The sequence below is a fragment of the Scatophagus argus genome, chromosome 24 (assembly GCF_020382885.2).
Source record: "Scatophagus argus isolate fScaArg1 chromosome 24, fScaArg1.pri, whole genome shotgun sequence".
In the NCBI taxonomy this organism is placed as follows: domain Eukaryota; kingdom Metazoa; phylum Chordata; class Actinopteri; family Scatophagidae; genus Scatophagus; species Scatophagus argus.
This window is the reverse complement of record NC_058516.1, coordinates 4,388,495-4,502,877: the sequence shown is the minus strand read 5'-3', so window position 1 is coordinate 4,502,877 and position 114,383 is coordinate 4,388,495. Positions and strand designations below refer to the sequence as shown.

General features: G+C 46.3%; 8 protein-coding genes, 1 long non-coding RNA gene and 2 other non-coding genes across 14 annotated transcripts; 7 read left to right on the top strand and 4 right to left on the bottom strand.

The window, feature by feature from the left end:
* Positions 1–22,424: 22,424 nt before the first annotated feature.
* LOC124055781 lies at positions 22,425–24,088 on the top strand. Its single transcript, XR_006842793.1, has 3 exons — positions 22,425–22,984; positions 23,122–23,196; positions 23,296–24,088. It is a non-coding gene; the product is annotated as an uncharacterized LOC124055781 (long non-coding RNA).
* A 284-nt stretch (positions 24,089–24,372) lies between these two features.
* On the top strand, positions 24,373–24,443 carry trnag-gcc. Its single transcript has one exon. It is a non-coding gene; the product is annotated as a tRNA-Gly (tRNA).
* A 2,163-nt stretch (positions 24,444–26,606) lies between these two features.
* On the top strand, positions 26,607–47,112 carry zgc:65895 (uncharacterized protein LOC393546 homolog). 2 transcript variants are annotated; one of them, XM_046382160.1, is made up of 3 exons: positions 26,607–29,406; positions 43,224–43,275; positions 45,172–47,112. In XM_046382160.1, the coding sequence occupies exons 1-3, from the start codon at positions 27,398–27,400 to the stop codon at positions 45,433–45,435; spliced, it is 2,325 nt and encodes a 774-aa protein (XP_046238116.1). In that variant the 5' UTR covers positions 26,607–27,397; the 3' UTR covers positions 45,436–47,112. The 2 variants fall into 2 exon arrangements, with proteins under 2 accessions (XP_046238116.1, XP_046238117.1); XM_046382161.1 differs by lacking the exon at positions 26,607–29,406 and adding an exon at positions 42,516–42,847.
* A 13,464-nt stretch (positions 47,113–60,576) lies between these two features.
* Positions 60,577–64,969, bottom strand: LOC124055631 (coiled-coil domain-containing protein 122-like). The gene is made up of 7 exons (XM_046382596.1): positions 64,677–64,969; positions 64,161–64,279; positions 63,401–63,799; positions 63,202–63,318; positions 62,979–63,052; positions 62,560–62,645; positions 60,577–62,116 (listed from the first exon to the last, which is right to left on the bottom strand). Exons 1-7 carry the CDS (start codon positions 64,702–64,704, stop codon positions 62,028–62,030), a joined length of 912 nt encoding a protein of 303 aa, XP_046238552.1. The 5' UTR covers positions 64,705–64,969; the 3' UTR covers positions 60,577–62,027.
* Positions 64,970–64,997: 28 nt separating this feature from the next.
* Positions 64,998–70,418, top strand: mtrf1 (mitochondrial translational release factor 1). The gene is made up of 11 exons (XM_046382594.1): positions 64,998–65,548; positions 65,873–65,970; positions 66,054–66,135; positions 66,255–66,362; positions 66,453–66,625; positions 66,710–66,827; positions 66,916–67,052; positions 67,209–67,307; positions 67,440–67,591; positions 69,582–69,639; positions 69,750–70,418. Exons 1-9 carry the CDS (start codon positions 65,134–65,136, stop codon positions 67,569–67,571), a joined length of 1,362 nt encoding a protein of 453 aa, XP_046238550.1. The 5' UTR covers positions 64,998–65,133; the 3' UTR covers positions 67,572–67,591; positions 69,582–69,639; positions 69,750–70,418.
* On the bottom strand, positions 68,274–71,579 carry wbp4 (WW domain binding protein 4). The gene is made up of 10 exons (XM_046382595.1): positions 71,424–71,579; positions 71,188–71,260; positions 71,031–71,093; positions 70,420–70,546; positions 70,133–70,324; positions 69,927–69,997; positions 69,730–69,805; positions 69,418–69,632; positions 69,092–69,324; positions 68,274–68,962 (listed from the first exon to the last, which is right to left on the bottom strand). Coding segments are annotated over exons 1-10 (1,254 nt in total). The 5' UTR covers positions 71,426–71,579; the 3' UTR covers positions 68,274–68,760.
* A 278-nt stretch (positions 71,580–71,857) lies between these two features.
* trnae-uuc lies at positions 71,858–71,929 on the top strand. Its single transcript has one exon. It is a non-coding gene; the product is annotated as a tRNA-Glu (tRNA).
* A 297-nt stretch (positions 71,930–72,226) lies between these two features.
* Positions 72,227–83,257, top strand: gk (glycerol kinase). 2 transcript variants are annotated; one of them, XR_006842584.1, is made up of 20 exons: positions 72,227–72,468; positions 73,861–73,934; positions 74,016–74,122; positions 74,230–74,307; positions 74,395–74,474; positions 74,632–74,769; positions 74,862–74,971; positions 75,187–75,253; positions 77,216–77,251; positions 77,349–77,416; positions 77,503–77,545; positions 77,631–77,711; positions 77,892–77,970; positions 78,169–78,265; positions 78,360–78,444; positions 78,661–78,781; positions 79,190–79,338; positions 79,428–79,514; positions 80,327–80,413; positions 81,561–83,257. XR_006842584.1 is itself a non-coding variant. In XM_046381732.1 (20 exons), exons 1-20 carry the CDS (start codon positions 72,376–72,378, stop codon positions 81,569–81,571), a joined length of 1,686 nt encoding a protein of 561 aa, XP_046237688.1. In that variant the 5' UTR covers positions 72,227–72,375; the 3' UTR covers positions 81,572–83,257. The 2 variants fall into 2 exon arrangements, 1 of the variants encoding a protein (XP_046237688.1); XM_046381732.1 differs by having other exon boundaries at positions 79,190–79,333.
* An 853-nt stretch (positions 83,258–84,110) lies between these two features.
* nfkbiz (nuclear factor of kappa light polypeptide gene enhancer in B-cells inhibitor, zeta) lies at positions 84,111–90,282 on the top strand. Its single transcript, XM_046381734.1, has 10 exons — positions 84,111–85,009; positions 85,666–85,757; positions 86,105–86,367; positions 87,291–87,396; positions 87,533–87,679; positions 88,655–88,718; positions 88,815–88,984; positions 89,179–89,289; positions 89,381–89,548; positions 89,655–90,282. Exons 1-10 carry the CDS (start codon positions 84,934–84,936, stop codon positions 89,691–89,693), a joined length of 1,236 nt encoding a protein of 411 aa, XP_046237690.1. The 5' UTR covers positions 84,111–84,933; the 3' UTR covers positions 89,694–90,282.
* On the bottom strand, positions 90,172–92,500 carry LOC124055191 (protein jagunal homolog 1-B). The gene is made up of 4 exons (XM_046381735.1): positions 91,968–92,500; positions 91,540–91,637; positions 91,046–91,118; positions 90,172–90,941 (listed from the first exon to the last, which is right to left on the bottom strand). The coding sequence occupies exons 2-4, from the start codon at positions 91,626–91,628 to the stop codon at positions 90,552–90,554; spliced, it is 552 nt and encodes a 183-aa protein (XP_046237691.1). The 5' UTR covers positions 91,629–91,637; positions 91,968–92,500; the 3' UTR covers positions 90,172–90,551.
* Positions 92,501–93,001: 501 nt separating this feature from the next.
* Positions 93,002–109,568, bottom strand: LOC124055188 (collagen alpha-1(VIII) chain-like). Of its 2 annotated transcripts, XM_046381730.1 has the most exons (4): positions 109,413–109,568; positions 98,641–98,795; positions 96,398–96,686; positions 93,002–96,161 (listed from the first exon to the last, which is right to left on the bottom strand). In XM_046381730.1, exons 3-4 carry the CDS (start codon positions 96,681–96,683, stop codon positions 94,207–94,209), a joined length of 2,241 nt encoding a protein of 746 aa, XP_046237686.1. In that variant the 5' UTR covers positions 96,684–96,686; positions 98,641–98,795; positions 109,413–109,568; the 3' UTR covers positions 93,002–94,206. The 2 variants fall into 2 exon arrangements, with proteins under 2 accessions (XP_046237686.1, XP_046237687.1); XM_046381731.1 differs by lacking the exon at positions 109,413–109,568 and having other exon boundaries at positions 98,615–98,734.
* Positions 109,569–114,383: the final 4,815 nt, after the last annotated feature.

Here is a 114,383-nt window from a genome sequence, read left to right as displayed (position 1 = left end):
ACTCTGCTCTTCCCCATCAGGCTTGAACAACTGCAGGTGGACACAGAGGCCCACCATGGGACAGAAGACCCAGAGAGGTGTGGAAGCGGATGACTGGCGTGACAGGCAGCGGGTGACTGGTGTTGGAGACTCTCCATCCGCTGCACAGGGAGGACTTCATTTTGCAGCTGAGCTCAGCCTTTTCTTCAGCAGCTTTCACGCCACCCGGTCTGCGCCTCTGCTCCGTGTCTCTTCAGGACTCTGCTCTCTTCCCCATCAGGCTTGAACAACTGCAGGTGGACACAGAGGCCACCATGGGACACAGAAGACCCAGAGAGGTGTGGAAGCGGATGACAGGCAGCAGGGTGACTGGTGTTGGAGACTCTCCATCCGCTGCACAGGGAGGACTTCATTTTGCAGCTGAGCTCAGCCTTTTCTTCAGCAGCTTTCACGCCACCCGGTCTGCGCCTCTGCTCCGTGTCTCTTCAGGACTCTGCTCTCTTCCCCATCAGGCTTGAACAACTGCAGGTGGACACAGAGGCCACCATGGGACACAGAAGACCCAGAGAGGTGTGGAAGCGGATGACAGGCAGCAGGGTGACTGGTGTTGGAGACTCTCCATCCGCTGCACAGGGAGGACTTCATTTTGCAGCTGAGCTCAGCCTTTTCTTCAGCAGCTTTCACGCCACCCGGTCTGCGCCTCTGCTCCGTGTCTCTTCAGGACTCTGCTCTCTTCCCCATCAGGCTTGAACAACTGCAGGTGGACACAGAGGCCACGATGGGACACAGCAGACCCAGAGAGGTGTGGAAGCGGATGACAGGCAGCAGGGTGACTGGTGTTGGAGACTCTCCATCCGCTGCACAGGGAGGACTTCATTTTGCAGCTGAGCTCAGCCTTTTCTTCAGCAGCTTTCACGCCACCCGGTCTGCGCCTCTGCTCCGTGTCTCTTCAGGACTCTGCTCTCTTCCCCATCAGGCTTGAACAACTGCAGGTGGACACAGAGGCCACCATGGGACACAGAAGACCCAGAGAGGTGTGGAAGCGGATGACAGGCAGCAGGGTGACTGGCGTTGGAGACTCTCCATCCGCTGCACAGGGAGGACTTCATTTTGCAGCTGAGCTCAGCCTTTTCTTCAGCAGCTTTCACGCCACCCGGTCTGCGCCTCTGCTCCGTGTCTCTTCAGGACTCTGCTCTCTTCCCCATCAGGCTTGAACAACTGCAGGTGGACACAGAGGCCACCATGGGACACAGAAGACCCAGAGAGGTGTGGAAGCGGATGACTGGCGTGACAGGCAGCAGGGTGACTGGTGTTGGAGACTCTCCATCCGCTGCACAGGGAGGACTTCATTTTGCAGCTGAGCTCAGCCTTTTCTTCAGCAGCTTTCACACCACCCGGTCTGCGCCTCTGCTCCGTGTCTCTTCAGGACTCTGCTCTCTTCCCCATCAGGCTTGAACAACTGCAGGTGGACACAGAGGCCACCATGGGACACAGAAGACCCAGAGAGGTGTGGAAGCGGATGACTGGCGTGACAGGCAGCAGGGTGACTGGTGTTGGAGACTCTCCATCCGCTGCACAGGGAGGACTTCATTTTGCAGCTGAGCTCAGCCTTTTCTTCAGCAGCTTTCACGCCACCCGGTCTGCGCCTCTGCTCCGTGTCTCTTCAGGACTCTGCTCTCTTCCCCATCAGGCTTGAACAACTGCAGGTGGACACAGAGGCCACCATGGGACACAGAAGACCCAGAGAGGTGTGGAAGCGGATGACAGGCAGCAGGGTGACTGGTGTTGGAGACTCTCCATCCGCTGCACAGGGAGGACTTCATTTTGCAGCTGAGCTCAGCCTTTTCTTCAGCAGCTTTCACGCCACCCTCTCTGCCCTGTGCTCAGACAGTGTGGGTCTGATCGGTCTGCGCCTCTGCTCCGTGTCTCTTCAGGACTCTGCTCTCTTCCCCATCAGGCTTGAACAACTGCAGGTGGACACAGAGGCCACCATGGGACACAGAAGACCCAGAGAGGTGTGGAAGCGGATGACAGGCAGCAGGGTGACTGGTGTTGGAGACTCTCCATCCGCTGCACAGGGAGGACTTCATTTTGCAGCTGAGCTCAGCCTTTTCTTCAGCAGCTTTCACGCCACCCGGTCTGCGCCTCTGCTCCGTGTCTCTTCAGGACTTTGCTCTCTTCCCCATCAGGCTTGAACAACTGCAGGTGGACACAGAGGCCACGATGGGACACAGAAGACCCAGAGAGGTGTGGAAGCGGATGACTGGCGTGACAGGCAGCAGGGTGACTGGTGTTGGAGACTCTCCATCCGCTGCACAGGGAGGACTTCATTTTGCAGCTGAGCTCAGCCTTTTCTTCAGCAGCTTTCACGCCACCGGGTCTGCGCCTCTGCTCCGTGTCTCTTCAGGACTTTGCTCTCTTCCCCATCAGGCTTGAACAACTGCAGGTGGACACAGAGGCCACCATGGGACACAGAAGACCCAGAGAGGTGTGGAAGCGGATGACTGGCGTGTCAGGCAGCAGGGTGACTGGTGTTGGAGACTCTCCATCCGCTGCACAGGGAGGACTTCATTTTGCAGCTGAGCTCAGCCTTTTCTTCAGCAGCTTTCACGCCACCGGGTCTGCGCCTCTGCTCCGTGTCTCTTCAGGACTTTGCTCTCTTCCCCATCAGGCTTGAACAACTGCAGGTGGACACAGAGGCCACCATGGGACACAGAAGACCCAGAGAGGTGTGGAAGCGGATGACTGGCGTGACAGGCAGCAGGGTGACTGGTGTTGGAGACTCTCCATCCGCTGCACAGGGAGGACTTCATTTTGCAGCTGAGCTCAGCCTTTTCTTCAGCAGCTTTCACGCCACCCGGTCTGCGCCTCTGCTCCGTGTCTCTTCAGGACTCTGCTCTCTTCCCCATCAGGCTTGAACAACTGCAGGTGGACACAGAGGCCACCATGGGACACAGAAGACCCAGAGAGGTGTGGAAGCGGATGACAGGCAGCAGGGTGACTGGTGTTGGAGACTCTCCATCCGCTGCACAGGGAGGACTTCATTTTGCAGCTGAGCTCAGCCTTTTCTTCAGCAGCTTTCACGCCACCCTCTCTGCCCTGTGCTCAGACAGTGTGGGTCTGATCGGTCTGCGCCTCTGCTCCGTGTCTCTTCAGGACTCTGCTCTCTTCCCCATCAGGCTTGAACAACTGCAGGTGGACACAGAGGCCACCATGGGACACAGAAGACCCAGAGAGGTGTGGAAGCGGATGACTGGCGTGACAGGCAACAGGGTGACTGGCGTTGGAGACTCTCCATCCGCTGCACAGGGAGGACTTCATTTTGCAGCTGAGCTCAGCCTTTTCTTCAGCAGCTTTCACGCCACCGGGTCTGCGCCTCTGCTCCGTGTCTCTTCAGGACTCTGCTCTCTTCCCCATCAGGCTTGAACAACTGCAGGTGGACACAGAGGCCACCATGGGACACAGAAGACCCAGAGAGGTGTGGAAGCGGATGACAGGCAGCAGGGTGACTGGTGTTGGAGACTCTCCATCCGCTGCACAGGGAGGACTTCATTTTGCAGCTGAGCTCAGCCTTTTCTTCAGCAGCTTTCACGCCACCGGGTCTGCGCCTCTGCTCCGTGTCTCTTCAGGACTTTGCTCTCTTCCCCATCAGGCTTGAACAACTGCAGGTGGACACAGAGGCCACCATGGGACACAGAAGACCCAGAGAGGTGTGGAAGCGGATGACAGGCAGCAGGGTGACTGGTGTTGGAGACTCTCCATCCGCTGCACAGGGAGGACTTCATTTTGCAGCTGAGCTCAGCCTTTTCTTCAGCAGCTTTCACGCCACCCGGTCTGCGCCTCTGCTCCGTGTCTCTTCAGGACTCTGCTCTCTTCCCCATCAGGCTTGAACAACTGCAGGTGGACACAGAGGCCGCGATGGGACACAGCAGACCCAGAGAGGTGTGGAAGCGGATGACAGGCAGCAGGGTGACTGGTGTTGGAGACTCTCCATCCGCTGCACAGGGAGGACTTCATTTTGCAGCTGAGCTCAGCCTTTTCTTCAGCAGCTTTCACGCCACCGGGTCTGCGCCTCTGCTCCGTGTCTCTTCAGGACTCTGCTCTCTTCCCCATCAGGCTTGAACAACTGCAGGTGGACACAGAGGCCACCATGGGACACAGAAGACCCAGAGAGGTGTGGAAGCGGATGACTGGCAGCAGGGTGACTGGTGTTGGAGACTCTCCATCCGCTGCACAGGGAGGACTTCATTTTGCAGCTGAGCTCAGCCTTTTCTTCAGCAGCTTTCACGCCACCCGGTCTGCGCCTCTGCTCCGTGTCTCTTCAGGACTCTGCTCTCTTCCCCATCAGGCTTGAACAACTGCAGGTGGACACAGAGGCCACCATGGGACACAGAAGACCCAGAGAGGTGTGGAAGCGGATGACTGGCGTGTCAGGCAACAGGGTGACTGGCGTTGGAGACTCTCCATCCGCTGCACAGGGAGGACTTCATTTTGCAGCTGAGCTCAGCCTTTTCTTCAGCAGCTTTCACGCCACCCTCTCTGCCCTGTGCTCAGACAGTGTGGGTCTGATCGGTCTGCGCCTCTGCTCCGTGTCTCTTCAGGACTCTGCTCTCTTCCCCATCAGGCTTGAACAACTGCAGGTGGACACAGAGGCCACCATGGGACACAGAAGACCCAGAGAGGTGTGGAAGCGGATGACAGGCAGCAGGGTGACTGGTGTTGGAGACTCTCCATCCGCTGCACAGGGAGGACTTCATTTTGCAGCTGAGCTCAGCCTTTTCTTCAGCAGCTTTCACGCCACCCTCTCTGCCCTGTGCTCAGACAGTGTGGGTCTGATCGGTCTGCGCCTCTGCTCCGTGTCTCTTCAGGACTCTGCTCTCTTCCCCATCAGGCTTGAACAACTGCAGGTGGACACAGAGGCCACCATGGGACACAGAAGACCCAGAGAGGTGTGGAAGCGGATGACAGGCAGCAGGGTGACTGGTGTTGGAGACTCTCCATCCGCTGCACAGGGAGGACTTCATTTTGCAGCTGAGCTCAGCCTTTTCTTCAGCAGCTTTCACGCCACCCTCTCTGCCCTGTGCTCAGACAGTGTGGGTCTGATCGGTCTGCGCCTCTGCTCCGTGTCTCTTCAGGACTCTGCTCTCTTCCCCATCAGGCTTGAACAACTGCAGGTGGACACAGAGGCCGCGAAGGGACACAGAAGACCCAGAGAGGTGTGGAAGCGGATGACAGGCAGCAGGGTGACTGGTGTTGGAGACTCTCCATCCGCTGCACAGGGAGGACTTCATTTTGCAGCTGAGCTCAGCCTTTTCTTCAGCAGCTTTCACGCCACCGGGTCTGCGCCTCTGCTCCGTGTCTCTTCAGGACTCTGCTCTCTTCCCCATCAGGCTTGAACAACTGCAGGTGGACACAGAGGCCACCATGGGACACAGAAGACCCAGAGAGGTGTGGAAGCGGATGACTGGCGTGACAGGCAGCAGGGTGACTGGTGTTGGAGACTCTCCATCCGCTGCACAGGGAGGACTTCATTTTGCAGCTGAGCTCAGCCTTTTCTTCAGCAGCTTTCACGCCACCGGGTCTGCGCCTCTGCTCCGTGTCTCTTCAGGACTTTGCTCTCTTCCCCATCAGGCTTGAACAACTGCAGGTGGACACAGAGGCCACCATGGGACACAGAAGACCCAGAGAGGTGTGGAAGCGGATGACTGGCGTGACAGGCAGCAGGGTGACTGGTGTTGGAGACTCTCCATCCGCTGCACAGGGAGGACTTCATTTTGCAGCTGAGCTCAGCCTTTTCTTCAGCAGCTTTCACGCCACCCGGTCTGCGCCTCTGCTCCGTGTCTCTTCAGGACTCTGCTCTCTTCCCCATCAGGCTTGAACAACTGCAGGTGGACACAGAGGCCACCATGGGACACAGAAGACCCAGAGAGGTGTGGAAGCGGATGACAGGCAGCAGGGTGACTGGTGTTGGAGACTCTCCATCCGCTGCACAGGGAGGACTTCATTTTGCAGCTGAGCTCAGCCTTTTCTTCAGCAGCTTTCACGCCACCGGGTCTGCGCCTCTGCTCCGTGTCTCTTCAGGACTTTGCTCTCTTCCCCATCAGGCTTGAACAACTGCAGGTGGACACAGAGGCCACGATGGGACACAGAAGACCCAGAGAGGTGTGGAAGCGGATGACTGGCGTGACAGGCAGCAGGGTGACTGGTGTTGGAGACTCTCCATCCGCTGCACAGGGAGGACTTCATTTTGCAGCTGAGCTCAGCCTTTTCTTCAGCAGCTTTCACGCCACCGGGTCTGCGCCTCTGCTCCGTGTCTCTTCAGGACTTTGCTCTCTTCCCCATCAGGCTTGAACAACTGCAGGTGGACACAGAGGCCACCATGGGACACAGAAGACCCAGAGAGGTGTGGAAGCGGATGACTGGCGTGACAGGCAGCAGGGTGACTGGTGTTGGAGACTCTCCATCCGCTGCACAGGGAGGACTTCATTTTGCAGCTGAGCTCAGCCTTTTCTTCAGCAGCTTTCACGCCACCCGGTCTGCGCCTCTGCTCCGTGTCTCTTCAGGACTCTGCTCTCTTCCCCATCAGGCTTGAACAACTGCAGGTGGACACAGAGGCCGCGATGGGACACAGCAGACCCAGAGAGGTGTGGAAGCGGATGACAGGCAGCAGGGTGACTGGTGTTGGAGACTCTCCATCCGCTGCACAGGGAGGACTTCATTTTGCAGCTGAGCTCAGCCTTTTCTTCAGCAGCTTTCACGCCACCCGGTCTGCGCCTCTGCTCCGTGTCTCTTCAGGACTCTGCTCTCTTCCCCATCAGGCTTGAACAACTGCAGGTGGACACAGAGGCCACCATGGGACACAGAAGACCCAGAGAGGTGTGGAAGCGGATGACTGGCGTGTCAGGCAGCAGGGTGACTGGTGTTGGAGACTCTCCATCCGCTGCACAGGGAGGACTTCATTTTGCAGCTGAGCTCAGCCTTTTCTTCAGCAGCTTTCACGCCACCCTCTCTGCCCTGTGCTCAGACAGTGTGGGTCTGATCGGTCTGCGCCTCTGCTCCGTGTCTCTTCAGGACTCTGCTCTCTTCCCCATCAGGCTTGAACAACTGCAGGTGGACACAGAGGCCGCCATGGGACACAGAAGACCCAGAGAGGTGTGGAAGCGGATGACAGGCAGCAGGGTGACTGGTGTTGGAGACTCTCCATCCGCTGCACAGGGAGGACTTCATTTTGCAGCTGAGCTCAGCCTTTTCTTCAGCAGCTTTCACGCCACCCTCTCTGCCCTGTGCTCAGACAGTGTGGGTCTGATCGGTCTGCGCCTCTGCTCCGTGTCTCTTCAGGACTCTGCTCTCTTCCCCATCAGGCTTGAACAACTGCAGGTGGACACAGAGGCCGCGATGGGACACAGCAGACCCAGAGAGGTGTGGAAGCGGATGACAGGCAGCAGGGTGACTGGTGTTGGAGACTCTCCATCCGCTGCACAGGGAGGACTTCATTTTGCAGCTGAGCTCAGCCTTTTCTTCAGCAGCTTTCACGCCACCCGGTCTGCGCCTCTGCTCCGTGTCTCTTCAGGACTCTGCTCTCTTCCCCATCAGGCTTGAACAACTGCAGGTGGACACAGAGGCCACCATGGGACACAGAAGACCCAGAGAGGTGTGGAAGCGGATGACTGACAGGCAGCAGGGTGACTGGTGTTGGAGACTCTCCATCCGCTGCACAGGGAGGACTTCATTTTGCAGCTGAGCTCAGCCTTTTCTTCAGCAGCTTTCACGCCACCCGGTCTGCGCCTCTGCTCCGTGTCTCTTCAGGACTCTGCTCTCTTCCCCATCAGGCTTGAACAACTGCAGGTGGACACAGAGGCCACCATGGGACACAGAAGACCCAGAGAGGTGTGGAAGCGGATGACTGGCGTGACAGGCAGCAGGGTGACTGGTGTTGGAGACTCTCCATCCGCTGCACAGGGAGGACTTCATTTTGCAGCTGAGCTCAGCCTTTTCTTCAGCAGCTTTCACGCCACCCGGTCTGCGCCTCTGCTCCGTGTCTCTTCAGGACTCTGCTCTCTTCCCCATCAGGCTTGAACAACTGCAGGTGGACACAGAGGCCACCATGGGACACAGAAGACCCAGAGAGGTGTGGAAGCGGATGACAGGCAGCAGGGTGACTGGTGTTGGAGACTCTCCATCCGCTGCACAGGGAGGACTTCATTTTGCAGCTGAGCTCAGCCTTTTCTTCAGCAGCTTTCACGCCACCCGGTCTGCGCCTCTGCTCCGTGTCTCTTCAGGACTCTGCTCTCTTCCCCATCAGGCTTGAACAACTGCAGGTGGACACAGAGGCCACCATGGGACACAGAAGACCCAGAGAGGTGTGGAAGCGGATGACTGGCGTGACAGGCAACAGGGTGACTGGCGTTGGAGACTCTCCATCCGCTGCACAGGGAGGACTTCATTTTGCAGCTGAGCTCAGCCTTTTCTTCAGCAGCTTTCACGCCACCCTCTCTGCCCTGTGCTCAGACAGTGTGGGTCTGATCGGTCTGCGCCTCTGCTCCGTGTCTCTTCAGGACTCTGCTCTCTTCCCCATCAGGCTTGAACAACTGCAGGTGGACACAGAGGCCGCGAAGGGACACAGAAGACCCAGAGAGGTGTGGAAGCGGATGACTGGCGTGACAGGCAGCAGGGTGACTGGTGTTGGAGACTCTCCATCCGCTGCACAGGGAGGACTTCATTTTGCAGCTGAGCTCAGCCTTTTCTTCAGCAGCTTTCACGCCACCCGGTCTGCGCCTCTGCTCCGTGTCTCTTCAGGACTCTGCTCTCTTCCCCATCAGGCTTGAACAACTGCAGGTGGACACAGAGGCCGCGATGGGACACAGAAGACCCAGAGAGGTGTGGAAGCGGATGACAGGCAGCAGGGTGACTGGTGTTGGAGACTCTCCATCCGCTGCACAGGGAGGACTTCATTTTGCAGCTGAGCTCAGCCTTTTCTTCAGCAGCTTTCACGCCACCCTCTCTGCCCTGTGCTCAGACAGTGTGGGTCTGATCGGTCTGCGCCTCTGCTCCGTGTCTCTTCAGGACTCTGCTCTCTTCCCCATCAGGCTTGAACAACTGCAGGTGGACACAGAGGCCACCATGGGACACAGAAGACCCAGAGAGGTGTGGAAGCGGATGACTGGCGTGACAGGCAGCAGGGTGACTGGTGTTGGAGACTCTCCATCCGCTGCACAGGGAGGACTTCATTTTGCAGCTGAGCTCAGCCTTTTCTTCAGCAGCTTTCACGCCACCCGGTCTGCGCCTCTGCTCCGTGTCTCTTCAGGACTCTGCTCTCTTCCCCATCAGGCTTGAACAACTGCAGGTGGACACAGAGGCCACCATGGGACACAGAAGACCCAGAGAGGTGTGGAAGCGGATGACTGGCAGCAGGGTGACTGGTGTTGGAGACTCTCCATCCGCTGCACAGGGAGGACTTCATTTTGCAGCTGAGCTCAGCCTTTTCTTCAGCAGCTTTCACGCCACCCGGTCTGCGCCTCTGCTCCGTGTCTCTTCAGGACTCTGCTCTCTTCCCCATCAGGCTTGAACAACTGCAGGTGGACACAGAGGCCGCGATGGGACACAGCAGACCCAGAGAGGTGTGGAAGCGGATGACAGGCAGCAGGGTGACTGGTGTTGGAGACTCTCCATCCGCTGCACAGGGAGGACTTCATTTTGCAGCTGAGCTCAGCCTTTTCTTCAGCAGCTTTCACGCCACCCGGTCTGCGCCTCTGCTCCGTGTCTCTTCAGGACTCTGCTCTCTTCCCCATCAGGCTTGAACAACTGCAGGTGGACACAGAGGCCGCCATGGGACACAGAAGACCCAGAGAGGTGTGGAAGCGGATGACAGGCAGCAGGGTGACTGGTGTTGGAGACTCTCCATCCGCTGCACAGGGAGGACTTCATTTTGCAGCTGAGCTCAGCCTTTTCTTCAGCAGCTTTCACGCCACCCGGTCTGCGCCTCTGCTCCGTGTCTCTTCAGGACTCTGCTCTCTTCCCCATCAGGCTTGAACAACTGCAGGTGGACACAGAGGCCACCATGGGACACAGAAGACCCAGAGAGGTGTGGAAGCGGATGACAGGCAGCAGGGTGACTGGTGTTGGAGACTCTCCATCCGCTGCACAGGGAGGACTTCATTTTGCAGCTGAGCTCAGCCTTTTCTTCAGCAGCTTTCACGCCACCCTCTCTGCCCTGTGCTCAGACAGTGTGGGTCTGATCGGTCTGCGCCTCTGCTCCGTGTCTCTTCAGGACTCTGCTCTCTTCCCCATCAGGCTTGAACAACTGCAGGTGGACACAGAGGCCACCATGGGACACAGAAGACCCAGAGAGGTGTGGAAGCGGATGACTGGCGTGACAGGCAGCAGGGTGACTGGTGTTGGAGACTCTCCATCCGCTGCACAGGGAGGACTTCATTTTGCAGCTGAGCTCAGCCTTTTCTTCAGCAGCTTTCACGCCACCCGGTCTGCGCCTCTGCTCCGTGTCTCTTCAGGACTCTGCTCTCTTCCCCATCAGGCTTGAACAACTGCAGGTGGACACAGAGGCCACCATGGGACACAGAAGACCCAGAGAGGTGTGGAAGCGGATGACAGGCAGCAGGGTGACTGGTGTTGGAGACTCTCCATCCGCTGCACAGGGAGGACTTCATTTTGCAGCTGAGCTCAGCCTTTTCTTCAGCAGCTTTCACGCCACCCTCTCTGCCCTGTGCTCAGACAGTGTGGGTCTGATCGGTCTGCGCCTCTGCTCCGTGTCTCTTCAGGACTCTGCTCTCTTCCCCATCAGGCTTGAACAACTGCAGGTGGACACAGAGGCCACCATGGGACACAGAAGACCCAGAGAGGTGTGGAAGCGGATGACAGGCAGCAGGGTGACTGGTGTTGGAGACTCTCCATCCGCTGCACAGGGAGGACTTCATTTTGCAGCTGAGCTCAGCCTTTTCTTCAGCAGCTTTCACGCCACCCGGTCTGCGCCTCTGCTCCGTGTCTCTTCAGGACTCTGCTCTCTTCCCCATCAGGCTTGAACAACTGCAGGTGGACACAGAGGCCACCATGGGACACAGAAGACCCAGAGAGGTGTGGAAGCGGATGACTGGCGTGTCAGGCAGCAGGGTGACTGGTGTTGGAGACTCTCCATCCGCTGCACAGGGAGGACTTCATTTTGCAGCTGAGCTCAGCCTTTTCTTCAGCAGCTTTCACGCCACCCGGTCTGCGCCTCTGCTCCGTGTCTCTTCAGGACTCTGCTCTCTTCCCCATCAGGCTTGAACAACTGCAGGTGGACACAGAGGCCACCATGGGACACAGAAGACCCAGAGAGGTGTGGAAGCGGATGACTGGCGTGTCAGGCAGCAGGGTGACTGGTGTTGGAGACTCTCCATCCGCTGCACAGGGAGGACTTCATTTTGCAGCTGAGCTCAGCCTTTTCTTCAGCAGCTTTCACGCCACCCGGTCTGCGCCTCTGCTCCGTGTCTCTTCAGGACTCTGCTCTCTTCCCCATCAGGCTTGAACAACTGCAGGTGGACACAGAGGCCACCATGGGACACAGAAGACCCAGAGAGGTGTGGAAGCGGATGACAGGCAGCAGGGTGACTGGTGTTGGAGACTCTCCATCCGCTGCACAGGGAGGACTTCATTTTGCAGCTGAGCTCAGCCTTTTCTTCAGCAGCTTTCACGCCACCCTCTCTGCCCTGTGCTCAGACAGTGTGGGTCTGATCGGTCTGCGCCTCTGCTCCGGGTCTCTTCAGGACTCTGCTCTCTTCCCCATCAGGCTTGAACAACTGCAGGTGGACACAGAGGCCACCATGGGACACAGAAGACCCAGAGAGGTGTGGAAGCGGATGACTGGCGTGACAGGCAACAGGGTGACTGGCGTTGGAGACTCTCCATCCGCTGCACAGGGAGGACTTCATTTTGCAGCTGAGCTCAGCCTTTTCTTCAGCAGCTTTCACGCCACCCGGTCTGCGCCTCTGCTCCGTGTCTCTTCAGGACTCTGCTCTCTTCCCCATCAGGCTTGAACAACTGCAGGTGGACACAGAGGCCACCATGGGACACAGAAGACCCAGAGAGGTGTGGAAGCGGATGACAGGCAGCAGGGTGACTGGTGTTGGAGACTCTCCATCCGCTGCACAGGGAGGACTTCATTTTGCAGCTGAGCTCAGCCTTTTCTTCAGCAGCTTTCACGCCACCCTCTCTGCCCTGTGCTCAGACAGTGTGGGTCTGATCGGTCTGCGCCTCTGCTCCGTGTCTCTTCAGGACTCTGCTCTCTTCCCCATCAGGCTTGAACAACTGCAGGTGGACACAGAGGCCGCGAAGGGACACAGAAGACCCAGAGAGGTGTGGAAGCGGATGACAGGCAGCAGGGTGACTGGTGTTGGAGACTCTCCATCCGCTGCACAGGGAGGACTTCATTTTGCAGCTGAGCTCAGCCTTTTCTTCAGCAGCTTTCACGCCACCGGGTCTGCGCCTCTGCTCCGTGTCTCTTCAGGACTTTGCTCTCTTCCCCATCAGGCTTGAACAACTGCAGGTGGACACAGAGGCCACCATGGGACACAGAAGACCCAGAGAGGTGTGGAAGCGGATGACTGGCGTGACAGGCAGCAGGGTGACTGGTGTTGGAGACTCTCCATCCGCTGCACAGGGAGGACTTCATTTTGCAGCTGAGCTCAGCCTTTTCTTCAGCAGCTTTCACGCCACCCTCTCTGCCCTGTGCTCAGACAGTGTGGGTCTGATCGGTCTGCGCCTCTGCTCCGTGTCTCTTCAGGACTCTGCTCTCTTCCCCATCAGGCTTGAACAACTGCAGGTGGACACAGAGGCCACGATGGGACACAGAAGACCCAGAGAGGTGTGGAAGCGGATGACAGGCAGCAGGGTGACTGGTGTTGGAGACTCTCCATCCGCTGCACAGGGAGGACTTCATTTTGCAGCTGAGCTCAGCCTTTTCTTCAGCAGCTTTCACGCCACCCTCTCTGCCCTGTGCTCAGACAGTGTGGGTCTGATCGGTCTGCGCCTCTGCTCCGTGTCTCTTCAGGACTCTGCTCTCTTCCCCATCAGGCTTGAACAACTGCAGGTGGACACAGAGGCCGCGATGGGACACAGAAGACCCAGAGAGGTGTGGAAGCGGATGACTGGCGTGACAGGCAACAGGGTGACTGGCGTTGGAGACTCTCCATCCGCTGCACAGGGAGGACTTCATTTTGCAGCTGAGCTCAGCCTTTTCTTCAGCAGCTTTCACGCCACCGGGTCTGCGCCTCTGCTCCGTGTCTCTTCAGGACTTTGCTCTCTTCCCCATCAGGCTTGAACAACTGCAGGTGGACACAGAGGCCACCATGGGACACAGAAGACCCAGAGAGGTGTGGAAGCGGATGACTGGCGTGACAGGCAACAGGGTGACTGGCGTTGGAGACTCTCCATCCGCTGCACAGGGAGGACTTCATTTTGCAGCTGAGCTCAGCCTTTTCTTCAGCAGCTTTCACGCCACCGGGTCTGCGCCTCTGCTCCGTGTCTCTTCAGGACTTTGCTCTCTTCCCCATCAGGCTTGAACAACTGCAGGTGGACACAGAGGCCACCATGGGACACAGAAGACCCAGAGAGGTGTGGAAGCGGATGACAGGCAGCAGGGTGACTGGTGTTGGAGACTCTCCATCCGCTGCACAGGGAGGACTTCATTTTGCAGCTGAGCTCAGCCTTTTCTTCAGCAGCTTTCACGCCACCCTCTCTGCCCTGTGCTCAGACAGTGTGGGTCTGATCGGTCTGCGCCTCTGCTCCGTGTCTCTTCAGGACTCTGCTCTCTTCCCCATCAGGCTTGAACAACTGCAGGTGGACACAGAGGCCGCCATGGGACACAGAAGACCCAGAGAGGTGTGGAAGCGGATGACTGGCGTGACAGGCAGCAGGGTGACTGGTGTTGGAGACTCTCCATCCGCTGCACAGGGAGGACTTCATTTTGCAGCTGAGCTCAGCCTTTTCTTCAGCAGCTTTCACGCCACCGGGTCTGCGCCTCTGCTCCGTGTCTCTTCAGGACTCTGCTCTCTTCCCCATCAGGCTTGAACAACTGCAGGTGGACACAGAGGCCGCGATGGGACACAGCAGACCCAGAGAGGTGTGGAAGCGGATGACAGGCAGCAGGGTGACTGGTGTTGGAGACTCTCCATCCGCTGCACAGGGAGGACTTCATTTTGCAGCTGAGCTCAGCCTTTTCTTCAGCAGCTTTCACGCCACCCTCTCTGCCCTGTGCTCAGACAGTGTGGGTCTGATCGGTCTGCGCCTCTGCTCCGTGTCTCTTCAGGACTCTGCTCTCTTCCCCATCAGGCTTGAACAACTGCAGGTGGACACAGAGGCCACCATGGGACACAGAAGACCCAGAGAGGTGTGGAAGCGGATGACTGGCGTGTCAGGCAGCAGGGTGACTGGTGTTGGAGACTCTCCATCCGCTGCACAGGGAGGACTTCATTTTGCAGCTGAGCTCAGCCTTTTCTTCAGCAGCTTTCACGCCACCGGGTCTGCGCCTCTGCTCCGTGTCTCTTCAGGACTTTGCTCTCTTCCCCATCAGGCTTGAACAACTGCAGGTGGACACAGAGGCCACCATGGGACACAGAAGACCCAGAGAGGTGTGGAAGCGGATGACAGGCAGCAGGGTGACTGGTGTTGGAGACTCTCCATCCGCTGCACAGGGAGGACTTCATTTTGCAGCTGAGCTCAGCCTTTTCTTCAGCAGCTTTCACGCCACCGGGTCTGCGCCTCTGCTCCGTGTCTCTTCAGGACTTTGCTCTTTTCCCCATCAGGCTTGAACAACTGCAGGTGGACACAGAGGCCACCATGGGACACAGAAGACCCAGAGAGGTGTGGAAGCGGATGACAGGCAGCAGGGTGACTGGTGTTGGAGACTCTCCATCCGCTGCACAGGGAGGACTTCATTTTGCAGCTGAGCTCAGCCTTTTCTTCAGCAGCTTTCACGCCACCGGGTCTGCGCCTCTGCTCCGTGTCTCTTCAGGACTTTGCTCTCTTCCCCATCAGGCTTGAACAACTGCAGGTGGACACAGAGGCCACCATGGGACACAGAAGACCCAGAGAAGTGTGGAAGCGGATGACTGGCGTGTCAGGCAGCAGGGTGACTGGTGTTGGAGACTCTCCATCCGCTGCACAGGGAGGACTTCATTTTGCAGCTGAGCTCAGCCTTTTCTTCAGCAGCTTTCACGCCACCCGGTCTGCGCCTCTGCTCCGTGTCTCTTCAGGACTCTGCTCTCTTCCCCATCAGGCTTGAACAACTGCAGGTGGACACAGAGGCCGCCATGGGACACAGAAGACCCAGAGAGGTGTGGAAGCGGATGACAGGCAGCAGGGTGACTGGTGTTGGAGACTCTCCATCCGCTGCACAGGGAGGACTTCATTTTGCAGCTGAGCTCAGCCTTTTCTTCAGCAGCTTTCACGCCACCGGGTCTGCGCCTCTGCTCCGTGTCTCTTCAGGACTTTGCTCTCTTCCCCATCAGGCTTGAACAACTGCAGGTGGACACAGAGGCCACCATGGGACACAGAAGACCCAGAGAGGTGTGGAAGCGGATGACTGGCGTGACAGGCAGCAGGGTGACTGGTGTTGGAGACTCTCCATCCGCTGCACAGGGAGGACTTCATTTTGCAGCTGAGCTCAGCCTTTTCTTCAGCAGCTTTCACGCCACCGGGTCTGCGCCTCTGCTCCGTGTCTCTTCAGGACTTTGCTCTCTTCCCCATCAGGCTTGAACAACTGCAGGTGGACACAGAGGCCACCATGGGACACAGAAGACCCAGAGAGGTGTGGAAGCGGATGACAGGCAGCAGGGTGACTGGTGTTGGAGACTCTCCATCCGCTGCACAGGGAGGACTTCATTTTGCAGCTGAGCTCAGCCTTTTCTTCAGCAGCTTTCACGCCACCCTCTCTGCCCTGTGCTCAGACAGTGTGGGTCTGATCGGTCTGCGCCTCTGCTCCGTGTCTCTTCAGGACTCTGCTCTCTTCCCCATCAGGCTTGAACAACTGCAGGTGGACACAGAGGCCACCATGGGACACAGAAGACCCAGAGAGGTGTGGAAGCGGATGACAGGCAGCAGGGTGACTGGTGTTGGAGACTCTCCATCCGCTGCACAGGGAGGACTTCATTTTGCAGCTGAGCTCAGCCTTTTCTTCAGCAGCTTTCACGCCACCGGGTCTGCGCCTCTGCTCCGTGTCTCTTCAGGACTTTGCTCTCTTCCCCATCAGGCTTGAACAACTGCAGGTGGACACAGAGGCCACCATGGGACACAGAAGACCCAGAGAGGTGTGGAAGCGGATGACTGGCGTGACAGGCAGCAGGGTGACTGGTGTTGGAGACTCTCCATCCGCTGCACAGGGAGGACTTCATTTTGCAGCTGAGCTCAGCCTTTTCTTCAGCAGCTTTCACGCCACCCTCTCTGCCCTGTGCTCAGACAGTGTGGGTCTGATCGGTCTGCGCCTCTGCTCCGTGTCTCTTCAGGACTCTGCTCTCTTCCCCATCAGGCTTGAACAACTGCAGGTGGACACAGAGGCCGCGATGGGACACAGAAGACCCAGAGAGGTGTGGAAGCGGATGACAGGCAGCAGGGTGACTGGTGTTGGAGACTCTCCATCCGCTGCACAGGGAGGACTTCATTTTGCAGCTGAGCTCAGCCTTTTCTTCAGCAGCTTTCACGCCACCCTCTCTGCCCTGTGCTCAGACAGTGTGGGTCTGATCGGTCTGCGCCTCTGCTCCGTGTCTCTTCAGGACTCTGCTCTCTTCCCCATCAGGCTTGAACAACTGCAGGTGGACACAGAGGCCGCGATGGGACACAGCAGACCCAGAGAGGTGTGGAAGCGGATGACTGGCGTGACAGGCAACAGGGTGACTGGTGTTGGAGACTCTCCATCCGCTGCACAGGGAGGACTTCATTTTGCAGCTGAGCTCAGCCTTTTCTTCAGCAGCTTTCACGCCACCCGGTCTGCGCCTCTGCTCCGTGTCTCTTCAGGACTCTGCTCTCTTCCCCATCAGGCTTGAACAACTGCAGGTGGACACAGAGGCCACCATGGGACACAGAAGACCCAGAGAGGTGTGGAAGCGGATGACAGGCAGCAGGGTGACTGGTGTTGGAGACTCTCCATCCGCTGCACAGGGAGGACTTCATTTTGCAGCTGAGCTCAGCCTTTTCTTCAGCAGCTTTCACGCCACCCGGTCTGCGCCTCTGCTCCGTGTCTCTTCAGGACTCTGCTCTCTTCCCCATCAGGCTTGAACAACTGCAGGTGGACACAGAGGCCACCATGGGACACAGAAGACCCAGAGAGGTGTGGAAGCGGATGACTGGCAGCAGGGTGACTGGTGTTGGAGACTCTCCATCCGCTGCACAGGGAGGACTTCATTTTGCAGCTGAGCTCAGCCTTTTCTTCAGCAGCTTTCACGCCACCCGGTCTGCGCCTCTGCTCCGTGTCTCTTCAGGACTCTGCTCTCTTCCCCATCAGGCTTGAACAACTGCAGGTGGACACAGAGGCCACCATGGGACACAGAAGACCCAGAGAGGTGTGGAAGCGGATGACTGGCGTGACAGGCAGCAGGGTGACTGGTGTTGGAGACTCTCCATCCGCTGCACAGGGAGGACTTCATTTTGCAGCTGAGCTCAGCCTTTTCTTCAGCAGCTTTCACGCCACCCTCTCTGCCCTGTGCTCAGACAGTGTGGGTCTGATCGGTCTGCGCCTCTGCTCCGTGTCTCTTCAGGACTCTGCTCTCTTCCCCATCAGGCTTGAACAACTGCAGGTGGACACAGAGGCCACCATGGGACACAGAAGACCCAGAGAGGTGTGGTAGCGGATGACTGGCGTGACAGGCAGCAGGGTGACTGGTGTTGGAGACTCTCCATCCGCTGCACAGGGAGGACTTCATTTTGCAGCTGAGCTCAGCCTTTTCTTCAGCAGCTTTCACGCCACCGGGTCTGCGCCTCTGCTCCGTGTCTCTTCAGGACTCTGCTCTCTTCCCCATCAGGCTTGAACAACTGCAGGTGGACACAGAGGCCACCATGGGACACAGAAGACCCAGAGAGGTGTGGAAGCGGATGACAGGCAGCAGGGTGACTGGTGTTGGAGACTCTCCATCCGCTGCACAGGGAGGACTTCATTTTGCAGCTGAGCTCAGCCTTTTCTTCAGCAGCTTTCACGCCACCCTCTCTGCCCTGTGCTCAGACAGTGTGGGTCTGATCGGTCTGCGCCTCTGCTCCGTGTCTCTTCAGGACTCTGCTCTCTTCCCCATCAGGCTTGAACAACTGCAGGTGGACACAGAGGCCACCATGGGACACAGAAGACCCAGAGAGGTGTGGAAGCGGATGACTGGCGTGTCAGGCAGCAGGGTGACTGGTGTTGGAGACTCTCCATCCGCTGCACAGGGAGGACTTCATTTTGCAGCTGAGCTCAGCCTTTTCTTCAGCAGCTTTCACGCCAACGGGTCTGCGCCTCTGCTCCGTGTCTCGTCAGGACTTTGCTCTCTTCCCCATCAGGCTTGAACAACTGCAGGTGGACACAGAGGCCACCATGGGACACAGAAGACCCAGAGAGGTGTGGAAGCGGATGACAGGCAGCAGGGTGACTGGTGTTGGAGACTCTCCATCCGCTGCACAGGGAGGACTTCATTTTGCAGCTGAGCTCAGCCTTTTCTTCAGCAGCTTTCACGCCACCCGGTCTGCGCCTCTGCTCCGTGTCTCTTCAGGACTTTGCTCTTTTCCCCATCAGGCTTGAACAACTGCAGGTGGACACAGAGGCCACCATGGGACACAGAAGACCCAGAGAGGTGTGGAAGCGGATGACTGGCGTGACAGGCAGCAGGGTGACTGGTGTTGGAGACTCTCCATCCGCTGCACAGGGAGGACTTCATTTTGCAGCTGAGCTCAGCCTTTTCTTCAGCAGCTTTCACGCCACCCTCTCTGCCCTGTGCTCAGACAGTGTGGGTCTGATCGGTCTGCGCCTCTGCTCCGTGTCTCTTCAGGACTTTGCTCTTTTCCCCATCAGGCTTGAACAACTGCAGGTGGACACAGAGGCCACCATGGGACACAGAAGACCCAGAGAGGTGTGGAAGCGGATGACTGGCGTGACAGGCAGCAGGGTGACTGGTGTTGGAGACTCTCCATCCGCTGCACAGGGAGGACTTCATTTTGCAGCTGAGCTCAGCCTTTTCTTCAGCAGCTTTCACGCCACCGGGTCTGCGCCTCTGCTCCGTGTCTCTTCAGGACTTTGCTCTTTTCCCCATCAGGCTTGAACAACTGCAGGTGGACACAGAGGCCACCATGGGACACAGAAGACCCAGAGAGGTGTGGAAGCGGATGACAGGCAGCAGGGTGACTGGCGTTGGAGACTCTCCATCCGCTGCACAGGGAGGACTTCATTTTGCAGCTGAGCTCAGCCTTTTCTTCAGCAGCTTTCACGCCACCCTCTCTGCCCTGTGCTCAGACAGTGTGGGTCTGATCGGTCTGCGCCTCTGCTCCGTGTCTCTTCAGGACTCTGCTCTCTTCCCCATCAGGCTTGAACAACTGCAGGTGGACACAGAGGCCACCATGGGACACAGAAGACCCAGAGAGGTGTGGAAGCGGATGACTGGCGTGTCAGGCAGCAGGGTGACTGGTGTTGGAGACTCTCCATCCGCTGCACAGGGAGGACTTCATTTTGCAGCTGAGCTCAGCCTTTTCTTCAGCAGCTTTCACGCCACCCGGTCTGCGCCTCTGCTCCGTGTCTCTTCAGGACTCTGCTCTCTTCCCCATCAGGCTTGAACAACTGCAGGTGGACACAGAGGCCACCATGGGACACAGAAGACCCAGAGAGGTGTGGAAGCGGATGACAGGCAGCAGGGTGACTGGTGTTGGAGACTCTCCATCCGCTGCACAGGGAGGACTTCATTTTGCAGCTGAGCTCAGCCTTTTCTTCAGCAGCTTTCACGCCACCCGGTCTGCGCCTCTGCTCCGTGTCTCTTCAGGACTCTGCTCTCTTCCCCATCAGGCTTGAACAACTGCAGGTGGACACAGAGGCCACCATGGGACACAGAAGACCCAGAGAGGTGTGGAAGCGGATGACTGGCGTGACAGGCAACAGGGTGACTGGTGTTGGAGACTCTCCATCCGCTGCACAGGGAGGACTTCATTTTGCAGCTGAGCTCAGCCTTTTCTTCAGCAGCTTTCACGCCACCCTCTCTGCCCTGTGCTCAGACAGTGTGGGTCTGATCGGTCTGCGCCTCTGCTCCGTGTCTCTTCAGGACTCTGCTCTCTTCCCCATCAGGCTTGAACAACTGCAGGTGGACACAGAGGCCGCGATGGGACACTTCAGACCCAGAGAGGTGTGGAAGCGGATGACAGGCAGCAGGGTGACTGGTGTTGGAGACTCTCCATCCGCTGCACAGGGAGGACTTCATTTTGCAGCTGAGCTCAGCCTTTTCTTCAGCAGCTTTCACGCCACCCGGTCTGCGCCTCTGCTCCGTGTCTCTTCAGGACTCTGCTCTCTTCCCCATCAGGCTTGAACAACTGCAGGTGGACACAGAGGCCACCATGGGACACAGAAGACCCAGAGAGGTGTGGAAGCGGATGACAGGCAGCAGGGTGACTGGTGTTGGAGACTCTCCATCCGCTGCACAGGGAGGACTTCATTTTGCAGCTGAGCTCAGCCTTTTCTTCAACAGCTTTCACGCCACCCTCTCTGCCCTGTGCTCAGACAGTGTGGGTCTGATCGGTCTGCGCTTCTGCTCCGTGTCTCTTCAGGACTCTGCTCTCTTCCCCATCAGGCTTGAACAACTGCAGGTGGACACAGAGGCCACCATGGGACACAGAAGACCCAGAGAGGTGTGGAAGCGGTTGACTGGCGTGACAGGCAACAGGGTGACTGGTGTTGGAGACTCTCCATCCGCTGCACAGGGAGGACTTCATTTTGCAGCTGAGCTCAGCCTTTTCTTCAGCAGCTTTCACGCCACCCTCTCTGCCCTGTGCTCAGACAGTGTGGGTCTGATCGGTCTGCGCCTCTGCTCCGGGTCTCTTCAGGACTCTGCTCTCTTCCCCATCAGGCTTGAACAACTGCAGGTGGACACAGAGGCCACCATGGGACACAGAAGACCCAGAGAGGTGTGGAAGCGGATGACTGGCGTGTCAGGCAGCAGGGTGACTGGTGTTGGAGACTCTCCATCCGCTGCACAGGGAGGACTTCATTTTGCAGCTGAGCTCAGCCTTTTCTTCAGCAGCTTTCACGCCACCCGGTCTGCGCCTCTGCTCCGTGTCTCTTCAGGACTCTGCTCTCTTCCCCATCAGGCTTGAACAACTGCAGGTGGACACAGAGGCCACCATGGGACACAGAAGACCCAGAGAGGTGTGGAAGCGGATGACTGGCGTGACAGGAAGCAGGGTGACTGGTGTTGGAGACTCTCCATCCGCTGCACAGGGAGGACTTCATTTTGCAGCTGAGCTCAGCCTTTTCTTCAGCAGCTTTCACGCCACCCTCTCTGCCCTGTGCTCAGACAGTGTGGGTCTGATCGGTCTGCGCCTCTGCTCCGTGTCTCTTCAGGACTCTGCTCTCTTCCCCATCAGGCTTGAACAACTGCAGGTGGACACAGAGGCCACCATGGGACACAGAAGACCCAGAGAGGTGTGGAAGCGGATGACTGGCGTGACAGGCAGCAGGGTGACTGGTGTTGGAGACTCTCCATCCGCTGCACAGGGAGGACTTCATTTTGCAGCTGAGCTCAGCCTTTTCTTCAGCAGCTTTCACGCCACCCGGTCTGCGCCTCTGCTCCGTGTCTCTTCAGGACTCTGCTCTCTTCCCCATCAGGCTTGAACAACTGCAGGTGGACACAGAGGCCGCGATGGGACACAGCAGACCCAGAGAGGTGTGGAAGCGGATGACAGGCAGCAGGGTGACTGGTGTTGGAGACTCTCCATCCGCTGCACAGGGAGGACTTCATTTTGCAGCTGAGCTCAGCCTTTTCTTCAGCAGCTTTCACGCCACCCTCTCTGCCCTGTGCTCAGACAGTGTGGGTCTGATCGGTCTGCGCCTCTGCTCCGTGTCTCTTCAGGACTCTGCTCTCTTCCCCATCAGGCTTGAACAACTGCAGGTGGACACAGAGGCCACCATGGGACACAGAAGACCCAGAGAGGTGTGGAAGCGGATGACAGGCAGCAGGGTGACTGGTGTTGGAGACTCTCCATCCGCTGCACAGGGAGGACTTCATTTTGCAGCTGAGCTCAGCCTTTTCTTCAGCAGCTTTCACGCCACCCTCTCTGCCCTGTGCTCAGACAGTGTGGGTCTGATCGGTCTGCGCCTCTGCTCCGTGTCTCTTCTGGACTCTGCTCTCTTCCCCATCAGGCTTGAACAACTGCAGGTGGACACAGAGGCCACCATGGGACACAGAAGACCCAGAGAGGTGTGGAAGCGGATGACAGGCAGCAGGGTGACTGGTGTTGGAGACTCTCCATCCGCTGCACAGGGAGGACTTCATTTTGCAGCTGAGCTCAGCCTTTTCTTCAGCAGCTTTCACGCCACCCTCTCTGCCCTGTGCTCAGACAGTGTGGGTCTGATCGGTCTGCGCCTCTGCTCACATTCTGTTTGAGTCTGACCCCCTTCCCCATCAGCATCCTTTCTGTCCCCCTTTCCCTCTGTCTTCTCCTTGCCCTAAAGCCATCCCTACTTTTTTTCCTCTCCTCTACTGTTCATCACACTCAGGACCCAGAGACACCCCATCAATCTTCCCCCACTCTCCCCCCATCACCTTTCCCCACCCTCACCAGAACTCTTTTTTGGTCAGAATTGCATTGCACTTTTGCATACACAGTGGTCATGTTCTTTTGCCTTCTCTTGCAGTGAATCTATTCCGTCTTTACCATAATTATGCAGTTGTACTCTTCACGTAGTGCTCACGTGTTCTCCAGCACACCAGCTTTTCCCCTCAGTGAAGATTGATTGTGGTGAGGTTCTCTCTGCGGTGATGAACTGGGATTCTGACTGGTGTACTGCAATCCCTGATCCCAGGTATGTTTGTTAGAGGGACTGATCAAAACTTCAGTAATTACTTTTCAGTTATGTTGTGATCAGAGACAGTTTCAAATCCATCCATTTGTGTTGTCATTGGCTCCAAACGATTGTGCTTTGTCCTACTTTCTCATAAGGTGGCTCAGAGTCTTCTCTCCATGATAGCCAGCGTCAGCATTCCAGATGTTCTTTATGTTGCAACGGTGTGTCAGGTGAGTTTTTTCATATAAAAAAGTCACATTAATGTCCATGAGCTTCATCAGTGCGCCTCAGCTGTTGAATCACAGACTGTTCATTCATTTTCCACACAGTTTATCAAGGATTGTGAACATAAGACAAATCATTGAGTCCATCCTGACCAGCTGCATCACCCTACGGTATGGCAGCTCTATCGTCATGGACTGCAAACGCCTGCAGAGTGGTGAAGACTGCGTCGAAGATCACCGGGTCTCCTGTGTACTCTCTGCAGAGCATCTACCAGCGCAAAGTCCACAGGAGAGCTGCCTTCATCACGACGGACCCCCCCCCACCGAACAAGGTCTGTTCTCTCCTTCTCTCAGGCCGACGGTACAGGAGTGTGAAATGCAGGACCACCAGAGTCAGGAACTCTTTCTTTCTCTCCGCCATCAGAGTCCTCAACAGCTGACAGGCGTTTGCAACAATGGACTGTTACAATGTCTGAGTCTGTACCCTTGCACATACTGACTGTTTACATCCAGTAACACAATAACTGCAATACTGCATGTTGCACAACAGTGGTTGTCACTCATGCACATTTATGTATATAGCTTTACTTTTACCTTACTTATTCAGAGTTTATATTTTATGCTTACTTTTCTTCTCAAATTGATTATTTTGTTAAATTATTCTGTTTTTTTTAGTATACCTTAAGCTTTTAGTGGCATGCAGTGTGGACAGCAAAGTAGGAATTTCATTTTATAGGGAAGCCTGTTTCCTTACTGTGCATATGACAATAAACGTTTTGAATCTTGACTCTTGAAGTCAAACAGCAACAGTGCATTCTAGTGGCCAAAAATATATTACATTTGTAGTGGTTTTGCACTGTCATAGGAAATGAATGGAATTCGGTTTGGGGATGCTATAATGCTAGAAATGTGTTTGTAATTTTTTTTCATTGGGCTTATTCCAACTTTAATAACAAGTGTCCTGTTGGCAATCCAACAGGACACAGGAAGTCTTTTTGACTGAATGGTGAAAACTGCACATGCCTGCTCCTCATTACATCTGTGAAAGGGCCCCACTCTATAATATCTCACAGAAGGAACTTTTTAGAGAAGGGATACAGGGAAAACAGTCAAACCAATGTTATAGTGTCTGAAAGTTATATTATCTTTGTGAGTTGAATGATCCAGCTTAAGCCCATATGAGCATTGGTGGTTCAGTGGTAGAATTCTCGCCTGCCACGCGGGAGGCCCGGGTTCGATTCCCGGCCAATGCAGTGCAGTTTTCTGAAACTGTACATTACTTTTAGCAGGTACTGGGACTATGAGCATCACCCTCTTTGTTGCAGCTGCAGAAGCTGTATGTAACTGCTATAAATATTACTTATTTTGTCTTTTTTTTTAACACTGTTTATTCTTATGCATATTTTATTTCTTCATTTAACACCTCAGCCAAGAGGAAATACTTGTTGTTTTTTGCTGAGTAACGGACTTATTTTTGATGTGGCACTCAAAGAAAAGGAAGTTGATGAAGTGTTTTTGTCAAGATGGACTCATTTCTTCAGGGGTGCAGCTGGTGAGATGCTTTGGTTTTCCTGTGCTGTGCTGTGCATGTGTCTGCATGTGTGAAACAGGTTTAATTGTGAGTTGTATATGTATATTCACACTTTAATGGTGGTGGTAGTGGTGGCAATAAGATCATCGGTAACTAAGAACTGCAGTCCTGTGGTCCGTGCCTACCTGACAAGGCTGATGCTGTAAAAGTTATGAAAACAATAAGTTGTAAATAATATTAGTTCTACTCAACTACACAATGAATGTCAACTAAACATTTAGCTGATGTAAAGTAAGCTAGATGGATTTATTGTTGCCTTAATTTTTGCAGCATGACATTGGCATATCGCATGTATTGTAAGTAGAAATTCTGCATTACTTATTAGGGCTAATTTTGAATATCAAAACTGAATTTGAATTCAGCAATAACGCACATGTAAACTATGTTCGTGACAATATTCCAAATTTGAAATGGCATTTGGAAATTTAATAAATTTTGTCTATTTGGGTAATATCGCCTGAAATAAAAGATAAAAACAATTGTACTGACCAACCCTTCTCCACAGAGTTGCACCACCACCGTGTGGCCCTCCAGGTGGAGCATCACTTTAAGAGACGAGAGGCTGGCCAGTGTTTTGCTTCTTTGACAGTTCACATCATTGACGTCAGTCTTAAATGTCAGTGACCGCTGAGCTCATTAGTGATCACTGCACCTTGTAGTGTTTTGCTACTTTGCTTTTTGTTTCTTTCCCTGTGGGTTTAGGCTCATATTCCTGTAAAACACCTGACTGTGCAATGTTATATTCACCTATCAGAAACTTTGGCCTCACAAATAAAATTGAACCTATGACACAGTTTAGGTTGTAAAAATTGGACATTTTATTAATAAAATATTTATTTGTTGCATCAAATTCCATTTATTATCACATGTCTCACTTAACTGCAGAAAATCTACAAAATCTTTGAGAGCTTGGATGGATTTCTTCATCACTTGCTTATTATGAGATTGTTTTGTTGTGATTGCTTTGTATTTGCTGTAGCCTGAAGTTATATAGGTTCATTTTCCCCTGTAGAATTAAATCAATTTCTTCAAGAGAAAAATGTCCTGTGATGATTTGCTTGTTCTGCGTTTGAGTTTATTTTCAATCGAACTACAGGTTTTTGTAAGGTGAACACTGTCTAAACGCTGTCCAAATTTAAAAGTAAAAGCTGTTGATGCTCTTGATGTTCAGGTTGAACGTTTACAGAACGCATGGCTCACGTTTCTCTGTTTGCTTTCTTCACTTTCAATACTACACAACCTTTGGAATCAGCCTTCAGAGTGGAACTTTCCCATAGCCCTTGCTGCTCATATATGAGGAGAAGGTTCAACATTATCTTTGTGTCAGGACTTGTTTTGCAGCATTGATTGGCTTGTTAACTCCAAAGGGTATTTGAGTACAGAGAACAGAACCCCTGCTAAAATGCAATGTACTGTATTTGCTCTAAGGAAAATGAATCTTGGGCTTATAATTCACCTGACATGAGTCGATACTGTTTAAATCATAGTGGCGCCAGTGGGGTCCAAGAAAAAACATAAACACAACCCAGAGTCCAGTGCTACCTTCACTTGCTCAGTAGAAGTTGTAAAATTGATAGTCTCACGATGGAAATGTGGTTCAGGTGATCAATATTTTGTTGAAAGCTGGATATATTAATATTAGAATCGTCGTTGTATATGTTTTCAGTGGAAACAAAAGATTAATATATGATTAAATCGATCTCTATAAAACGATAGTTAAAAACTTAACCTGACATTCGTATACCCTGGTGTTGTACATTCCGACTTAATAGTTGGTCTTGAACTTCGCACTGGTCTGAAGACATGGGCAGCGACGCGCATGCGCCATCGTACTGTTTGCATTCCTCCTCCCTTCTGTGAGACTGACAGCCCGTTAGCTGCTGCTGCTCGCCGGCAATGATACAGCAAACACGGACTCGGCAAGACGTACCGAGATGGACTTAACGAGCACTTTCCACCGCTTGAAAGACGGATATTATCTAGACACCATTTTCTGTTGACGACAGACGGGATTTAATCCTCATCGGCCTCAATATTTGTTTCGGGGAAAAGGACACTTGCCGTCCGGGAATGGAATGGATGCGACGACTGATTTCCTGCGACATATGCCGGCCAGCTAAGAAGCTTCCACGTTCACTTTGAAGACTGCCGGAGTGCACCTTATCTGTTCAGGGCCAGACTGTTTGCTTAATCGTAAAACTAATGTCAGCAAAATTGTCGCAGTTTGTGAAAATGTGCACCAAATTCTATAAGACTGTGGCTAATCGCTAGTGGCGACCCAACACAGCTTTAAGCTAACCATCGGCTAGCTTATTTTCGCATTCTTTGTTTATTTTGTTTGTCTCACTGATTTAATTGTTTTTATATTTTTGAAGGTGGGTTAATACTTATGTTAATGAGGGGGATAGCGCTTATAAGCTAGCGTTTCAGCGTAACTACAGCCCGGAACGTTGAACTTGGTTTTTAAAGGACATAAATCATCTGACTTCTCACTTATGGCTCGTTAGTATCGCGGTACTGCAGCTGACCCAGCTAGCTAGCATCTCTGTTAGCTAGTAGGTAGCGCAAACAGCCCTCGGCCACTTTTTGGCTTTTGTTAACTCATTGAAGGTTAAGATGCACCACCAGGACTTTTCTGGAGACCCGCCTGGTTCCGGGAGCAGGAAAGCTGCGTACCACTACAGGAGAGGAAGCAGCGGTGCGTCTGCATCCTCCGCAGCCAGTGGTAGTGGAGTCAACACGGTTGACGACAATCCAACCCAGACAGGATCCTCGTCTCCCGGACTCCACCACCAGGCCCAGTCCCAAGTGGCCGGTGCTCAGGTGAAGAAGAAAAGTGGCTTCCAGATAACAAGTGTCACTTCAGCTCAGATCAATGTGAGCGGCAACAACAGCTTAGCAGATGACACTGAGAGCTATGATGATATGGATGAGTCACACACGGAAGACCTTTCTTCCTCTGACATGCTGGATGTGTCTGTGTCCAGAGCTACAGACACAGGTGTGCCAGAGAGAAGCTCTTCTGATGAGACACTGAACAGCCTCCATGGGGTAGACACACCTGGACTTGTGTCTCCGAATGAGCCTATTCACCCTCATCCCATCCCTCAGGGGTCTCAGCAGCACACCTCTATGGTAAATGGGACCATGCATCATCATTATTATCCCCAGCAACACAGCCAGACCCACCACCATCACTCTGATAGCTTGGGAGGAGGTGAACCCTCACTGCCGGCTCTTCCCAGTAATCTGCTGGCTAATTCCAGTCCAGCTGTGGTTTCCAAACCTGGACCTGGCCAAACCCAGAGGCCACAGATGTTGGATAAACCTGCAGGTGGGACAAACCAACCGCTGTCGGTCACTGAACTCCCACAAGGCAGTGTGAACATTTCTAATATGCCTGCTGTTCCTCCTTCTGGGGCTACAGGTTTTGACAACACTAGCGTGAGTGGACAAGCAGTATCTGTTGGAGGAGGAACAGGTCCGGCTACTGCTGCTCCAAGCGCTCAAACCCAGCACACCCAAACTCAGCCAGCGACTGGCTCTCGTTTTAGAGTGGTCAAATTAGACACTAACTCTGAGCCGATCCGCAAAGGAAGATGGACATGTACGGAGTATTATGAAAAGGAGATTCCTCATCCAGCTACTGTTGAGGCTGCTAAAGGTGCAGAGGTGGCTGCAGAGACTGAGGCAGGTAATGCTGGGATGAGTCAAGGGATACCTGCTTTACAGCCACCTCACACGCTACAGTCCTATCAGCAGCCCAGCCAGGACTTCACCAGTCCTCAAGCCATGCAGAGTCCACCACAGGGATCGGCCCAAACCACCACGCCTTTGCCCTATGTTTCACCGCAGGAAGCCATTGGTGGGGCTCACTTGCAGAAACCAGGGGCTCCTCTCACTCTCCCTGCAGCAATACCACAGGCCAGTGCAAGTCAGCCTCCTGTAATACCCCAGCAGTTGCCATATGTTGTAGATCCCCACCATGCTCAAGCCCAGGGAGGTTATCCTGCACCTCAGCTACATTCTGGGGTCATGCCCGCAGGAAGTGTCAGACAGCCAGACTTTATCCAGCCCACAGCTCCTTTCCAGACCCAAGTCCAACCTCCGCTGCCACATGTTACAACAGGAATCTCTATAACTCCAGTTCCAGGGGTGACAGCGCAGCAGCCGGTCAGCATGACTCAGCAGCTTCCTCATCAAGGCCAGGCTGCCCCACCTGTCCAGGCATCATTTACAAGACAGCCACAGACCCTCCCAGCTCAACCCCAGCCTCACCCACAGCCACAAGTCCAGCCCTCGTCCACTGCCACAGGGAGTCCCTACATGCCTCTGACGGCTGTCCTTCAACCCCTCCTCACACCGGGCGCTAACTTCACCTCAGTTCCCGGAGGAGGGAGCTCCAATAAAACTTCCCAGCTTGAAGATGCCCAGAAACTTCTGCTCCAGCACCAAGGTCTGCTGCGTCTGCCCAGGCTGGGGACTTCAGCAGGTGGAGAAGGAGCCGCAGAAGGTGGCGGTGCTGCTGGAACACTGGCCCACATGGGCATGTCAGCCGAGGCCAGTGCCTTCATGGCCGCGGCTGCAGGCCTGAGGACTCATCATGCTGAAGGAGAGGAAGACAGGTGAGGACAGAGATGTGTTTAAATAAACAAAAGGGGAAGTTATTATTGGTACACTGGAGCTCAGTCTTTAGTCCTGTTTTGCATTGAAAGCACAAATTATTTGTTCTGCACTATTATTGAAACAGGTTTTGATTTTAAAAGCAAAAGGTGCAGTGAAATGTGTTTCTCTCGTTCTATCACTGAAACAAAGTGTATCGCTGAATCAGCTTATCTGTCTGGTTTTGTTATAACTAACTGGATGAGGAGTTTCATTCAGACCTGCAAGTCCAATGTCATGTTCTCTGTGATCCCCTGAGGTCAGGCTGTCAGCCTTCAGAAGGCAGCTGGTGAAAAGCTGCACACTGGACATTGCTTTCGTACAACTGTTGTTGGTTGGAATAGAAGCAGAGGAGCTGCTGAGTCACTGAGGTTGCTGGTGACTCAGCAGATGTGCTGCTCTTTTTGACCCCCTACCATCACACACCCACCCCATTAACCCATGACTGTTTGCATCAGTAAGGCTACATTATCCCAGTTGTATTGCCTTGATGCTTTTTTTGTTTTCTGGTAGTGTCTTCCTTGTTGAAACTCTGCAGTGGCTTATTTATGTGTACAGTTAGTCCTATGGTCCTGGTAGTTTCGCTGCTCAAAAATATCTTTTAAAGCTGCAGGTAGTTTTTAAAAGATTCAAGGAGGCTCTAAATAGAGTTCAGAGCCTGTGCTGTACAGAACCAGATCAGCAGTTGTGTTGCATAAACCCAGGCTGCAGAGAAATGGAGCAGCAGGGCAGCAGTTTATTGTTCCCACTCTGCTGTCCTGTGTTCTGGTTTAGCAGGAGATTCATGTTGTGACTACAACAGTAATGCTGCAGGGTATGGAGGAAGTTTTTCTGAGCACTGTCAGTCTCACCCAAGTGCCCAAAAGTCAAATGTGAAACATATTTTTGAATATTGTGACTATTATTTAGCTCTTGGCAACAAATGCAAACAGTGAAAGTTTTTCTGGCCAGACGTCTGACCTTTTCCATGATTAGAACAACAGTTGCTGAGTGAACTGGTAAACATGCTTCTTATTCAGTTGTCAGCGCAGCAGGTCGTTGGCGAGCTGAGGCCAGTGGTTTCTGTATTTTCAGCTGCTCCGACTGGCTGAATTGGAGTGCAGAGGCAGAAGGTGCTGTAACTGCTGTCTCACTGTTGACATCGTCACACTCAGCTGCAGACACAGCTGGGCTGTTGACTGTGTGGAGGCTTTTGTCAGCAGTTCATGGCACCCTGTCATGATGTGTGTGTCTCTTGCATGGTCTCGGCATGCCTCCTCTCTGTGTGTTAGCTTGTTGTCTTGTCATGAATCGGCCACTGTCCTGCAGACAGTCTCAGTTTGTGTGTGTGTGTGTGTGTGTGTGTGTGCTTGCTTTGTTTAGAGTCACGGTCATGTTGGGCTCTCTTTTACTGCCTCTGCTTTCTTTCTGTCTCCTGTTCACTGTTTAGCTCCCTTTGTCACACTCCCTTTCTTCCTGCCTCTCTCTGTCTCACAGTCCTCAGTGCATCCTGCCAGCCGTCCACACTGTTCTCCTTTACCCTTTTCTTCAACACAGGACTCTGTTCTCCATCCATTTTTAAAATATCCCACTCTTTTCTCTGCATACTCTCAGTCCTTTCCTCCAAGTTCCTGTGCCATCATGAAGTCTACAGGTTTTTCCCTCTAAGGCAATTGCACCCGTATTTACTATAGAGAACAAGAGCAGGGCGAGATGAGCACATTGTGTATGATGAGATGAACAGTAACTGTAGTGAATATCTCACAGGCACTCGGTTTATAATGATATAAAATAGAGAGAAACAGAAAATTGGAGGCAATTGAGAGGATTTTTAAATCAGATAATTTTGTTCTCAGTTTCTGTAGTGACTACCTGTTGTCAGGCTCCAGTTCTGCCCGTTTAAATGCCTCGCGGTGTAGCTGTCATGGCTTTGAACACACCTGACTGCATGCATGACTGCTGTCATGTGGTAAAACAGGGATGTGAGGGTGTGTCTGCTTCGTGCGGTATTCTGCTCGTTTCTGTTCACCTGCTTGCTGTCTGTTTGTGTTGATGTCAGTGCGAGCCCTGTGCAGCACCGTGATATTTATCAAGCTTTTTATCAAGTCTTGCCCGGTTGGAATTTCAGCCTGCAGGTCAGTTGCTGGTATAATTTGACTTTGGGATAGCCGCCAGCGCCAGTTCACAGTAGAAAGCAAACGCACACGCTTCCAGTGTCCTTTACACCTGTCGTCTGTGTACCCCCACATCTCTTTCCTCCCACCACCAACAACCTGCAGAGAAAAATGACTTTGCAAGAAGAGACTGCACAGCTATGCACAACAGTGCTTGTCTTTGTTCCAGTACTGCATGCTCTGGTAATGAGCCTAAACCAAAATTATACCTTATGAATACGCACACGTGCAGGAGAACGTCGAGCACCCGGATTCAAGTCTTTACTGTGTAATAATTCTTCATGTCAGAACCATTTTTTAACAGATTTTGTGCTGATTGTGTGAATACATGTGAGTCATGTGCTCGTTTGTTGAAAAAGTGCGAACGTTCATTTCACAGCCAACTAAATGTCAAAGATATATGACTTGTCAGAGTAAATTTACTGCATTTTATGGGGTGAGTCATCTGTATGAGCTCATCCTTTGGAGTCAGAAAAGTTGGAGGTGCAGTCGTCACTTAGCTTTTGCCCATAAAGCTTGCAAACACCATTTCATGGCAGTTTTGAATCAGCTCTTTTTACTGCTATTTTTAATTTAATAAACATGTGGTAAGCAGCAGCTGTAGTGCAGTCAGTTTAAACATGAGCAAGCAGTCACGAGTTTTCAGCCTGAATACAAAGTCAGGTGTTAATCACTAATAAATCAACGCTGCTTGTGTAACCAACAGGTGCGGCAAGAGTGGATGCAAGAGTGTCCAAAAAGCTCATCAAGTTATTAAGAGAGACCGATTATGTTGATATGTAGTTATGATAAGCTGTGTGGTTTTGTGGCGGTGCAGGCTTATTTCGTTCCCGTCAGCTGCCAGCATCAGCCTTTATCATCAGGCAAAGATTGCAGCTCTAATTTGCGTTCACATATGGGGGCTCAGAGACGAACATTTGGCTCCTTTAAACTAGAGCCTGGCTGGAATCGGCTCATATTGGCCTATCAGCTGATACTGGAGTAGATGTTGTCTAAGTGTGTTTCATAAGCACATGTGTCTGAATATTTTTATTCCCCAGTATCAACCCAAAAATCAAGCATCAGTCGGGATCTGCTTTAAACCCTTTCTGGCTGCGTTTGATGTCAGTATGTGAGTAAAAGCTGCTCTGTTTTATTATGAGGCATTTCAGTCTGTTCATCTTTCATGTGTTTTCATTATAATAAGCTGCCTGTCAAGCTCTGTAGTTCCACCAGCTCTGGCTCATGGTATATCTTTTGTTAATATTGACACACCTGTTTTATAACTGTCTCGCCATCCAAAACTTGACTTTTACGAGGCAGAAGGAATCCTTGACGGCTGAGCACTTTTTGCTTTGTGTTAGTTTTAAGGGTTTAAATGTTGAGTCAACCCAGAAACCGTTGCTGCTGTGAATACAACCCGAGGTAAAACTGTTGGGTGTACCACTGCGTTGTTTATACATGCTGAAATAAGTAATAAACACGAACTAAGTCTCGTCATCTTGGAGTGTAAAACCTAATCCTCAATTATGGACTACATTACACTTTCATGTGTGAGAAATTAAGGTGCACACGGTTCACTTGAGCTTTTAAAGATCATTTCAATTTGAGAAATTTGTAAACCCTGTAATCAGGGTATATCAGTCAAGGCGTGTTGAATATAATAATGCAGTCGTCCCCAATCATACCATAGATGACTGGAACCGTGCCCTTATTTTGAAAAGTTCCCACAACAAATTTTAAACTGTGTGACATCCTGGCTGAAAGATTTCTCTGCATCTGCAGGTGTTTTTTATTTGACAGCAGCATGATTCATCACTGTCAACCCCAGGCCAGAAACAGATGTTCTTATATGGGAACTCTGGCTTTAATGTACAGTCTTTAAGTGTCACATGTGCTGTCAAGGTTTTGCCTTGCTTCCCTGAAGCACTGAGTAGTGTTGGTGCGTTGTTACTCCTGTTTGGTGCATCTTTAAATTGTCAGCCCTGTCCCAGCTTTGTGAAAGTCTGTCAGTTTCTTGGTGCTTCTCATTTCTTTGGCAGGTTCCCCATGATGTCAGGGGCAATAAATCATACCTGAAGGTAGTTAAGTCAGTTGTCTCTTAATTAGATGTGACACCACATCATGCTTCAGCAGATGCGTGAGGTTTATTGTCATTCTCCTCTTTACTGTCGTCATGCTGCTGTTACTCCACAAGGGGGCAGTCTCGCCTCATAAATCCCGCCAGCCTGACCAGCAGCTGTTTATATAAGCTTAACGTGCTTTGAGAAGCACTGACCTTAAACATGCCTTGAAGCTAAGTGGAAATGTCCTTCGTGCACGCAATGTATGAATCACAAATGAGTGGGTTTAGATCTTCTCTGCTGAGTAACACTTTGACCGTGTGTGCTTGCTGTCTAAAATGGGTGTGTGAGGTATGATAAGTGTGGTTCCAGGCTACGGAAGCAGCACACTAATACATATAAGATATCCTTTGGGTTTGTCATGCAGGAGCTTATTTTTAGGGATGGTCTGATTCATTCAGCCCATGGACAAGTTTATATCAGCCTGTCTGAGTGGCTGCTAAATGAATCACACTATCAGGCAGGCAGTTCATTCTGGCGGGCTTTAAACTTTGTGCCGTCAGAAGTCAAGAGGTAAAAATAAATTCTATGCATTCATGACATTGATCAGACCATATGATGTTTCTTTTGTTGTTGTTGTTGTTTTTTAAACAAGGGAGCGTGTCAGTGTCTCGTCCTAATCACACATACACACACTTGTATTTGCATTGTGAGGCTTATTGCACGTAACCTTTTAAGGTTAATCATACTAGTACTTTTTTCTTCCTTGCAAAACCACAGAACATTTCTGTGTCCCAGTTCCTCAATTGTGAAGATTTGCTTTGTCATATGTGATTTTAAAATTTGAAAATGTCATCTTGGACCTCGGGGAATTGTTTTAAGTAATTTTATACAGTGTATAGGACCAACAATCAATTTATTATCAGTAATTTGAAGAACTTGCCACGAGATCAGTTGGTCAATAGAATACTTGTTAGTCGTAGCACTAAAGTTGTTTTAAAGTCTTTGTCTTGAATGTCAGCGGTCTGACTTCATTATTGATGCACACATCACATGTTCAGACACCAGAATGTCTGAGTCCTGGTTCAGATAAATTCAGAAGGCTCATGTTTTCAGGCTTTGCTGTCATTTCTGAACGTGCATCTTGATGCGTGTGCAGATCTTAACGCAGCCAGATCAGAACATCATCCAGCTCTGACGGATTCACTTTTAGGCAGCATGGGGTGGGGGTGGGGGTTTGGTGGTGTTGGGGGTGGGGGCACAGAGCCAAGTAGACGGGTGTCACGTTTGCTCGCCTTGTGCCTTTCATGCGGCGTCTTTAAGAAAGTCACATCCCACAGAGGATGTAATATGTGTCCATGCATGTCTGTCTGCTTTTCCCAGCTGGAGTGAGTTTAAGAGCCCAGCCGTCAGGGTAGTGTGTGCATGTGTGTGTGGTAGGTGTTTACAGGAGAGCTTTTAACGCTAAAGAACCGATTCCTCCCTTCAGGCTTTCACACCGGCGGAGGAACAGTTCACATCAACATTTCTGGTTTTCACTGGTTGTGCCACCGTCGGTCGTCTGCCACCTGTGCTGTTATTCACTTTCACTGTGTCATTTCCTTTTTCGATTACTTTACCCCCCAGCTGTCCTCGCAGAATCTGAAAAATCTGTAGAGTTCCCCTTAGCAGGGGAGAAAAGTTATGTTTCATATCCTGTCACTGAACCGAAACACCAAACAGCATCCAGATCCAAATGAAAATCGACGTGTGTGTCTTGCTTCAGGAGGACCGGTCCTTGTCGAACCGGGAAGGTTCAAAGTTTCCATAATCATAATTATGCACTTGCTGTCCAAAATATATAATCTTTTCTTTCCAGTTTCTTTTGAGGAAGCATTTCTGACTCATACACAGTAACATGACCGCTCTACTACCTGCCAGCGAAAAACATCTACTCCTCCTCATAGTGACACTTCCTGGTAAAGAGCGGACTTCACGTTACAGAGATAAAAACAATAATTCTGCGTAGCGCCAGTTGTGTTTGTTTTGGCTCGGAGCCCTGACCCTTCCTGCTGTTCACATCACCGCATGGAGGCTGCACACTGCAGAGAGCCTCGAGCAAAGTTTCTCAACCGCCGCTGAGAAGATCCTCACTGTTTAATACACTGACATTCCCCAACTCTGTTTTCACGTACAGTGAAGCGCTCAGACCTTAAAACCGAAGCGCCACGCGGGTCCGTGGGACCCGACGTCGCTAACTTTCTGAGACGTTTTTAAAGTTGTCAGTGTGCCATAAGCTTGTGTACAATTTGATTTTTGTAATGTTTATTTTAACTCATGGATTAGAGTGGGAGTAGGAGGCTCCTGAAATTTGTCAGGCAGAGACAGAAATTGTTTTTCTGTGCCTGGTATCAAGACATAAAGTGACGCAGGAAGAGATAGCTGTGTTGTTTTTACCAGGATTTTGTGTAATCCTTAAATCTCTGGTACTTGTGCCAAAGCAGGCTGCCTCCTCAATTTCCTTCTTTTTTGGCGTCTGTTCCCACAGTTGATTTGTTGTTTTAGACACTTCACGTGCATAGCAGCAACTTTTCTTTCCGTCTCTTTGGCGTCGTTCGCTCCTTGCTAAATGTAGGAAAACTCCCTCTGTTATTTTGGTCTGAGTCCACCCTTCACGGTGCATGTGGAATGTGTGAGTGGTGTTGAAAGCTAATAGCCCCTTCATCACATGAACAAGGCACGTCTGCAGTGTCGGTAAGCTAGTGGAGATGTCAGAGCTCAGTCTCTCCTTCCTTCCCTGTCGGTCTCCTTTGTGGTCCATAAGGCCCAGTGGCTGGTTATGTAAGGCGTTGCGTGCATGGCAGAGGCTCATTCACTTACGCTCCAGAGAGCTGCTGCCCTGTAGCTCTGCGATGCCATGAGAGCTGTTTGAGGTTTGGGGCGTCCCTGCTCTTTGTTTTGTCTGTGTTTGGGCACAGATAAAGGGAGATTATCCACGCTTTGCGAAGAAGTAGAAGGTTGTTTTTGGTTGCTACCTTCAGACTCTTCACCTTCCTTGAGGAGAGGAGAAATGATTGCAGGGTTCAGGTGCAAATTTGATTCCACTTTGTTCTTTTCCTGTTTTTTGTGTTTGTTTTGGTTTGGCTTTTTTTGTTTTTCCTAAATAGGAAGATAAAAACAAAACACTTCCTTTGCTTTGGTGTAGTGTGTGTTTGATGTGTGGGGTTGATCTTGCTGTCGGCCATGGTTCTCCTCTGCGTGAATGCCAGTGCTCAAAGCCTCTGAAACCGGATTCCGCCAGTTTGCAGGCATAGCGTCACACACACACACACACACACACACACAAGCTGATACAAGGACACACAAGCGCGACGCATGGACCTGCACAGACACACGCAGGCTTGTGTCTCCCAACTGCTTCAGGACAAGCGATGCGGAAGGCGGGCGAATGGCAGAGCGGCACACAAACGGCTTTTAAAAAAGAAAATAAAGAAGAACGATTTAAAGAGAGATGAAAACAAATAAAAGCAGGTTAATGTTGTCTGAAGGGGTTTGAAAAGTCAGCTGCTTGGTTGTGTTGTGGTCTTTGTGGTGGTTACTTTTTATAAGATGGACATTACTTATACCCGTCTGGGTGCTTTAGCGAGAGACTAAAGGTGGATAAAGGGAGGGTTGTCGGGATAAAAGGGCAGTTAGCCTCCTAGCGCATGTACAACAAATGCACAGGAAGGCGTGGGTTGCCGTTGGCGCTGGCGATTGATTTACACCTTTCAAGAACATGTAGCCGCTGGAGCTTGAAGATACGTTCTCCTCTGTTTGTTGTGATGTGACTCCTCCTTAAACTCCTTCCTCTCACCTTTATGGTGATGGCATCTCAAAAATGTTCATGTTCCAAAGATGTAGTTTCATACACTCGTTTCTTCAGCTCGTTTCTCAAGCTTACCAGGATTTGGATTTAGAGATGGGTGTCACTTTTCTCAAAAGTATTCCACGCTTTGTTTTGAAACTTTTTAAGTGTGTAGCCACTGCAAGCACCATCTGTTCTTTTTAGTCCTGCGCACCGTGTTTGAACATCCGCCCTGATGAGCTTCACAGAGGTGTGGCGAAGACGTACACCACCAGCTTCTTCTGTCCAGATCTTCTCAGCATCATGTAGTCAGTCAGCATTTTCAAGAGGGTGTGCTGCTTGTCCTGAGTGGGAAGCGTTTTGTAATGGGTGTGCGTCATGTGTGTTGTTTAAGTTAAAATGAGCTCTGCCTGTTAATTGTTTTATGCACGGTTTGGCAAAGGTTGAGAGCTCATTATCTGACTAATTTATAAAGTCTGACAGCTTGGTGGAACGTCAACGTGGTAGTCTGGCCACTAAGGAAGATTTTAATTTGGCGGTAAAGTCATTTTAGCATTATTTTGTAGTATGTTAATGGTTCTCCAGCTTCTTAAGTGTAGTATACATTAAGCTTTAACATACAGGTTAGGTAATATGTGTGTCAGACCTTTGCACACGCACACACACAAGCTTTAGATACATAATGAATGGAGAGTATCCACATCTGTGATGTCATGGCATCATGGTCTCTTGTCATTGGCTGGGCTGAGTGTGTGGCACCACCTGTGATTGGCTGAAAGTAGACGGTGAGAGCTTCCCTCAGACGAGTTTTCAAGCCTTTTGTTTCGAGTGGGCATGCGTACACTGACCCCCCAAACCTGTAGTACACAGTGTACAAAGTATGCAATGTGCAGTAGTATGGAGTATTTTTTATCAAATGACCTACTTAAGAAGAAAATTATTTAAACTACCTCTCATCAAGAATGATGAATAAGTTCAGAGATGATTTTGTTAGTTTTTTTGTAACTTCTGCGGCCTCAGTCGTCTCCGTCCCCCAACTGTTTCCTGGATTAATGACACTTACAGTGAAGGGCAGAAAAGGAGTCGCGACCTTCACCTCATGAGGTTAATAATTCCACTGCATGCATTGAGCTGAATCCCACCAACAAACTCCCTCCACATGCCCCTCGCCGCCATTTTGCGGTCCTCACAACTGCACGCTCTCTTCAACAAAGGTTGCCTCCTCCCTTTGTTCTCCACGGTCACTCTACTCAACAACTGATGCTGCCTTTTTCTTTTCTTTCTTTGTTTGTACTCGTGAGATACAGTGTTGATGCTCTGAGTTTCTGTGTCAGCTGCTTGCCCGATCTGCCGTCTTGCTAGCCATCTTGTTTTGACCGTCTTTGTTCAGACTGTAATGTGAACAGTGAGCGCATCGCCGTGGGAGCCTTTTATTGCTAGCATGGAGGTACACGTGAGCCGTGCTCTTGTGGAGACCCATACTGTGAGAATGTGTGCGTCCAGTGTGCATCCACTGATGAGGAGTGATGAGACGGCTGAAGGCACGCCTGGTACAATGTACACATTCTCCCCGAGATCACTGCAGGAGGGGGACGGTCTGAGGATATGTGAGGGATGTGGGATGTTTTATTCAGGGAATTTACAGAGCAAATGCAGCCGTTCCTCTCTATAAACTGACAGGAGGAGGTTTAGAGTAGGGCACCACACCTGTGCCCGTCACCATCACAGAGAGGATGGTGCAGGAAACAAAAGGCTCGTAGGTGGCCGTGAGCGTGCTAATGGGGTGTGTGGTCGAAAGTAGCTCATCCTATTGGACGGATCACCATAATCTCTGCTGACAGTTTATATAACAACAGAAGGAGGAGGTGACATGACGCCTTAGGCAGTGACATCATAGCCCACCCTCCTATCGCCCCTCACTGCACACCCAATCATCTGAGAGTCTATACGTGATTCAATAAGGGGGCAGTCTGGAGGACTTGACACACTAACGCGCGCTCCCGTTCTACGCTCACACACTCCCACTCCCATCCTTGTCCTGCACAGCTCCATCCTGGTCTCCATTGTTGATCAGGCTCCCCTATGTGAAGCTCCCCACAGCTGAAGGGAGCAGGGGGTCGGGGCCAAAGGGCACAAGTCAGCAGGGCGGAGTAGGGTGTGGTGGTGGTGTTTGTTTTGGGCTTGCTTTTGGTGGGACAGGGGTGTGTGTGTGTGTGTGTCGGGGGGGGTAGTGTGGCTTGGTCGGAGTGTGTGTTTTAGCCTGAGAGCATCAATGAGAGAGAAGGGGCTCACCGAGGCAGGAGGAGAGCAGGGCAGGAACGCCATGGCTCTAAAGCTGCTCTTCTGGGAGCTGGAGAAGCATCTGAAGAGGTAATGATGGCTGTAGTGTTGTCACATTGTGTGGGGGGCGGCGGTGGCGTGGCGGGGGTCAAGTCCACCGTAGCTGTCTGGGGGTGGGGGTTAAACAGAGGCGGATGCCACTGGGCTTTTTGTGTTGATGAGTCTGTCTGGTCGTCGTCGTGGCGTTCAGTCGATTGAATGTTGTCAAAACACACACAAGCAGGGCCTCCGGCTTTGTGCAGGAAACTTAAAACCCGCAGTTTTCAAATCTAACCTCACATATGCACTTGAATGTCATGTCTGCCTCCACCTCCATCAATAGCGTGTTCAAACTCCCGCTCAGCCGCCCGGGAGTTAGAAATGTGTACGAGGACAGTGTGTTCTCGCAGCTGCCCGTGCATGTTATTAAGCCTGAGTGTGTGTGTCGATCAGAGCCTGTTTGGCTCGTGTTCATTCACTGAAACGTTGGCCTCCTGGGCACATCCACGCCAGGACTGGTTACTGTATACTTGAATGCATGCAGGTTAATTTTTCCCTCCAATCCCAACTGCGGGAGATGAGCATCATGTTCCTCATTTAGCCCGTATTTGCTTCCTTTTGCTCAGTGATGAGACCTGAGTAGACTTCAGTCCCACCAAATGAACCTGTGTGTGTACACACTGTCCAACATGAAATCTACAAAAATCTTTTTTTTTGTGCATAAGCATATCTGCATCTCCAACAGCATGTACATGTGAAACAAAAGAAGAAGTCCGTGCTGACGTTATGTTCCAGTTCCCTAAAAAAAATCCTTCAACCCCAATGATGTCCCCACTGACTGTAAAACACGAGCAGGCTGAGGGCTTTTTGTGTTCTCCACAGGCACGTTTCTGCTCTCCAAACTCCCCCTGACTGAACGTGGTCACTGGTCAGCGAGTGTCCCAGCCGGAGACAGATATAACTGCTAAGGTGCTTAAAGCAGGACGGCTCAGGGACGTTGCCGCTGCAGCTTAAGGCTGTGTTGCGTCGTTGATGCTCTTACATGTGTCCCCTTGTCCAGTCAAAGTTAATGAGTGGACAGTTTTTGTTTCGCTCTTTATTTTGAGCGCACGAGGTGTCCTCCCTTTCATCTGGGCGCTCTGTCTGAGCTGTATCAGTACACGCCTGCCGTCCAATCAGAGTAGCGCACCTGAATTGACGAGTATTTTCTGTGAAGTATTGATCTAATTAGCTGTGAGTAGATCAGAAACCATTGAGGATCTGTCTTTGTGTGATTTAAGTGTCCTTCATGGGGGTTTGAGTTGCATGTGCTTCATTAATCAGCAATACATCAGGCGGTATGACTAATCAAAGCTCTTCAGATTGGAGCTGCAGCTGTTAATTTAATTAATCCAGAGTCTTTAGTTCGCTCATGTTAAACAGTCCAAAATACAAACACATCCAGTTCACAGCCATATTAAATATTCACCAAGTATTCACATTTGGCAGGCAGAACTAATGAGTTTGGACTTTTAGAAAGAGGCAAAATATTAATCAATTAATTGACTTTTTTTCAGGTCGACTTGACATATTTACGCTTTTTGGATGATGTTTCCCGTTGATTGTGTTATTTGTCGTGCTGAAGAGAAAATCAGTGGTCAGGCTTCGATAATCGATCACGATGTGCGGTCATTAGATACACTCTGGTTCCAGCTTCTTTGCTGCTGTTACGTCATTTTCAGTTGATTGTACAGATCGGGGAGTTCGGATTAATTGATTGATCAGTCAGGTTATATTGTCTCAAAATAATACTGAAAAACAGCCCTTTTGAAATGTTTTGTTTGCCCCAAATCTCCAAGATGCTTTATGTACAACCGAAGAGAAAAGGCACATCCTTCCCTCTGATTGACTGAAACAAGCAAATGTGTCAATTGTTTTTACTTTATCAAGTAATTCGTTGTGCAAGCTGAGGAGTCACACATCACAGATAATTCAGAAAACCTCCCTGATGATGAGTGCAAGAGTCTTGTGTCCAATAGAGAGCAGTCCTGGTTTACTGTAAAGCACAGTGTGCTCCCATTTCACTCAGTTAATATCTAAAGAGGACAAAGGAGCTTATCTTCCTCTCTTTCTGCCATCTGACCCTCGTCTTCTCATCCTGGCAGTCCCCAGACTTTCAGAGTAGATGTTTGTTTACTGTCAGATGACATCTGGACAGTGCTGAGGTCAGCTCTTACCGCAGGGTCAGCCTGTGGCCACTTGATAATATCTGTTCCCATTACCTGAGGCCTGTGTACGTGACAGCTTTGTTTTCTGTTCGTGTGTGTGTGTGTGTGTGTGTGATCCTTTTAATACAGCAGTTTTAACCGATAGGTGGAGACGTTGTTCCGCATTAACAGCCAGCTAAAGTTTTCCCATCGCTTGCTCCACATTTGAGCATGAAAACCTGCCAAAAAAAGAAGTATATAAGCTTATCCATAATATAGAAACATATAAAACAACATGTCCGCTCTTAAATTCGTGTCCTCTTGGTTTTAGTTTCGAGCTGTAGCCCGTCTGTTTCTTTTCTTGCTCTGTTTCGCTTTCGGATGTTTGTGGGCAGCAGCTACAGAGCTGTTGTATGAATTATCACCATTGAGCGACCTCTCCTCCAATCAGCGCGGCCGCCGCTATGTTTTCTCGCATGTATTATGCTAATGAGACCACTCCTCGTCCAATCACGAGGCTGCTGGCCCTGTTTGCCTGCATGTATTATCCAGAGAGGGAGCCGCGGTGTGCGGAGCTGCTGCCCGCCTGCTCCAGTCTTTGTGTGCGCTGTTCGGGCTGCGAGCGCTGCGGTCGCTCGGAGAGCAGACCCAACGTCCTGCCCTCAATAATGCGCTGTTTTTCTACTTTTATACCACTGGACTTCCAGTTTGTACAGCCGACCGTTTGCCTCCGGGGGTTTTAATGGACGGGATAGCATGAATTCCCAGTGTTACACAGTGGCGATGGATCTTGGCGTTTGTCAGCTGAGGAATTTCTCGATATCGTTTCTGTCCTCCGTGCTCGGGAAGGAGAGCGCATCAGTCCGGGTTGACAACAGGTAACGTCCCTGGGATGTCCGCACATCACAGCCCGGCTGCTTCAAGCGATGTGCGGTGGATGAAACGAGCCTGAAACGTTGGCTCATTGATTCTCCGCCATCCGAGTCAAAGCCTGCCTGCCACCTCGACCTCCATTTGCTTTTGTTGCAGACGTTCATTATTGTGAATTCTGGCTTGTTGTTTTTCTTCACGGCACATTCGTTATTTTTTACACGCCGGGCGTCTGTTTTTATTTTAAACCTTTAAACGCCAGTCACGTTTTTGCCATTAGAAAAATCGCTTCTAGTGCGGACACATTTTCACCAAACACTCCGTAATGTTGCATCACATGGACAAGCCGACAAACCTAACCGTGTTTTCTTTCTTTTCTTTCAGCTCCTCTGGTGCAAGTGTGGTGGCCATTGACAACAAGATTGAACAAGCCATGGTGAGTGCTTTGGTCGGACAGCCGTTGTGTGGTCATGTAACACGCACAGTGTTTGTAAATAGGCCCGTGTCATGCTTTACATGTATGTGCTGCCTCCGGTGTTACGTAACCCGAGCGCCGGCGTTGCCTTTTATAGCTGCATCGTCCCCGTTATGCTTTTATTTTGTCGTGTTTGGACAAACTGGTAAATATTTTCCACATGTTTATAATCAGAGCTAATTGGAGCACTCAGAGCTGCTTTTCGGGTTGGGTGAGTGAATGAATGAACAGCGCGATGGCGCTTTTCTGTGTCCCAGGTGTGAATTTTATCATAATTTTAAGCTGCACATGCGCATAAAAGCTAAATTCCCGCATGTTTGCACCTGCTGGTGTATGAATTAGAGGCAACAGGAGCTTCCTGCTCTGTCACGATTTGGACAGATGACCTCCGGCTTGTTGGCAGCTTGATGTGGGCCAGACTAAGGTTCACACGCTATCCCCCCCTCCCCTCTCCCTCCCCCTCCTCTCCCCCTCCTCGTCCCGTGTTGCTAGGCGAGCAGCAGCCTCCCTGCTGCTTGGTATAAATAACTCGGCCGGTGATAGGCTCCTCCCACCCCGATGCAGGAACATTTTGTTCCCTCGCTGCGCACCGGGACAGGGCGGGGGAGGAGGAGGTCCTCAGAGGAGGGGATGCTCAGATTATTAAACGCAAATCCCCTTTTAGCACAGGCCCGGCACACACAGGCATCATCAGTGGGAATGCGCTGTAAAGCTTTATTATTTCTTTAAATCCACCTTTTTCTGAGGAATGTATGGACTGTTTGCATTCCTTGTTTTCCACTGAGGCAGCTGGTGTGTGCTGTGTAAGCGATTTACCCCGCAAAAGTAGCCTGAGCTCCGCTTTGTCAGGCGTTTATCTCCCCAACAGCATGTCTCTGAGTCATTTTCTCTTGCACTTAATTCTGCTTTTAGAGTAGATATTTTAAATCTGGCAGGGAGTTAAATATAAATGGAAACATGGATGGAAACACATTTTGTAAAGTAGAAGGGAAGTGAATCAAAGGCTGTGATTTAGGCTATCACTGTTTTTTTTATCATGTACTGAATCTTAATCTGGTGATTATGTCTGTCATCAGAATTGCCCAGTACTTTATTTATTTATTTCAGTTTCTTGTTTTGTGTGACCAATGGCCCAAATCCTGGTGTTATTAAACACAGGAAAGCAGCAAATCCTCATATATGAGGAACTGGGACCATATAATTTGGAATATTTGCTTTAAAATGATCAAAATAGTCACCATTCATGTTCTGTTGCTTTGACACGTTGGACCATTCATTGCCTAATGCAGCTCCTGATTAATGTCTGAGTGGAATTTAGCCTTCAAACTGTCAGAAAATCAGAATCAGAATTCCTTTATTAATCCCTGGAGGGAAATTCTTGTGGTGTGTGGTAGATAGTAGACATTGTAGTCCAGAGAGTAAAAAAGAAAGTAAAGGAGTCACGAATAATAATAAAATAGTAAAAAACAGTGAGAAAGATCGGGAGCGTCTGTAACAGGCTGCACACGTATCGACGCATGCGCACTGTCACGAAAACATGACCATCATGGATCCTCAGAGTCTGACCGTCAGTTCAAAATCTTAAATTCATATACAGAGAAACTGAGAAATGCACCAAGTCTTCAAATCTGAGCCATCAAATATTTGAAGACAAATATATATTCAGAATGAGTGTGGTTTAACTTTTAAAAACAAAAATCACAAGCGACTAGATGGTGTTTTCTCATATGCTGTGTTGTGTGAGATGCATTCAGGGACCACAATAGATGTGGTTTGAACGAGATGTCTTCCTCCCAGGGGACACATTGACGAAGGAATCTGAATTATGCAAACTAAGTGCGTCTCTTGCACTTTCAGGACCTGGTGAAGAGCCACCTGATGTATGCCGTGCGCGAGGAGGTGGAGGTGCTGAAGGAGCAGATCAAGGAGCTGATCGAGCGCAACACGCAGCTGGAGCAGGAGAACAACCTGCTCAAGAACCTGGCCAGCCCTGAGCAGATGGCTCAGTTCCAGGCACAGGTCCAGACCGGCGGCTCCCCGACCGGCACCGCCCAGCCTCCGGTCCCGGCTGGAACGGCACAAGTCCTCCCCTCCACACAGAACTCCGGCACGTCTGCGTAACCCAGAAGCTGCACACTGGAGGACCCCCACCCCCCACCACCACCATCTCTGAGGAGGAGCGATAGGGGGATGGAAGGAAGCAGGAGAGGAGGAGGAAGAAGGAGTCTTGCCATACTGTGAACTGACTCTATGCCACCGTCTCGACTATCGCACACTTCAACTTAACCGGAGGACGAAAAACAAACTTTCTTTTGTTGCACATTTAATTTAACTGAAAGGGTTTGGAATTGCACCTGTGTGTGTGTGTGTGTGTGTGTCCGCGTCCGCTTTGTCTCCAACTTTTATTACCTGCTTCAGACAATCGTCGTTGTCGCGATGAAGAGGGGAAGGACAGAGCTGACAGGAAGTGTCAGTGGACCCTCACAGCCGCCTCCGCCGCCGCCGCCATTGTTCAGGGCTACCAATGAGGGAGAAGCTCATGTCGGGCCCTGCATGTTCTCGTCAGTGCCGTCAAATCCCTCGCGGTGACCTGTGGAAAGTGTGCCATCGTCTCAGCCCCCCGACTCACCTCAGCCCAGCACTGTCCACGTTACACTCAGCTTCTTTGTTTTATGGGCGCCCCCCCCCCCTGTGCTGCGGTCTGTGCACTATTTCCCAGCCAATAATGACAATGGATGAACATTAAAGAGTCGAACGACCCATCTGGAATGGGAGTCAAAGAGTCCAGCTCACTTTGTCCGCCCCTGAATCTCCATCCTCAAAGCACCTGAAGACGACGGGAGTCTTGCTATTTCTGGGCTTGGGTGGAGGGGGGGGGGGGTTATAAAGAATTATGAAACGCATATTGTTCACGTTGAGAACTCTTGAGTTCTTCTAAAGGTTCACGTGGCCGTCCCCACCCTGAACGCACTCCCTCCCCTTTCTTGGATGGCGCATTAAACATTTATGCAGGGAATCAATGTTTGTTTTTTAGGGAGGGTCTAGGATTTTGTTTTTGTCTATGAAGTTTTTGCTCTTGTTGATGTAATTAATGTCCTAGTGATCTGTAAAAAAAAAAAATAACCGAGAGGCAAATAAGTAGGACATGACTGTTTCTAGGTAGTGAACTTTGTACAGATTAAAAATTTCCAATTCAACTCTGCCAAGTGCCTGGTTTCCAACCATAGATACATATATAAAAGCTTTTTTTAGTTGTTTTACTCAATGTGTGTATAGACAAACATATGTATATATATATGTATATATATATCTATGGTTTTGCCAGGTTATGAACTACCTGTGATGTCAATACTCAGGGTGGGAACAGAAGAGGATTATTTACCTCCACGCTAAGATGCTGTCTCTCCTGCAGTGACACACGGCCTCGTGCTGTACATGAACTCTCCTCTGCCGTTGCTTGACTTCATTCGCTCAAATCGTCTGGACTGTTTTGCAATGTGGAGACGTGTGGTTTTTTGTTTTTAAGTGAACGGCGGTGGTGTAAGTTTTCTTTGTCTCTTTTCTTTTTATTTGTCTTTTTGTACAGCCAAGTGTTTTGAGTTGCTCGTAGTGCAACTGGAGCGCCGAACACAATAACGAGACACTTGGCATTGGGGGGGAGGGAATGAAAAGGAAAATGCCTAGCACAAGTATGTTGATGTTTTGTGCATGTTCCTCAGCCCATCACAAATGTGACGTTACAATTGCACTAGACAGTTGCACCTCAAATAAAAAATGAAAACAAAAAAAAGCAAAAAACTGACTCTTCGGTTCTCTTATTTTTATTTATTTATTTTTTTCGATGTCTACATTTCAATAATGGCGAATATTAAGGTAAAAATTGTTTTGTAAACACTTAATTTACACTTTATTTCAAATGTGCAGTGACAAAATATATCACAGTAGGTGGAAGAAACCAAAAGGATTCAAATGTGCTGCAAGGATGGTTGCTTCTTGGAGGTAAAACTGAAAACCGAAACCCTAAAACTCCGAATTTAAGTATAAACTGGAGGTAAAACCGGAAGTTAGCCAGCAGACCAACACAAGTCACCTTCTCTCCACTCCACATCTTCATCCACCCAGTCATCCCAGTTCAAACCAAGAGCAGCCGCTTCCCCACCAGACGTCATTAGACATGCGCAGTGGTGGACCTCTGTAAATATTTATGTATACGCGGAACTGTCATTGGCTACATACGACCGAGCCCCCCATGAAGCCAGCCTCGTGGTGGCTCCGCCCCTCGTCGCCGCCTCACATGGACCCACACGCTGGTGGCGTGCGCGCGCACAAATGTAGGACGGCGTCAAAGGCTTAAAACGCCTCCAGTACAGTGTGTGTGTGTGTGTGAGAAAAAACGTTACACACGTGCTTATATCAGCCCGCATGCAGACATAAATTCACCGCATGTCTGCGTTTTAATCCCCTGTGGATGTGTAGTCCTGCTTTAATGGATTACTATGAACTGTTAATATAATCTCCTCCCAGCATGTATAAATACTACAGTACGTACACTATGCTATATTTATATAAAATTAATTTTTATTAATATCAGCAAAGCTAATATAGGAAAAGCCACATGTAGCAGTCTTGCATAACCCATGCTATAACACAATATACCAGTTCATTCAGTAGTCTGTAATAACACTGACCTTAGTCAAAGTTTATATCAATGAGAGGACTAAATATTGAACAAAAGTTTATTGCTAAAGAACATTTTAAAGGTTGGCGCATGGAAGCAAGGAGATCCTTGCATCGCTTCTGGGAAACAAGACGTGTTGTAGGAAAGGAAAAGTGAATTAATATGATGATTTCAGATATGATCTGAAAATCTAAAATGAACCAATTTATAATGAAACACATTCTATTTTACATGAAGAAAGTGGTTAACTTTTATTTTTCAAGGCCAGATTTTAACCTCAAGGTACAGCAGCTTTATTTTTAGCAACTTTTTCTAGGCGACACTCCAATTTCCTCTTCAATCAGGCAATCAAAACTAGGTCTGTTTTACAAGTTGCTTCATTGTTTTAATAATAAACACTTCATTTGATATTTTTAACCATTTTAAGCAAATTATTCTTTTCAAATTAAGGCAGCTTCCTGTGCGTTCAGTTGTTTCTTTTTCCACCTCGGTATAGAAAATGTCACCTGAGGAGGACAAAGAGCTTCAGTGTGGAGTGTCCTGTTACAACATCGAATTAATTACAGGCCCTGATCTAATGTACATCTATGTAGAAGACCTCGACCTGCCCTGCTCTGTCCTCCCTCCTCAGGTCAGTCTGATCATGACCTCGCAGTGGCTGGCTCAGAGCGGAGACAGAGGATCCTGCTTCGGTGTCCAGATGGCACTTTCGCAAATCCCGCTTCATTGACAAAAGGTGTTTTTCTTCAAGCACGCCGCCGCGGGTACAGGATGTACTCTGAAGCCAGAGGATCACATTTGGATTAACGTCGTCTATTTGTGCTGCCGGTGATGTTTGGAGACACAAATATAGAGGGCAATTATTGACATTTTGTGCTGTGATGCATCAACAAAACCCTTGGGCTTTGTGGGATATTTAAGTTTTTTACTGTGTCCAACTAGCAGATGTTTTATCATAGCAAAACCCTTTTTTCATGAGGTTTTCTCCAACACTTTTAAGTTTTTTATTGCTAAGGAAGCACAAAACCTGCTACACATACAACATGTTTTTCTGGTCTACTGTTTCCAGACACACAAAGACCGACCTGCCCCAAAATCGACCCCAGAAATCCTCTTTACACCCCCTGAACTGGACCTCCTTCTGAGCTGCTCCTTATTGCTGCGAAAGCAGGTGGCCTGCTGGTTAAACCCTGAGCGTCCAGACTGTCCTGTGGACCCTCCCCTCCCGGAGACGCCACAGGGGAGGATTAGCCCGTCCGGTGCTTCAAAGACGTCGTGTTTGTCCACACACAGAAGAGGAAACCTGTTAACAGTGAAATCCCCAAAATACCAAAGCAAAAACCAGATTTGGTTGCTAATTTCAGGAAAAATCCAGCTTTAAACATGTGGCACACAGGAAGTGATGTTACACCTGAATTTCCTGCTTCAACAGTGTTTTACAAAGCAGGAAATCCACAATCTGAGTGTTTCTGACTAAAAATCTCACAATCACTTCTCTCACTGTACATCTCATTAGTCTGATAATCAGACTGAACTGCTATTTTGTTTCCCCTAATTCATTCAGCCTTACATCGTGTTCATGTTAGCTGCTCTCTTGTTGGACGTGGGGACGACTTAGGACACATACGTTGTAAGTTCGGCCTGTGCGGCTTTGTCCATCCCTGATCCCATTTTCTATTGCTATTTTTCATCTGGATATGGATGTGACCTCCCCATTCTTATTTAATCGCGTTAACCAGGCTTTGATTGGTCAACGGTTTCTGTGACCGTGGGAAACATCCATCAGAACCAGCATCTGGATCACAGAACGCAGTCTGTGATGAGTCATTGTTGTTGTTCATCCCTGACTTGGGCCTCGTGTTGTTTTTCCACCCTGACGAAGAAGAGCTGGTTTAAAAGAAAGAGGACAAATGACAGTCGATACCACAAGAATTCACTTAATTGGTTGATTGGTGCTGGTTGTTGTTTTTTCTTTAAGATCAACATTCAAGCAATCGATTCCACACAAACAGATCGCCTGTGCAGTCTTGTTTTCCGTCACATGTGCACACACACACACACACACACACACACACGAGCGCATGTGCAATTAATCAGTGCCTCAACTTCAAACTCAAGTCAGCTGCTGCCACACGCAAAACACAGACGAAGGGTGAGTCATTTAGTGGACCATGTGATGGCGGCTGGAGGAACCCTTGAAACACGTTTGTTTGTGTGTGTGTGTGTGTGTGTGGACATTCCTGGACAATTTACCAGCTGTACTACGCTGGTCACAGTTAATTGGATGATGAGGCTCAGTCATGTCTGTGTGTTTGGGGAGCGGCCGAGGGGAGGAGGCGTGAACACATGACTGCACTTAAAGAGAGTGCGAGAGGACGAGGACGGAGTCGGACACATGAGCTGCGTCACCTGCAGCTCACCTGCGGAGATGACACTGCTGCGTCCTGACCAGTACAAGTGGCAGGTTTTATGTTATCATTTATGAAATTCAGGGTGCAGATAAGCATTTGAGGTCCAGGTTAACCAGTCAAGCCCTTTGTCGGCATAGCTTGTGGCTGCGTTGCGTTCTGGTCTACTGATGCTGGTGTTTTTATCTCCTCTTATCATATCTCCTCAGTCGATTTCCTCCTTTCATCCTGTCATTGAGCACTGCTGCAAAATAACTCGAGGCCAGGAAAAGAAAGACTTTTGCTCAGTGGTTTTAATTCACAGACTGCAGTGCCTGCTTAGACACTGACCACAAAGCCCTTAAAAAGAGAGAAGACAGTCTTGTTTATGATGAGTACTTTATCATGTAATCATAAACACCCAGCCAGTGTACAGTGAGTGCCAAACTCAGCTGGATCTGCTTAATGTAGATTACACTAAACCACGCACAGATAGTGAAGGAAGCATTCAGCGCATGTTCACCCTCCAAAACTCCGCTGCTCTGTTTGTGTTTATAAAATATTTATCAAATCAAAGGAGGACAGTGTTAGCAGGCAGCTCAGGGTCAGTTTCCCTGTGTCCCGGTCCTCATTTGTCCTACATCCAAAGTCACACTCCTCGCAGGCACGTGCCGCCACCGTCAAGCGAGAGCCTTTTGAAATGTCAAAACAAACCGCACAGAGAAGCGCAGCGAGAGAGAGGCACGTAGCTGGCGCCCCACTGGGGGAGAGAAGGGGATTATGGGGGATTACAGCCCTCTCTCTCGTCCTCCACTTTTCTTTCCCTCAGCACCTTCTTCCCGCTCCCCATGAGCTGTGAAAACAGGAAGCGTTTTCATCCCCGGCTCTGCCGCTCGACAGCCGGTGATGTAGTTGTTCTGTACAGGGAGAATCGTCACTTCGTTTGCGTTCACAAACGTGACTTTTAGACACACTGCAGGTCATTTAAGCGCACAGTTGATGCTCCACAGGAAATGTTTTTTCTTCGCTCAGCAGTCTGAAATGTTTCTTTATCACGTCAGGCTGGTTTGGCTGGTTTTCTGGATGTCTGCATTATTATTTTTTCAGCTGTGAAAAAGCACCTGGTGTGTGTTTAGTCTCAGCCAGACCGTTTGCACTGACTACAAAACTATGAGCACATACAGAACAGTTTGTCGTTTGGAAACACACTTTTCAAAGGCGAAATGAGCGATTCTGGAGGAAGATAGCTGACTGCTGAGTCTCAGCCACGTCTGGCTCTGGTGAGCCACCAACGCAAAGCGTTGCCAAATACCGACGCTCATGCCAATTCAACAATTCATAACCAATTAATTAATTATCTTTCATCAGTCCCAAACACAGCAAGACACAGGCACAGGACAGAGTCTTGGTCTGCAGATACACACACCGACAGATACTTCTACTGGGTCATAAGTGACAACTGAGGAGGATTATAATCTATAATCAAGTCTATAAATTGGTGTTTTTAGGAAAGTCCTCCAGTGCATACCTTCAAGCGCACCTGACTTTAATCCTTTGTTTGTTTTGGCTGACACACAGTGAATTTGAGTCTGTGTGAGCGCCTTTTCCGTGCAGACAGACAGTCATTACACCATTGTTAAACCGACACAGCAGGAGAGACGACAACAGGCCCAACAAGGCCACATTCACTTAAAGAGCTTTCCTCCTAATCAGCTTGTTTTTGGCACAGACTGTTCCACTTTATGAGGAGGACCGTTGACAGACATTTAAGTTTATGGGCCATGCAGCAAATAATAGGGAATAACATTGTTTCGACAACAGGTATGTGCACCACAAGCCAAACAGAAAGAAACAACAGTTTTGTATCTATTCTGGTGCTTTGGACTAACAAGCTATTTGGCTTTAGCTTCAGTCTGTCATCAAGAATCAAGCATCTGAAAGATATATGAAGCATATGAAGTTTCTCGTTTTAAAACATTTCAGCTGGGAGTTTTCAAACAGCTCATGCAGCTAAAATGTTAGCTTTTGTCACAGCTAAAAAAATCTTCCACTGCCAGTTTGTAATTTCTAGCTGGCTAAATTGATAGCCTGCTGGAAACGATCAGCCGACTTTTGTCTGCACGTTGTTGCACAACGTTGGATCTTTAAATAAGCCTCTGTTATCATTTCAGTCTACGTGTGTGCTGTGCGAGAACACCAAAGCTTGCATCGGCGTTGGCGAAAAGGAGTACTGCTTCACACTGGGGCACAAATTGATTTCCATCCTTACTCTGACTGGCATCAGCTGCTTCGTGAAGTCGAGCGGAGACGGCCTCCTCTCTGCAATGTGCTGACGGGCAGCAGTCAGAGGGCACTCGCACAGCACAATGTCCTTCCTCTGCCTCCACCTCGACACATCCACTCAGCACTCAGTCCAGACAGGAGGAAACAGAAGTCTTGTGTGACACAGCAACGTGACCTAAAACCACAGAGATCTCAAAAATAGCTCGAACGCTCGGCAGGCGTCGTTGGCGCCTCTCATCGGTACTGACGATCGATGCGACTGTGACCTGGTTGAGAAAGACTTTGCTGGTGATCTGTCGAGCCAAAGTGATCCAGTGTTGTGCTTTTACTGTATTAATATTGTGTCCTCAACGTGCAGGCTTCTAATTTTGTGCAAACACACCACAGCCGGTGTGTTTGAGCAGGTGTGCACCAATTGGTGGACTGAGCCCGAGGCCTCTAAGCACAGATCTAGTCAAAGCCACGCAGCCCTGACCTCAGATCAGTCCAGATACTGGAAGCTTTGCATAAATAGAACAGCTGAAAACATCATCTGGCTGACATGTGCTGATCTGTGCGGACACATCTGCAAGAACGTGCAAAGCCCCTCACAGAAACTCACAAATCCCACTTTCTGTTTGCAGGAAGGATGGTGGGTGTGCTGTGTGTGTGTGTGTGTGTGTGTGTGTGCAGACGATTCCACACAGCAGAGTTAAACAAACCCTCACTTTCCCCTAAAGCGTATTTGTTCTGAGATTATCTTTCCTCCTATTTAGCTCTGATGTTTCCACAGACACAACAAACCTTCATTTGCATCTTATTTCCTTGCAGCAGACCTAACAGACTTGTGGATGTATTGCTCTCCTGCAGCTCCACCATAAACAGCAATTCAAAATGGAGCTGATCTGGGGTCAGTCGGTCATGCAGGCACAGATATGTGATGATGACTTCACTCGCTCACCGATACAACTTTATTCATTCTGAATGCTGCATGAACTTTTGTTTCCATGTGTCCTCCATGTCCTCACACGCTCAGGGCGGTCTGGTACACAGTGTTCATCCACACGGCCACACACGCCAATGTAAACGCACCGTCTGAGGCCGGCTTCTATCGCTGCGCTGTTTCCTGTTTGCTTCCTATTTCTGAGACAGGAAGATAAATCATCAGCCTTTTCTGTCTCTCTGATGCCGTCCTTCACCTCTCGTCTCGCTCTCATTTCCACTTTCATTATCTGTTTTAAAGAGGGCAGCGGGAAGGCAGGCAATTTCTTTTTCTTCTTTTTTTGTGGGCAGTCAATCCGACCACCTCGTTTTCCTCTCAAGCTGCATGTTTCTTTTGTACTTATTACACTGACCTGAAAATGGTCAGAGTTTTTTGGCAAATCCACTTTTAATGCTTCAAATACGCAGCCACGCATGTCAGTGCTGTGTTTATGAAGGAGAAATCTTTCCCTCCACCCCCCAAACATATTAGATGTGCTCCTTTAAATTCTTCCCTCCGTAAATCTGCCACACGTTTTCAGTTGAGCTCCAGTCAGCTGCGACACGTGGACGGACATCAGCAGGAGGAAAACGTAGGCAGGACAGGAGCTGAGACACAGAAACCGTCCGAGGGCGGCTTTCATTACTGTGTCTATCTGATCATTCAGTGCAGATTCTGGCACATGAGATGCTGCAGTTTATGTCAAACTATTTTTTTTTTTTTACGCAACATGATTGTGTGTGTGAGTACTCAACCAGTTGCCTCCAACCGGAGCCAATCAAAAGACATGTGACTGTCAACTGGTTGCAAATACAACCGACTGATGCTGATTGACTTTAATTAGCTGATGAACAGGAAACGGTTTGTGAAGCAGAGGAAGAGTCTTCAGGGTTTGTGGATAAACATGATGTCACATCCAGACTAACCCAGCTCCTCTACGCCATCTCTCAACTTTCCTTTCATCTGACTTTGTTTAAATAAAAAATAAAATGGATTCCAATAGGACCCTTTTGGGGAAGTGGAAGATCTCAGTTTGGTGAATTCTGCAGCAGTTTGTTTCCGGTGGGAACGAAACGCAGCCTACAAGTCTGCAGGTCTGAGCTACTTTGCATGCTGGGATGTGTTTAAGAGCAGAATCAGCAGTTCCTAGAAGCTACAATTACAATGTCAGACACATGGAGGGAAGCACACGACACGCTCGTCTGTTCCAAGGCTGGAGTCTGACAGATCAGGTTTTCTCCTCTAGTTTCATCCCAGCTGCATGTAAACACAAAGCCACTAAAACTGGACTCACAATAAGTGAATCTGATTCACGGAGCTGCTGACTCCACCAAGAGAGAAGAAGAAGAAAACCAGACCGAAGGAGAAAAAGGGGACGGAGGGGACAAAGACAACACTACAAAGATCAAAATAAAGATGTAATTTATGTGCACACATATGCTCAGTTATATTTGGGTGAACACCACCATAGGCAGCGCAGTGTAGAGACACCCACACCCACACTCTCTCTCTCTCACACACACACACACACACCCCTCCAGCTTTCTTTAGCTGAGGGGTTTCATGTTTTGAGAAGTACAGGCTGTCCAGCACAGTCTGTACATGCTCTGTAGTATACAGCCAACACACACACACATGCATCCATCAAAATGTGTCCACCCAACTCATGCGCTCACAAGCACAGAACCTCTTTGTTTTAAATGTTTGCGTCAGTGTGGCCTTGCAGGACGCCGTGTCCTTCGGATGTCCTCCTCTGACAGAGCAGGTGCACAGCTGCATTAAATATGAGCACGAGGCGCTGGACACATAAAGCCTGCAGTATACGGGACGTGCCGCGAACATACCGTAATCTGATGTGTGCCGAACTGAATGTCTGTCTCCAGTTTGAGAGTCTTTTGTAGTGGATGCAGCTCATATCTCCTCTTCAAAATGTTCCCAAAACAAGATCTTATTTCTGTATTTGTAACGTTAGAAATGTGGGAACTGAAGCCCAGTGGGACTCACACAAACGCAGACTGATAAAAGTACACAAAGAAACACACACAAACGCGTGCACGAGATGGCGAACAAAAGCAGGGGAGGGGTCAGCGTTTCAGCTGCAGTCACGATACAGCAGAGTGTGGGCAGAATGTGTAAAACACTGTGGATCTCAGGGCCTTTAAACAACAAAACAATCGCCTTTTCAAGCCTGCGTCTCATCGAGCTGTAGCTGTATGTAACTTAAACTTTTGCTATTCATGTAGCAGCTTTTAAAACAAAGTTACAAAGCACAGCATACAGATAAATAAATCCCAGCCCCGATTCAGGGAAGGCAAATCAGTGGACATGAGTTTTGAGAAGTCTTTTTAAAGCAGTCTTAGCTGGTGGGCCGGAGCATAAACAGAAGCAGTAGTATCAAGCAAAGCGTCTTGAAATCAAGGAATGTGAGGACTGGTGCGACGTAGTATTTGGGTTTTGGTGTTTGGTTTTGCACGAGCTGCAAAGCTGTCAAAGCTAACGTGACATCAGCTGCTTCCAGAGACGCCCTTAATAAAAAACAAGACAACATAACAGCAAAGCTTGTAATGTGACGTGCGTTGAAAGATTATTCCCTGAGGGAGTCTCTCTCTGTGGGTGACTCACACGAGTGAAGCCTGATGTAATTCACCTGCTGGTATCAAACACCTCAGCATTGTGACAAAGCCAAAGTGAGCCTCACTGTCTACTGTACTGGAATTTTCTGCACGCAAACCAAATGGTTTCTGGACCACTGATGCTCTCTTTAAAAACACAAACACACACGCACACACACCGGCAGGGAAAAGGCAAATATTGGTGTCTAAACACCCACACACACCTGGTGCACAGGACTGAGTGGTAAACAAGCAGCCTGTTCACGAGCAGGAGTTGTTTGCATGATGTGTTTATCCTGGTCTGGCCACAGCACAAGTGCATTATTGTTGTAGTCTGAAACAAGAGGGAGATTTTAAATGTTATATATTTAATTTAATATTTAAAACCTGGTTACAGGAAGTAGAAACCTGACTCAGAGAGGAACTGCCAGCAGGCACTTATTTATCGAAATACGGCAACAAACGCAGCACATCACCTCTTGTGAGATTTCGGAGCGAGACTTCTCCTTCAGTGAGACTTGTGTTTGGGGTTAAAACAAAAGGGATTTCAGTCTTTAACAAAAAGGCCTCTCCGACTCTCTCCAGGCTGAAGCATTTAAAACTTCCCCTTTAACGAGTCGCTCAACTAAAACCAAACAAACCTTGAGAAGCCATAGCGAGCCATTCAAGATAATTACACCCAGTTTTATTGAATATACCACAATATTGTCAATTACAGTATTTTTTGCCTCCACATTATCCCAACATTTAGACCTCTTTGGGTTGTTTTACACTGGCTGGACAAATGTAACCCCATGAGTGTCGCTTTTTTGTTCATTTTGGGAACAGAAAACAAACTACAAACTAATGGATGAGGGACGTCGTTCTCGTTGAGTTCCCAGTGAGAAAAGAAATCTCTGCACGGTGAGGAAACTGCAGCTGTGGTTTCTGGATACCTGTGTGAGGGGGAATAAACAGGGAACATCGTGTACTGGACCCTACGCAGCTTCTCCAGCCTTTCCACAGCACTGGGCACTGGGGAGAGGATGTGCTTCAGGTTTTGTTCCGTCTCGCCGTTGCTTCCTTCTCAATTTCATTCATAATTTACTTTCCCCACTCTTCCGTCTGCAATTAGGATACAGACCCACCACCCCCTCCCTCTGACGTAATGGACGACCCGGGACTCCCAGCTGCTCCCCCTAGCTGCCCTACTTTCCAGCTGCGGTGGAGCTAAATCGGCTTCCTCATCTCCTCTGCTGCAGTTTGGCATTTGAAGCATCTTGTGTCCTGGATTGCTCTGTTTATTTACAACACTGTTTATAAGTGTTGTGCCAGACCTGTGCTGCTATAAAACGATAAGGGCAGCCTGACTTTGCATTTGCAACAGGGCATCAAAATACAAACGCCAGGCTTGTGTCACTTCATGTCCCCAAATTTGGGACATCTTGCATCAGGCTGTTGCCTTTTTTGCTTGTTGTCTGGATCATCGTGTAAGCATGAGAATAAACAATTAAGGAAGATTAGCTGCAGCGGTGTGTGTGTTGCTCACACAGTAATCATACACATCCAAATCGCTCACTTTGGCAGAGACAAAGCTGTTCACAACAGGGAGGACATGTGAAATACATATTTAATGATCTGAGTCTGGATGTGCAAACATTACACAACACTTTGCACAATACTCCTGCTGCAGACTGCTGAACGCGCAAAGGCTAATTAACAGGTGACGTCTTCAAACAAACACCACATTCAGTCTGTTATTATGTAAGCGCAAAAGAGAAAAACACTAATTTCCACACATTAGAGGCTGGAAGAAACAACATTACGCTGCTGATGCTTAAATAATTAGTCAAACAATCAATCCCTTGTCAAAACAGTGAGAATGTTATCTTCTACTGCTCATTTGATTGCTACAGCAAAAGAGGATTTTTAAATAACGGCACAGCTACTTTTACTGAAGTAAGAGACTGAGATCCTCCGTTACAAGGCTGGTGTTGGATGAAGATTTAAAATGCTGAGCAGCATTTACAAAACTGACTCAGTGCAGGGTGGGTGGGTGAGAAGCACCAACTCCGAACGCCTCCAGATATACATTTGGCAGACACACACACGCAGAGCGTACTGTGTATATGCTGCTGTTTGGGTCCAAGTGGACTCACGATTATTTGAGTCTCAGTAAGCCACAGTATGTCACAATTCCTGTCACTCTGTGGAGGCTGATGGTCGTGCTTAAAAGTATACTGTACTACTTGAAACATAATTTATATACTGAAAAATAATCCTTAAGTTGTCACTTATCACCCACTAGAAATGTGTCTTCTGTGCCCTTCTGTTTTCTTATTTTCCTATTAATGTGGGATATTTCTGGGCATTAACAATTCTGAAAAAGGAAATAAGACTCAACAATCTCTCCAAAATCATTTGTTGCACCTTTGAATGGTGTGTTTCCAAAGAGCCTATGACAAATCCTGCGCAGCGTGTTTGTTTGCGTTGCTCAGGTACATAGCAGGGTGGGGCTCCATCGCAGGCGTGTTTGTGGGTTAAAGGCGTCCCTTATTACTTTTTCCTAGAGACAAGACCTTTTCAGCCACGTCATGCTCTCACATCCCACACTCCCAACCTTTGTGCCTGTGCAAATCAAAACATTTCCTGGACTAAGATCTAACCACACCCCACAATACCTGTGAACACCTTACTTGGTTTCTGTTTTAGGAAGGGTGTTTCAAATGGTGTAAAAGTCAGCAGGTTTTGTTGGTAAACTGGCGACATGCTGCTTAGTCTAACAAAGACCACAGGGAGCAATTAGAGGCCAGGAGAGTCACAGTGGTTTCTCAGCCCTGCTTTCTGTGGGACATCCCCTCCTCACCCCTTTTTAATTTGTTTACCAACGCACAAACTACACATTTATTTTCCCTGTGCCCACACAGATCAGGGACCTGTCCCCTGAACCGGGATTACCGCTTCGTGACAAGACATTCTCAAAATGGTCCGACTTGTCAGAACAAATGAAGGTACATAAGCACACCTCAGGTCTCTGGAGGGAAATCCATACCCAAGTTGACTAAGCTGAGGCCCAGGGGGGGTTTATGAAGCCTTAAGCTTCTTATAACGATAACAAAACAATTACAGGTGGCACCGAGATGTGGGTTTCTCTGGGATTTGATATGTGGAAAGGCCAAGCACCTGGGGTGTATTCCGAGAGTGCTTCTCATTCTCAGAAAGCAAGGTGTGACAGGTGTGATTAAACTGCTGATGTCACAGAGGAAAACTCTGCTCAGTGTGTTTATGCAGCGACTCAGTACAAACACGCACACACATCTACACGAACGGCTGAGGTGAACACCCACTGTCACTTGTGACTGATCATAAGATATCATAATGTAAAAAGTGTGGTAGGTGAAGCAATGAGTTGGACAAACAGAAAATGAAGTCATTGTCAACTCTGGTTTGAGCGTCTTAAACGTGAAGATGTTCTGCTTCAAATTCTCTTTTGTGATAGCAAATCAGATGTCAGTCAGTCTAATTTAAAATAATACAGCAGGGAAGCAGCAAATGCTCACATTTAAGAGGGTGGAACCAATGAATGTTTGCCATTTTTGCTTGAAAGAAAACAAACGACAATCAGTAAAACTGGATTAGGCGACTGGAATTCAGCCCATGCTAACACACTCTGACAAATGACCAAATACACAAGCTCCCTTGGCGCTTTAGCTATAATTATTTTCACAACCCTAATGTCACGTGTGCCACTCTGCCAAAACTATGCGGTTCAGGAATTTACTACACACCGCCCAACAATCAAGGTATGCACCTAATGATTTCTCAAGCACTCCAGGTCAGCTGTATTTGCCTCCACACAGCATCCATGGGCAGCAAGCCAGAGGAGGTGCAAGCAACAACAAAAGCGCTTAAACACTCCTGAGAAGGAACACAGCACGTGTGGACAAAATTAGACTGCAATATGAAATTACAGGCTGTCATGCTCCCTTATGGTAAAAGTCTACATGCTGATATTAACAGTGCAAGAGCTGCAGAAGCTCATGTCATGTCTGCATGAAGCGGCCACTCACACAGAAGCAACAACGGAGGTGCTGTTTGCAGCTCTTTGTTCGCGTCATGTTATTTGTAAGAAGATGTGTTTCTTTTTTTGATTAACCTCAAACACCTTATCGATGCCAGTCTTTAGAAATCGTTCTCAGTGAGAAAATGCAAAAGGTCACAGGATTCGATATAGACTGGAGGATCGATGCCAATTTTGTGAGTTATTGTGATCGATATATTCTTTTCTCACCTTTCACCACTTTCTACGAGGACCCAGTTTTGTTGGTGAGGCTGAGTTAATAAACAGTGCACTTCATCTGCTCAAGACGAGGAATAAATGAGCTCAGCTGTTCTGCAGGGAGCCTCTCAGTCGATTGAAAGCTGGCCAAGCATGTTTCATCGGAACACTCATTTATCAGAGGGCCAACACAAGGTGAACGCAAGGCGAAAAAGATGTTGACAGCAGGCAGGCCAATTTTAAATGATTTAACTACACTTTTTACCAACAAATTGATAGCAACAGTCAACGTGGTGACTTGGACAGGATGAGAGCGCTAAAGTACGTCTCAGAGCTGTAAAAATGGCTTTTAAGGGGGACATACCTGACTAAAGTTATTTTATGTCTTTACGGGAAAAGAAACTCTCTAAACTGACATCTTCATCCGTTTATGTTGTTTGTAGATTCCTAAACTCCCCCTATTTGTTCTCCATTTCAACAGCCAAATGCATCATGATGTGACGGCGGATTGCCAAAGTGGAGTAGACAAATGTGCCAAATAAATAAAACCAGCATGTGGTGGAAGGCTGGTGCTAAATTCATCCACTAATTAGCTCAGGCCTAATGTGCTTGAAGGATGTAAAATGTTCTCATTTTAAAGAGTTTTGCTCCTCAGAGTGGAAACCCCTCGGTATGCATGTGCAACACAGTGCGTCGGACAACCAAATGCAGAGAAGAAACAGCCATATGTCCGGCATTTTAAAAGATCACGCGGCTAACGATGGTACAAACACTAAAGAGGGGACAAAATAAAGTCACCCGCCTTTGACACTGCAGTAAGCATCTATATGCACAGCACCGTTTTGGGTGGTTTGCTGCTCATTTATCTGTGACTTTTTGTCTCTTGAGTATAACACTGAACAGAGGCTGACAACATGCTAATAAGGTCAGTCAGACAGAGCAGTGCTGCGGTTCAGGCTGGACAGACTCCCTCAGCGAGCTGCAGAGGAAATGGCCCACTAAACTACAATTTGTAGTTGAGTGGGTAATGAAAACAGCCCTAACTTTCGGATGATTCATCACACATTGTCCTTTGCCTCCCACACGTTCAACCACACTTCCTGATTGTACGTTAAAGCTCTTGGTAATAATGAGTGACTTCACAGTCTGTTGCTTAAATCTGACACTTTTCCACACATATTTCATGGAATAAATGGTTTTAAATGTCAAAGGGTTGCATGTACATGTCTTGAAACTGTCACAAAATCCAAAAAGTAGAACATTTTATATAGCAAAAATTGTGAAAAACGTGGTGCTGCGTGGGTATTTTTTGTCTTTGTAGTGCAACAACAAATCAAATTTGCAATATTATGGTCATTTCCACAGTGTTATGCAATTCCATGATGTATCATGGTTTTACATAATTGTGCTACTTCTGCAAAGAGACGCTCAGTTTGAGGGAGTATGACCGAGATATGACAAAATGTGAATATCCTAAGTTGTAGCTCTTCTCAGAGGCTGATGCAGGCAGCTTCATTGTTCAATTAGTTCAGAGTTATGGCTGAAGTAGCACAGTCACGCCCTTGTTAGCCAGCAGTGGGACTGTCATCTCGCAGGCCGTCAAGTGACCCAGTGAAGCGGAAGCTGGAACAGCGTGTACCGAAACAACACCATCGACAGTTAGAGCAGACACTTGGCTTTTGTTCAGCACGGGTCACTGTGGTGGACAAACCGATTCACTGTCCCCACCAGACCTCAAATCCCATCCCACACCCTGCTTATGTTGCCCCCACTTTGGTGAACCATTCTCACATTTTGTATCATTATTAATGTGATGAAAGACAAATATTTTAATACTTCTACTGTTTACTCTCAAAAAAATTAGCAATAACCGTTATGTTAATATCCAGTATCTGACCACTGTATTACAGTCCAGGTGAGGGTTTGGTGACAAAGTAGAACAGATACTCTCATATTTATTTAACACTGCTGCCCTCTGTTGTTCGGTCGCAGTTACTGGTAAGTAGTAATAACAGCTATAACTCTAACAGTAATAACTCTATAAGACATGACTGTTTAATGCCCACCGACAGTTGAGTCTTGCGACGACTCCAGCTGCCTCTTGAGCTCTGCTAGCTCTCTCTGCATGTGGTAGACATCTTCAGACGTTTGCCTAAAAAGCAGGAACAGTTTAGCTGTCAGTATGTGTAGCAATTTTCCTCCAACACCTCCTGGTTGGTACAGTAAAGGATTTTCCTGTTTCATTAATATCACGATTGAAAAATTCATGTTTCATAAACAGCAGAATTTGTTCCTCATTTTGTGGCAAGAAATTTTGCTATCTTTACTTTTTACTTGGTTTCTACTGGTTTGTCATCCATAAATTCAGAATTAACATGTGTGCAAAACGTTAAAGAAAGGGCCATCCCTGAGCACATATGCACATGCACTTAGTTGTGTAAATATAGATGCTATCATGACCAGTGTTGTATTTTTTTATTTTAACCTGTGGACAGCCTGCGCCCTGCTCAGCTGGCGGTGGAGGCGCTTCACAATGGCCTCAAAGCGCCTGTTCTGGATCTGGAAACACACAAACAAATCCAGTTTGATGAGTTTTCTCTCAAATTATGATCTTACACTTATATTTTCTATCTTTATTCATAAGTTTATAGTCTTAGTCCAGTCCTGGTATAAATAGCTAATAAATCGACATCTTCTCTTTGTCATACCTCGATGTCTTTCCTCAAATGGGTTTGAATCTCAGCCTCTTTTCGCAGTCTCTCTCTGCTCTCCGCTGTCATCTTCCTCACTGCAGAGATCTCCGCCTTCAGAGCATCAGTCTCTCCCTGTGGAAAATTGACCAAAAAAACAACGTGTGAAGTTTAAAATCTCAACATAATTCGGGATCATCTGGTCTGTTTCCTCCACCTTTGCCCTCTGCACTGTGTTTCCATTCGGGTTCCCCAAATCTTCCCTCAGCTGCTCTTTCTTCTGTGTCAGCATCCTGACAAGCGCCCTCTTCTCCTCCAGCACTTTATGGCCGTCTGTCTGACTTGCCGCATGCAACACAGCCGCTCGGTGACTCTCCATCTTTGTTTGGTAAGTGCTGAACTCTTTCAGTGCCATCTCAGCACTCTCCTCCTCCTCTTTTATCTTAATCTGAAGTTCTGCGTTCTCCTTGCTGATGGAGACACAGCGATCATGCAGGACGTTTGCTCGCTGTTCCAAGTGCTCCATCTCGGCCTCAATCATCAGGAGCTCCCTTGTTGTACATCTAAGCTCCTGCTCTGCCTTCTCTGCTTTGTTCTCGACCTCAGAACGTCTTGCCTGGAGAGGAAGGCACCCAAATCAGTGTCTGTTTCCCAAAAGTACATTCTGAAGATGCACAGGCTTTTCAAATAAGTAGGTGATTAATGTTTTGCTAGAACAATGACATACTGCTTAAAATAAACTATTTTTATGTGCAAAACTGCGGAATGAGTTTGGACTGTAAACAAATGTACCACATGTACTTTTGATACTATTACATTTGACCCTAATCAATCAATCACCATTTTTCATGCTTATAAGACTATTTATTACAAACTGCAGTTGTTAACGGGTGATATAAACACTTTTTATGCAGTCAAATGCGGGAAAGTGTTTTAGGTGGAGATGACAGCTGATTAACCAGGGGGTGAAGGTGAACCTGCATGGAGCTGAGCGTCCTCTGCTTCTCTTTCAGGGTGTCAGTCTGGGCGTAGCCGTGCAGACAGACATCCTCCACGGCCTTGGCCAATGAACACTCAGGCTTGTCCTGGGTTGCTCCTGAGGGGAAGTTAATGGAAGTGTATTAAAGCTTATGATACACCAGCTGACTGTTCATGCAGTTCACATTTTCACTTTTAAAGCGTAACCCGGCAGCCAAGACCTTAACTTAGGTTTTACACGCAGGGTTTCCATATGCCATCTTCTGATTTTAACATAAATCACACACACCCCAACAATCACATGATGTTAGGGATTTAAACATGAAGCTAATCAAGAGCAAACGGAGTTACAGCTAGTTAAATTAGTTCAGAGCTCAAAACAGGTCATAAACGGCAAACAAATCCAATTCTTTTTCATTGTTAAATTGCCATACACTCAACTGCTTAAAAAACAAAAAATAATTTCATGTTTTTTATTAACAAGCCTGTTGAACTACTATTAGTTGATATCTTACCAGTTTCACTGGCTCTACGCTGTGACATTTTCACACTGCATTACACGTTAAAACATTAGCCACTAAGTTAGCCAACGTTTAACGCTAGCTAATGCGGCCGACTGGTGACAAAATGTCAAACTTTAGCAAATAGTGGTAACTAAGGCGATATTGACTTATTAATTGACAAAAAAACAAATAAATACAATTTGGCTTCGTATCTTCAAGCAACTCAGTCTATGAAAGCCAATTCAGTGACAAAAATAATTTAATTTTGTTAGCCAACTATTCGCCTAACGGCTGATGAAACGAAACTACATTTCCCATAGTTCACTTCTCGCGTCTCCTCGACCTCGTCCCCCTAACTACTTCCGGTCTCTCGCACGGCTGCCACTGATCCCCGACAGTCAGTGTAAACAGTTGAGCAGCACTCGTGGGTATTTTGTCACTTTACTCGTGGCTCTCTGAATGCATTCAGATGCTCGTCAGTCGCTGGTTTCGGCTGTGCACTTTATGCTGCCGTGCAGCGTACAGCAGCAGAGGAAGAAGAGGAGGAGGAGGAGGAGGAGGAGGATGGAGGACACTCACAGGACACAGCAATCTGAAATATGCTAGCATGTCAGAGGTGCAGTATAGGGGTACAGTAGCAGCGAAACGCCTCTGCCACAGTGGTGTGGGGGACCTGTATAAGAATGAGTCTGTTCAGAGGTATCTTCAGCAGCTCATGGAGGAGTACAGAGACATCAGCCATAAGTTACAGCACGCACAGCTCATCGAGGCAGATAGGAAAGTGCTTATAAAGAGAAACACAGAGCTGCTGCCTCTGGCAAATGTGTTTGAGATGATTGAACAAGCCCTGAAAGACCTCGAGGAAGTTCTTTCACTTCTGCATAGTGAGTATATATATATATTTTTGTCAGTGACAGTTGTCAGAATATAAAATGTAGGAAAATCTTTGGTAATGAGGTCTTAAACAGCATTGGAATATCTTTTTTCCCCCAGCTTACACGTTTAATCACAAACAGCTGGTTGCATGTACAATTGATGTCCATGTCCTTATACAGATAACTTTTACTCTTGTCAGAGCGTCCATCATGTATTTCATGCTGTAAATTACCTGATTTGTCTTTACTTATATGAGATCACTCTCAAGTTGCAGATAGCATCAAAATATCTTTGAATGCAAATCCCACCTTCTGCATTCTCCCTGACTGCAGGTTCAGCTGGTACCAAAGACGAAGACGAACAATTGACCGAACTGTTGAAAGATGAGGAAGCCCAAATTTCCCACAAGATTTTGGCCTTAAGAAAAGACGTAAGAACACAGAGGAGTGTTTGAATGGTAGCAGAAATGTGTTGTAGGACATTTTATGTTAAATGAGCGTATCTGCTTTCCAGTTGATCACATTTCTCGTGCCCTCTGACCCTCTCGACTCCAGTAATGTTCTGCTGGAGGTTGTATCAGGACGAACAACGGGAGGTATGAAAGGATGCAGACTATTTTTTCACTTTCTGCTAACTTGAAGATCGTCAGACTCCTGATTTTTAATTAACTTCCTGCTCTGTTTCTGACTCCTGAATCCGTGTGTGTGGTTTCAGGTGACATCTGCCAGCAGTTCACCAGAGAAATGTTTGACATGTACCAGGGTTATGCCTCTTACAAGAACTGGGACTTTGAGGTTTTGAACTACACAAATGCAGAGTATGGTAAGTCATATTTTTGTGAAAATTAGCTCATCAAACACTTCTTCCCAACGTTATTAGCTCCAGCTGTGCTTATATGGCTGTTTGCTTCAGGTGGTTTGCACCATGCAGCAGCAAGAATAGCCGGTGAGAATGTGTACAGACACCTTAAGCACGAAGGAGGAACACATCGGGTGCAAAGGATCCCTGAGGTGGGCCTCTCCTCCAGGATGCAGCGTATCCACACAGGAACCATGACTGTCATCGTCCTGCCTGAGCCAGTGGAGGTACTTTCTCTCTTCATCTCTTCAGCACCTGGTTTTCCATCGGTCTAGTGTGATTGAAGAGCCTCTGTTCTCTTTCGTTCATAGTTTGACATCCACATCGATCCAAAGGATCTTCGCATTGACACGTTCCGGTCTCGAGGTGCTGGTGGCCAAAGTGTCAACACGACGGACAGCGCAGTGCGCATTGTTCATCTTCCTACTGGTAAAAGTTCTGATGCTGCTCCAGACTCCTTCTGGCATATTGTGAGAAAGTTCATTATCAACATCCGTTTTCATGGTTATTTCAACAGGCGTAACAGCCGAGTGTCAGCAGAGCCGCTCTCAGTTGCAAAACAGAGACACGGCCATGTGTGTGCTGAGAGCCAGGCTGTACCAGAGCATGATGGGTAAAGAGACCGAGCAGAGACAGAGAGCTCGAAAGCAGCAGGTCGGTGAAAACCCCTCACTCGATTTCACACTGCAAGTCAAACCTTTTTTAATCCAATACACTTTCTGCTGCCTTCACCAGGAAAATGAACCTCACACTGACTGATCGTTGTGCTTATTAAATTATGTCTTCTCCCTCCCCTGCCCCGACCCACAGGTGGGCACACGCACTCAATCAGAGAGGATTCGCACCTACAACTTCAGCCAGGATCGTGTCACAGACCACAGGACCGGATATTGTAGTCGAGACATTAAGGTTAGATATTAAGGCAGTGTCAGTTGGTCCAAATCCTCAATGAATCATGAGAAACTGTTAGATCTATGGGTTTTCTTGTCATTTTCAACCAGCAACCCCAGTTGAATTGTAATGTTATTACTCCATGTACAGGAGTTCATGAGAGGAGGGGAGCCTCTTCATGACTTGATCTGCGATGTACTGAAACACGGAGAGATGGAGGCTCTTCTGGAGGTGGTGGAGAACAACAGCAGGAGCAATCCGAAAACCCCGGAGTCAGACTGACACCCATGACTGAACACGCAGTACGTCATTTAGTGGATTTGTTCAACATGTCTTTCAGCCTGCGGTTTTCCCAGGGCTGAAATGTTTTATTTTAGTATTAATATTGCAATTTGTGCTTGTGCAATATTCATATGATGGAATGTAAGACAAACTGCAGCTCACTCCCAATTCAGCTCAGAGGGTTTTATTTTTGTAATAAAGTATTAAATTATGTATTTTATGTCAATGAGTAATATTTATTTTAAATTATTAATATTTTGAAATATATTAGGAGTAAGTTTTAAGTTGAGGCTCAGTTTCTGAATAAACTAAGTACACCGGCTTATCAGAGTTTTAAAATTTAAACGCTGCACGCCCTAACAGTATTTTAATATTCAGACAGCTAAAGCCATATCTATTACAGTATTTCATAATTATATTTTTAGCACTGTTGCACCAAGTGGGAATTTGTTTGTCTGAGTCTTTCTACACTGAATGTAAACAGACCCCAGTGCTGTTTATTGTTTATTTTCCTCGTGGTTCTTCGGCCATCAGGGTGCGGTGAAACCACCTATCAGCTTAATGCAAGCAGGTCACACCCTGCATGTGTGTGCCAGCTGACCAGCTGTCTGTTTTCTGCACGAGTCTGAACTTGTTGCTATGTTTGTGAAATTAATTTGGGTCATAATTTATTCAGTTAAATCTTCGACAGCAACAAAATGATGACATTCCGGTTTTCCCATCTTTAATCACTTCTTCTATCCATACTGCTTTATGAAAGTATACAAACAACAAATATCGCAATGATGTTTCCACAAGGGCACCTTACTAGTTTTTCAGAACTTTTATACTAGTAAAAAAATACAGATATGTAAAACACACAAAGTTATCTGAGTTGCTCTGTGTAGGTTCAGTTCTGTGTTTACTGCCCTACATGCAGAAAGTAATAAAATGATCACAACAGGATGCTGACAATAATGTATATGTGAGATATGACTACAAAAGAGTTTGCACACTTTCGTCAAGACAGACCTCAGTACACAAAAAAGTTGAAAATTGATTTGTGGGTGTTATTTAAAAAGAAACAACTAATATGTTTAATACACATCAAAAATCAAAACGGCACGTCATAAAGTTCCTGGGAAGAAATTTTATTTGTGTAAAAGTCTTATTCTGCTGCATTGTGCCTTGTAGCTGTTCTGCGTTCGGTTTAGTCATCGCTGTCTCTCTGTCGGAGGCTCCTGGCTTTGCCGTTCTGTGTCTTGTTTTTTCTGAATGAAGCGGGTCCGCCTTCCTCCCCGAGGGAGGTGATGATGCGTTCCTTGAACTTCGGCTTTGGCTCTGGCGGCAGGTCGGTTGGAGCCCCAGCCGTGCTTCCCTCCACCTGGGGCAACTGTAAGTCCACGCTGGCACTGGGGAGAAAAGAAAAGAAAACAGTTAAAGCCTTTCTGACAAACATATCCAGACGCTATCAAGGTTTGTCAGCTGCGCTTCACTTCATGGTCTGTCATATCCCAATCAACCATTCAAACAGCACTTACTATGGATCCTTCTCCTCCTGGATCTGTTCCCAGACTCCATAGGGATTTGCGGCTTTCGGCCTTTTAGCTTGTGTCGCACTTGGCGTGACCTTTTCTTCCTCTTTCTCCGGTTCAGCCGTCATGCTTTGGACCATTTCCTCTTTTTTTGTCTCTGCAGCGTCCTCTTTAGGAGCGTCATCTCCGACTTTATCTTCAGCCTCCTCTTCTGAGGGCTCAGCCTCGGCTTTCCTTTTCTGAAAACAAAAAACAAGGGAGGAAAACTGTGAGATCTCCACTTTTTACTTTTTCCTTTACTAATTCTCATGGATTGCCAAGACTGCTCTCACCCTGAAGCTGATCTTTGGGACTGTGGACTGCTTGCTGGCTTCTTCAGGGACTTCAGGTTCCTGGGGAGCCGAGGCCCCGTTGGAGCTCTCCTCTCCTCCTGAGAGCGGCTCTGGCTGTGGGGTTGATGGCTCATCCTGACTCTCTGCCTCTCCTTCGATTACAGATCCAGATGCCACGTTGGAGGGAAAGTCTACTGGCTTCTCCCAGCTGGACTCTGAGAGGTGAGGAAGATAAAGTGTGTGATTCCAGTACAATACCTCCATAAAAGAAAGACTCAAAGAAATAAATGAATTCAGTGATAATCATTCCACCTCCTGTCTCTGTGTTGTAGTAATATGTATAACCATCAGGACTGACAGCTTCCATCCAAGGACAACCTGAAGACCCCTAAAGAGAAACATGATAGTAACATAGAAATGGGTGTTATTATCAACCAACAGGGCATGTTACCTTATTTAAACAAAAATTAATATGCCAAAAATGAACAGAAACTAAAAAATAATTTAACCTCAGTCTGTACAGGCTGTGCAGAGGCTGAGGTTTCTCCCTGGAAATCGTCTGGTTTGTCCCACTGAGATTCTGTAGTTAAAATACAAATAAGACAACTTAATACCACAAACAAGATGAAAAGAATCAGCATTAAAAAAGTACAAAAACATCGTATGTTATATGTTGATGTACAAGACAGTTTCAAGTGTCTCAGGTTATTCCCACCTCCAGTTATTGTGTTGTAATAGTACGTGTGTCCATCATCTGTCTGTCCTTCAACCCAAACCTGCACTTCTGTTTGGTCTCTGGGCTTCTTGCTTGTTTTCCCCTTTTTTTGCTGTTTTTTGGCCTGCTGTTTCACCTGAGGTTTTGCCTGAGGTTGTGGCTGTGTGGTTGTTTGGGTTGGTGAAACTGATCCTACCACAAAAGCACATAATTTAAAAAGGTTATCAAAGAGCATCTTGAGTAGCCCACATGTCACACATTATGTCAATAAAGCGTCAAAATATTACCTGCTGCCTCCCTTTCCATCCTCTTCAGATCTTCCTGATATGCCTTCAGCGCAGCCTCCTCCATTGCTGCGAACTCTTTAGACATGCGTTCCTCCTGTTTCGCCTTCTCAATGCTCTTCTTTTTAATCTGTACAGAGAAAGATAGGAAGAGATGAGTGACAGTGTCCACTAGCCAATGAGAAAAGAGCTTTAGAGTCAGAGAGAGGGACGTCTGGGCCTTATCTCTCCTGCCAGTCATGAGAGCAGTGCCAAGACCAGCAAGGTTTTCTCAGCTGTTAGTATTCATGCCTGCGTGTGTGTCACTGAGAGCCTTTATTAGTGACTATAAATTAGGTACAATCTGTCTTTTCTAACCATGTAATGCTGTGGACAACTGTATGAGTTTGAATCAACTAGGAGTTGGAGAATCACATGGGCGGTTAACTGTCCCAGCATGACCTAAAGTCCAGGTTCACAATTAATCATATGTTATAACGTTTTAAGTATAACACTTCTTCTTTAGCTTCATTTATTCTGGAGATATATCGTGTTAAATTAGAAGTAGGCAGCATTTCACTGCTGATGGGTGGACCTGGCTCCAGCACAGAGAGAAAAACAATAAGTGTTACTACCTCTGAGATTTTTGCAGCCACATTTTCTTTGTGGTTCTTGCCTCTTTCGTGGAACTCGATGCTCTGCAGATCAAAACAAACATGAGGAGAAACATTAGCATAACACGTACTGCTTCTGTCCTCAGCAACAAGAGCTTTACATCCTTGGCCCACTCACAGGCTTATTGTCAGCAATCCAGCACTTGCAGTACTGACAGAATTTCCTTGGTTGCGATTTCCAGTAGTCAGCCCTGAAAACGCAAGAAACTGTCATTAGCTGAAAAACATAAGTGAATTGGACTACCTTTAGCCTGGGCAGCTAACACGGCTAATTGAATGAATTCCTGCACAGGGTTGATTATTTAACTGAATGTTCTGCACGTCGTAAGTCTCTGAGTGAATCTTATAACTTACATTGGACCTCTTGGTGGTTGAATCAACAACAAAGAATTTTAAACGATCCAAAAACAGACAGAGACGCTTCCCACATTTCCAGAATGACAACACTGTCCGTTAATGATGGCGTCATCACCAGTCGCCGCATAGATGAACCCTGAAGTGGATTCACAGAGAAATGACAAATGACAGAAAACAAGCTCCCGTTTCTGTAGAATAACCCTTACGCACGCCCAACCTCACCACAAAGTCCCTAAAATGAGATCTGAGCTATGTCCAAGTGGGAAAGGTAGTTTACATGTATTAAAATCAAATACCAACATGTAATATGTAAGCATGGTATCAGCTGATATCAGTTCTATAAAACAATTCAGTGAGATGAACGTAGGTTGCAACGTAGTAGTAAATTTGAGAAAATATGTAGCAAATATGTATGAGACACTGTTACATTGTCCCATATGGTCTAGCGGTTAGGATTCCTGGTTTTCACCCAGGCGGCCCGGGTTCGACTCCCGGTATGGGAACTTACCCTTTTGCCCTCCCGATGAAACTCATGGTTCAGAATCCACTACTTATCATGCACGTATGTGAGGAAAAATCCGAAACAGTGGTGATCTTGTAAAATGTGTGTATATATCCTCATAAGAACACGAGTTTTACACAAACTGACCTTTTATGTTGAGTGAAAATTTTATTTCACAGTGCTTACTGCGACAGAGACACATTTGCAGTACGTGAAAGCATTTCTTAATTTTTTTAAAAAAAGTACACCTGCATTTGATGATTGAAAGTGAAAAGCAAACGACAACCAACCTCACAGCTGGTTGCGTCATCACCACACGCCGCGACGAACGTTACGCTTGCATTCCGCGACTGACCCACCGCCCGTCTTTGGCTGAGCTTGAGCCGCTTTGCCGGTGGTAGTAATTGGATTCACGACCAGTTCGGTGCCGAAGCTCCAGAGCATCTCATGAACGGCACCATGGCCGCGTCCTCACACCGGATAATGCTGGGACCGCTGGTTGCTGCTATCGACCAAGGGACGAGCTCCACTCGGTTTCTGGTAAGACAGACTGTCCGCAGTGCTAGCAAGGGGTTCCCATGTAATGTGCGGCTCATAAACGTGTTAAAGCCGGCGGTGTCCTTGGGTGATTTTTCAAGCTTTGGTTCTTTGTTGACCATTGAACATCTCGTCTTGCAAGCACAGAGACGCGTTGTAACCGGTGTTATGTCTTGTTTTAACGTTACTGAACGAGCAGTGTTATCTGAAGCTGTCAGTGAATAACTTTACTTCCCAAATGATGATGATACTTTTAACATCGTTGAACACTCCTGAAGGTGACCAAATCGCCCTCTGGTTGTAACTCTTACACTAGAAGCACATGGTTTAATGTCGTCGTGCGGAATTTCATTTGTAAAACTGCTGTATTGCGATATCAAGGCGTCGACGCCTCTTTTATTTCTTTATAAGAATTGTTTGTTTACCTTTTCGCTGCTAAATCAAAACATTCAATCACATGTTCCTCGGGCAGCAGCTGAGTGAGAGACCATAAGATCCTGCAGTGACCATTAGTTGAAAATTTAATCCTCTTGGTTAACATTAAGTCAGGTTTTCATCCTTCTTTAAGATTTAGTTAGTTTTCAGAGGACATCTTTCTAATAATTGCATGAGTCCCACCCAGTTCACCTTTTGCTTTTGTTTTTCCAGCTTGCAGAATAGAAAGAACAGACGCTTTGATTTATATTGTGGTGTGGCTGATAGTTTAGAGCCAAGAGTTTCATTGGTGTGAGTCACGTCAAAATGTCAGAAACCCAAAACCATGACAGATGGCTGTCACGGATGGCTCAAGTCAACTTTTGCTTTCTAACCTCAAGGGTAACTTCAAACCTTCAACATTTGGTTCGACATTTTATTGAAAGAATGAAGTAAAAATTAATTTGACTTTACAGTGCTTAATCACCCTCTGTGACTTCTCATTTGGATTTGGTAAATGTCACGTGACATGTGCCGAAGTATTTTTAGCTGTGATAATTGTACCGTGAAAAGCTGATACCTGCCTTGTACAGCGACATCACTGCTGCTGTGTGAGAAAAGCCTGCAAATGTGTCAAAAGTGAAAACATGGCTGCGCTGCAGTGGAAAGTCAGGTCTGGCAGAGAAATGCAGATTGTCGCTGTAATTACTGTCAAAAAAAGTGACAAGGATCATACCTTTACACAAAGGCATTGTTCGATTTGAAAGACAATACCCTGGAGTGTCAACAAGCAGGTTTGGCTTTTAAAAGGATACCAGTTTGCATCCCACCATTATGGGGAATTTCTGAATTGCCAAAAAGAAGGCCTTATGCAGCATTAGAGAGACTTCAGGCTCAGTCAGTTTTCCACGGACAAATGAATAATGAAGTGCAGCGTGGTCAGCTGACTTCGTTCTCTTGTGCTGTTTTCTCTCTTTGAAGGTGTTTAATTCAAAAACAGCAGAGCTCCTCAGCCATCATCAGGTGGAGATCAAGCAGAGCTTCCCCAAAGAAGGGTAAGGATGCGATGCACGCATCCACGCACATTCACACACACAGTTAAGAAATGTGTAACTCTGATTTGTTGTGATTTTCAGATGGGTGGAGGAGGACCCCAAAGAAATTCTGCAGTCGGTGTACGAGTGCATGGAGCGGACGTGTGAAAAACTCACCCAGCTGAACATAGACATCTCAAACATTAAAGGTCTGCAGACGTGAGGCTACGGCCTCTCCAAGCGCTCAGTTTCATTCATGTCAGCGGTGTGTTTCGTGGTCTAAAATCTCTGGAACTCGTTGCTTGAATCTGTCTAGCTATTGGAGTGACCAACCAAAGAGAGACCACGCTTGTGTGGGACAAAGAGACAGGGGAGCCTCTCTACAATGCAATCGGTAAAGTTTTGACTCTACGTACTCAGTCGATCTTTGTGGCGTTTCCCTTCGTTGCTGCTGTGAATTAACTGCAGTGTTTCTGTTCAGTTTGGCTGGACCTGCGGACTCAATCAACAGTCGAACGTCTCATTAACAAAACCCCGGGAAGGAATAAGAACCACCTGAAGGTGAGCTCCTCTTCTTCTTTTGTGCGGTTTTGCTTTCCATCACTCTGTTTGTCATCGTGGTTGTTTTTTAATTTTTTTAAATCCCTGATAGTCTCAGTGAATGAGCTTTATTCCTATGCGTTTGTTTGATGTCGTTTACATCGTTGTCACCCTGCAGCACAAAACGGGGCTCCCGATCAGCACTTACTTCAGCGCAGTGAAACTCCGCTGGCTGATGGACAACGTGGACGAGGTCCGCGAAGCCGTCGTGTCTCACCGCGCCATGTTCGGCACCGTGGACTCCTGGCTCATTTGGGTAAGAAAACACTGAGCTGCCTCAGCTCATCTACAGAAGTCGTTTGAATGCTCAGTGAGATTTTTAGCGTATTTTTGATGTCCATCCCACAGTGTCTGACAGGTGGGAAGTCAGGCGGAGTCCACTGCACAGATGTGACCAACGCCAGCAGAACCATGCTGTTTAACATTCACACTATGGACTGGGACCCAGAACTGTGCAAGTACGGCAGCTGTCTTCATTTCTGTCAAATCACAACCACTGAAACACTGAAACACAACACTGAAACTGCACAGTGCCTCATTTTTACTGATGTTGAATTTGTTAAAAGCCATAGAATAGTTTCAGAAGATCTTTTTATTGGAACAAATAATGTGTGGAATGAAACGGAAAGGAAAGTGGAACTGGCTTAGTTATTGTGTTTCTGATTACCATCAGATATTTTGGTATTCCAATGGAGATCTTGCCCCGAGTGAGGAGTTCCTCAGAAATATATGGCCTCATGGTAAGCATGGATAAATCCTTTAATACCTTGCCAAGTCTAGAAAGTCGCCTTTCACTTCAAGTGTTTATATGAACTTTTTATCCTAATGATTTCATTGTGTGGCTCTAGTGTTTGTGTTTTAAATAATGGAATGTCTTGTGCAACAGGCCACTAATAAGATAATAGAGAGTTTGGATTTTTTTTTTGTTTGTTTGTGTTTTTTTGTGTTTTTTTCAGTTAGCGTGCTTTCAGACTGTTCTAAGTGCATGAATGTTGACTGAGAAATTCTTTTAGGCATTTTTTTGTGTGTGTGCCATTGTCTCTCTTCTCTCACTGGTAGAAAATATGTTCTAGCCGGGTAAGTAATACTTGCCATCACTGTTTTCCCGTCACCATGCAGAATTAACCCATCCTGCTTCTCCACGGCCAAAACAAATTCTCCATCACACAGTGCATTTCCAAGATTCATACGAAGGCTGATATCTCAGTTAAATGTCACGGTCTGTCGTTTTCTCACGAAATGTGTGGCCTCCTTGTTGAAATAAATTTAGATACACAACTGTAAGTAGTAAGTAAATACTGAATGTCAGCCCAGATAATTGGTCCATCCCTACTGATGACATAATTTGGAGCCAGAGTCTGTGCGTTAGCGATCAGGCGGTGGAACTGCGAGGGCGAGTCCCCACCCATACACCCGTCTGACTCAATCAGGAGCAGGACTCAGCTGTCAGTCATGACAACTCTTATGTTTTTATAGGCGCAAATAACTAATTAAAATCAAACTTATCTAAGAACTAACACTCGAACATACAGGAGCCTGATAAGAAGTACCTAAAATGACAGAATCCATCTTTGGTAATTTAGTTTGCAGCATCTGCTAACATACTGTAGGGAGAGGGAGGGGGCTCCATACATGGAGGGGGCTTTGTGACCTGTACTGCAGCCCAGCAGCTTTTGGGAGCCAGTGCAAGTCAGTGCGTATTATAATAATAAGTGCAGACTTGGATTAGATGTAGGTAGAAGGTGAAGTTTAACGTTTTATATTCGACCCACAGCAGAGTCCTAAGTTATTATTAGCACTTTCCTCCTGGCGCATGCTGCAGCAAACCAACTCAAAAGGCGTCCTGTTAGGAATCCTATTTATGTGTGCCGTGTAGCCAGACACTTAACTCCAGAGAAGTTGTAATGTTATGGAAAATAAACTATTATTATTATTTCATCCTGCATATTCACAAGAGATTCACACTCACACACAGACATGAGCTCTGTTGGAAATGTACTGTGCTCTGTTGGATGGTCGCTGTCCCTCACTGCTTCTGTTGTGGCATGTTACTCGACTGGTTGTTAATGACGCATGCAGCTTTTCCCGACCGACCGTCCATCCGTCACCCTCTACTGCAGCCCCATCACGTCTCCCAAATCTCTTCACTCTTTGGAACTTTTTTATTCACCCAACTGTACGTCCTGTCTTTGAACTTCTAACAAAAGCGACGTCAGAGTGAAGACATTTTGATCTACGCAGGGTCACGCTTGCCCTCGTTTTCCCCATCACTGTTACACTAAGCTTTACTGTAAGAAAGCTTGACTTGTGGTAGAATTAAACTCGGTACATTTTAGTTATTTGGCTTTTTGTAGTCAAATAATGAGTAATTCCCTGTGTTGTTGTCAGGGTGAGGCTGTTGCTCATAGTGACTCAGTGTGATGTTTTGCTGTTAATGACTCATCATACGTGGAACTTCTGTTATTGTGACTATAAATGTGTATGCATAGCTTCAAGTTTCTAATCTTGTCTGGAAAAAAAAGCACATTCATAAACAACTTAAGGGAATGTTTTCATAGTTGTAGACATCTCCAAGGCTTTTACAACCAAAACTACCACAAATTTCAGAAGAAAGAAAATACCACAGGCGCTCTTTTAATCTGATTTCTGTGTGGAAACATGCAGTTCACTTCTTTAACAAGTTAATCTTTTCTTTTTGACAGAAATCTGGAGCTCTTTCAGGTATCCCTATTTCAGGGGTAGGTTTATCTCTGCCTTTACTGTCCAGCATGGTCTCCTTGTGATTAACATGCTTTGAAGCGTGCTGACGGCTCTGTGTGTGTTCTTGACGATCAGTGTCTGGGGGATCAGTCGGCAGCTCTTGTTGGACAGATGTGTTTTCAGGACGGGCAAGCTAAAAACACGTGAGTGGCTTTCTGTGGCTTTTTCTACGTACTCGCATTCACATGTTAGAAACTCGACTATAAATTGGATTTATCGTGTCTTTCAGGTATGGAACCGGCTGCTTTCTCCTGCGAAACACTGGACCCAAGGTACATTACTGAACATTTGTATTTTAAACAAGCGGTGCTCACGCTGCATATTGTGACATTTGCACTTATTTTACCTGTTCTGCAGCCTGTAATGTCAGATCACGGCCTCCTGACCACTGTGGCGTACAAACTCGGACGGGACAAACCTGCCTGTTATGCACTAGAGGTGCAGTATCTGCCATTGCTTTCATAACGTACTGTGTTCTGTTGGCAGTCGATGAATTTAGAGCCGTAGCTGCAGTGTTTTTTGTCAGCCAATCAGCAGTTGGCAGCTAACAGAGGATGTTTGAGATTCTTTCACTTAACAGATAATGTGTTGGTTTCTTTTTCCGGTACTTCTTGCCAGGGCTCTGTGGCCATTGCTGGAGCTGTGGTTCGTTGGCTGCAAGACAATCTCGGGATCATCGGCTCATCTGAAGAGCTTGGTATGTCCGAAGATACATGACATCTTTTGGACTGCGGGGTCATTTAACCTCACCTTGTGTGAGCATGTTCATATACAGCTGCACCAAGCAATAAAGAGCAATTAAAGAGGTTAAAACTGCTCTTTTATGTTTAGAGAATTAAAGGTTGTGATTTCTTGTCTTTGTCTTTGTTCCTTTTCTGTTTCTGTCCTTGTGCAGAGAAGTTGGCCGCGTCAGTTGGTACATCCTATGGCTGTTACTTTGTTCCTGCATTTTCGGGTCTTTATGCACCTTACTGGGAGCCCAGCGCAAGAGGGTAAGACCAAGACCTGCTCTGTGGAGTGGCATACTTGAATAATAATGAATTTTTCGCATAGGCTTGCTGACGTACGTCTTTGTGTGTGTCACAGGATCATTTGTGGGTTAACTCAATTTACTAACAGGAGTCACCTCGCATTTGCTGCACTGGAAGCCGTCTGTTTCCAGACGCGAGAGGTAAGCGCTGTCACCCTCACTAATTGCTCACTAGACAAAAGTATTCAGGTCAGGTCTGTCAAATGCTTCCCAAGCTTTGAGGAGAGTAAATACCTTAAAACTCTCCGTACCGGTTTGTATAATGCTATATACAAAATTTGACACTGGTGTCAAAAAATTTGCTGTGTAATTCACAAAATAGCTTGCGTAATAATTGGGATATTTGTATGGATGCAGATACTAGACGCCATGAATCAGGACAGCGGCATCCCGCTAACTCAGCTCCAGGTGGACGGAGGAATGACGTCCAATAGGTTGCTGATGCAGCTGCAGGCAGATATCCTCTGTATCCCTGTCGGTAAGTTTTCCGTTCATTTCTTGTGTGAGTCTAAAGGGGTCGGTGTGCTTTCACAGGAACAGGGTTGACAGTCATAATAAACAACCGCTGGCAGTGACTGTTTCTTTGAGCAGCCCAAAATAGGGGTTGTTAAAAAGTGATTTCTTTGCTTATGACGGCACAGTAGAAGTGAAGTACATGCCCAAGAATGTCAGAAAACATTGTAGATTTTAACATGGTGGAAGTCTTCGATGCTGCCAGCTGACCTCTGCTGCTGTCTTATGAAATAAATGGTAACACACCAGTAAATTAATCACTTCAGAAATTTTTTATTGATCATGTGCCAAGATGCAGTATAAATATACACCATATTCCATTGTTTTCCAAAGCTGAACATGTCCAAGTAAAGACTGTGTTAATTATCTTCAGTCAAGCCGTCCATGCCTGAGACCACGGCTCTCGGCGCTGCGATGGCAGCAGGAGCAGCAGAGGGGGTGAGTGTGTGGAGTCTGAGCCCAGAGGACCTGAGTGAAGTCACCTCAGAGAAGTTCGAGCCTCAGATCAACCCTGAAGGTGCGGTGAGTTGCTGCTTCTGCATAAATATGTCCTGTACATGTGTGCTCAGCAGCTGCTGCTTCAAAGTTAAGGTGTTTCTGTGTACCTGCAGAGAGTGAGTTTCGATATGCCCGATGGAAGAAGGCGGTGCAGAAATCCATGAACTGGGAAACAACGGAGCCTGTTTGTAATGGAAACGGTATGCAGTGCTACATCACAATATTTGTGCTGCTTGTCAAGTTAGAATTGTGAAACAAAAACGTGAATGCTCACTGCAAGTGTGAACCCAGATATTAAAGGATCAGTTCAGGTGTTTAGTCTGTATTAGTTTATATGCACTGACAGGATTATTGTTAGCTGGAAATGTTGATGGATTCCTACCTCAAATAGTTGTTAATGTAAGTGATGGGTGACAAATCACAGTTCTGTTAGTGCATTTCACTATTTAAATAAGTGACACATACACTGCAGACCACAAACAAGCAGGTTTGTGTTTGCACCTGCAGCAGACACTGAAGCTCATTGTGTTTGGCATGCTGTCAGTATCTGTGAGGCACCACCCCTCTGTGAAGTTTCTTTTTCACCTGTACTTCTGCCTCGCTCTTCATTTTTCTTCTTAAATCGATTGGCATTGTGACACCACATACTTGCACGCTGTCTTTGCAGTTAGTGGAAAATTCCCCTCTGTGGTGCAGCCACAGAGAGCCAATGGTGTGCAGGGTCAGTGCGAAATAAAATGTGATCAATCAACTTATGTGTTGTTATGAGAGTTTGTAGAGAAGCGGGCCTGTTTAAGCAACCTGAAATAGCTGCTGCATACATAATGCTTCACACTCAATGATATGAAGAATGGATATGAAGTATAGACTTTTCTAAACATTGATCAAGTTGGACTGAGTTTTGTTAAAGACATCTTTATGTTTGTTTTGCCCAGTTTGACTGAGCTGATGAAGCTTTGGTTTCTGGTTGGTCGGACTGATTGCTCTTCTGTTTCTCCCTTCTGTCCAAAAGGTGAAACTAGTATCTTCAGCAGCGCGCCGCTGGGTTTCTACATCATGGGCTCCATGTTGATGTTAATTGGTGCAAAATATCTTGCAGGTTAGTGTCTGCTTCAGTACGTTTACAAAGCTTGTATTCTCTTGGAGTGGATTATGACGTCATGAACCTGTCATGCTCTTTCTGCTTCTTTTTTGTGATTCAAGTCAAGAAGATTCAAGTCCTGTTAAGTGCATGTGGTTATTATGGTTTCCGTGGGAAATAACAAAAACGAATTTAAGTTGAATCCTATTCTTAAGAATGATATACTTTTCTAAATATCCAGTATATGCTAGGTTTATGGAAAGAAAACATATTTGATAAATCTGACTGACAGATTTATATGCTATGAATTTAGCTTATACTCTTTGTAAGCGTGAAATGGTTGCTATCCCTACTGGGGGCCAAAAAAGACCCGTCTTACCTTCCATCCATCCATCCATCCACCTTCTTCCGCTTTATCCGGAGCCGGGTTGTAGGGGCAGCAGCTTGAGCGGGGATGCCCAGACTTCCCTCTCCCTGGACACTTCCTCCACCTCTTCCAGGTGGACCCCAAGGCGTTCGACATAGTCCCTACAGTCTGTCCTGGGTCTTTCTCTGGGCCTCCTCGTGGTGGGGCATGCCCGGAACACCTCCCCAGGGAGGCGTCCAGGAGGCATCCGAAACAGAAGCCCGAGCCACCTCAACTGGCTCCTCTCGATGTGGAGGAGCAGCGGCTCTACTCCGAGCTCCTCCCAGGTGACAGAGCTCCTGCATTGCTGCTACACCGATCCGCCTGTCAATCTCACGCTCCCATCTTCCCTCACTCGTGAACAAGACCCCAAGATACTTGAACTCCTCCATTTGAGGCAGGAAGCTCTCCTCCGACCTGGAAGGGGCAGACCACCTTTTCCGGTTGAGAACCATGGCCTCTGATATGGAGGTGCTGATTCTCATCCCAGCCGCTTCACACTCGGCTGCTCGAAGAAGCCAACAGGACAACATCAAAATCCTGTGGTTCCCAAACCGGACACCCTGCGGCCCCTCGCTGCGCCTAAAAATCCCTTCCATGAAAATGATGAACAGCACCGGTGACAGATGGCAGCCCTGCCAGAGGCCAATGTGCACTTTCTTGTCTTATCTTATCTTAAAACTTGATAACATCGTGCATCTTCTTCCATGTTTGATTAACCTCTCTGGAAATGCGGCCTTTCTTTGCTCTTTCTCTTAGGTCACAACTAAGCTGCTGCTCCCTGAGGCGTTAAAGCAAAGAGGAAAGTGGAGGCAAACACTTGCACTCTGGCTTGTACTCTTTTCCAAAAGGACTTCCAGGAGAAAGAAGCTCCTGCTGAGTCCTACCGGAAAACCAGGACAGTTTTGAACTCACTGAATGGACTTTTTCCTTTCTCATTTTTCCGGTTATTTTTGAATTTATTTTAACACATTTTTCTGTGCAGCAGACAAGGACGTCGGTACATTAGATTCATTTGAGCAGCAGTGTGCATGCAGTATTTGTTTTGTTTATTATTTTTTGTTTTTTACTGTGTTGATCTGGTATGAACTTCTGAGCTTAGTTGCATATATGCTCCAGTGGGAGTTCAGGTTGTTGCTATCGCTGTGTTTGGTGAATTTCGCTGTCTAATCTGCGTTTCATGTTGTTTGTCACTTCACTGTTACCTTTGAACGCTTGTCTAACATTCTTCTGGTGAGGAACAGAGGAATCTTTTTAGAGCACTTTATATTATTGTTGTGTCTTGTGGGAGTCTAATATTTATTTTTCGCATCTTTTGGGGTTAAGACAAAGACAGTTTGAGTGAGTTGGTTGTGAAATGAAGGCAAAGAGAGTTAATGAACTGACAGGGCATCTTCTTGGCAAAAGTTTACATGCTTTTGTAAGCAGAAGCAGGAAAATGATGTTGTGTAAACAGCCAACATACAATGAAGCGCAGGGACGAACTGGGAGACAATTTTAGGATTTCTGTGTACATTAAGAATATATAGAGACATTTTAGGAACAAACAGTGAATTTGGCACGACATTAAAAGTGCTGTCAAAGCTGTAAACCAACTGGGAACATCACGTCGGGACAAAGACTGAAGCAGCCGTTGAAGAATGGCTTATTTTGCAGACGAAGATGTTGGTCCCCGCAAGTTTCATTTCCTTACATTCACCTCAGTGTAACAGTATGAAGTTTTTGAGTTTCTGCTGTTTGACTTTGTACGGTTAAGAAAAACGTTAAAAAAAATGTGCACCTTTCGCAGATTCAGTTATAAAACTGTTCCTCTGATCATATTTAGCAGTTTTTGCGTGGGAAATGACACATTTCTGTTCTAGCTGCCGGTCGGTCTTTTATCAGCTTCCATTGCATGTAAAACATCTGCCAGATTATGCTAAAACCTTGTGTTGAACGAATGCAGAACATTTTATGTGCATCCTTATTCAATTATTTAATTTAATACTTGATTCAAAGGGATCAGAGAAGGTGTGAAGGGTTAATCTTTAGGAAGCCAGGACACGGTTGTCAGTATTTATTCTGTTGTCTAGTGTTTCCATTTAGATCAAGGCAGAACAGGTATTTAGCTGAAGTGTAGTTGTCTATTGGGACACCAGCTAATTTACAAATGGGTATTTATGAATGAACTGACTGTCAGGGAAAAGTCATTGTGTCTGTAGAGGCTTTAAGTTCCTGACTAAAACAAGCTTTATCTGAGACTCGAGCACGAAGGCAAAGTGTGCTGCCACCTGAAGACGTTTAACTGTGCGCTCATTGGTTTTAATGATGACTTGTTTCGTATTGATGAGTGAAAATGTCTCCCGCCGTCTGCTCTGCATGTCATTCCCTTCAGCTCACTCCCAGTGGAGCTGATTACAAAACAAGTACAATCCTGTTCAAGTCTGTAGCGCATTAAAGAGACATTTAACCTGAAATGTGTGGCTTCTGGGCTCGTTTGTGAAGAGGAACTAACATGCAGCGATGAAATGAGGAAATAATGTTAACACCTGTTGAGTATGCAAATAGGTTTTCATCGGAGGGTAAATGTCCTCAAACACAAGCTGGATTTTACTGTTGTTGGTGGGTTATAAACTGTCTTTAAAGATTATGTGGTGGAACTGAAGGATCTGTACTCAGTTACTGTACTTTACTACTTCTAGTGTACAACATTTCAGAGGGAAATAGTTTAGTTTTTACTTAACAGGTATTCTGTGACACCTTTAGTTACATCACATATTAAAATCAGTTAATGAGTTGACAGAAATAAATCGACAACTGTTTTGATAAACCATTTGTAAAGTAAAAAAATATTCATGGATCCACCATCAAAATGTGCAGAGTTGTTTTGTGTTTTGTATTTATTATTTGAATAACTTTTAATTTTTATAGGATTGATTTGGGTAATTGTGACAGCATTTCTTACTGTTTTCTGGTTGTTAATCAACCAATAAAAAATTAGCAGATCAGTCAGTTATAAAATAATCTTTAGCTGTGGTCCAGTTGAAAATAGTTCAAAATGAGCTGCACCAACTACAACAACAAGATCCCAGTAAGTTTCTACACGCCTGCACGACTGATAATAAAGTAACAACAGTGTAGGCCCAGCAGTACTTTAACTGTTCATAGTTTAAGTACATGTACTTGATACACTTGTGTACATGAAAGTGATATTTTCAATGCAGGAGGCAAACCTGTTATTCAGTTTGTGACCAGCATTACACACTCAAACACACACACTCTGTATTTGGACTACAGCCAAGCACCATCTGCCTTTCTGTAGGGCAGGTGGGAGCACCCAGCGAGTTATTCAACACCTGCGCCGTGTGTGGAGTCTTTCGGTTTGGACACTCTGGCTTCGTCCTGCAGATGTTCCAGTTGCTGTGTCCAAGTTGACCGGTAAGTTTAAAAGATGTGTAAAAGTAACATATTGTCACTCCAAAATGTTGTAAACTCTGTTACAGCACAGGTTCACAGCTGTTTTCTGGATAACAGAAACATTTTTCTTTAAAAAGAAATAACATTTTTATTACCATATTAATTATTCATGTTTTAAGTTTGCTCTGCAGTTGAGTTACTGAGTATCTCACAGAGGCTCACTGGCTTTGTTGGGCACAGTTGCCGTATTTGCATATCAACTGACCCTGGGTACCTTGCTTTTTTTGTTTAAGGAACTTTCAGACAACCATTGATTTTATCTTTGAATCCTCTCGATGGAAATTATCAGCAAATAACAAGAAATGAAACTACATTTTGGCCTTCTAAATCTCCTGGGATTATAGTTTCAGTATTAACTTTCAGGAGTGACAAAATGTTTAATAGTTTTATTTTGAAAATTATATCTGACTCACCTCAGCAACCTGTCAACCAGGAAGTTGAGCCGGGTGTGGGACCTTTTATGTGGGAGTTGTTCCTCATTTCTCATCTTGTGGCCACAAGTTGAAAAGGGCAGACAGGTGACTCCGTCACACAAACTTTCATGTTACGTTGCCGTGTCTTTGAAACTTTGCTTCTGACAGCACCTTCTTGACAGCCACTTTATTTTTCCAGTGTGTGAGAGAAGGAAAAGTTTGGTTCCAAGAGGAGTTGACTGTTAATACATGACTTGCTAAACATGCTGGATCCAAGAGGGATTGAAAGCAGAGGAAGCCAGAGTGTGTCTACGGGGACAAACTTCATGAACAACAAAGGTCAGTTTGTAATTGGATCTGACTGAATCTACTTGTTCCTGAACATTTGAGTACACCTGCATTGTTTTCAAGATACAGGGATACAAGGAAGTCTAATGTCTGTGTACTGAATTTGTCACACTGTTGATTTACAAGACAGCAAAGAAGTACAAATGTCACAATGTATAAATACTCCCATTACAGTTAAAAGTTCTGCATTCAGATCTTAAAAGTTAGTAACTATGTAAGTAATGCCAGCAAGTTTTACTTCAGTATCAAAAGCGAAAGTACTCATTTTAACCCGTCAGTGTTTACCTGTTACATCTGACGTTTTTGGACGTAAGATTAGATTAGATTAGATTAGATTAGATTCAACTTTACTGCGGGATTAATGTGTGTGTTGCATTTTACTGCCGTAGATCTTAAAGGTGGATAAAATGTAAATACTCAAGTAAAGGCTTAATACCTCAAATCTGGATTTAAGTACAGTATTGAGTATGTGTACAGAGGGTTGGCCAACACTTTACAACATGACTTAAAACTTTAGCCAAACTAAAATCATCCTGTACCCATTCTGAACAAAGTCAAAGCCAGTAAAGTTGTTTGAAATGTTGCTTTGACTTGTGTAATTTAATGAGATCACAGATTCTTACACAATGCGTCCTTCTCCCCTCCAGGCTTTCTTACCTCTGGTCCCAAGCCCCCAGAATACATCCAAGATGTGCACAAGAAGAACACTGTGAAAGAACTGCTGATGATGAAACGGCAGGTTAGTCACAAGCAGAACTGGTATCTGTCCAAGCACAAGAACGTGATGAAACACGTTTAAAGCTAGGGTCAGAGTTTTACCCAAAGTGTTGCAGTCAGCTCCATTATCCATGTCTTACTAATGCTTGTATGTCCCAAAAGTGTGTATGTTATGTTTAATATGTTCAGCAATCTGGTTTTGTTTATGGGGGCAGATATTTATATCTTGATTCATGAGTTCCTTCAGTATGAGGAAGAAGTTGAGTATTACTTGACTTCATAGATATAAGAGATGTCAGAGTTCTCAATATGCAAATCATTAAGGAAGTGTCAAACATGCTGAGTTCAGTGGATATTATTCTCTTGTAGAAATGGAGCTCACAGGACAACAACGACTTGGAGCACAAGCATAAATCTTGTAAATATTCCTACTGCAATATTCCACCTCACTGTGCTCCCGAAAATGGCCACATGACCCCACAGCAAATGCAACAGCCAGCTCTGCAGGGACAAGCGTCTCCAGCCACCGAAGTCAAACTCACTTTATTTCACTGGCAACTGCAGCAAGAGGAGCAGAGGATCGGAGGACTTTCCCCCGAGCTGCTCAACATGCAGGATGCAGATGGTGACACGTATGTTCTCATGAAGACAGGAATCTATTTCGACCTACAGAAAACACTGAAATGCAATGAAATGCAAACAGTTAGATAGAAATAAAGTAACAGGTTGGCAAAAAAGTAAGACATTAACAATGGAAGTAGAAAATACGAAGCAACACACATTTAAAACTGTTAGCTTGGATTACAGAAGTTGCAATGAGTACAAAGTAAAAGTAATGGACAAACAGTTGAAATAGCTAACCTAAAGCGAATAAACCGTTGAAATAGTGATGTCCATGGACAATTTAAAACTCAACTGACATAAAAGAAATGGATTAACAGTTTGAATAGTTAGCCAATGAGTTATTTATTATTTTTTTATAATATAATAGGGTAAGTATTTATACTTGTTAGAATATGACAGGTCCAAGATAAAACTGACAGGAGGGCGCTTTCGGTTCTGCACATGCGCAAAAGTGGTCCTGCTTGTCAACGAAAGTTACCGCAAAGGTATCAGTTCAAAACTGGGGGCAAATATATTTTTTCCGTGTGTGATCTATAATGGGATTCGTGGTTTTTAAATAAATGTCATCATAGGTGATTTTGAGCGGTCACCTTTGGGGCGACCTTCCTCCTCGGACAGGACCATTTTCGAGCATGCGCAGAGCGGAATCGGACCGCAGCAGAGTTCAAACCTCAGTCAGACGAGCAGACAATATAATATATATATAGTCAAGCAAACAGCTGTTGGAATAGCTGAAATGAATGGAGGAGCAGTGGAAGTAGTTGGCTAAAAGTAACGGACAAAAACAGTTAGCAAAACACAATGTATAAGTAAAGGATGACGAGGATGCTGAAGCGTCTTGCCATTCCAAGTAGAAAACGTAACCTAAACATTGACACATGTGGACATAGTTTGCATATGAATATACTGTAATTTCTCTTCCAACCTTTAGATTTCTTCACATAGCCGTGGCCCAAAATAGACGCGCCCTGGCTTATGTGCTCGCAGCCAAGATGGCTCGGTGTGGCTCCGTGGACACCAAGGAGCACAACGGGCAGGTGGGCTTCACAAGTCTCACTGTGTGTGGGCATACCCGTTAGTAGCTCAAACACGCATCATCTGATGACTTGAAACCGCGTCCTTCAGTGTGTATCGTTTGCCTAAAGTACCGTTTGCTTTCGTGGTCGTACACAGACTGCGCTTCACATCGCGGCGGCCACCAATCAGCACTTGATTGTCCAGGACCTGCTGACGCACAGGGCGCAGATCAATAGTCGTGACCTGTGGGGCCGCTCTCCTCTGCATATATGCGCCGAGAAGGGCCACTTTCTCAGCCTTCAAGTGAGTGACTTTTTCCAAGTATGTTATGTTTAAATAGTGGGCAGAGACGGAAAGCTGCTGTCAGGTGGGACGGCTTCTGGCAGCCTTCGGTCACTGAAGTCGGTTAGATTCAGTCATGACGGTGTAGCCTGTGAAACTGCTGTGCAGGCGGTCTGTGGTGTGTGTGTGTGTGTGTGATCGTGGTTTAAGCTCAGTTTCACACACGTGTGTTTATGTGAATCATAGACATGTTTTGTTTAGTCTTATTAAGCCACATTAAATGAATTTAAAACAGTTTGAACACAGTTCAGTTATGAAAACTGTTTGACTGTTAATGGCAGTGTTTCACCTCTGTACAGATGTTAGCTCGTTGTTAATTGTTTTCAGTGCTCACTGGAGTTGCTTATTGTTAACATTAATTGTGCGTTAGACCCATAACCATGTTGGTCCAACACAGGTATGTGTTATTGTGAGCCACTGGGTCACAGTGCAGACTTGTAATCTGGTCAGCAGTTAGTCATTGGTTCAAAAATTACTTATTTGACCCCGTAAAGGACTTTGCATTGAGTCGATGCCACTTTGTTACCAGGAAACTGGTGTAAAACACAAACAATCTTTCAGCCAGTTGTAATGCGGGGTAAAGTGCAGCTTATCTGATTAGTTAATTTGTAACAGCAAATTAGTGCTGCTGGTGTGAAACGCCAAGCCTGTTCTGCTTGCTTATCAGATGTTTCATAGCCGTAGAAGGCAGAGTCATCATGTGATGAGGAAAATGAAAAGTGAACCTGATATTTAATTTGTGTCTTGCTCGCATTTATCAGGACTTTATGGAAAAGATAAGAAATATCACAAAATTGTCCAAACAGTCACGTATGACCATGTAAACGGTGCCAATTGTGTGACAATATACTCTGCATGTAGGAGATTGCAAAGTGTTCTTCCACATTGTTTTTCGTATTCAAGCACATATTTGGCTTTTCACATTCTTGTTTGCAGAGCATCTGGAGGACCCTGATGGGGAGTGGGCAGCTGATTGACTTAGAAATGTTCAACTATGATGGTGAGTACTGTTTGTTTTATTTAGCTGAAAACTTGGTGTGTCTGATGCTGCTGTAAAATGTATTTGTACTGAAGTACTACTGTTCTCTGTGTGGAGGTTTAACTGCACTCCATGCAGCCGTAGTGTCTCACAACGCTGTTGTTAGAGAGCTGAGGAAAAGGGGAAATCATTGTGCACATGTGACCATGGAGCTAACGCAGAGGGCCCAGATGTACGTAGAATGCATCAAGACTCTGCTGTTGATGGGCGCCTCCTTTGGGACAAAGGTAAGACTTCAAATTACTGGAGAGCACTTGATGAGCACTCAGCAGTTTATGTTGTGGTTTGGTTTATATCAAGGTCAGCTAAATTCAAGTTAACTGCAATATTTTTGACCGTCATCCACAGCACTGATGCTTTGTGAAACCCGTTGATTTAGAGAAACTGACGTCGTTCACATGTTAATTTTTAACTTCGGTAGGATCTAAAAAGTGGACGGACGTGTCTTCACATGGCTTCTGAGGTGGCAAATTTAGATCTGTTCCACATTTTCCTTGAGCAGCCATCTTCACTCTCCGTTGTAAATGCTAAGGTGAGTTGTGTTTTTATGAAGAACTTGAGAAAGAGAAATGATCGCAGTAGACAAAGTGGCCTGGTGCCGATTGACTGTCTGTATTTTTCAGACGTTCAGTGGAAACACAGCCCTGCACATGGTCAGCTCTCTACATAATCACGAACATCAAGTGGAAGCAGTGAAGCTTCTGATGAGAAAAGGAGCCGACCCCGGGAGCAGGAACCTGGAAAATGAACTGCCATCTCAGCTGGTGCCTGAAGGACCTGTTGGTGAAAAGGTAGGGTGTGAGAACTGTGGCGTTTGTGAAAATGTGAGGCATTTGATGACATACTGCTACAAGGAGCCATTACATCACTGAAGTTGTTTTAATTCCCTTCCTCCAGGTGCGGCAGATCCTGAAAGGGAAGTATCGTAACACTTAAGTGAAGTTCAAAACCACTGTCAGTCAGACAGTCCAATCTATCAAAATGTTATTTGCCCAAACACGGCAGATTGCGGTTGTTTCAGTGAAATATGCCAAATTGTTCATTACCATGTAATGCCAAAGAGTGTTTCTATTGTAGATCTTTTTTATGTGTAGTGTGTTAGGCTTTAAGTCAATACTGTAATATTGAGTGGACCTTCTCTGCAAGTGTACATGCATGTGTTGTGTTTCATGATATATGATGGGGCTGCCACTGTGATTGGCCCAGAAGCAGGCTAAGTGTGAGGCCATTGGCTGGTGTGGAAGCAGGTATGCCTTTGCAGTGTACGAAGACATGTACGAAGGCGAATTGTTTCGAGCAATTTGGGGAACCAGGCACCGTCCCGGGTGGGGCGGCAAATGACACAATCACAGTGGCAGAAATTTACTTTCTATTGGTTTTGGTATCTTCATATGTAAAATAACCACTGGATAGGTTTCCGTTATTCACTTTTATTTTTATTTCACTTTCTTGTACTTTTGCAGTTTGCAGTCTTAAAAATGACATTCTCACTTTCAACATTAAAGATACAAAACATGGCAAATTACAACCATTGGCATTTGGAGTCTCTTTTCTGGGTGTTCGCTGCCTCCATGCACCTGCTCGGTTGAGCGTTGTCCTTGGGCTGTTACAACTGGTTACTTTTCCCTCATTCTTTTTTTCCTTTGCAGTTGTCTTAACAATGACATTCTCATTAAAAGATACACGACTTGTCAAATTACAACTTTATATGGAGTCTCTTGGTCTTGGCTGCCGCGATACAACTGCTCAGTTGAGCGTCCTCTTTGTCCGCAAAGACACGTGCTTAAGGTGAACTCATTTCTTCTTCTTCTCCTGCGTGCCCGTGAACCACTGGTCCAGCAGCTTCTTGCTGTAGTAGATCTGCCAGCCATGCACCTGCACGGCGATGACGATTGCCAGATACAGGACCGACACGGCGGAGAAGCCGAAGATGAAGCGGTAGGCCTTGCCGTGCCGGTACAGCTGTTGCGCCACAGGGAACATCTCCATGCAGCCGTAGATCAGCGGGGCCACACAGAACAGTCCGGCGCTGATCATGGAAATGACCAGGTAGCTGATGTTGTTGCGGGGCAACGCTAAGAAGCAAAACACCGTAGGGACTATGCTCAGTAGGTAGGGGTATTCCCACTGGTATGGAGAGGCTACAACCTTGTAGGACACCAGGCTCAGCTGGCTCACGGTCACCTGAGCACAAAAACAAAACAAAGAGTCACTTCAAGCTCTGCTGTCGTAGATGTCACTCTACTAAACAAAGACCGCTTTGCTGGTTTCAAAAGGATGGACATTACCTGAGCTGCTATCAGCACCCAGATCAAAAGATGAACTATGTTGAGTTTACGGATTTCGGACTTCAAGGCAACACTGCAACACAGATGGGTACAGTCATGCACAAAGAAAGCACACTGAGAGTCAATTACACTCAATGACACACTGCTTATTAATTTTGCTGAGGCATACTACAACTCTTAGTTGCTACAGATCACATTGGAAATTACATTAATTAACATATTCCATCTGGTTAGAAGGACTTCACTTATATGTTCATGGTAGCTTAGGGAAAGCCTATAACTTGCCTGAATGCTCACTATGGCTTGCACTCAAGAATCTATTACAAGTGACTGCTGCGTTAAAGCCGATCTACAAACAATCACTCCTGCATTCAGCTGCATTTCGGTTTCGAATAAAGACAAGACTTTTCCTTATATAAGGAATGCTCCTTAACAGCTACTACTGGGTTGTCCTGCTCGTCTTTCTCCTGAAGGATAACAGTCACTTAGCTTACCTCATCTGATAATGTGAAGCCACTCTCTCCCGGTGCTGAAAGTCGCTGCCATCTGTGCCCGCTGCTCTCGGGCCTGCTCGAGAAGCCATCAGGGTTACCTGAAAACAAAACGGAACCGGTTTAACAATGGCGTCGCATTCATTGAAATACTGAGTGGAACATTCAAAAGGATGAGGTGGTTCAAAATAGGAAGACAGGCTGGCGACCGGAACACAACACACTGCCTCTGAATTTAACAGTTAGAGCATCTCCCTCTTACATGTAATAAGTAAGATATAACCCATGACAGCTGAGCTAGCAAGCTAATGTTGGCTAACTGTTAGCTACGGTGACCGACGGGACTATTAGCCAGGTTACCGTAGCTGGAAGTGATCAGGCAATCACGTAACGTTCGTGAGAAGATTCGAGAGCTAAATGACAGCACTTACTTTTATCTGATGTTCACACGAAGCATGGAAGAAGAAACTAGCTGTCAATCCTGTTAGCTCCGCAGAGTATCGTCACTGACAGGAAGACTCCTGCAACTGTGATTGGTCAGACTGCCGCTGTTTCTCTCTACGCTCTACGCACGCACGTACCGTGAAAGTCAAAAGCCTTGCTCAAAAGCTCCGGTCAAATCGGACAGTTTCTAGCAGCCTTCAGTCTGGGCAGTTTCTTGTACAGGAAGTCACAAAAATACTCACATCCTGTTGGATCTGATTCACATCTATTACAATTTGATATCAGACCCATATATCAGTTTATGCACACTTCCAAACTAAAACAGTCTGATGTTAATACAGGCCCGTGTGTACAACTACGATATATTGTGTATAGATTATAATATGAATGTATTTATTCTCTCTACTACTGCCGACTACTACATGTCACCATGAGCCAACCAACATGTATTCTGTTAACAGAACAGACCTTCAAAATCACTTATAAAACATAAAAAAACCCTCTCAAATTCCACAAAGAATAAACGCGTGTATAAAACGTCATATTGTTGAGACGACTTCTAACCCAATCAGCTCTGGCGACATCTCGCGACAGATGCCTCCTCGATCTCGTGAGACTATCGTTTCCGGCGCGTGGTGACGTCAGAGCAACTGGGAACGCTAACAGCCAAGCATTGTGCAGCGATGTGGCTCATCTCTTTCAAACTCTGAGGTAAACACGAAGTAGCATGGGAGCTACTTAATGAATCGTGTTGACAGGGATATTTTCATGTGCTGTCTGCAATGTATAATTTCAATCACTAATCACTAGATTGCTATTTTTGTATGAAGAGAGCACCTTCCGATATAATTCACTTACTGTTATGTAAATTGAACGTCATGCTGCGTGAGCCACCTGCCATCAAAACTGCCCCTTTGGTTTCTCATAAAGCATCAAAACAGTCATGAAAAAAACCGTATTACCTTTCGATGGTATAATGTCCTGAATGCAACTCTTAAATACGTCTGATGGCAAGGAAAAGTCAAGGCAAAAATCTTTAATTTTTTAATCAGTCATTATCCAAACATTCAAAGCAATAATTATCAAAATTCACATACTACAGGCACAGTTTCCCATTTAATGCTGTGCGCCATGGTCCAAAGTAAAGCAATGTAAAAAAAAAAGGAGGAGAAAAAACTAAATTGCACATCCACAGTTTGAAGACATTAAGTACAAAACAATTATAGTAAAAATAATAAAAACTTGAGACGCGGTGGGATCAATGGGTATGAGCATGAACATATTTTTTGACTCTCGGTGTATGTTGTTTTCTGCATTTTGAAGTGAATTCTGTCATTTACTGTCAACACACACACATTAACACAATCCCGAGTAATCAGTAGTCAAACAAATAAATTACAGACAATGCTGACAAACCGTCGAAAACCTTTAAAAGAATTCATACTTATTACAAACAAAACAAGACAAATCTTGACATCAAATGGTCACCACCAATTAGAGCTCCACTGCGAAACTGTGAGGAAGGCCGTACTTTTGGTTCTGTTCTGGACTGAGATATGGTATGAAATGGGATTCACCCAAATACTTTGAAAACTGTCAGCTGAATATATAAAAAAATGTATAAAAATGCTGCATTTTCAAAAGTAATGTAGAAAGACAAACAATAACTTAATAACTGCATGATGACCCCAAATACATGATCCAACATTATGGACCGATAGCTGCGAGTAAATGCATTGTACAATGAAAAGAATACAATCTTATGTGCCAAGTATACAGTATATAACTGTAAAGCAAAAAATGAATGAAAAGTAAATACGATTCAGCAACATTAAGCCTCATTGTTCCATGAATTATTCCAGCCATGTCATGATAGATTGTGTGCGGATGGATATAAGAGTAAATGCACAATGTAAACGTATAAGACATATGACAACTGAGATATTTGGCAGTACTACTTTAAAGAAAATCTCTACTCTCCACTACTCTGAGCCCTCACATGAAACTTCCTACATTTCATTGCCAATGACTGAGGCTCCACTGACTGAATATCCAATGACGTATGTTGCTACTATATCTATAAAAAAAGATTCTTCTGCCACCGCTCGCTGTAAACCATTTCACCAGACCTACACTGTACCTTGGAGACCACAGTAGTTTTGCCATAAATTTGGGAAAATTGACCATCAATATGTCATGACTACCACTTTTATTTCTACACATTCCTTACATCGGGTACAGTAAGTACCCAGAAAATGTGGAGTGGACATATTGACCGGCATAAAGTCCTGCAGCCTGGTCAGATGGCAGCTGTAGATGGACGGTGTCTCCTTTCCGTAATGGGAGTACGGCGCTCCCCGATGCCTGATCCAGCAAGCCCTTTTTGTATTCATCGTACGTGTACATTACTGGCTCGTTGTTTTTCATCAGTGCCACCCACACGTTACCTCCTTTGCAGTGGACGTGATAGGCAAAGTAGTAGATCCCTGGTAAGCTACAGGTGAAAATACCACTTTGAGGATTGTAGTCCTGGTTGCCGTTGTGAAGGAGTTTATCAAAGATGATGGGAGAGCCAACAGGAGGGAATGGGTTTGTGAGCTTAGCTGTGAACGCAGGCATCTCCGGAGCATTTCCGCCAATGTCCCCTCCGTTCTTTGGCTTCTTGTATACTTGTTTTTGGCCATTATATGGGCCACTCACGGGGAGAATCTGTCCGAGCTCGGGAGATATAGCAGGTAATCCAGGAGGTCCGGGTGGTCCAGGCGGTCCAGGCTGCCCTGGAAGTCCAGCAGGGCCACTTGGGCCAGGATTACCTTGAGGACCAATATGACCAGGGAGACCTGGTTTTCCCTCGCCGGGATAGCCAGGTTTGCCAGGCAGGCCTGTTTCGCCTTTTTGCCCTGGCAGCCCTGGAGGTCCAATTGGTCCCCCTGGTCCTGTGAGCCCTGGAATACCGTGTGGTCCCTGGTGACCTCTCTCTCCAGGTTGTCCCCCCTCTCCTCTTGGTCCAGTTAGTCCTACGCTACCAGGGGCACCAGGTAAACCCCTCATCCCAGGTTCTCCTTTGGGGCCAACAGGCCCTGGAAAACCTCGTGGTCCTGGTTGCCCATCTACTCCCGATAACCCTGGCTGTCCCGGAAGACCTGGAGGCCCCGTATCGCCCTTCTTTCCTGGGTATCCTTTGGGTCCCATAATACCATCCTCTCCCTTTTGCCCCGGAAACCCAACATTACCAGGAAGCCCAATTGGCCCGGGTGGGCCTGGAATGCCACTAGGTCCAGTGAGACCGATGACCCCAGGAAGTCCTCCGTGACCTTTGTCGCCTTTTAGGCCTGGAGGTCCTGGGAGACCAGCGTGTCCTTTGTGACCCTTTGGTCCTGGAAACCCTGGTTTTCCATAGCCTGGCAAGCCTGGACCCCCTGGTAAACCAGGAGGGCCTGGTTCCCCTTTCCCTCCTGAAAGCCCCGGTTGCCCCCTGAAACCATCTTTTCCTGGCTTTCCAATTCCAGGCAAGCCTGGTGGTCCTGGTTGGCCTTTTTCACCAGGTGGCCCTGCTGGTCCCGGCTCTCCGAGAGGTCCGGGCTTTCCCGGTATTCCCAGCTGTCCGGGGAGACCGTTTAGGCCGGGTTTACTGACCCCAGGGAGACCTGCTTGCCCGGGTGGACCTGGTGGTCCGATGGGTCCTTTTAAACCTGGCAAACCGGGAATACCAAGTCCTTTGTCTCCCTTGGGGCCTGGGGGACCTGGAAGCCCATGTGGACCTTTTTGTCCAGGCTCCCCTCGATGACCCGGCTGTCCAGGCAGCCCCTGACCTCCAGATTTTGCAATCCCCGGGAGTCCTGGGGGACCCGGGAGTCCCGGAGGCCCAGGGAGTCCAGTTGGTCCCTCACCGCCACCAGGACCGAAGTCGCCTTTTGCTCCTGGTAATCCGTGTCCTCCGGGTTTTCCTGGCAATCCTGGGATCCCGGGTTTTCCTATTCCTGGGTAGCCTTGAGGACCAGGTGGCCCTTGTTTTCCTGGCAACCCTGGCAATCCCTGGCCTGGTAGCCCAGAGGGCCCCTGTGGCCCTGGAGGTCCTGGTGGTCCTGGGAGGCCCTGAACTCCTTGTGATGCCTCTCTGATAATTTCTCCACTGGGCCCAGGGGGAGGCGGTCCTTTAGCCCCTCTGGGGAATGTTTGTCCTGTGAAGAAGAAGAGGGAACACTTAGTGGCGAGAAGTGAACATTAATTAAATTAACAAACACTGATCAAGCAAAAAAAAACCTAGAAATGATTGTGATATGATCTCATTTCTATTTATTTGTGTAAATTGGATTGCGTTTTTGATTAATGGCTTATTGGGATTATCCTTTTTGTTGCAAGAAAAATCAGAAACAACACAGTTGACAGACATTTTCCATTTACTAGTTGACCTCACCTTTGGTGTCAGTCAGTGGCCTTGCTTTGCTCATTTGCAAAGGCAGCTGTGAAAGCTCTTTCCCATATTGAGGCAGTAATGGGACTTCCTTGCCATAAGGCAGGTGTGGCATCTCGTTCCCCACAAACTGCTGTTGAGGATACCCGTCATTGTACTGTGGCAAGGGCTGGTGTTGTTGAGGCGGCTGTTTATGTCCATAATACGCCCCACCGTGAGTGAGGTGTAATAAAGACAGCTGGAACACTGCGATGAGGAGACTGAAAGAACGGAGGGCTACGGACACCATTTCCTTTAGGAGAGAAGAAAATTAAGTTAATTATTGTCAAAATATAACAGTGTATTTGCATACTGTTGGTCTCTTTGTAATCTATTATATTTTGTTTTTGTTGCACCTTACAAGTCGCCTCATGTTAGTTTAACATTTATACTTAGAAGTTAGTAGTTGTAGTTAGAATCAGTGCACATAAATTTGATAAATTTGTCCTAGAATACTCATCCGTAAGGCACACAGTATTTACTAACCAACCCGGAAACACCAATGATTTGTTAAATACTTAACCGATGGACAGTGGTGGAAGAAGTATTCAGATCCTCTCCTTAAAAGAAAAAGTATTAATGCCACACTGTGGAAAAAACTCCACCACAAGTAAAATTCCTCCTTAAGTTAAAGTACCTACATTTTATCAGCTAAATGTACTTAAAGTATTCAGAAACAGCCCTGTTTTCGGCTTGAGGACCATGTATTTTCTAGCTAATCCTAAAGATGTTTTCAAATAGTTAATTTAGTGGAAGAAGTAAGAGAATTTTCTCCTTCTGTCCTTCAGTTTAGCTCAAATATTCAAAATCAAGGCATTTACAGGTTATAGGGTTTTCACTGGACAGGATGGGTAATGAGTAAAAATGTAGTTAAGTACAAATATAAAGTTGGATTCAAGTACTCAGTAACCTCAAACTTGCACTTCAGTATGGTACTTTAGTACTTAAGTTGTCCTTTTTACTGTCTCCAGGTGAACGTGGCGCTGATCAAGACATGAAGGGGAAGGAGGAGGAGGGAGCAGCATCCAGCACAGATCCTACCAGAGGTGCTTTATTTTCTAATTAATGGTTTAGTTAATGATTAGTTAATCAAAACGTGTCAGTTTGAATTTGTTCCATCAAACTGGGGCCTGCTGGGTTGTACAGTATTGAGTACGCACACACTCACGCACTGTGCCATCAGAGCAGAGCCTTCATGTTAGTCCACGGCCAGCAGGCTGTGCTCTGAGGCAAGACAGGATTTCAAAAGCGAGCACATCAGGTCTAATGAAACCCACTGTGGTCAGACCAGAAAAAGGAAACAAAAACCCTCCGCTTCCTGACTTTGGTTGATCTCCCTCTCGTCCTTCCTTCCCCCTGCTTACACATCTATTCAAACATGCTGGGTAAAAGCCTCAGAGTCTTGAATCCTTGAAGTGAATCACACTGCTAAAACATATAGTGTAATTAAGAGGCCCCGCAGGGGATGCGGTCACTTTTGGACATAATGCTTAATCCTTTAAACTTGTCTATACTAAAGAGATTGGTTGAATGCTGCCAAGAGCACGGTGTGAAAATAAATGGCGATGGCTGAATGTATGTTTTCCTCCGCTGTGGTATTTGTGTTTCCTGAAACAGTCCCAAAGAGAACAAAGTTTCTGGGAAGCCGAAATAATTGAAATAAGAAAAAAAAAAAGTATCAGAGTTTGTAACAAAAAAGCATTGTCACAGTGTTCAGCTCTGATACTTTTTGGAGGTTTCAATTAAACCATTTTTCAAAATGATGGGCTTTTTTCCCCCCAATTTTCTGTTTTTTAAGACTTTTTTTAAAATTAGATGCTTAAAATTGGGTGCAGCAATTCTTTGCATTCTTTCAGATCACGTTGCAGGGGGATTCAGTGCATCAAAAAAAATATTTTGTTGAACACGTTGACAGTATGTTATGTGGCCTGGAATTAACTCTAACAATTAAGACCTTCCATAGTAAAAGTTAAAGATGAAGTTTCATATTTACTGTACTTTCATAATTCTGTTGAAATGGACCTCTTTGGGGGCCTGCGTTAATAAATACATTTCAACCTAAATGCAATACCTGCACCTTCCGGAAGGCTAAATATTCCATCTTGTACTCAAATGCTCTCAGATGATTTCATAACAAATAGTAAATACTGATGGAAATGTAGAGTGCTGTATGCATCTCACCACGCAGCACGATAAAATTCTCTCACTTTCAGATTGTTCCTTCTGTCAGGCTGAAGGTCGTTGCTCCCTCTGGCCTGCCCCTTCTTCGTTTATGCTGCTTTTATGTGTCTTTTTAAGTCATGGGTGGGACGGTGGTCATGTACGCAGTCCAGCCAGGTGTGTGCTGCAGTCCTGCTGGGCCCTGTGAAAATATGAATGTCAGGTTCGATGAATGCCAGGTGATGACCTTTGGCGGCGGCCTGCGGTTTGTAACACGAAGATGCCATCTCCACCTGGTGGACATATTTTGGCCTTGATACAGTTATGCTGAGACACACCTCCTCCCTTGAGGAATGCAGGGATGAGAGCATTAAAGGTAAATGTAACAGAAATGTAAAATCATAAATCTGTATGAAATGTGCAACATGCAGTCAGAACAAGGCAGGACTGAATTAAATGTTGAAGTTTTCATCCTCTTGTATGTGGAAATTAGCGTGGAAAGGCTAAACCTCACGTGAAAGATTTAATAATCATTTGGAAGTCTGCTAGTTTTTGGTTGCCATTGAGGTCTACCTGAATTGAGAGGACTGTGAACATAAAAGATGCTCCTTACAAACTATAGATCCAGCACCATGGACAGAGCCTGCAGACGCTCTGTCACCGTCACAGATTCATGCCAAAACAGTTTGCATCAGACCATTAGTTCAAAAGTAAACTCATCAGAATCTTGTAATTTCTTTTTTGTTCTTTTCTTTTTGTTTTTCCAAGCAGTAGTTTGTGTTTCATGCTTTTTGTGTGCATCACAGTCAGAAGTCTATGCTACTTTGTGTGCAATAATTTACAAGTGACAAATCTGAAGTAAGGAAGGACATAAAGTTGTCATGTAAATGTATAGCTTTACATTTCTAATGAATGTTTTGTAAAAGAGACTGAGACAATGAAGGGTTCCCATTTAAAGGCTTATTTTAAAGCAGTTTGTCAGCTGACTAAAACTCGGTCATCTCAGCGTTTCAGTGCCACGCACATAGTTTCCTTTTAATGTTTCTCCAAATCCCTATTGCTGGAGCAAATTTGTTCAACATCTTTTTCAGATATCAAACCAGAAAGGGATTGATTCTCACGTATTGACCTTCTAAATTGAACACGATTACTCATGCGGGGATGTGGAACTGATTAAAACTCTCACAATGTAACCTACTCTCTGCAGACAATCAAAAATAGCAAATACTTGGCAAGGACATGAGACGACCTCGATGAAACAACAAGTCAACAGAACAAAGAGGACAGACGGGTGCTTTGAAACACATGTTCCCTCCAACCTCCAAGGATACGTCCGGTCCTCGTGGCTGACGCAGCACACAAAGACACGTCCATTCACTGCGTGAGTAACAGAGCTCGTTTGTGTACAGCATCTGTCTAAACTCGGTGAGGTTTATGAAAGCAGGTCCACTTTTCCTTACTTTTTGCTTTTTTGTTGTTCCTGAAACTGCCATCAAGTACGTACATATTTCAGATTGTGTCAGTTACTGAACTTTGCAAAACAACACAACCTATAAAAATGTGCCAGGGTGTTAAGCACAAAGTTAAGCATGTTGTCAACACCACTGAAGTAGTTTTATATAAAAATATTGTGATTTTTCTGGCTTGTTTTACTTTAAAACAATTTGTGCAAAAAACTTTACGCAGTGAATCATGTGAGGACTGAGAAAAAAAAACTGTAATAACAAAGCATGCATTCATCTTTTATAATATGCTGTGTTATTGCTGCCAGTACAAAATTTCTGCCTGGCTGCAGCATCACATGCGTAATCACGGCATTTGTTTTTAAAGACGGTTGAAACAACTGGAACAATTTCATGGTATTGAATTGTATTTTAATATTTCCATTGGACAGTCGTGCCTGAGCGCTTCTCTCGTCTGCAAGCAAACATGCTATTTACTCCAACGCAGCAACCAATTACTTTGAGGATAGAGAGGTTTTGATTACAGAAAGTCTGTATCATCCGTCATCTTTTGGATTCCAGACGATGTAATGGGAAGGTGATTAGAGGAACCGAGACTGGACCACAGACTAAAACTGGGAAAATGCTGAATTATAAGGACATTACACTGTCTGTGTGTTTGGCTTTGAATATCCTGTACAGCCAATGTTTTAACACAATAAATAAAGTCTCTTCATAAATCATCCTGTTCTGGTTTGAGTCTGTTTTTCATCACAGAGTACGTAGTAAAAGTTATCATGCCGTTGCTTGGGGTCAGGGGTCACCCGTTTAGGAGATTTAATTTTCTGGAACTGCTTTTTTCCAGCACAACCATAAGCTTCCAGTTACTAATCCACAAGCATGTACTGATGAGACATTTTTTGAGCTATTTAAAGCAAAAGCCCAGAGGAAAAGAAATTCCATGTACTTTCTGGTATTTCACGGCACAGGAATTGCTTTCTTTTGTTAAAATAACTCCTCCGGGGCTTCATCAGGGGACTGAAGCTAATGTCTTCACCTGGTGTTGGAGACTGACCAGAGATCAGCCCAGCTGCCAGAATGTAATGATAGCAGCATACAGTTTACTTTTCTACATTTCATATGTATAACATTTGCGACAAATCCAAATTAGATCTGAATGTGTATGAGATGAATGTGTATGACCTGACTTACTAGTTTTGTAATCTCTACCATTTGGGTGTTTTTGGGTGTTTGTGCAAAATAAAGAGAATATTTTAAGGAATTTCCTTAAATATTATTAAATAGTATTTCCTGTCCAAATACGACAGAGAGATGAGAGCCTGAGCCACTATAAATTTAAAATTCTTCGACTGAGTTGTGAATTTATTCTATTTCATTAGAACTATATGTTTGTAAATCTGACTTTGAAAGTCCGTGCCTCCCCAACCGCATACCTCACCGCACGTCACTGCTAATAGCAGCACCAAACTCTGGAGAAGAGGGAGAAGATGTCAAGAGACAACCCAGAGGCTCTTACCCAGTATTGCTCTTGATGACCAGCCATTGTCAGGTGTTTATAATATGGGATTTAGACTTCTTCTCAGTGTACTGGAGCGGAGGTATGAGATTCCTCGCCGACACCACATCGCTGACGCAGTGTTGCCAAAGCTAAACGAGAGGCACATCCACAGCCTGTTGCAAGACATTTGGGCCCTCGGCTTCACCACTGATATTTGGGCGAGCAGCGTTAGCGCGGTGTCCCTGCAGTAAATGTACGAAGTGTAATGGCATTCATTTTGGTACTTGGTTTTGGCAAGTACTCAAATGTACTTGTACTTATAATTGGATTGAAAGTGCAGGTCTACAGGTCTGACCTTTGCAGACAGGGAGCCATAACTTTTCTATAGAGCGTACATGTACGAGATGAAATTTATTTCCATTTAGCTGGAGAGGGTTTCCAGACTCCCAACACATGATGTTTTTGTTGGTGTCTTTATTGCAGACATATCATCCATCACATGAACTACAGTCTCCTCTAATAGTCTTCTTACGGTCTGGGGACTATTAGACAAGACAGTTGAGGTTCAAGGGAGAAAACTGCATTATTGGCAACTAGAAAACATTAATTTCTGTTGCACCAGTTTCTGAAGGAACAAAATCCCGTTGTGTGTTGAAATTCAGACAGCTCGACAATAAATATCTATGCTTGACATCCTTAAATCCCACTGTGTGCTCTTCAAATCTCACCAAGACCAAACTGGATTCGCTCTTCAGAAAACCTTCTTGCTTATTTTTCATCTGGCACATGAACTTCTCAGACACCTCCAGACTCCTCGCTTGGTGATGACAATCCCATCCAGCGCGGATTGCATGCCTCAGAATGGATGCTGCTTCCTCTGAACTTCCTTGCCAACACTTACAACCACAATTTGGTGATGAGCCACAAGTCTTTTATCACCTCCAGCTTGGCTTTGAAAACAATCAAATTTCCACTTCTCCTCCGTGTCTCCTGACCGATTCCAGATGGGCGACTCTACTGCTCGATAAACAAACGATGAGGAACAGAGGCATGTCATTGCTTACAGATATGGGTGCCAGTCTTAATTGCATGTGGTCAAGCCTGGCTTTTGTGATTTAAACAGATCGCAGAGAGTCTTTCTTTTACATTCAGAGCAGCAGAGAGCTAACAGCTCGACTGTCAACATACTGAAATGGAGACATCCTGCAGCGTGCTATATGATTCACATTCATATGCTTGTAAATTAGATCCCAAATGAATACATTTGTGGAATATTTTTATGACAACTTCTGATAATGTTCCAGATGATTCGGAAAAACATCTGACCTATTGCGATCCTGATTCCCATTTATTCCCATAAATAAAAGTAATTCAGTAAATGTACAAGCTTTGTTAGATACAGTCCTTTCTTCAGTTTAAAAGAAAAACTAGTTCAAATTCTGCTTTGTATTACATGCAAAATATGACAGTAATTTGGCCTGTGCTTTTGTTTAAATTTATCTCTTCCCATAGACACTGAAGGTTAAGTCTAATAGTGTTTGAACAACCCACTGTGCCGACATACACGAAACACAGCAACAATACAGATGTTCTCTTTCACCGTCTGTACTCGCCTTGTATTTTTTCATAATTGTTGGCCTTGGGGGAGAAAAACAATAAGTCTTAACATTTTTAACAGCAGTACTTTTGAAATAATGCAAAATACATATATGTGTTCTGTCAGCACAGTTTGAAAAACTTCACTCAGGAATGCAGTGATCAGCTGACAGAAGCAGCACAAGCGCCAAGACGACATCTGGGGAACGCACCTGTGTGTGTGTGTGTGTGTCTGTGTCTGTGTGTCTGTGTGTGTGTGTGAGTTGGTGCTGTTATTACCTAACCTTTATAAGGAAAACACTCCAGGTCTGCACTGATTCTCCTGGGCGACTGTCTGTCTGTTTCTCCAGACAAGACTCACAGGAAATGCCTCATACCTTGAGGTTAAAGAAGAAAATTTAACTGGCAATTTTTCAAGGAAAAATTACCCCAAATTCCAGGTTTAAGCTTTTCTAAGGTGAAAATTTGCTGCTTTTCTCTGAATGATGTGGTGCAAAATTAAACTGTAAGGATTGGTTGAGAGTAATAATGAAGGGCATGTGGCACTTTTTTTATTTGTTATATTTATTGGATCAAACAATCAATTGCAACCCTGATTATATCCTAAATGCAGAGCATAAGAAGGCAGCATATATCAGAAAATAAAAACTGCAGACAAGGCCAGCAGTGAGGCTGATGGCTCAACAGAGGGAGCCAAACTCCAATGTTGAATTGGAAATTCAACCCGTTAATACTGGTATCAGTCTATCATGTTTCATGGTGTTTTCCACAGACTGGGTGGAGAACTGTGCTTCGAGTGGCAAGAAAAGAGCAAATTATCCTGACAAACATTTTGTGCTTTATAGCTGATTTAAACACTTGTAAAATCAGATTTATTGTTGTTTTGTGTGTATTTAATACTGGAAATTGCACATCATGCCGACTGTGTTCCAGCTGCAGTACAGTCCACAGAGCAACAACACTCTCTCAGTGCATTATTCTCACAAACCACAAGTCATATTTTGAACATAGTCTGGATCTGAAGCTATTTTTCTTCCCTGTATTTGCTGCCCTTTTTGTCTCCGAGCAGGTGATTTATCCCGCCTCAATCGTCCAGTAACGTTTTTGTTTCCCCCCACAGCTCAGCATATCTCGATGGGAAGGGCATGTCACTGAGTTTCCCCATGGTCAGTTGAAAAATGAAGCAAAAACTACTCCACCCGTTCCAGTTCCTCTCCAACCTATTGCATTCCTTCACACCTACTCGATCTCTTTGCAGAGCGAAGGCCGGAGTCGTCTTCGAGGGTGTCTGCGGCCTCAGACTTGACAAGGCGGATGAGGGGTCAGCCGACCTTCAGCGGGATTGAAAAGCCTCGCTTTTGAGGTGGTAACACATTTCAAACTGATGCTCCAAATAACCAAGTGACCGCAAAGGGGAAATGGCGTCTGGGTGAGTCTCAAATTGGCAGCTGCAGTGTTTGCTTACTGCTCTCCTAACCTTTGACACTCACAGACGTACATGCATATCACTTCACCTACACCTCCCTCCCACTCATATCGTTGACAGATTTTCCCTCTCCTACAGCTCAGGGAACCACAGCTCACCCAAAGTCTGGCCGCAATTTTCATATCAGGCAAAGAGGTCCTGTCAAAACTGAGTACCTGGTGTCAGTGGACAGCATTAACGGCAATTGCAGAACTAAGTTGCAGTGTAGGATCTTACAGAAGTTGTTCCCATGTTTAGAGAGGAAAAGAAATCAATGGCGAGCAGGGTTGGGAAGAATGCATTTTTGAATCTGAAAATATTTACTCTGAAGAGAGCTTATTTTACATGACCTGCTCCACTATCTTGCAGAGCAGGAAGGAAACACTTGTGAGGGTTTTCAGACTTTTCCAAGTTTTCGCCTGAGCTTCATGCGGTTTTGCCCCAGCTTTTTCTTGCTCCCTTGTTCATATTTGCGCTGGCCCTCAAAGGGACGCTCCACGAGTGAATGATTATTTTTGTAAGCAATAACAACGTTTGGCTGATAATCAGATCTTATCGCTTATACTATGCTTTAACCACAGACTCCAGAGGGGAATTCTGCAGTTTGCAGCTGCATAAATAGATTTTGTGTACCATGTAAAGCAGAAAAGAACGGCCCACACTGTGCAACAGGCCAAGTGTCGACCTTCTTCTGTTTCTGACTCTTTCCAATGAAAAATACTGGAAAATAACAAAGTACACTTATAATTCTGAAGTATTTGTACTTTACGTTTCCATTTCTGCTTGCTACATTTCAGAGGATCTTCTGTAACTTTTACTCCACGACGTGTGTATGAAAGCCTATTTGTTTTGTTTCACTGGTCGTCTAAGTCAAATTATACTTGCAATTCTTGGCATGTCTAAATTCTGTTTCTAATGCGCTTTGCCAAGTATAAACATTTGTTGGGACATTTTGCCTTTTTAGGCATTTCCTCTCAGGTTTCTTACAATGCAGAGCCTGTACTCGCATTGAAGTATTTTTTAGATTGTTTTGCTTCTTGTAAGAGGGATTTGAATACTTCCTCCACCACAGGTAATTAATCAGATGAAGGCACATATAAACTCGCTCACAAATTAACCACAAATACCTCAGAAGATTTCCAAAGATGAATGCTTTTGCGGTTTAAACACAAGATGTGAAAATATATAGAAAAAAACAAATTAAGTGAGCCAGTGAAATTTTCCAGAGGAGCAGTAACTGGTGGAATTTGGAGTGTGAGAGCAGCCTCGTATTAAAAACTTGACTAGCTGATGATTATGTGTTGCTTTGGGAGGAAGTTTCTTTGCTAACACGTTGATGATGGTTTCCCCAGAGACTTTTCTAATTGTACTTTACATAGTACACAAGTGATCAGTCATGGTGGCTCTCAGTTGTCGACATTTGCAAACTCTCTGCCTTTTCTGTACACATATCTGTTTATTGAGATCATAAAATGCTTCAGGATCATTTAAGCTTTGCTGTAACATGCATGCATGGTGGGACCAGTGACAGTAATGGGATGTGACGACAGTCCTGGGGAGCTTAATGTGTTACGCAGTCACTCTGTAAAATATGTCACTCAGAGAAAAAATATGATCCTCCCTCTCGCTACTGTCCAGATGTTTTTGCAGTGGAGTATTTACGAGGGATAATAAGAAGTAAGACTCTGTCTACTTAGGAGTTTAGATAAGATACTCTGTAATAAATCTGCAAAATTTAAAGCTGTGATTCCACAGTGGTGTTTTTAAACTAAGCTGCCACTTGTTGCACATGAAGGGATCACCATGTGGCAGTTAATGTCGGCGATTAATAGCTTCCAGAAGATGGTCAAAATAGCCACAGCTGCAGTCTGAAAGTGATGTAAATTTCACATTTCGAGCCATTTCTGAGGCTGAGGAGCTCTGCACGGTAGCAGGCGAGCGTCTGGACACATGAGGTTGCAGCTGCAGGATCAAGAGACGCATTCCCCCTGAGCTACATAAACACTTCCTGTTCGGTAGGTGAGAAATGTGAAAGAGTCTGAGCGCGAGACAGCGAGAGAAAATACCGTCAAGAGACATTAACAGAGTCACAAATACATGAAGTCACAGCCTGCTGACAGAAGCATCAAATTCAGTCCCTGGACAGATTTTCATGAGTCTTGTGAATGCAATTCACGGTTTTGCCACAGTTACTAACGCAGCATACCTTATCCGACAGTAACACCAGCCTTAGCTCAATAAGTTAACTAATAAAAGCACTTATTCACTTGTGAACTCATTGTGCTTTGATTAGACTGTAAGAAATAATAAATGCTTAATGAAATATTTTTGACATTCTCAAAAAGCTTATTCGCTTCCTCGCATGCCACTGTCATATCTGAAGACTAAATATGAAGCTATACAGCCAGGAGACAGTAACAGCTACACTGACTCTGTCTGTCCAAAGGCAACACATCCATGTACCAGCACCTCTCGTTAATATGCTCCATCTTGCTGGTTTGATCTGCACAAAAGATGAAACATTGAAGTTTTTCACCTTGAATCATTAGCTTGTGCAAACTGAGGAACTATTGCTAAAATCTAATCCTTTTCAGTACAATAATAAAATAATATACTAAATAAATAATAATATCAACTCTTGGCCATGTGTCATTGCATTAAAAAGCTTCAGCAAATGCAGTCTATTCCTGACAAGCTTATTTTGAAGAAACACTTTAACATTTTTCCTTCCTTTTACTGGACAGCCAGAACTTGGAGTGGTGAAGCTTATCTGGGGCCAAAACTCAGAGTTCACATGAACATATCCAGTTACCCTCAGGCCCCGAGACACACACACACACACACACACACAAACACACATGCATGCAGAAAAACAACACAATTTTATTCATTCCCTGAGCCATAAATCTTAAGGTAACTTCAGCCTGATAGATTGTTGATTGAGCCGAGCTTCATAAAATGTAAATTTATTGTGTTCTGTTCCAGAACAAAACCTGAAGATCCAAGTAAACTCAGATCTCTAACTCTAAACTATTTGCTGAAGTGGGGAATTCGGCTCCTTTTTCTAATATGAAAAAAACATGCAGTCCTGGAAAAACAAAACAAACAACCCCCCCCCCCCCAAAAAAAAATGCATGCATGCTACTGGTTGGTTTGGACGTGAAACTGCTTTGGATAAACTGTCCATAAACTCTTCAATATAACAGGCACACACCTACTGTAGTGTTGCAGTACCCAAAGTCTGAGGCTGTAGATTTTCTTGATTTGAACTATCCTGACCTCCTCACATCTGCACAGTGGTGTTGTGTGTGTTTCCACGGTGCTGCTGCTGCTGCTGCTGCTTAGCACTGAACAACAATAATCCATAACATTTCGCTGATGGCAACGGTCCTTTAAGTGCATTAATGTTTACGCTACAAGAGTTAAGGCAATCAAAAGCTATCAGAAAGTTATTTGTACAACTATTTCAACCTCAACTATGTGAGATTACCACATTTTCCCCTAATTAAGAGTTTCTTCTCACCGAAAGGGAAAAACACGATCACTTTAAATACAAACCAAGAGCTGAAAGTTGGAGACAGCTGCAAAAAGTTTCTCTCAGCTCTGTAACAGCTGACCTTTCTGGTATCTAAAATTTTATTAAGAAGCTTATCACCTCAGCTCATCGGAAAGGCCTGCGAAGCTCATTAGCTGGAAGCGCATTTCCACATTTCTGCTCGCATCAGAACGTACCTGGTTTCATGCCCCTGCAGGCTACTTTTGCAAGCAAGTTTTAGATTAGAACACATTTCAGTCCAACAGCTTCACAAGTACATGTTTAACACTGTGATAAATCCATGTCGGATGTGAATCAGGGATTCACCACTTTTTCTTGGCAGGTGCACACTCAGATAGTCTGTGCTCAAGTTATGTTGAGAGGATAGAGAGGCAGAGAAGTTTGTCGTTTTGCCATTTCAAGATTGACTGGCGACGACTGTGGAGAATCCATTTTCAGCAGGGGACACAAATGGGATCTAAATGTGTCTCAGGGTTGAAAGCACTCACTTGTGCGTGTTTTAGGTAAAAGATATGCAGAAAAAAAAGTTGCCTAAAAGATTTCCTGAAGCCCAAACTTTCCATCTCTGACTCACGTCTCGGAGCCAATGTGCTGCCAGAAAGCCTCTTTTAAATAGCTGACTTTGTCCTTGTTTGTGTGGGACAGTTAAACAACAATATCTTTAATGCTGAATGCTTTTCTTCCTGAAACTTTGGATGAAAAAGTGCCTGCATTTTTCCTTCTGTGTTAAAGGATATGCCACTAAAATTTCTAAAATGTCAAGGCATTCCATTAACTGGTGCTATGTTCTGTCAAGATGCTCCACAGTGCATTTATTTTAACAAGCTTAAGTCTGAGTTATTCTTCCCAGGTGCCTCTTTTGGATTTTCCTGCATTTGGAAAACTGTCAGCCTTTATCTTCAGAGACTTCTGTCAGCAGAGGCTCCGCAGCAATGAGTTCAGCGAAGTAAAATGTCTTATGAAAATGAATATTTTTTTTCCTTCCTCAAACTGAGCTTTGTGAATCACATGCCACCCCAAATGCAGCACATGTGTTGTTCCAAAAATTCAATAGGATGTGATTTGTCAGTTTTCCCCAGGACTAAAATCAAACCTTATGGCTGATCATGCCTTTAGGGCTAATGGGTGCTCACCAAATGTTTCTGTTGCATCAAAAAAAAACAAAAACAAACTAATAATGGCAGCCGCGGCAACCAAAACATCATCAAATCCCGCTGTGCCAATGGTGACGCATCACTTACCTTTGTCCGTGTGCTGCTGCTGCAGGATGGGAATATCACAGAGCTTTGAGGGGTTTGAGAAAGACGCTGAACAGCAGCTCTAGTGAGGGTTTGGCTTTTATCTGCAGGTGGGTGGAGCTGCACGAGCTGAGAGAGGAGAAACACTGGATTTGTGTGAGAGGAGGAGGAAGGAAAAAGAGTAATGTAGAGTTGTTTGCAGCATTAGGAATTATTAGAGGCGTACTCCAAATGAGGCAAAGGAGCGAGTCCAATTAGCTGCACCAGATCACCAGGAGGAGGATTTTCATTTGACTTGGACCTCTCAGTGCATTCTTTGCATGCAGAAAGATTTGAAGGCAGGGTCTCACTTGGGTTTTGGCTGAGGTCAAGATTTAGCTGAAAGGAGAGGTTTTTGTGACTGCCACAGTGCACACAAAGTGGTTGACAAAACAGTCTGAGCACAAGGTTCATTTAGAGGCTGTTCTCAATTGTATTCCACGATCTTCCCCAGTAGTTTTCTCAGTCATCATGGATTTGTAGAAAGACTTTTAAGCCAACATTGACGAGATAATTGACTTTGATATAAACTTACAGTATTGCTTTTCTCTTGTTCTTTCTCCCTTTATTTGAAGAGACAAATGAGCCAAATCCCTCCGCTGATGTAATTAAAACACAGCTATGCTAACAACTCTGTGAAGCTGCCCTTGAGCACAGCGTGACTCTGAGCCAAAAGCTAACATGCAGATGTTCGAGAGATATAACCACACACATCTTATAACCATTCCACATCTTAGTTTAGCATGCCGAATTTTCAATTACTGTTGTTTTTTGTCCAAATTCTTCACTGTGTGGAAGAGACAAGCAGAGACAAAGAGGAGGACATTCACACTCATTGAACAGCTGGTTCACGTTTGAGGAATTATTCTTTGTGTTGCTGTTGTGTTGCTGTTTCAGTTCTTTAGCAGGTTCACCCCATGCAGGAATTGCTTACAGTTTACTGACAGCTTGTTTGTGCTGAAACTCATTGAGCTTTTTCAAATCATTTGCAATGCAAATAGTCACTGCTTCACTTACTGTCCGGTTGACACAGACAGAAAAAGCCTCATTTGGACCACAGAATTTCCTTTCATTCACCTACAACCTTGACTACTTCAATCAAATCCTCATGGGTTAACCTATTCCTCATTTGTCATTGGCTGTCTTGCAGTCATTATTTTCACCTTTGTGAAGTCCCGACCAGCAAACTGTTTTCCCAGCATGCGCCAGAGAGACAAACAAAAGCAGTCAGCAGCATGGAAGTACTGACCTCATACCGGTCTGCACACAGACTTCCTGTTCATGTCGTTATTAACCTGTGACTTACATCTCAAGGCCAAGTTGCCCCAACAAAGTGAAAAGCACAGACAAGCATGGAATTAGCTCTTATTACTCCCTGTTTCCTGTTCCTCTGTCAATTTTCTTTCATTTTGGGATTGGCAGCTCAGAGTAACGCTGGTGGGTGAACTGTTAAGGACAGCATGAGGACGTAAGGTTTGTGTTTCGTGTATGCCCTGATTTACAAGTTTAAGACATTCACGTTAATCCATGGGCATCCCTGTTAAATCTAGAAGCATGCCCTCTCAAATAGGCCTAACTTTTTCCTAATGTTGCAGCAGCTATGAAATGTTTTCCATGGGACTGACTGAAATTTGATTAATCCGGCCATCATAAATATAATTTGTTGTCTGGGAATGGATTTCTTAATTGTGCTCCAAAACCAACAAAACACTGACATAAAGTGAATTGGACACTGGGGAAAAAAAAATAAATCAGCTTTCTGTGGGCGCTGTTTTTATTTCTTTTCCTGGCACCTCGCTCTGACATGATTATTCAAAAGTGACAGGAATACGGTCAGATCATATACATTGTGCATTTTATCCTCGATCAACTCACTAGGATTTCTATTAGCGATTCTCTTAAAGCTTCTAGTATTGGAGAATCTGTAAATACTTTAATTAAAGAAGTAAAAACAAAAAAATTCAATGAAGTTTAGGAATCACACCTCTACTGATTTTAGCTTTTGAGCTTACATATAAGATTAAACAGCATGTAATGGTCTGACCTCTCAGAGAGGAAAATACTGTAGCTGTAGGCTCATATGAAAACATGGCAAAAAAATAAATTCAGGTCATACAAATGACACATTCATGGACAAATGTTAACATCAGCATGCTAACATGCTCACAGTTACAGTACTAACATGCTGATGTTTTTCAGGTAACATTTGTTAATTAGAACTAAACACAAAGCACAGCAGAGGCTGATGGGAATGTCAGTGGTTTTGCAAACGTTTGACCTGATGATGGCTCTAGAGGAAAAATTAAGGGATCAACAGAGTTATTAAACCTAATCCTGAGGGGGGCAGGAATGTCTATATAAAACTTTACAGCAGTCCAACCAGTACATGTTGAGATGTTTCAATCTGGACCAAAACTAAAATTTATCTGCTTAATTTTCACAGCAATGATGTTCATGCCTTTGACACAAACTATTTCTAGAGTTTGTAGAATTTATCTTTAAAGCTTCAGAGTAACATTGCTGGCTCTGTGTGAATTTCTTTAAGAAAGAAAGACAAAGAAGAAAATCTGACAGTGTAGCCTGGCTCCTGTTTTGTCACCGCAGAGCAGAACCACAGCTGTCGATTCTGGCCGTCAATCCGACCCATCTGTTAGAACATCTCATAAAGTCACCTACAGGCTCAGAAAAATGCAGACCTTCCCCCTCCGCCAGCGCACCTACTGGGTATTTGGTAGGAAAAGGACTCGGAGCAGAGCAGCGAGGAGGGGAACAGGATCAGCTGTGAAAAATGTTAAAGCTTGTCAATTAAATGTTTGGCCTGGTAGACTGTGGTTAAGACTCGGGTGCAGGCATTTCATTATCCCTCACTGAAAAAGTGTGAGAATTCAGACTGGAGCCAGTGACCTATTTCACAAGCGCGGCCATTACGGTCTTCAAATCAGTCGGGTTCTGTTAAATGTGGCCCATGACTTGGGAAATGTGTCTCTAAAGAAAAATGAAAATGAGGGTATTTCTTTGTATTGCATGTCAGTATGGTCTCAGTTTCTTCTGGGGCCTCATTTCTGCTCTTGACAAATCAGTATAATCTTTCTTTTCTTACTTGAGCCTTCGAACCTTTTGATTGTGTTTATCAGCTTTTATGTGAACTGCGAACATGAGCATCGTTAGTTTTATTGATAAATGCCTCCTAGAAGTGACTCATTCGCTTCTGTGTGAAATCAAAGACTCTTGTTTTTCAGTGGCCGCTGTGTCACTGTAACGACTGTGCAGCAGCAATATGTAAAGGAGTTTGGAAGTTTGGAAATCTTCACACAGACATCATGCTAAAACTGTCAGTTATGAATGTCAGTTAGTCAGCACAAAGAGTCTTTATCCTTTTGATATGTTACCTCTGCTTGCTAAAACGCTAAAGTCAATGGCTATTCTCAAACTGAAAGAGAGCCAGAGGTAGATCTGAGAACCTCTGGGTCTCTGAGTCCTTATCCATCATGCAGGCCCTTGACTATGATTATCCCTAAAGCCTTGCGGTGAGATAATTAACTCTCACTGGATTTCCTGCTTCGCCTGCAGGAAACTAACACAAGATTTTTGAAATGTTCATACATTACAGCTTTTATGGAGGGATTTCCCTTTGTCATGTCTGTTTGGTGGCTTGTGGAAATTTAACAACTTTAAACCTTCCCACAAAGCATTTCCAGTTAAGGTTGAAAAAAAAGAATATATCTATAAAGTCTCCCAGATTTGATTGTAAATGGCTAACAGAGCTCTGTCTTATGTGCTGAATCTGTTTTTTGTCCTTTCTCGGGTGCACTTTTTAGAGTTTTGGCTCACAAAGCCTGAACCCGCATCTGTCTTCACCAGATGCGGGTTTGGACTAAATGACGCCATTACATGAAACAATGCAAAACTAAATACCAGTTACAGCTGCAGGGAAAGCTAATGATTGTAATGTGATGAGGCAGAACTTTGTATACGTTCCCAATTACAACATACATACGCTGGGCAGAGTAGAGGTTCTACATCAATCAACACTGTCTGCAGTACTTCCCCACAGTGAAACAAGCAAACCAACTGATTTCTGCTGGAAGCAGTTACTTAATGCGGTGACGAGCTGTTTGCTCTCTCACACCACTTCTGAATTTTTCTGTCTGGCTGTTAATCCGGTCGTCTCAGAGCCTGCTTTGAGTCGGGGCTGCAACTCGAATGTTCCTCTCCATCTTTGGTGGATGGTTTGAGAGTTTGGCAGAGGGACAGCGAGCGCACAGCAGCCGAACACAAAAAAGGTTCTGGAGAGGACAGACTGTCTTCATCCCTTCATTAAAGCCAGCAGGCTGTGTGAAAAGCACATGGCCTGGCAAAGAGTTTTTCAAAGAAAATCATTTAGCCCTCTCCCTTTTCCCTTTGAGCTCTTGACTGTGTCTTACTGTAACTGGCACGAGTGAGTGACAGATAGCAGTGGAGTGAAATCATGAGTCGGCTTAATTGGCTGAAACATCTGCAGCCATGCCGGCGGCTTTGTGAGCCTGTACTGAGGCACAGTAGTACTTTGAGCTTAATGCTAATGTAAATACTGTATGTAATGTAAACTCCGAAAGGAAACCTGTGCCTTTTACTTTGAAAATGCGCTGTTTACCCTCATGCATGCTTCACAGGCAGTTTTGACAACAGTCTTTTTGACTTGTCATTGCAGTCGCTTTAACAATGGCTCACTTCTCCTCAGGTGTCACTGCAGACAGTTTGACACTGAGGCTTTGACTGCTGTGACATATCAAAATATTTTCATGAAAAAGGCCTGCTGAGCAAGAAATACAGAAGTCTGTCATTCGCTGATGAGGTTTTAGCATTTACTATGTGCCTTAAGAGCGTCTTCAGAGATGTTATATTTCCCAGAACATCAAATCACAAGAAATCTGTTTTTGATGAACAGTAATGTGC

What these genes read in the sequence shown, in the direction of transcription:
- zgc:65895 (XM_046382160.1), top strand. Translation starts at nt 27,398, where the DNA reads ATGCACCACCAGGACTTTTCTGGAGACCCGCCTGGTTCCGGGAGCAGG. An exon ending in GCTGAAGGAGAGGAAGACAG is followed by an intron (nt 29,407 to 43,223) that starts GTGAGGACAGAG and finishes CTTTTCTTTCAG; the next exon opens with CTCCTCTGGTGCAAGTGTGG. An exon ending in ACAAGATTGAACAAGCCATG is followed by an intron (nt 43,276 to 45,171) that starts GTGAGTGCTTTG and finishes TTGCACTTTCAG; the next exon opens with GACCTGGTGAAGAGCCACCT.
- LOC124055631 (XM_046382596.1), bottom strand. Translation starts at nt 64,704, where the DNA reads ATGTCACAGCGTAGAGCCAGTGAAACTG. An exon ending in ATTTGAGGAAAGACATCGAG is followed by an intron (nt 63,053 to 63,201) that starts GTATGACAAAGA and finishes GTGTGTTTCCAG; the next exon opens with ATCCAGAACAGGCGCTTTGA. An exon ending in GTCGCAAGACTCAACTGTCG is followed by an intron (nt 62,117 to 62,559) that starts GTGGGCATTAAA and finishes ACGCTGTTCCAG; the next exon opens with CTTCCGCTTCACTGGGTCAC.
- mtrf1 (XM_046382594.1), top strand. Translation starts at nt 65,134, where the DNA reads ATGCTCGTCAGTCGCTGGTTTCGGCTGTGCACTTTATGCTGCCGTGCA. An exon ending in CATTGTTCATCTTCCTACTG is followed by an intron (nt 66,828 to 66,915) that starts GTAAAAGTTCTG and finishes TTATTTCAACAG; the next exon opens with GCGTAACAGCCGAGTGTCAG. An exon ending in AGAGAGCTCGAAAGCAGCAG is followed by an intron (nt 67,053 to 67,208) that starts GTCGGTGAAAAC and finishes CCCGACCCACAG; the next exon opens with GTGGGCACACGCACTCAATC.
- wbp4 (XM_046382595.1), bottom strand. An exon ending in GGATTGCTGACAATAAGCCT is followed by an intron (nt 71,094 to 71,187) that starts GTGAGTGGGCCA and finishes TTTGATCTGCAG; the next exon opens with AGCATCGAGTTCCACGAAAG. An exon ending in CACAGCCTGTACAGACTGAG is followed by an intron (nt 69,806 to 69,926) that starts GTTAAATTATTT and finishes GTTTCTCTTTAG; the next exon opens with GGGTCTTCAGGTTGTCCTTG.
- gk (XM_046381732.1), top strand. Translation starts at nt 72,376, where the DNA reads ATGAACGGCACCATGGCCGCGTCCTCACACCGGATAATGCTGGGACCG. An exon ending in CAGAGCTTCCCCAAAGAAGG is followed by an intron (nt 73,935 to 74,015) that starts GTAAGGATGCGA and finishes TGTGATTTTCAG; the next exon opens with ATGGGTGGAGGAGGACCCCA. An exon ending in CTGCCTGTTATGCACTAGAG is followed by an intron (nt 77,712 to 77,891) that starts GTGCAGTATCTG and finishes ACTTCTTGCCAG; the next exon opens with GGCTCTGTGGCCATTGCTGG.
- nfkbiz (XM_046381734.1), top strand. Translation starts at nt 84,934, where the DNA reads ATGCTGGATCCAAGAGGGATTGAAAGCAGAGGAAGCCAGAGTGTGTCT. An exon ending in AAACTTCATGAACAACAAAG is followed by an intron (nt 85,010 to 85,665) that starts GTCAGTTTGTAA and finishes TCTCCCCTCCAG; the next exon opens with GCTTTCTTACCTCTGGTCCC. An exon ending in AAGGACCTGTTGGTGAAAAG is followed by an intron (nt 89,549 to 89,654) that starts GTAGGGTGTGAG and finishes CCCTTCCTCCAG; the next exon opens with GTGCGGCAGATCCTGAAAGG.
- LOC124055191 (XM_046381735.1), bottom strand. Translation starts at nt 91,628, where the DNA reads ATGGCTTCTCGAGCAGGCCCGAGAGCAGCGGGCACAGATGGCAGCGAC. An exon ending in GCTTCACATTATCAGATGAG is followed by an intron (nt 91,119 to 91,539) that starts GTAAGCTAAGTG and finishes TCTGTGTTGCAG; the next exon opens with TGTTGCCTTGAAGTCCGAAA. An exon ending in GGGTGCTGATAGCAGCTCAG is followed by an intron (nt 90,942 to 91,045) that starts GTAATGTCCATC and finishes TTTTGTGCTCAG; the next exon opens with GTGACCGTGAGCCAGCTGAG.
- LOC124055188 (XM_046381730.1), bottom strand. Translation starts at nt 96,683, where the DNA reads ATGGTGTCCGTAGCCCTCCGTTCTTTCAGTCTCCTCATCGCAGTGTTC. An exon ending in GCCACTGACTGACACCAAAG is followed by an intron (nt 96,162 to 96,397) that starts GTGAGGTCAACT and finishes TCTTCTTCACAG; the next exon opens with GACAAACATTCCCCAGAGGG.